The sequence below is a fragment of the Diprion similis genome, chromosome 10 (assembly GCF_021155765.1).
Source record: "Diprion similis isolate iyDipSimi1 chromosome 10, iyDipSimi1.1, whole genome shotgun sequence".
Lineage (NCBI taxonomy): Eukaryota > Metazoa > Arthropoda > Insecta > Hymenoptera > Diprionidae > Diprion > Diprion similis.
The window spans coordinates 5503475-5646663 of record NC_060114.1 but is presented as its reverse complement, the minus strand read 5'-3'; the positions used below and the strand labels follow the sequence as shown (position 1 = coordinate 5646663).

General features: G+C 36.4%; 6 protein-coding genes, 1 long non-coding RNA gene and 19 other non-coding genes across 30 annotated transcripts; 22 read left to right on the top strand and 4 right to left on the bottom strand.

Moving 5' to 3' along the window:
- Positions 1 to 16908: 16908 nt before the first annotated feature.
- Positions 16909 to 54024, bottom strand: LOC124411177 (sphingomyelin phosphodiesterase). 3 transcript variants are annotated; one of them, XM_046890128.1, is made up of 11 exons: positions 53799 to 54024; positions 26928 to 27033; positions 26410 to 26612; positions 23474 to 23770; positions 22699 to 23091; positions 22184 to 22356; positions 21408 to 21770; positions 20986 to 21178; positions 20393 to 20577; positions 19297 to 19482; positions 16909 to 17086 (listed from the first exon to the last, which is right to left on the bottom strand). In XM_046890128.1, exons 2-11 carry the CDS (start codon positions 27001 to 27003, stop codon positions 17017 to 17019), a joined length of 2139 nt encoding a protein of 712 aa, XP_046746084.1. In that variant the 5' UTR covers positions 27004 to 27033; positions 53799 to 54024; the 3' UTR covers positions 16909 to 17016. The 3 variants fall into 3 exon arrangements, with proteins under 3 accessions (XP_046746084.1, XP_046746085.1, XP_046746086.1); XM_046890129.1 differs by lacking the exons at positions 16909 to 17086; positions 53799 to 54024 and adding exons at positions 30734 to 30737; positions 32654 to 32881 and having other exon boundaries at positions 19137 to 19482; XM_046890130.1 differs by lacking the exon at positions 16909 to 17086 and having other exon boundaries at positions 19137 to 19482; positions 26928 to 27037; positions 53803 to 54022.
- Positions 54025 to 65122: 11098 nt separating this feature from the next.
- Trnaa-ugc lies at positions 65123 to 65194 on the top strand. The gene has a single exon. It is a non-coding gene; the product is annotated as a tRNA-Ala (tRNA).
- Positions 65195 to 65431: 237 nt separating this feature from the next.
- On the top strand, positions 65432 to 65503 carry Trnaa-ugc. The gene has a single exon. It is a non-coding gene; the product is annotated as a tRNA-Ala (tRNA).
- Positions 65504 to 65586: 83 nt separating this feature from the next.
- On the top strand, positions 65587 to 65658 carry Trnaa-ugc. The gene has a single exon. It is a non-coding gene; the product is annotated as a tRNA-Ala (tRNA).
- An 82-nt stretch (positions 65659 to 65740) lies between these two features.
- Trnaa-ugc lies at positions 65741 to 65812 on the top strand. Its single transcript has one exon. It is a non-coding gene; the product is annotated as a tRNA-Ala (tRNA).
- Positions 65813 to 65895: 83 nt separating this feature from the next.
- Positions 65896 to 65967, top strand: Trnaa-ugc. The gene has a single exon. It is a non-coding gene; the product is annotated as a tRNA-Ala (tRNA).
- An 82-nt stretch (positions 65968 to 66049) lies between these two features.
- On the top strand, positions 66050 to 66121 carry Trnaa-ugc. Its single transcript has one exon. It is a non-coding gene; the product is annotated as a tRNA-Ala (tRNA).
- Positions 66122 to 66204: 83 nt separating this feature from the next.
- Positions 66205 to 66276, top strand: Trnaa-ugc. The gene has a single exon. It is a non-coding gene; the product is annotated as a tRNA-Ala (tRNA).
- An 82-nt stretch (positions 66277 to 66358) lies between these two features.
- Positions 66359 to 66430, top strand: Trnaa-ugc. Its single transcript has one exon. It is a non-coding gene; the product is annotated as a tRNA-Ala (tRNA).
- An 82-nt stretch (positions 66431 to 66512) lies between these two features.
- On the top strand, positions 66513 to 66584 carry Trnaa-ugc. The gene has a single exon. It is a non-coding gene; the product is annotated as a tRNA-Ala (tRNA).
- An 83-nt stretch (positions 66585 to 66667) lies between these two features.
- Positions 66668 to 66739, top strand: Trnaa-ugc. The gene has a single exon. It is a non-coding gene; the product is annotated as a tRNA-Ala (tRNA).
- Positions 66740 to 66821: 82 nt separating this feature from the next.
- On the top strand, positions 66822 to 66893 carry Trnaa-ugc. The gene has a single exon. It is a non-coding gene; the product is annotated as a tRNA-Ala (tRNA).
- An 83-nt stretch (positions 66894 to 66976) lies between these two features.
- Positions 66977 to 67048, top strand: Trnaa-ugc. Its single transcript has one exon. It is a non-coding gene; the product is annotated as a tRNA-Ala (tRNA).
- Positions 67049 to 67131: 83 nt separating this feature from the next.
- Positions 67132 to 67203, top strand: Trnaa-ugc. Its single transcript has one exon. It is a non-coding gene; the product is annotated as a tRNA-Ala (tRNA).
- An 83-nt stretch (positions 67204 to 67286) lies between these two features.
- On the top strand, positions 67287 to 67358 carry Trnaa-ugc. The gene has a single exon. It is a non-coding gene; the product is annotated as a tRNA-Ala (tRNA).
- Positions 67359 to 67441: 83 nt separating this feature from the next.
- Positions 67442 to 67513, top strand: Trnaa-ugc. Its single transcript has one exon. It is a non-coding gene; the product is annotated as a tRNA-Ala (tRNA).
- Positions 67514 to 67596: 83 nt separating this feature from the next.
- Positions 67597 to 67668, top strand: Trnaa-ugc. Its single transcript has one exon. It is a non-coding gene; the product is annotated as a tRNA-Ala (tRNA).
- Positions 67669 to 67751: 83 nt separating this feature from the next.
- On the top strand, positions 67752 to 67823 carry Trnaa-ugc. The gene has a single exon. It is a non-coding gene; the product is annotated as a tRNA-Ala (tRNA).
- Positions 67824 to 67906: 83 nt separating this feature from the next.
- Trnaa-ugc lies at positions 67907 to 67978 on the top strand. Its single transcript has one exon. It is a non-coding gene; the product is annotated as a tRNA-Ala (tRNA).
- Positions 67979 to 69550: 1572 nt separating this feature from the next.
- LOC124411969 lies at positions 69551 to 92714 on the bottom strand. The gene is made up of 3 exons (XR_006929724.1): positions 92594 to 92714; positions 76265 to 76275; positions 69551 to 69565 (listed from the first exon to the last, which is right to left on the bottom strand). It is a non-coding gene; the product is annotated as an uncharacterized LOC124411969 (long non-coding RNA).
- Positions 84109 to 109409, top strand: LOC124411968. Its single transcript, XM_046891558.1, has 9 exons — positions 84109 to 84376; positions 88194 to 89066; positions 98019 to 98262; positions 101962 to 102228; positions 103025 to 103202; positions 104681 to 104808; positions 106460 to 106579; positions 107516 to 107663; positions 109027 to 109409. Exons 1-9 carry the CDS (start codon positions 84329 to 84331, stop codon positions 109124 to 109126), a joined length of 2106 nt encoding a protein of 701 aa, XP_046747514.1. The 5' UTR covers positions 84109 to 84328; the 3' UTR covers positions 109127 to 109409.
- On the top strand, positions 92572 to 92733 carry LOC124412028. Its single transcript, XR_006929752.1, has one exon. It is a non-coding gene; the product is annotated as a U1 spliceosomal RNA (small nuclear RNA).
- A 1726-nt stretch (positions 109410 to 111135) lies between the features above and the next one.
- On the top strand, positions 111136 to 113626 carry LOC124411967 (isoaspartyl peptidase/L-asparaginase). Its single transcript, XM_046891556.1, has 2 exons — positions 111136 to 111511; positions 112497 to 113626. The coding sequence occupies exons 1-2, from the start codon at positions 111248 to 111250 to the stop codon at positions 113172 to 113174; spliced, it is 942 nt and encodes a 313-aa protein (XP_046747512.1). The 5' UTR covers positions 111136 to 111247; the 3' UTR covers positions 113175 to 113626.
- A 205-nt stretch (positions 113627 to 113831) lies between these two features.
- Positions 113832 to 115967, bottom strand: LOC124411395 (jerky protein homolog-like). The gene is made up of 3 exons (XM_046890486.1): positions 115490 to 115967; positions 114087 to 115181; positions 113832 to 114001 (listed from the first exon to the last, which is right to left on the bottom strand). The coding sequence occupies exons 1-3, from the start codon at positions 115806 to 115808 to the stop codon at positions 113832 to 113834; spliced, it is 1584 nt and encodes a 527-aa protein (XP_046746442.1). The 5' UTR covers positions 115809 to 115967.
- Positions 115968 to 116851: 884 nt separating this feature from the next.
- On the top strand, positions 116852 to 122156 carry LOC124411965 (protein O-mannosyl-transferase TMTC4). 2 transcript variants are annotated; one of them, XM_046891552.1, is made up of 12 exons: positions 116852 to 117254; positions 117420 to 117645; positions 118055 to 118238; positions 118329 to 118508; positions 118959 to 119219; positions 119305 to 119504; positions 120182 to 120568; positions 120919 to 121026; positions 121102 to 121243; positions 121467 to 121581; positions 121707 to 121889; positions 121979 to 122156. In XM_046891552.1, the coding sequence occupies exons 1-12, from the start codon at positions 117218 to 117220 to the stop codon at positions 122098 to 122100; spliced, it is 2145 nt and encodes a 714-aa protein (XP_046747508.1). In that variant the 5' UTR covers positions 116852 to 117217; the 3' UTR covers positions 122101 to 122156. The 2 variants fall into 2 exon arrangements, with proteins under 2 accessions (XP_046747508.1, XP_046747509.1); XM_046891553.1 differs by lacking the exon at positions 121979 to 122156 and having other exon boundaries at positions 121467 to 121604; positions 121707 to 121828.
- Positions 120253 to 125302, bottom strand: LOC124411966 (snRNA-activating protein complex subunit 3). 2 transcript variants are annotated; one of them, XM_046891555.1, is made up of 6 exons: positions 125028 to 125302; positions 124324 to 124522; positions 123930 to 124202; positions 123462 to 123703; positions 122450 to 122749; positions 120253 to 120540 (listed from the first exon to the last, which is right to left on the bottom strand). In XM_046891555.1, exons 1-5 carry the CDS (start codon positions 125228 to 125230, stop codon positions 122494 to 122496), a joined length of 1173 nt encoding a protein of 390 aa, XP_046747511.1. In that variant the 5' UTR covers positions 125231 to 125302; the 3' UTR covers positions 120253 to 120540; positions 122450 to 122493. The 2 variants fall into 2 exon arrangements, with proteins under 2 accessions (XP_046747511.1, XP_046747510.1); XM_046891554.1 differs by having other exon boundaries at positions 120253 to 120436; positions 122451 to 122749.
- Positions 125303 to 143189: the final 17887 nt, after the last annotated feature.

Sequence of the window (143189 nt, the reverse complement as noted above, 5' to 3'; positions counted from 1 at the left end):
AATTATAAAATGCAGTCAAGTTTTCAATACAAGAATAGTTCGCTAACAGAATTCAATGCAATACATTATAATACATACTACACAGTAATCATGGATACGTTATTATGTTTATAATGCGGCATTATGTTGTGAAATGTAAGTTTCATTTTGTTAAAATTATTATCATTAATGTCATAAAAGTAATCGCCCTTCTCTCATTGTCAGCTGTGGACATATATTTGAACAGCTCACGTTACAACCGTCTAGCGATATTGAAATAAGTATATAAAGTTTATTGTCGGTGTATTAGAATTACAATTATTGATTAATCGGAAGAATCTGAATAAATATGAAAATCTTGAACTTCTTTTACTTCGTATGAGTCCCTTTTCCTTTGTAAATACATGTCATCGAGGTTACTGATAATTTTAGATCAGTATTGTCTACGAACTGTTCTAATGTGATAAAAATCAAGTTATCGCCGAAAGTGTAAATCGTATCTTCCCATCATTTCGTGACATAAAGCAGTTTCAATTCGTAGACAATTTCACACTGTGCCTCGGATGTGATTTTTACATACTGCACAGGCTGATTCCAAACACGTCTCACTTCCCACGAGGGGGAAAGTTATTGCGATTAAACGGATTTTGCCAGTTTTTGCAGTCTCGCGTCGTCAGAAAGAGCTCCTCGGAATTGCTTCTACATCGAAAAGTTCTTTGTCCCCAGAAATCGCATGAACACCTACGACAGGGGTAGAAAATACGATCCTTAGAATTGAAAATATTTCTACACTGGGGGTACTGGCTAGGCTAGAGCCCGCGTAGGGGATATCTATGGGCTCATGGCAGAGATCGTAGTGTGAGCTTATCGACACGTCTACCTGGGATGAATAATGGGTTAATTTTTTTGAATCGTGGATTTTACTGTGTTTCTTGAGGATTGATACAGGAGAACGGGGGGCACGTCGGACCCCATAAGTCGCTAATTGCTTTTTGTGGCTTTTGAGCTCCGCGTAGAAGTTTTTTTTATTTATCTCAAACGATTTCATCATCATATTTCCATGATTTAGTGGACAAAAAAAAAACTGTGCCACGACAGACCCACTCCAAAAGATGATAGACATTTTTTTTTCTATGACTGCATCCTTTAATTCTACCAGTATTGAATGAATGACTGATTATCTATGAATGTCTGTGACCAAAAAAAATTTTTATTCCAGAGCTAATGGCAAATGGCCTTTACTTAAAATATCATGTTTATTGAATCTTGAGGAAAAATTTTGCTGCCCCAAAAGAATGTTGCATAATTGAATTCAACGTGTATTTAACAAACCTCTTGATGATATCCCAACGTTGAAGAAAGAAAAAATCGAAACTCTGTTGGGGGGACTGTCATGTCTCGGGGGACCGTTGTGTCCCATGTTCCCCTACATGAATGCTCCTTCTTTTATCAATGAAATATGAGAACATTTCGTGTTATGTTTATCTTTGATGTTTAGTTTGTGTTTCTTCTGTAACCAGTATTAAATATATAAATATTCCTGTATCCTGCTGACTGATAAATGATACGTAATCTGATGTATTGTTTATTGTATATCTTGTAACACTTCTACACTTTCAATACATCCAGGAGTTGTACCCTGTAAAATATCTCTAGATTTTGAGTCCAGTAATCAACAAGAAAGTTAGGATGACCCCTTTTGATGAGAAATGTTTTTTATTTAGAATTTGATCGATTTTTGAAAATGCTGACAACTGTTCTTTCATGCACTACGTGGACGTGATTTTGCAAAAGAAATCAAGTGTTACTGTTCATCCAATGCCATTTCTGCTCCGTTTTCTAAGTTCCTGGGGGTCCAATGAGTCAAGAAAGACCCTTACGAATCGATTCCAAGCGAGAACGTTTTCGGCTCAGAAAACCACAAAGAAAGGAAGTCTAACCCCTTTGGATTTTTGGCGAAAATTTTAAGGTTTTCCAAAAGTGCTGCAATCAATTTTCCAGGGCACTATTCCGAAGTAATTTTGCGAGAGAAATCGATTAAGCGCAGTCCCAATGGGCTGCGATCAACGGATCAAAAGTTACAGCCGAAAAACGAAAAACGTATTTTCTCAATTTTTATGCTGCTGGTCCTAGCGTCGTAATTTCTCTGCTGTTGCTCCTACGCTCTTTTTACTGTGATGTCTGAGTTCCTGGGGGTCCAATTAGTCAAGAAAGCCCCTTACGAATCGATTCCATGCCAAAAAGTTTTCGGCCCAAAAAATCACAAAAAAGTAAGGTTAACCCCTTTGGATTTTTGGCAAAAATTTTAAGGTTTTCCAAAAGTGCTGCAATCAATTTTCCAGGGCACTATTCCGACGTAATTTTGCGGCAGAAATCGATTAAGCGCAGTCCCAATAGGCTGCGATCAACATATCGGAAGTTACAGCCAAAAAACAAAACACATATTTTCTCAATTTTTATGCTGCTGGTCCTAGCGTCGTAATTTCTCTGCTGTTGCTCCTACGCTCTGTTTGCTGTGTTTTCTGAGTTTCTGGGGGTCCAATTAGTTAAGAAAGACCCTTACGAATCGATTCCATGCCAAAAAGTTTTCGGCTCAAAAAATCACAAAAAAGTAAGGCTAACCCCTTTGGATTTTTGGCGAAAATTTCAAGGTTTTCCAAAGGTGCTGCAATCAATTCTTCAGGGCACTATTCCGACGTAGTTTCGCGAGATAAATTAATTAAGCGCAGTCCCAATAGGCTGCGATCATCGGATCAAAAGTTACAGCCAAAAAACGATGGACGGATTTTCTGAATTTTTTTTGCTGCTAGTCGTTGGGTCGTAATTTCTCTGCTGTTGCTCCTACGCTCTTTTTGCTGTGTTTTCTTAGTTTCTGGGGGTCCAATTAGTCAAGAAAGACCCTTACGAATCGATTCCAAGCCAAAAAGTTTTCGGCTCAAAAAATCACAAAAAAGTAAGGCTAACCCCTTTGGATTTTTGGTGAAAATTTTGAGGTTTTGCAAAAGTGCTGCAATCAATTCTCCACGGCACTATTCCGAAGTAATTTTGCGAGAGAAAACGATTAAGCGCAGTCCCAATAGGCTGCGATCAACGGTTCAAAAGTTACAGCCAAAGAACGAAAGACATATTTTCTCAATTTTCATCCTGCCGGTCCTTGCGTCGTAATTCCTCTGCTGTTACTCCTACGCTCTTTTTGCTGTGTTTTCTGAGTTCCTGGGGGTCCAACTAGTCAAGAAAGACCCTTACGAATCGATTCCAAGCCAAAAAGTTTACGGCTCAAAAAATCACGAAAAAAGTAAGGCTAACCCCTTTGCAGTTTTGGCGAAAATTTTGAGGTTTTCCAAAAGTGCCGCAATCAATTTTCCAGGGCACTATTCCGACGTAATTTTGCGAGAGAAATCGATTAAGCGCAGTCCCAATAGGCTGCGACCAACGGATCAAAAGTTACAGCCAAAAAACGAACGACATCTTTTCTCAATTTTTATGCTGCTGGTCCTAGCGTCGTAATTTCTCTGCTGTTGCTCCTACGCTCTTTTTACTGTGATTTCTGAGTTCTTGGGGGTCCAATTAGTAAAGATAGACCCTCACGAATCGATTCCAAGCCAAAAAGTTTTCGGCTCAAAAAATCACATAAAAGTAAGGCTAACCCCTTTGGATTTTTGGCAAAAATTTTAAGGTTTTCCAAAAGTGCTGCAATCAATTTTCCAGGGCACTATTCCGACGTAATTTTGCGGCAGAAATCGATTAAGCGCAGTCCCAATAGGCTGCGATCAACGGATCGGAAGTTACAGCCAAAAAACAAAACACATATTTTCTCAATTTTTATGCTGCTGGTCCTAGCGTCGTAATTTCTCTGCTGTTGCTCCTACGCTCTTTTTACTGTGATTTCTGAGTTCCTGAGGGTCCAATTAGTCAGGAAAGACCCTTACGAATCGATTCCATGGCAAAAAGTTTTCGGCTCAAAAAATCACAAAAAAGTAAGGCTAACCCCTTTGGATTTTTGGCGAAAATTTCAAGGTTTTCCAAAGGTGCTGCAATCAATTCTTCAGGGCACTATTCCGACGTAGTTTCGCGAGATAAATCGATTAAGCGCAGTCCCAATAGGCTGCGATCATCGGATCAAAAGTTACAGCCAAAAAACGATGGACGGATTTTCTGAATTTTTTTTGCGGCTAGTCGTTGGGTCGTAATTTCTCTGCTGTTGCTCCTACGCTCTTTTTGCTGTGTTTTCTGAGTTTCTGGGGGTCCAATTAGTCAAGAAAGACCCTTACGAATCGATTCCACGCCAAAAAGTTTTCGGCTCAAAAATCACAAAAAAGTAAGGCTAACCCCTTTGGATTTTTGGTGAAAATTTTGAGGTTTTGCAAAAGTGCTGCAATCAATTTTCCAGGGCACTATTCCGACGTAATTTTGCGGCAGAAATCGATTAAGCGCAGTCCCAATAGGCTGCGATCAACGGATCGGAAGTTACAGCCAAAAAACGAAAAACGTATTTTCTCAATTTTTATGCTGCTGGTCCTAGCGTCGTAATTTCTCTGCTGTTGCTCCTACGCTCTTTTTACTGTGATGTCTGAGTTCCTGGGGGTCCAATTAGTCAAGAAAGCCCCTTACGAATCGATTCCATGCCAAAAAGTTTCCGGCTCAAAAAATCACAAAAAAGTAAGGTTAACCCCTTTGGATTTTTGACGAAAATTTTGAGGTTTTCGAAAGGTGCTGCAATCAATTCTTCAGGGCACTATTCCGACGTAATTTTGCGAGAGAAATCGATTAAGCGCAGTCCCAATAGGCTGCGACCAACGGATCAAAAGTTACAGCCAAAAAACAAAACACATATTTTCTCAATTTTTATGCTGCTGGTCCTAGCGTCGTAATTTCTCTGCTGTTGCTCCTACGCTCTTTTTACTGTGATTTCTGAGTTCCTGGGGGTCCAATTAGTCAAGAAAGACCCTTACGAATCGATTCCATGCCAAAAAGTTTTCGACTCAAAAAATCACAAAAAAGTAAGGCTAACCCCTTTGGATTTTTGGCGAAAATTTCGAGGTTTTCCAAAGGTGCTGCAATCAATTCTTCAGGGCACTATTCCGACGTAGTTTCGCGAGATAAATCGATTAGGCGCAGTCCCAATAGGCTGCGATCATCGGATCAAAAGTTACAGCCAAAAAACGATGGACGGATTTTCTGAATTTTTTTTGCGGCTAGTCGTTGAGTCGTAATTTCTCTGCTGTTGCTCCTACGCTCTTTTTGCTGTGTTTTCTGAGTTTCTGGGGGTCCAATTAGTCAAGAAAGACCCTTACGAATCGATTCCAAGCCAAAAAGTTTTCGGCCCAGAAAATCACGAAAAAAGTAAGGCTAACCCCTTTGGAGTTTTGGCGAAAATTATGAGGTTTTCCAAAAGTGCCGCAATCATATTTCCAGGGCACTATTCCGACGTAATTTTGCGAGAGAAATCGATTGAGCGCAGTCCCAATAGGCTGCGATCAACGGATCAAAAGTTACAGCCGAAAAACGAAAAACGTATTTTCTCAATTTTTATGCTGCTGGTCCTAGCGTCGTAATTTCTCTGCTGTTGCTCCTACGCTCTTTTTACTGTGATGTCTGAGTTCCTGGGGGTCCAATTAGTCAAGAAAGCCCCTTACGAATCGATTCCATGCCAAAAAGTTTTCTGCTCAAAAAATCACAAAAAAGTAAGGTTAACCCCTTTGGATTTTTGACGAAAATTTTGAGGTTTTCGAAAGGTGCTGCAATCAATTCTTCAGGGCACTATTCCGACGTAATTTTGCGAGAGAAATCGATTAAGCGCAGTCCCAATAGGCTGCGACCAACGGATCAAAAGTTACAGCCAAAAAACGAACGACATCTTTTCTCAATTTTTATGCTGCTGGTCCTAGCGTCGTAATTTCTTTGCTGTTGCTCCTACGCTCTTTTGACTGTGATTTCTGAGTTCTTGGGGGTCCAATTAGTAAAGATAGACCCTTACGAATCGATTCCAAGCCAAAAAGTTTTCAGCTCAAAAGATCACATAAAAGTAAGGCTAACCCCTTTGGATTTTTGGCAAAAATTTTAAGGTTTTCCAAAAGTGCTGCAATCAATTTTCCAGGGCACTATTCCGACGTCATTTTGCGGCAGAAATCGATTAAGCGCAGTCCCAATAGGCTGCGATCAACGGATCGGAAGTTACAGCCAAAAAACAAAACACATATTTTCTCAATTTTTATGCTGCTGGTCCTAGCGTCGTAATTTCTCTGCTGTTGCTCCTGCGCTCTTTTTACTGTGATTTCTGAGTTCCTGAGGGTCCAATCAGTCAGGAAAGACCCTTACAAATCGATTCCATGCCAAAAAGTTTCCAGCTCAAAAAATCACAAAAAAGTAAGGCTAACCCCTTTGGATTTTTGGCGAAAATTTCAAGGTTTTCCAAAGGTGCTGCAATCAATTCTTCAGGGCACTATTCCGACGTAGTTTCGCGAGATAAATCGATTAAGCGCAGTCCCAATAGGCTGCGATCATCGGATCAAAAGTTACAGCCAAAAAACGATGGACGGATTTTCTGAATTTTTTTTGCGGCTAGTCGTTGGGTCGTAATTTCTCTGCTGTTGCTCCTACGCTCTTTTTGCTGTGTTTTCTGAGTTTCTGGGGGTCCAATTAGTCAAAAAAGACCCTTACGAATCGATTCCAAGCCAAAAAGTTTTCGGCTCAAAAAATCACAAAAAAGTAAGGCTAACCCCTTTGGATTTTTGGTGAAAATTTTGAGGTTTTGCAAAAGTGCTGCAATCAATTCTCCACGGCACTATTCCGAAGTAATTTTGCGAGAGAAAACGATTAAGCGCAGTCCCAATGGGCTGCGATCAACGGATCAAAAGTTACAGCCAAGAAACGATAGACGGATTTTCGGAATTTCTTTGCTGCTGGTCTTTGGGTCGTAATTTCTCTGCTGTTGCTCCTACGCTCTGTTTGCTGTGTTTTTTGAGTTCCTGGGGGTCGAATTAGTCAAGAAAGACCCTCACGAATCGATTCCAAGCCAAAAAGTTTACGGCTCAAAAAATCACGAAAAAAGTGAGGCTAACCCCTTTGGAGTTTTGGCGAAAATTTTGAGGTTTTCCAAAAGTGCCGCAATCAATTTTCCAGGGCACTATTCCGACGTAATTTTGCGAGAGAAATCGATTAAGCGCAGTCCCAATAGGCTGCGACCAACGGATCAAAAGTTACAGCCAAAAAACGAACGACATCTTTTCTCAATTTTTATGCTGCTGGTCCTAGCGTCGTAATTTCTCTGCTGTTGCTCCTACGCTCTTTTGACTGTGATTTCTGAGTTCTTGGGGGTCCAATTAGTAAAGATAGACCCTTACGAATCGATTCAAAGCCAAAAAGTTTGCGGCTCAAAAAATCACATAAAAGTAAGGCTAACCCCTTTGGATTTTTGGCAAAAATTTTAAGGTTTTCCAAAAGTGCTGCAATCAATTTTCCAGGGCACTATTCCGACGTAATTTTGCGGCAGAAATCGATCAAGCGCAGTCCCAATAGGCTGCGATCAACGGATCGGAAGTTACAGCCAAAAAACGAAAAACGTATTTTCTCAATTTTTATGCTGCTGGTCCTAGCGTCGTAATTTCTCTGCTGTTGCTCCTACGCTCTTTTTACTGTGATGTCTGAGTTCCTGGGGGTCCAATTAGTCAAGAAAGCCCCTTACGAATCGATTCCATGCCAAAAAGTTTCCGGCTCAAAAAATCACAAAAAAGTAAGGTTAACCCCTTTGGATTTTTGACGAAAATTTTGAGGTTTTCGAAAGGTGCTGCAATCAATTCTTCAGGGCACTATTCCGACGTAATTTTGCGAGAGAAATCGATTAAGCGCAGTCCCAATAGGCTGCGACCAACGGATCAAAAGTTACAGCCAAAAAACAAAACACATATTTTCTCAATTTTTATGCTGCTGGTCCTAGCGTCGTAATTTCTCTGCTGTTGCTCCTACGCTCTTTTTACTGTGATTTCTGAGTTCCTGGGGGTCCAATTAGTCAAGAAAGACCCTTACGAATCGATTCCATGCCAAAAAGTTTTCGACTCAAAAAATCACAAAAAAGTAAGGCTAACCCCTTTGGATTTTTGGCGAAAATTTCGAGGTTTTCCAAAGGTGCTGCAATCAATTCTTCAGGGCACTATTCCGACGTAGTTTCGCGAGATAAATCGATTAGGCGCAGTCCCAATAGGCTGCGATCATCGGATCAAAAGTTACAGCCAAAAAACGATGGACGGATTTTCTGAATTTTTTTTGCGGCTAGTCGTTGAGTCGTAATTTCTCTGCTGTTGCTCCTACGCTCTTTTTGCTGTGTTTTCTGAGTTTCTGGGGGTCCAATTAGTCAAGAAAGACCCTTACGAATCGATTCCAAGCCAAAAAGTTTTCGGCTCAAAAAATCACAAAAAAGTAAGGCTAACCCCTTTGGATTTTTGGTGAAAATTTTGAGGTTTTGCAAAAGTGCTGCAATCAATTCTCCACGGCACTATTCCGAAGTAATTTTGCGAGAGAAAACGATTAAGCGCAGTCCCAATGGGCTGCGATCATCGGATCAAAAGTTACAGCCAAAAAACGATGGACGGATTTTCTGAATTTTTTTTGCGGCTAGTCGTTGGGTCGTAATTTCTCTGCTGTTGCTCCTACGCTCTTTTTGCTGTGTTTTCTGAGTTTCTGGGGGTCCAATTAGTCAAGAAAGACCCTTACGAATCGATTCCAAGCCAAAAAGTTTTCGGCCCAGAAAATCACGAAAAAAGTAAGGCTAACCCCTTTGGAGTTTTGGCGAAAATTATGAGGTTTTCCAAAAGTGCCGCAATCATATTTCCAGGGCACTATTCCGACGTAATTTTGCGAGAGAAATCGATTGAGCGCAGTCCCAATAGGCTGCGATCAACGGATCAAAAGTTACAGCCGAAAAACGAAAAACGTATTTTCTCAATTTTTATGCTGCTGGTCCTAGCGTCGTAATTTCTCTGCTGTTGCTCCTACGCTCTTTTTACTGTGATGTCTGAGTTCCTGGGGGTCCAATTAGTCAAGAAAGCCCCTTACGAATCGATTCCATGCCAAAAAGTTTTCGGCTCAAAAAATCACAAAAAAGTAAGGTTAACCCCTTTGGATTTTTGACGAAAATTTTGAGGTTTTCGAAAGGTGCTGCAATCAATTCTTCAGGGCACTATTCCGACGTAATTTTGCGAGAGAAATCGATTAAGCGCAGTCCCAATAGGCTGCGACCAACGGATCAAAAGTTACAGCCAAAAAACGAACGACATCTTTTCTCAATTTTTATGCTGCTGGTCCTAGCGTCGTAATTTCTTTGCTGTTGCTCCTACGCTCTTTTGACTGTGATTTCTGAGTTCTTGGGGGTCCAATTAGTAAAGATAGACCCTTACGAATCGATTCCAAGCCAAAAAGTTTTCAGCTCAAAAGATCACATAAAAGTAAGGCTAACCCCTTTGGATTTTTGGCAAAAATTTTAAGGTTTTCCAAAAGTGCTGCAATCAATTTTCCAGGGCACTATTCCGACGTCATTTTGCGGCAGAAATCGATTAAGCGCAGTCCCAATAGGCTGCGATCAACGGATCGGAAGTTACAGCCAAAAAACAAAACACATATTTTCTCAATTTTTATGCTGCTGGTCCTAGCGTCGTAATTTCTCTGCTGTTGCTCCTGCGCTCTTTTTACTGTGATTTCTGAGTTCCTGAGGGTCCAATCAGTCAGGAAAGACCCTTACGAATCGATTCCATGCCAAAAAGTTTCCAGCTCAAAAAATCACAAAAAAGTAAGGCTAACCCCTTTGGATTTTTGGCGAAAATTTCAAGGTTTTCCAAAGGTGCTGCAATCAATTCTTCAGGGCACTATTCCGACGTAGTTTCGCGAGATAAATCGATTAAGCGCAGTCCCAATAGGCTGCGATCATCGGATCAAAAGTTACAGCCAAAAAACGATGGACGGATTTTCTGAATTTTTTTTGCGGCTAGTCGTTGGGTCGTAATTTCTCTGCTGTTGCTCCTACGCTCTTTTTGCTGTGTTTTCTGAGTTTCTGGGGGTCCAATTAGTCAAAAAAGACCCTTACGAATCGATTCCAAGCCAAAAAGTTTTCGGCTCAAAAAATCACAAAAAAGTAAGGCTAACCCCTTTGGATTTTTGGTGAAAATTTTGAGGTTTTGCAAAAGTGCTGCAATCAATTCTCCACGGCACTATTCCGAAGTAATTTTGCGAGAGAAAACGATTAAGCGCAGTCCCAATGGGCTGCGATCAACGGATCAAAAGTTACAGCCAAGAAACGATAGACGGATTTTCGGAATTTCTTTGCTGCTGGTCTTTGGGTCGTAATTTCTCTGCTGTTGCTCCTACGCTCTGTTTGCTGTGTTTTTTGAGTTCCTGGGGGTCGAATTAGTCAATAAAGACCCTGACGAATCGATTCCAAGCCAAAAAGTTTTCGGCTCAAAAAATCACGAAAAAAGTAAGGCTAACCCCTTTGGAGTTTTGGCGAAAATTTTGAGGTTTTCCAAAAGTGCCGCAATCAATTTTCCAGGGCACTATTCCGACGTAATTTTGCGAGAGAAATTGATTCAGCGCAGTCCCAATAGGCTGCGACCAACGGATCAAAAGTTACAGCCAAAAAACGAACGACATCTTTTCTCAATTTTTATGCTGCTGGTCCTAGCGTCGTAATTTCTCTGCTGTTGCTCCTACGCTCTTTTGACTGTGATTTCTGAGTTCTTGGGGGTCCAATTAGTAAAGATCGACCCTTACGAATCGATTCCAAGACAAAAAGTTTTCGGCTCAAAAAATCACATAAAAGTAAGGCTATCCCCTTTGGATTTTTGGCAAAAATTTTAAGGTTTTCCAAAAGTGCTGCAATCAATTTTCCAGGGCACTATTCCGACGTAATTTTGCGGCAGAAATCGATTAAGCGCAGTCCCAATAGGCTGCGATCAACGGATCGGAAGTTACAGCCAAAAAACGAAAAACGTATTTTCTCAATTTTTATGCTGCTGGTCCTAGCGTCGTAATTTCTCTGCTGTTGCTCCTACGCTCTTTTTACTGTGATGTCTGAGTTCCTGGGGGTCCAATTAGTCAAGAAAGCCCCTTACGAATCGATTCCATACCAAAAAGTTTCCGGCTCAAAAAATCACAAAAAAGTAAGGCTAACCCCTTTGGATTTTTGACGAAAATTTTGAGGTTTTCGAAAGGTGCTGCAATCAATTCTTCAGGGCACTATTCCGACGTAATTTTGCGAGAGAAATCGATTAAGCGCAGTCCCAATAGGCTGCGATCATCGGATCAAAAGTTACAGCCAAAAAACGATGGACGGATTTTCTGAATTTTTTTTGCGGCTAGTCGTTGAGTCGTAATTTCTCTGCTGTTGCTCCTACGCTCTTTTTGCTGTGTTTTCTGAGTTTCTGGGGGTCCAATTAGTCAAGAAAGACCCTTACGAATCGATTCCAAGCCAAAAAGTTTTCGGCTCAAAAAATCACAAAAAAGTAAGGCTAACCCCTTTGGATTTTTGGTGAAAATTTTGAGGTTTTGCAAAAGTGCTGCAATCAATTCTCCACGGCACTATTCCGAAGTAATTTTGCGAGAGAAAACGATTAAGCGCAGTCCCAATGGGCTGCGATCATCGGATCAAAAGTTACAGCCAAAAAACGATGGACGGATTTTCTGAATTTTTTTTGCGGCTAGTCGTTGGGTCGTAATTTCTCTGCTGTTGCTCCTACGCTCTTTTTGCTGTGTTTTCTGAGTTTCTGGGGGTCCAATTAGTCAAGAAAGACCCTTACGAATCGATTCCAAGCCAAAAAGTTTTCGGCCCAGAAAATCACGAAAAAAGTAAGGCTAACCCCTTTGGAGTTTTGGCGAAAATTATGAGGTTTTCCAAAAGTGCCGCAATCATATTTCCAGGGCACTATTCCGACGTAATTTTGCGAGAGAAATCGATTGAGCGCAGTCCCAATAGGCTGCGATCAACGGATCAAAAGTTACAGCCGAAAAACGAAAAACGTATTTTCTCAATTTTTATGCTGCTGGTCCTAGCGTCGTAATTTCTCTGCTGTTGCTCCTACGCTCTTTTTACTGTGATGTCTGAGTTCCTGGGGGTCCAATTAGTCAAGAAAGCCCCTTACGAATCGATTCCATGCCAAAAAGTTTTCGGCTCAAAAAATCACAAAAAAGTAAGGTTAACCCCTTTGGATTTTTGACGAAAATTTTGAGGTTTTCGAAAGGTGCTGCAATCAATTCTTCAGGGCACTATTCCGACGTAATTTTGCGAGAGAAATCGATTAAGCGCAGTCCCAATAGGCTGCGACCAACGGATCAAAAGTTACAGCCAAAAAACGAACGACATCTTTTCTCAATTTTTATGCTGCTGGTCCTAGCGTCGTAATTTCTTTGCTGTTGCTCCTACGCTCTTTTGACTGTGATTTCTGAGTTTCTGGGGGTCCAATTAGTCAAAAAAGACCCTTACGAATCGATTCCAAGCCAAAAAGTTTTCGGCTCAAAAAATCACAAAAAAGTAAGGCTAACCCCTTTGGATTTTTGGTGAAAATTTTGAGGTTTTGCAAAAGTGCTGCAATCAATTCTCCACGGCACTATTCCGAAGTAATTTTGCGAGAGAAAACGATTAAGCGCAGTCCCAATGGGCTGCGATCAACGGATCAAAAGTTACAGCCAAAAAACGATAGACGGATTTTCGGAATTTTTTTGCTGCTGGTCTTTGGGTCGTAATTTGTCTGCTGTTGCTCCTACGCTCTTTTGACTGTGATTTCTGAGTTCTTGGGGGTCCAATTAGTAAAGATAGACCCTTACGAATCGATTCCAAGCCAAAAAGTTTTCGGCTCAAAAAATCACATAAAAGTAAGGCTAACCCCTTTGGATTTTTGGCAAAAATTTTAAGGTTTTCCAAAAGTGCTGCAATCAATTTTCCAGGGCACTATTCCGACGTAATTTTGCGGCAGAAATCGATTAAGCGCAGTCCCAATAGGCTGCGATCAACGGATCAAAAGTTACAGCCAAAAAACGAAAAACGTATTTTCTCAATTTTTATGCTGCTGGTCCTAGCGTCGTAATTTCTCTGCTGTTGCTCCTACGCTCTTTTTACTGTGATGTCTGAGTTCCTGGGGGTCCAATTAGTCAAGAAAGCCCCTTACGAATCGATTCCATGCCAAAAAGTTTTCGGCTCAAAAAATCACAAAAAAGTAAGGTTAACCCCTTTGGATTTTTGACGAAAATTTTGAGGTTTTCGAAAGGTGCTGCAATCAATTCTTCAGGGCACTATTCCGACGTAATTATGCGAGAGAAATCGATTAAGCGCAGTCCCAATAGGCTGCGACCAACGGATCAAAAGTTACAGCCAAAAAACGAACGACATCTTTTCTCAATTTTTATGCTGCTGGTCCTAGCGTCGTAATTTCTCTGCTGTTGCTCCTACGCTCTTTTGACTGTGATTTCTGAGTTCTTGAGGGTCCAATTAGTAAAGATAGACCCTTACGAATCGATTCCCAGCCAAAAAGTTTTCGGCTTAGGAAATCGCAAAAAAAGTCAGGTTAACCCCTTCAGATTTCCGCTGAAAATTTTGAGGTTTTCGAAAAGTGCTGCAATCAATTCTTCACGGCACTATTTCGACGTCATTTTGCGAGAGAAATCGATTAAGCGCAGTCCCAATGGGCTGCGATCAACGGTTCAAAAGTTACAGCCAAAAAACGAACGACATATTTTCTCAATTCTTATGCTGCTGGTCCTAGCGTCTCAATTTCTCTGCTGTTGCTCCTACGCTCTTTTTACTGTGATTACTGAGTTCCTGGGGGTCCAATTAGTCAAGAAAGACCCTTACGAATTGATTCCATGCCAAAAAGTTTTCGGCCTAAAAAATCACAAAAAAGTAAGGTTAACCCCTTCGGATTTTTGACGAAAATTTTGAGGTTTACGAAAGGTGCTGCAATCAATTCTTCAGGGCACTTTTCCGACGTAGTTTCGCGAGAGAAATCGATTTAGCGTAGTCCTAATAGGCTGCGATCAACGGATCAAAAGTTACAGCCACGAAACAGAAGACATATTTTCTTAATTCTTATGCTGCTGGTCCTTGCCTCCTAATTCCTCTGCTGTTGCTTCTACGCTCTTTTTGCTGTGTTTTCTGAGTTCCTGGGGGTCCAATTAGTCAAGAAAGACCCTGACGATTCGATTCACAGCCAAAAAGTTTTCGGCTCAGGAAATCACAAAAAACGTCAGGTTAACCCCTTCGGATTTTTGACGAAAATTTTGAGGTTTACGAAAGGTGCTGCAATCAATTATCTAGGGCACTATTCCGACGTAGTTTCGCGAGAGAAATCGATTTAGCGTAGTCCTAATAGGCTGCGATCAACGGATCAAAAGTTACAGCCACGAAACAGAAGACATATTTTCTTAATTCTTATGCTGCTGGTCCTTGCCTCCTAATTCCTCTGCTGTTGCTTTTACGCTCTTTTTGCTGTGTTTTCTGAGTTCCTGGGGGTCCAATTAGTCAAGAAAGACCCTGACGATTCGATTCACAGCCAAAAAGTTTTCGGCTCAGGAAATCACAAAAAACGTCAGGTTAACCCCTTCGGATTTTTGACGAAAATTTTGAGGTTTACGAAAGGTGCTGCAATCAATTCTCTAGGGCACTATTCCGACGTAGTTTCGCGAGAGAAATCGATTAAGCGCAGTCCCAATAGGCTGCGATCTACGGATCAAAAGTTACAGCCAAAAAACGAAAGACATATTCCCTTAATTTTTTTGCTGCTGGTCCTTGCGTCGTCATTTCTCCGCTGCCTGTCCTACGCTTTTTTTGTTGTGTTTTCCGAGTTCCTGGGCGTCCAAATAATTCAGAAAGAGTCATACGAATTGATTTCGACACAAAAAATTTCCGGCTCCGAAAATGACGAAAAAACTAATGCTAACCCCCTTGGTTTTTTTGTGAAAATTTAGACGACTTCGGAAAGTGCTGCGATTGATTCGTTGCGGCACTATTTCGACTCAATTTTGCGAGACAAATCGATAGCACGCAACCGGAATAGGCCGCGAGCAATGGATTAAGAGTTACAGCCAACCAAAAATAGAATTTACCCTAACTTTCCATAGAGGAGGGTTGTGCCCTAAGTGGAGTTAAGGCTCCAGCCTGCGTGCAAGATGCAACGACTCTCGGGTTACAGGGGGTCCAATCAGTCAGTAATGGGTCACACTAATCACTTCTCAGACAACAGATTTTTGGCTAAAAAAAAACAGTAAATCCAACAACTACAACATAAATCATCCACTTTTTTAAAACGATCCCCAACTAACGCCGGAGTCTGTGAAAGTCTGATAGAAATCCATCAAGTGTTTTCCGTAGTATCAGCTGTCAAAGACGATGAAAAAAACATTTTACTTTTTCTTCTCCATGCCAGAGCGCGGTAGCTGCACGATTTTGATCGAATGCGTAATCTAATCGACTTTACACAGATACTTGACATCGAAATCTCGCCCGCTATCGATTTTGGCATGAATCTGAATGATAAATGAATTTCAGAACCTCATATTTCTTTCGTTTTCCACTTCATGTAAAATGCCCCAATATCAGAATTCCACTACACTCATCATTTTCAACTTATGAAAATACGGAACGTGCCCAGATGAAGATAAAAAAAGATGTCAAACCCGTAGAAAAGATTCTTCACGGTTGTCATGGAATTTTATTTTATGTTGGTCAATATTTTATTCATATAAATTATTATACATAGCTTATTAATTATTGTAACTTTTTCAGTACATTTTTATATCGTCGTATTCATCAGGACTTATTTCAGATAAATTTTCTCTCTGATCGTTAATAATACATCAAATTTTGTTCTACCAAATTTTTTTTACCATCTTTCACAAGTTGCACTTGCCAAATCACGCCGAGTGACAGAAGCGAATCTCATCTTGATAAAACTAAAATTTGATTGACGAGAAACTCTTCTAACAATTCTTGCGATACATTATACATATATATTTATATACATTGTATAACAAACAATGTACTAATTGGTTATGTTCATTACCTATTTATATGTAAGATGGCTGTGATAAAAAATTAACTGATACACTTAAATACTATGTCAACTATACAGCTCGTATATTATATTCCTACAACATATAATACGACACATTTGTATCAGACGTACTACTGCCATTAACTAAATTTCCTAATATTTTTTACACATTACCTGTCATACTGATTTGAATTTTTGTAATCCGCACCATATAACGTATTTCATAATAATCGTCAGTATACTTAGATGTAGTTTATATGTATGGGAAAAAATGAGCGAAGTTAGTATTTCTGAATCTTGTTACATTGTATAAATATAAAATCACTACTTTCATTGATTTCTATCATTCTTATCACTAATCAACTGAATTGGTACATTTAATATATTTCATACGTATAATATAATATCACTTATAGGTTTTTTTCTATTTCTTTTTATATATTCACATGACAATAGTATTCGCTATGATATTATTCGTAAAGTTTTGCATTTTACGATGCAAGTTTTGCAATGTTTATAATAAAAATATACTAGACACATACCCATACATGGAAATTAGAAAAATAATCATTCAATGATTTTTTGTAAAGACTTTTCACGCCGTACGTAATGGTTGTGTTAAATTAATTTAATAATTGTTTTCTAGATTCCTTTAACTAATTTCTTTCTCTTTATTCGCCATTTTCGCAACTTCTTTTATTCTGTATTCACATACAGTCAATGATTTTTTCAGGTCAACTGATCGAAGTGAAAATTCGAACCAATTTTTATACATATATCGTACTCGATTTTCTTTAAATACTTTACTATCGTTATAAATACCATCCTCATTACTGAACAATGTTGGAAACTGTTTATTTTATATAAATTTACTGCTAAAATTTTTTCGCAACAAACGTAAGAGCAAAAAGAATTTGCAACGTCAAACAATCGAACAACCTCTTTCAATAAATTACCTCGATGCAGGATGTATTGCAATTTATCTCTTTTGCAGATACTTCTGGTGATTTTATCCCAGACCCAATACATACTTTGGTAAATTGTATGCGAATCTTGGAATCGCCATGACGACAGACATCCTGAAAGGCGGAAGAACGAAATTATCATAAAAGTTTTCTTTTCAGTGATTATTAAATTTTTAAAGATTTAAATACATTCACTTATAGATTTGTGTGCACGAATCTGTTTATAGTACTCACTTATTGTGATTACGTGCGTAGATATTGCGATGAGATATTCCTCTAACCATCACCATTAATTTTGGAGCAAAACGCATTGAATTTCCATCACCGGCTTCATTACGTTCGTTATCTTATATATCTGTTAATTGTATGTACATTTTTCATTCGACCTTTTCCTAATTGTTTCCGTGTATTTGAATATGTGTATTTGAGTGTATAAAATTTTCAACTCTATGGGTATGACAAGGTGGCCACAGACCTGGAAAATCTGGAAAATCTGGAAATGTCAGGGAATTTGAAAGGAGCCATGGAAAACCTGGAATTGTCAGGGAATTTTTAATTTGGTCATAGAAAAAATTGCAAATATCATTTTTCTATCATGGGAATTGGAAATGATTTTCTAAGGTAATAAGTTTACTTTTTTTTTTTATCGAGAAAACAAATTGGCTCAAACTGACTTTTTTTATACGTTACATTTTCCCCAATTGGAATTGAATTTTAACCGAATATAGAGTTAGTAAACTGATCGATTTAGGTTTCAATAACTTACTAGAACTGGGAAAATATCAGGGAAAACTAGGTTTTAGGTCCTGGAAAAACTGGAAATTTCATGGATTTTTCTCCCGAAAAATTTGTGGCCACCCTGTATGATGAAGTTAAAGTGAACAGAACGAAAATTTTTACGGAATGTTGGATATTTCCAAACTGCTGCAATCGTGAAGTGTTTAAATTTTAAATTCCGTCTGTATTCTCGAACTCGTCAACATTTCCCCTAAATAAAAGATTTAAAAAAAAAAAAACGAATGATTCGCGGAATAATTTCGTGATCTAAAAATTTGTTCAAGTGTCTGAAAAATAATTTATTAATACAGTGATTAAAAGAGACATAAAAATTTTGCATATTCATCTCTATTTCAAGCTATCTGCCCACTACGAGTGATAGCTTGAAATTTTTTATATGTTATCATGGTTTTTTGAGAAATTTTTCAGATTTAAAAAAAATGGCGTTTTTTTTTTGAAATTTTTTTTTTTTTTTTTTTGAAATAAGGGATTTTTGAAAAAATCTAAAAAAAATATGAAGGTGTCTTTTAGACTCAATGCGATCATATAAAAAAAAATAAAAAAAATCCGAGAGGGTGAGGGTCACGGGTTTACACACTTGGGATGGAATACCTCATATATATTTATTATAAAAGGTGTGCAATGAGTTCTCTGTAAGGAAAAATAAGGTTAAAGCATTATTACGAGCACCATATATTATACCGTCCACCATAATGAAGATTGTCACTTTATTTTACAAAAAGGATTATGCAGATCCTTGTCCAGGAAGCATAGTATCGCAAGGAACACATAAACACAAAAAATGTCTACTTTCAGAATAAAAAAATTGAACAGAATCCCCGCAATTTTGTATTACTTTTCTCTTCTCCTCTTTTCGAAAGTTAACTTATATTTTTTGTTGATAGAAAGACTGCAACTCATGATCAGATTTCAAGTTTTCACTCTTTCTTTTTTTTTTTTTTATTCATTTTATCAGTAAATAGAGTGACACATGCTTTAATCTTGGGAAATATCGGTTATTGAAATAAAGTTAGTCACAAATGGGTATAAAAGAAAGAATTAATATTGTCTAATGTATCTTGTGTATAGTTGAAACATTTTTATACTGTATGTACAGAGTATATAACATCGCATTTTCAACAATTGCTAGCCGATGATCCAGGAAGAAAATTTGAATTAGTCTGTAATTTTTACCTCACGGTTAAAATGTTAAATTTGCAATCTGAATATTTAAAACGAATATAAAATTAGTTTTGGATCATCGGTGAATGATTGCTGAAAATATCGTCACATTAAAATATAACCTTATAAAGGATAATGAATAATAAAAAAAAAAATTATAATAATTATAAGTAGTTTAATTAGAATGCAGTAAAACTATTTATACCGTATAACAACTGCCCTAAAAATTGTTGCATAGTATAATTATAAAAAAGCTAGTCAAAGCTTGATGATTAAAAAATCCATCTACCAAATGTTACGTGTCTACTCTGTTATTGTTAACATCACCGGCTTTGTAAGGTCTGAAAAACCAATCTGGTACGTACGACAAAGCTAAGCCATTATAGATCCAGGCTCGCCATCCCGTTTTCGTTTCTCCGTCTATTCTCGACTCTAAGCTCTGGCAGAGTGCTTTTCTGTCGTGGCTTCTACCGCTTCGCAAATCGCACAGCAGCCTTTTGCGGCATTCGTCGTTGCAGGCCGGCCTCACCGGTGAATTTTTGTAATAATGTCTGCAAAGGTGGATAATTCAGATTGTACAAAACTGATCAAGCATATTCATGGGATTTTAATCCTTTGAAACATACATTTTTTAAATGATCGTATGATCGTCAAAATTCTCACACGCGGGTGTTTGGGGTCATTGATTAAGAATCCGCTATCGGATTTACGAAATTCAAAATGGCGGGGAAAAATTTAGGAATTTGTAGAATTTTGCTGAAAATGACACATAGGGGGTTTCTCTGACATTCTTTTCTTCAGTGACCCTGAAGACTTCTGAGTAAAAACTCTTATGGATACTCTCGAAGATTTAAATTTCGGTGTCCGCCATCTTGAATCCGCCATTTTGAATTTTGGAAATTTTAGTTCGGATTCGTAATCAGAGATTCCAAAAACCCACTTTCACTAAATTTCAGGTTATTTCCGTGGATAATTCTTCAAAAACGAATATTTCCGAAAAAACGTATTTTTATGTTGGTTCATTATTAAAGTAACTAAAAAGTGCAAAAAACCGAATCTGAATACGTAAAAAAGTAAATAAATTAGAAAAATACAAGAAAATCAAGGTGGGTTCCCACCATGCTTCAAAGGTTTAAGGGATCTTAAAAAGATCCACAATTTAATTTTTTGAGCAATTATTTGTGTTTAAAAATAAAGCAAGATATTTTTCAAGACTTCAAGGATTTTTATATGTGGGGGAACAGCAATTCTTATGGGGGATTTATATTATTATAATGAAATATAGAAACGATAAAAACATTGTTCAATAGGAGGAAAAATATTGTACCGATGCAGTAAAGATGAATAGGGTCGAAGCAAATACAAATATTTAAAAAAAAAATTTGATGTGACGCAAATGAACCTCATATAAGTATGGTTGATTTTTTTTTTTTTTTTTTTCATTGTGAAGTGTCCGCTTACTTGTAGTAAAGGTCGAAGAGCGACGGTTCATTCGTCATTTTGTCTATCAGAGAGTCCCAGTCTCGAGGCAACAGGGATGCCATTTGGTACGCTTGTCTAGCTGAGTACATTTTTTGCCAAATTGGGTAGTCGTAAAGATTTGCTTCCTTCAAGTTCATTACCCAGGACTCGTGCTCGACTACCATCTGAAATTTAAGAGATGATCGTATCGAGAATCCTAGACAATGCAGTTGAATCAAAACATTGCGAATGATGTTCACTCAGTAGTTTTGTATTCAAGTATTTCATAGTAATTGAAAAAAATAATTTTTTTAATACTGTTTCGAAAATATGATAGTATTTTTTCATACACTTTTCGAAAAACTTCGAAGAAAGATTTTGTTTTGTTTTACACTAACTGTCCCCGCAATATTTTGTCGTGATTTTGTAGAAGTCAAATTGGTTCAAAAAAATGAACAGATATTTGAAAAAATTTAATCATTTGTTGTTTTTGTGAGATGGTAAAAAATGACTTGATTCGATAAATTGTTCGTCTATTCAAGGGAACTTGAAGATGTAAAATTGTGTGAAATTGAGATAATTATCTCGCTCACCCTGGTAGTTTTAGCGTGATCCCCGTCAACGTAGTATATCCGGTACCCCGGATTGAGATCGATGTATGGGGAGACAGACGGCCCGACGTAAGCTATTCCTAAAGCTCTACCGAGATCCGTCGTGTCGTAGAATAGTTGAAACTCGTCGTAGTGAGTATGGCCGAAAAATTGAGCCGTGATCGTTGATTCGTAACTGGAATTGGTTAATTTGCAAAATTATTACGGATTCATGGAATCCTTTGTAAAAAATTTACAAGTTCTCGGAATATTTTTTTGGATCAGCATTCGCAAAGATTGGCAATCATTGTCAATAGTGAGATAATAATTTCTTTTTTCCGGACACCTTTCCGATACCTCATTTATACACGAAAAACTTTTCAACGCGTCTTGGAACAGGATAAAAATTCCTAAATTGCACTCACCGATTAATGATGTGGTAATAATTCCTAGACCAGACTTTAAGGCAGTCGGAATGTCCCGGCGGAATGTGGCCGATGATGTGAACCTTTTCTCCGTTCATTTCCGCCCCTTGGAGTTCGTAGATCAGCCATTGGAGTTCGCTGACTGGGTCCGTGCTGTTTATCAACAGCCACCAATTCTTGTTGTTGCAATAGTTCATGTTGACCGATAGAATCCTGAAACCCGGCCTGACCAACACAGAGTAAAATGCTCCGCGACGAACCGTGTGCGATACTCCAGCTGGCAGCCATCTTCTCCATTCCTTATCCAGCTCGTCGTACAGCCATGATATGCTGTTTTCTTCCGGAACGAATGGCGGGGGAAAACTGTAGAGAATTGTACAAGATTTTTATGTAACTTCGTCAACTTTGTATTTACAAAATTTCGAATACTCGTTTCAGGATTTTAAATGGCTTACTGCGAGTGTACAAGGTTATTAACAAGATTGTAAATAAACACGGAGAGAATAATGTGCAGATTAAAATCTGCTACGTTTATACTAAAAAATATAGTTGCCACGTGTATTTTTTACTAAAAGTCTGTTCTTCTTTTTCTCTCCGTGAAATTTAACAAAGTTTGCGTTATTTTGTTCACTTTCAAGATATTTTTAAGGACTTTGTGTAATGTCGAAACAATTTCACGGGATTTGGTAGGTAAAAAATTTCTAAGGTTTTCCGAAGTCTTTCGATATCTTGTTTTACTATTTGAAAATGTTTAATACAATTTTAAATTGTGTTACCTGTTAACTGGAGCACTTTCATGATTACCAAGCGCAGGGAATATCGGCACTCCAGGAAACATTTCGACCATTTGCGTCACAGTGTCACGTAGAATTTGCAGGTTTTCTTCCCTTGTTTGGTTCCATACATCGTGAGGCGGCAAGTCACCCGTCCACAATATATAGTCTATGTCCTGTAGGTCAGAATGACAAAGGGTTCTTTAGTTGATGAACGTAGAGAGCAATGAAAGAGTAAAAAAAAAGTAAATCCAGAAAAATTCATATGGCCTGAAGTGACTTCAAGTAGCTGCACAACTATCACAAGTGTGTTCAAAAGACCTAATGTGACTTAAAGTCGATTCAATTGACATCGACATGATGAGTACTGCATCTGCAGACTTTAAACACGGAATAAGGGTTGAATGACAAACTGCTGGTATGAAATCTGTCAAATTAAACCGCTGCAAGTTTCAGTGCACGGTCAAAAAGCTTCTGTATGTTTCTCACAATGATTGAAGATCAGGAAATTAACCTACCGAGTGAGTTTCCGTGATGTGTTTCAGCATGTGATCCACAGTCCTCTTAGGGGTATCGCATTTCCTGTAATCGCCCCATCTTCCTGCGGCTCCCGAAGCCGTAAGAGGTGCTCCATTGGTCAGACGACAGCACAAGGGCTCGTTGCAGTCAGCATTTGCACCCTCCTGGTAATATGGGTCGTAATGAGTGTCCGATATGTGAAGAACTTTGAAAGTCGGCGCCCCTTCCTTCGGAGGAATCGGTGGCTGGATTGGCGGCTTGTTCACCGGGGGAAAAGCCACTTCCCATTCGTGTTGAGGGTTGTATGCGTCGTCGCAAGCGTCCCCAATCACAAAACTGCATATCTGGGAGGGGCCTAAGCTGATCTGCTTCAGAACGTAGATCACTTCCCCCTAATGGTAAAATTCGGGTTTGAAAAGGTCTGACAATGCGTTAAAAGTGTCAAGAATTTTCAGAACTAATTTCACAGAAGAAATTAAAAGTTTAAAGATTGAGGTATAAATCAACTGCCGTGATTTTTGAAAACCTAGGTACATCGATATTTTGAGAAATGCTCAAGATTATCGCATCGTGTTTTACCATTTACGCGGGCATTTTGTTGCAGCATTTAATTGCACTCTGATAATATTTTTTTTGTCGTTACTTCTTCCAAAAACTGAAATTTTTTTAGTGAATTTCAGATGATAGTCCCATTCGTTGCAAAAATGATCCATAGACGGAGTTTTTGGGTGAGAAAAAAGCGAATTAAGTAATTGAATGAGTAAACGGACTCACTCCGAACAGCAGCGTGACGCCTTGGCAGACTCTGGAGCTTTGAATTTTGAGAGAAACGCAAAACTGGTAAATGCTGGCCATGATCTCCTCGTCAGTTTTTCCGCTTTTGATGTAGTGCTGCAGGAGGCCAGCGCCGACCTTGCAGGCAGTACAAGAGACCTTTGACATCACCGAGGTCTCCACCTCCATCATGACTTTGCGAAGATCCAGGAGCTTCAGTGCCTTGTCGACGAAACCAGATAGATGGCCACTTTTTTGCGAAGACTCCAGATCCCAAAGTGTTCTCGAATAATTCAGCTAAATGACGGTTTGAAGGTGATCGAGAAAACAGAAAATGGGATCGTGAAATGATATTCAAGACATTTCTTACATTAGTTCTATCAGGGTATCTTTTATAGGGTATTTGTTTCATCATAGTAAAGTTATTTTGATATGTAATGTAATGTAATTTTATTAAATAGGCCGTAGGACAAAGTCCTCTAACGGCCTAAAGACGATACAAAAAAATGTACAGAGTTATGAAAACGCACGTATATGATAACCGTAATCTTGCTGTAAGGAAATTTCGCAATGCTGCCAATCTAATTTGCAGTTACTCATTTCAAAGGATTTTTTTACTATTTTTACCTACTTGTGCAGCCAAGTTGGCCTAGTGGTCCAAGGCCCACTAATCATACAAACTAACCTCTAAATTTTGAGATTTAAGATTAGAATCCAACACGGTGAATAGAATGTTATACCATTCGTATAAAAACTGGAAAATAAACGGATTCTCATCTAACTGGGCTTGTCCAATTTCAAACAATGATTTTAAAAGACAATCTTCAAAACATTACAGCCTTCGCTTTTTATAAAAATCGATATAAACTGACTTCTAAGTCACGTTGATGGCGAATTTATGTAGGTTTCTTAAATCCAACTTCGATTCGAAAATTCTTAGTTCTTAGACTGTCGTAGATGGTGAAGTCAGACACAAACTACTCTACCGTCATTTTGTTGTGTGTGACCTGGTTATTGACGGCTAACAATCAATGAAAATTGTTTAATAGCCGAATTATAGTCGCAAGTGTGAATCGCAAGCGAGCAAACGGCGGGCATATTGGTTTCAATGCACTCGTCGGAATATTTTTTCAAACTATTATACATATTTATATGTAATAGAATGTTTTGAAGTTGATCCGTGATATTAAACACTCAAGCATTTAAAAATTTCGAATTATTGGGTTTTGACAAGTGAGGTTAATTTCAGATTGGTATAGAAATCTATTTTTGCTTCGTAGAATTCGTCGTAACGCGAATAGATTTCTTCCGAGTTAGGTGAAATTCTTTGAGCGTTTAGTCTTGAATTTACTTCCAGCCAACGTGTATCGAAATTGCAACACATGCAGTGCGGTACTTGCTGCACATTTAATGGGCTATTATGCAGAGTTGTTAATGCGGCATTTACGCATGGACTGGTTCACTATTCATAGACGTGGAGAAAGTATATTTTGATACCAAAAGTGAGAGTGCGTATATGATCTTGTGCAGGAGTAAAAAAAAGGAGGAACGGAAGTAAGGAAGGAACCTTTACATATATGCATACGCTCGCATTACACAGCAGCATCTGTCATACGTGAAAGTTGATTTGTTCAAAGCATTACGACAACTTTCTTTTCTGTTTCTCTCTCTCGCTCTCTCTCATTGTTCGTCTCTAATTTTCAATGCATTTATTTACATTTATATTGCAGTACTGAACTACATAATAATTCACCACTTTTGTTATTACTCATTATTTCTATTACTGGAAAATTTTCACATCACATACATTCGTTCAAAATTTAGTACTGTAACAGAAATACGAAGTAACTAGAAACGGATTTCCGGGATGTATGTACTGCAAGGAATTACAGCACAGAATTCACTAACTAGAAAAAATTTTCTAACCGATATTTGATATATACAAATAAAAATTGAGCCAATTTGCATTTTGGGTATTCCTTAAGTTTTTAATACACGTATAAACTTCAAATAATGGTTGATAGTCACGTTTTTGTGTAACAGGCAATTATTTCACACAGCTGCAGTTCTGTGTGCGTTATATTAATCTGGTAGCACATTTTACAACTAGTTTATAACTTCATATATTTTCACACATAATCCGTTTCACGGGAAACTAATATCTCGTTTAAACTTCCTTCTTCCGGACCTAAATGTCGAAACTAGCCACCTCAGCGCCTATAAGTAGGCAACTAAAGTTACAATTTGCCATCTCACGAACGAAAATGTAACCCACGGTTGCCTACTTGTAGGCGCCAAAGTAGCTTGTTTCCGCGTTTAGCCCAAAGGCACGGCAAAACAGTTCCTGCAAACCCAGGTCGAAATGAGGAAGAGTTTATTGATATTTTTTATACTAAACAAGTTGATGCGTTTCTTACTGAAATTACGACTCATGATAATGTAGTGTATTTATCATTCATGGTAGAATTTACAGCAATATTTCCACGTCACAGCGACATTTCAGATACCAAGTGTTGAGATAATAATTTTGCCGGAGAACTTAAAAAGTTCATTTCACGATTGTTTGTAATGTATAATTTTTTTTCACTCGGACATCTAATTTAAAATATTTTTCGTCTGGGAGTGTGAATTATACTACAATATTGATTACTATAATTTTTCGAAAAGTAATGAACAGCGAGGATGAGAAAGTTTTCCCTTTAAAAATCTTCGAATCATTCGTACAAATGCTATCAAATTCTTTTCCAATTTTTCAATAATTTAACCAGTACCAAATATAACATAAAAACATGTTATTCCACCGATCATCGTAAAATTTCTGAAAGACTAAGCATTTCAAATATGCGTTTAGTGAACTAAAATCTTTTTCACCCAGTTATGCGCACTACGAATATTTATCAAGTAACAAATAGATAAGTATGATCCAAGTTCCTTACTCTTGACATCTGTTCGGGAGGTGTTCCGTTAACGACGACTTGAATGCTGTGAAATTCGCGTACAACGCTGTTGTTAGGTAGAAGCGGAACGCCCATTCTGCGGGCAATTCTTTCTTTAGCAAGTAACCACTCGTCAGCAAGGCTCGTCCAGTTTGTATTTGCTATTTCCGCTTCTCTCTTCATTCTTTCTTTTACAGGACTTCCTGCGATCAGAAATATCGGGTAAAAATCAATTAAAAAAATACGGAGAACTGAATTATTCTGTCGTTTTTTCTCTCATTATGGTTCCTATGTAATTCCTAAGTTTTTTTTTTCTCAATTTTTGATCTAGATATTACCGACGGTATTATTGTAAAGAATTTTGATGCTCAAATTTTTTTGGAATCGAATTAACTATTAGAAATATAGTAATCAATGCTGAGTTGCGTGACGAATGTTATTTTTTATTCAAACAAGTAATTCGAGGATTTGAAATTTCTCAATTTTTAATGAGTAACTCGAATTATTGCACCGCTTACCAAGTGCCAGCCATTGGGTGGCGGCTAAACAGAAGAGGATCAGGCCGCTTCTGAACATCCATATTTGATTTGGCATGCTATTTTTATAATCTTTGGTATTTATGTACTAGCTGAAACAGAAAAAAAAACAAAAATTATAAACATTATATCATATGAATAGAAGAGTGAATACATGAATTAAGTTTTGAAATAAATGATTACTCTCATAATCCAGAATGATAAATTATTTCTAAAACTTTCATTTTCTTAAACACTGAAAAAATTGGCAAATAGAATTTGTCACTGATTTTCTTCTCCATTCGACGAATTGGATGTCATTTATTCGTAAAATGTTCAAATATGACTAATTTTGAAGATATTGTAGTTGCGCAAAAACTGATGTACAGAAAAAAACTTCAACCCATTCTTCGTTAAGATTCAAGCGTTGAATGAGGGATCGTTTAACCGATCCGAACGAAATCTGCATTATATTATGATCAGTTTACCCGTTATGTGAACACGCAGATCTTGCGGAATCAGCGAATGCTGTTGACCGACATTTTATTTGGGTTGACTTGTTGAACTGGATACTGACAATCGGGAAACCTGATTCTTGCGTATAGAAAGAGGACATAATTTCTAGAGCATTTAAAAATGGTGAAAAGTTGACTCGATGAAACGAAATAAAAGTTTGATTTCAAAGGGGAAAAAATTGGGAATGTATAATCGTTGCGCAATCAGCCATTTTTTTATATCAGTAATTAGAAGGTCATCAAAAGATTAAAAGTATCAAGCATTTAGAGATTTTACAGAACCTTGCGGCGTTCTGTCAAAGTTGTAATCACCGAATTAAAATTGAATGTGGATTTTGCGAAGAAATTGTCAAAAATCAATCAACAATTACGCCCATAGAAGATATCATAAATAATTTAGAGATTTGTAAAAAGACTTCAACACATCATGTGAAAATTAGGTTTTGAAACATTCGAAAAGTTATAATTTTTCTGAAATTTTTTTGAAACTCGATATGCCAATAATTGAAAACTTTTCAGAATATTTCAGTCTCCAAGTCTGACAGTTTTATTAGAATCTTTGAAAACAATTGTTTTGACAACAGTTGGATTTATTATTGAATCCTTTTTTGATTCGTCAAGTCGCGATATCAGCATGGAAGAATTTACTGCATCTTTCGTCAGTAACGACCATTCGAAAAAAACTCTACGAAGTCAGCGATGGCGCGGTCGGTATATCAGTTTCATTACTTATCTGTCTATGAACATGGATTTTTCGGATTGTGACCAATCGTGTAAGAGCCAGAAATTTCTCACGTTTCTTCTATGGCTATACGTAAAGGAAGAGGAATTTTTGGCGTATGATCTGTCGAAACGCGAAGCTCTTATCTACAGAGCATTATATCAATTGTCGGTAACTAGCCAGGCGAGGAAAGCGCGAGAACTTGGATCGAAGAGGAACAGAGTTAAGCGTTAGTTAAGCTGCAGTTTCTGTCAGGAAATGGAGTTACTGTGAAAAAAACGTTTTATTCTTCGAACGAATTGGATTTATGACGCCTAATTCCATATTACATGCACGAAATTATAAGCTTAAGGTTATCGACCGAGTTGAATAAAAAGCAGAAAACTATTTTCACCTTCTTACCCTGATTGTATGATTAATGCCTTTTTATGGTAAGGTGAACGGTATTTTCGAAAAATAAACAACAGCTTAAAAATTTTAAATTCGATATCTGTCGCGCTGTGATTGAATGATAATTTTTGTACCAAATTGTACTGAATTTGGTTTTCAAAAGCAGAAATAAAAATTGTGAACGATGTATCACTCTTGACGTTGGGTAATTCCCACAGAGGTAAGACTCGGGACAGGGGAATTCCATTTGCCCTTCTTCCTTACCAAATTTAATTCCAAGATTGTCAAATTTCTGCCGTCTGACATCACCTCGGAGAGTTGATTAGAACAAGAAAATTACGCAATGTGAGTCGAAATCCAGAGTTATTATAGTTTGTAGCGTTTCGCGTCTGCCACAAGAAAAATGGGGCGGGGAGGGGGGGAGGGGGTTTCCTTTTGAGTAGGGCGGTTGTTTCTGTACTTTGTTTTGTTATAAATGCTGTACATGTCTTGTTTGAAAAATCGAATAAATCAGAGTCAAAAGACGTGATCAAAATTTTAGTCGTTCCTTAGGCGCCTTAAGAATATCTTTAACACTTTCACAGTCGTTTTCATGAATGTTTTCCGTTCTTTGGGTGCCTCACGAATGTCCTTGAAATTCCCGAAGACGTCGTGAAGATCTTTGAGGTTCTTCAGGAATCTGTGACGTGATTTGAATAGCTACAGCGTGTCTCAAAAATTTCCACATGTGTCTAAAAATTTATAGACGTCTTTCTAGCACTTCGAACAAATTTCGAATTCATACGGATGTTTTAAACATGTTAGTCAACTCTTGAATGTCTTCACAATTTCTCAAACAAACTTCTCGAACGCGTTAAAATATGTTTTGAGCGTCTCTGAAATTGGTACACGTGTGTTAAAAAATTTCAGACACCTTTCAGGAGACTTATGGACGTCTGACAGATCTCTACACGCATCTGTATTTTACCTGCACATGAGGGGAACAACTGATGATCAATGAAGTTTCAACATCCGTCAAAAAATGCGGTCATGTTATCGATTCCTTCTTATTATCGAACTTGTATTATTATCGCGATGCCTTACTGATTCCAGACCAATGCATGCGTCTATAATTATAAAAAACATTCATAATTTATGTCCAACAATCGACTTGAGTTATGACATAAAAATATAAAACACGCCTACGATACTTATAAAAATCTCAAAACTAAAACCGTCTTTCATTGACGTCTTGAAAATCTGGTACATACTTGAGTTTGATATGCCTTTAGTACACGAATTTAGTTGTAGAAAAAAAATTTCATACGCCTTGGAAATTTTTACATCCGTTACATTTGCCGTGCATAATTTGAGTTTCATAGTCAATGTGAAAATTCATCTGTCTTTCCTAAACAAATGAAGTGAAAGAATTAATTTTTAAGGATGTTACGAAATGGTAATCAAAATTCGACTATCTTTACGTCTAAGAGAAGTCTGAAAGAAGAGTTGAAAAATTGAAATATCGTTTATCGTGTAATTTTTTATGTCCGGTACACCGCATAAGGAGCAATTTTTTGGTCTTCTGATTAAGGCATTCCTTTTCAACTATGTTAAATGACTGTAAATTCCCTTCGTTTGATGTCAGAGCGATTGAAATCGAAACGAAACTGACCTCCTCGACGGCAAGCCGGTAGTTGGCAATCTGAGCTACCGTATGTTACCACTTTAATTCAAGTGCCGATATATGTGTCAGTGGCATAAGAAGGCACTTTAAATTTCAAACGGTGAGCCGCGACGATCAACGGTTTTGAAGTTGCAGGTTAGTACCTCTTAGGTGCCATCGATGACCTGCAGCGCTACGTATGTGGGTCGCTAAAAAGCGGTCAATTCGGTTTATACAGAACAGCAGGCGGGTTTTTGGAACACGCTTAACGATCATAACACCTATTGAGATTTCACAGATTCATGCAGTGTTTCCGATTTAATTGTTGAACCGGTACTGATCGATAAAGACTCATTCTATTCACGAAGAAATGGTAAAAAAATAGATTTACCAAATTATTCAAAAACTTATCTCTTCTTTCCGAAGACATTTTCAAAGATTCTTGTGTCTTTAATCAAGCTTAAGCCGTAGGATGATTTGACTTCAATCATAACAACCTTTTTGAAGTACGAACGAAATCCTTCGTCCATCAAAGGTCAACTAATCTATTTCTCGAATTATCAAAAATTTTGGTACTTCACAATTTTTCTAATGTGTTCCATTTCCAAATGTGTATTTCATTTAGCTTTTTCAATTACTTGAAACCACGGAAGATTTTCCCGAAGCTAACATAACCTAACCTAACCTAACTCTACGAGTCGCTTTATTCACGTGGAAAAAAATTGTTCAACTTACCGGACAAGGTGAGTAAACAGCCACAGTGTAAGAAACGTTTTGTTCGTGCAAAAAATGTGGATTTGGTAAAATCAATGAGGTTTTCTCATCAAAATTGGATGTTATCTACCACATAAAATTTTTTTCTTTCATTCCTGCGTAATTCAAGGTTATGATTCACTGAAATTCAGCAAGATTGTAGCGGCAAAGGCTGCAATCTTGAATAAATTTTAAATTCGAAAGTAACTTGTTATAACAGTTAACAATAACAGTATATAGTCAAACTCGACGAATTCAGTCCATGAATCGTCCACAACTACCATCGAACGTAAAACAAGCCGCATAATACACACAAGTAGGAAATTGAATGAATGAACTTAATTGCAGTGGCGTGCTGCGTCAGTAGTTCTAAACGCTTATCCAGTCTCACACCATCACTGCATACGCAACATACAAACCGTGACCCGGCATTGACATTAAAGCGTTGATATGCGGACATATTAAATGACCAGGTTCATTGCTAGATCCCATGACAATATCGAATGTACGGGATATTCTCGCACTTGGCATCTCACTTACAGCTTACTAATGAAAATGTTTAATTCAAACATTCCACATGGGTATGATTAAACAGTTTTCCTTCAGGTGGCAACCACTGTTCTCGAATTTCTCGCGAGTCTAGTATAACGCGACATTTGACACGTTGCATGAGGATTTAACGATGTGCGATTTAAGACAAAAATTAAAATATTTTTATGTGTTCTTGAATTATGGATTGTGCAGGCTACCTTGTTGGCTGATTACGACGATGTACTGCGTCAACTTGTGCAAACTAAACTCAATTCTACTTACACCGCACTGTAGATACTTGTTATACTAAATTATAGTCCAAATACATGTGCCATGTTTGTGTTCTCGCGGTTCAACACGTGCGTATAACGGTGTTGATTCCGAACCCACTCGCATGAGAATTGGACGAACTTATTTTCGATCAAGAGTGAACCACATACGGTGGCGCGGAATTTGTTCCTAACCTCCCGACAGAAAAATTTCACTAGCTCAATATCCAGTTTTAAGGAATATTTCGGAGATGAAATCATAGCTCAACTGTACTTGCTATCATATTATGTCGCGTAGAACAGCGTTCGATGAATATCCCGTAACGCATACGATCTTAGAGCCAAAATGTCATTCCAAGCGGGTCAATGGCCGCCATATTGATTCTGATCTGATCTAATTTTTCTAATTATATGTTATAGGTACAATTTTCTCATACCTTCTGTTGATTCCTATGACAAAACTGGTTGCTCGATTATCTTAGGGTATAACCTAAAAAAATCTGTTGTTACAGTGAAAACGAAGTTGATTTCTGACGGTGTAGCTGTTTTCACATCGATGTTGTCGATTGTTCGTTCTTTGTTTTCAGTTGTCATACATTTGAATTTTTAGTCACAACATTGTCGCAACTATTTAAAAAAAATTCTAGCATAATTATTTGCAAATACCCTTTTTGGTTAATCCGAAACAACGAAATACTTTAACATAAATGTTGGGAAAACTTTTTACTGCCTTCGAAAAAAGTGTTCCAGGCAATGAAGAAAAAAAAAAAAAAAAAAGAAACGAAGAAATTGGAACAGGAAAGAAGGAACCAAAGAGAACCGAGCGTGATGATGGGATGGACACAAAAGGATACGATGGCATTGAAAACAGGCGAAACTGAGACGGAACGACGGCAAGTGATACACACCGTTATGTGACCCACAGGCGCGATACCACGCGGTCTTCATCCTACTACTGGTGGTGCCTTTTCTGAATATAAGGTGCGTCCATCTTTCACGGCATCTTATGTATTTCAGTAGAGTCACGTGATTGTGGGTAATACGCATGGCTAATTAATTGCACATCTCAATAAGCAGCTTGGCACGTTCACAATATTATTATATATACTATACATAGTAATTTTCAACATACCGCGATGCAGACAAGTTATGTAAGGCAAAAGCTGAGTAAGAAAGTAGAATTGAAAAAAGTTCGATGACACATCGAATTCAGGTTCGTAAAATTTTTCGGTTTGCTAGAAGAAAATATATAATGAGTTTTAGGACGCATTTCGAACAACAAGTTTCCTTTCTTCAAACTTGGTTTTTGTGAAACTATGAGTTGAATTTTTTTTATCGTAAGTGTGAATAGTAAATATTTTTCCAATTTTTATTCCATTCTTCCCAATTTTTTTACTGTGTAACAATATTATGTAACAATATTAATTAACGTCCATAAATTCGATTTAAGGGGGCTACCTAACTGACGGGCAAAAAAACGGCAAAAAAGCGATCTCTTCCAACTTTTATGAAAAATTGCCGCCATTTTTTTAATTTTGCAAATATCAAAATCGTATGATTCATTCCAAGGTCATTAACATGCTGAATCTGAAACCGTCCAATTTTTTACTGTCAGGTTAAGCATCTCCAAGAAATCATCAACGCGCAGACTTACATTTTTTCAGACTGATTTTCAACTACGATTTTCGTGTATAAAAAGTGATTGAAATCAATAAAAAAAAAATTTTTCATGTAATTTGAGAGTGTATTTATTAAGCCTAACAAAGCCTATATCAATATTTACAGTTAAAACCTATAGAAAAGATTCTTGAAATAACCCTTTTTTTGTTCGTCAGTTGGGTAGACATCTTAAGGGGGGACTTTGGTGAAATTTCTGTGATATCTAGTTTTTGATTTTTCAAACGACTAAAAAATATGTGAATGAAAATTCGTTTCAACTAAATTCAGGTTATGCTAGTATGTGTCCTGTAAAAAAGTGTCAATCTTCAGCGATGAAAGTGCATGTGCAAGGAAATTTTGGGAGCTATACGCTGGAAATTTTCTGTCAAAAGTTCCTTGCGCATGCACTTTCATCGCAGAAAATTGATACTTTTTTTCAAGACAATTACCACCATAATCTAAATTTTGTTGGAAGGAATTTTTCATCACATCTTTTTTAGTCGTTCGAAAAATCAAAAACTCAATATTATCAAAATTTCACTATAATTCCTTCTTAAACAGTCCATTCCAGAAATTGTTTGTAAGGTTTATAATGCACAAACTGTAAATCTAAAACTTTTATACACGCTTAACATGCTAACCATTCACTGCAGTACAACACCGCAACTTTCGCCCATCGTACTGTATTCCCCCCATACATCTTCGTCGATATTTTTTTAGGTTACGACCATGCGTAGAGACGGAAGACTATCATTGTGCAGAAACGAATAAACCACGCATGTGCAATTATCTAAGGAATTACACAGGACTCGGATAATTGGCATGTGGAATATAAATGTACGTTAAGGGTATCATTTACTAGATAACAGATATGTATAATAATAAATAGCTAATAATTATTACAATAACATTTCACGTCTTTCGAATGACTTTAACTGACTTTCCGTGGGAATTAAATTTTCATCGAGAAAATTCTCAATCGTTTTTACGAAGCGTTGAAGCTTTAACCGTTTTTTTCTTTCAACAAAAAATAGAAAATACATTTAAAGTACGAACAGCAGCCTGGCCATCGACGCTTCGTTTTCTAATCGCTGCAAAATCGTTAAATATATTTAGGAGATTCGTTCGATTTCACTCTAAAATCGCACGTTTTATTCAGAAGACTAAATTTTCGAGAAATTCGCCAAAAAATTCTATTCTCGTTATATTGGCATCGTTAAATATTTAATTTTACAACATCCCACTGATATTGATTATGATCAACAAATGGCGATATCGAATTAATTAACTACCGAATAAAAAGAAAATCCGTTCAAGTTACGTTCTAGAAAATAGTTTTCTGAAAAAATTAAGTAATCCTTAAACTATTAGTGTTTTTTTTTAACCATTTCCAAGCAATTTAAAACGAATCATCGAATTTTTTTCTAATCTATTCTATAATCCGTCTTCTTATTAACTTATTTTTAAACAGTTCTCCGTAGCCTACGATTACAATAATTGATAAATACTCAACGCAAGAGAATCCGTTATAACTAAGATCGTTAAGAAGTGTTGATTATTCGCCAAACAATTTACTTAAAATATTTTCATTCCGCATTTATAACTCGGTGTGATAAACATACCGACATACATTCATCATTATACATATAACGATGTATTAGGTCTGTCATAACTAGCCGAGGATGATATAGAGGCTATCCGTCAATGCGGGTGGAAAGCTAGTAGGCAAATAGCTATCCTGAGGCATAGAAAACGTCGAATGGCTCTCTATAGCCGCATTTCTATAAGCATCTCACTTTGTTGTATTATTGACACCCGCATATTTTTATTTTCATTTTATTTTGAAATGAGTTTTATCGGTCCGATGAGCCCGTTTCTCGACGATTATAGTCAAATTATACGGTTAGGATTATTGAAAATGCTTTCGTTTTTAGAATCCCGTGATTTTAGATTTCTTTTCTTTTACAATAAGAAGAAAAAATCAACAACAAATTATTACAGCTCTCCTAATTTATATAGGCATTCAATATGTTTCTCAAAAAACGTCAAAAATTTGTGGATTTATTTAGCCTCTATGAATGTTAAAATTTTTCAAATTAACTTCTATCGACCCAATATCAATAAATTCTTATCGAAATAAGAGCAAGTTAATTTTCTATTAAAAAAATAAATGACAATTTCTTCACGGTTGGCATTGATTATTAATTCAATGATACGAAAATATCCAGCTTGTTTTCCTCGCAAAAATTTGTTTATTCAAGATCCTTCAAACTCGAATTTGAATTTGATTTTCAACATCACAGAACACAGAAAATGATACAGATGCAATTTAGTTTGAAGGAAATTTTCACTTCGGACAAGTTAAATTAAGTTTTCTTAACGAAATGTTAAAAACAACTTCGTTTATTTAAGTAAACATTTCTCTAGAGCAAAATATAAGCTTTCTACCAAGTTTATAAATTAGAAAACAAAAATTTAGTCACTTTTAAGCATTTTGTTTCTTTGGTGTATACTATATATAATATTACGAAATAAAATGGTCAACGGCTTAAAGGCCGAGCGGGAATTCTTGTGTCATATGTTTGTACAATTTCTAGATCATCGTGACCGTCACTATGTTGACATAAACTTTCTCATGTCATTTTTTCACTACTTGTATTCTATACCTATTTGCTTAGCCTTGTCGTTTCTGATTGATTCGTTAGGTACACCCTGGATGTTAAGATTCAAGAGTTGTTCGAGAACATGTATAATAAGGAAACATAGAAAGACATGAATTTGAAAATTTATATACATAATATTAACGTATTTTATTTATTTATTTTATTTCACGTATTACAAGCTTTATAATACGTTCTAATTTTTGAAAATCTTAATACGTAAAACGAAGAGAGAGAGAAAGAGAGAGAGAGAGAGAGAGAGAGAGAGAGAGAGAAAGAAATAGAAACGATCTGCAAATAGTAGAATAATTTATTAACGGGTTTTGCCATACATAAAATGCAGTATTTATAAATTCTTATCTTGTTTTCTTTACATTCTTTCTGTAATTTTGATGGCTATTTCGTTACACCTATCATCGATATTTTTTCCAAATTCTAGACGTTGGGTGCGTGGAATGAAGGATAAGACGTATGATATTCGAAAGATAAATTATAATAATTTATGCCTGACGGATAAATTTGCAAACGGCGTTGGGCTTCGCGATTGTACTTAATTCCCGGAGACCGATCGAAGGAGAATGCAAGAAGAATTGCGGGCAGAGAAACGTGGCTTTCGTGATCATCGCGTTTCGCGGATACATAATATGTATATATATATACATATACATATATATGCACGATGCCAGTACATATGCGTGTAGCATTAAGAAGGCCTGACCTGATTTGCGAAACTAACGCGCGAGTTACGTTATACTATATATAGTCTACACAGATTGTGGTAGTATACCTGAGACTCGGACCCATTCACTATTGTTTAATGTGTTCTTTGTTGTACGTTGATAGTAGATAGAGTTGATTGTTGTTAAGTTTCGATAGTATCAATAGCGTACCGTTTAACTCACTGAATCGTGCAGTTTCGTAATTTAGAATCAATCAAAGTCGGTGAAGTCACCTTGAAGTTGTGTGAATTGACAGCGTGGTGTCAGTATACATGGTGTGCCTAGGAGTGCAGCTTATTTCTCCAAAAATGTTTCTCTCTCGCGATGGACTGGACTTAAGTAAGACGTGTACCAACGGCACCAAAATACCCTAGATCGGTGATGAATAATTGTTGTGACGTTGAATCTGCGTGGGGAAAAAATGAGCGGGACTTTAAATAACTCACAGCACAAATATTCACGATGGCATTACCGAGCAGGTTAGCATTCGCCAGAAAAATAATTCCCTAACAATATAGGGATTTCTTTAGACAGTTGGTACACGTCTCATTAGAAGGCCTTGACCTCGAAGAAGGGGCGTGTCGTAGGAGTTATAGGCACACTATATATACTCACACCACGACTGGACTTAAGTAAGATGTGTACCAACGGCACCAAAATACCCTAGATCGGTGGTGAATAATTGTTGTGACGTTGAATCTGCGTGGGGAAAAAATTGAGCGGGACTTTAAGCAACTCAGACCACAACTATACGGAATGGCATTAGTAAGCAGGCTAGCATTCGCCAGAAAAATAATTCCCTAACAATATAGGGATTTCTTTAGACAGTTGGTATACATCTCATTTAAAAGCTTTAACCTCGAAGAAAGGATAATTCACGATGGTAGTAAATCTTATTGCTAGATATTTATGTTTACTTTACGTTGCTTGAAGTTATGACAATTCACGAGAAGTTACTGTTTAATTATCGCAATATCACGTCGAGTCACTTCAAAAGTAGCTTAAAGTCTTATAAATTGACTTCAACTTACTTGAAATCGTGTGACTTGACTTGAATTTACTTGAAGTCATGTGGATCGACTTTAATTCACGACAAGTTACTTCGAGTCTCGTAAAATGTAACAGGTAACTCCAGAAGTAACTATAATTCGTGTAAATGTACCTAAATTCTTCAAAAGTTACTTCAAATTTCGTGAAATCACTTTAAGTAACTTAAGAACTAACTCGAAATCATGTGAATTCACGATACATTACTTAAAATTTTGTATAATCATCTGAACTAACTTAAAAACTAACTCAAGAAGTAACTCAAAGTTTTTGAAGTTACTTCAAATCATTTGAAGACTTCTTATCTTACGCGAAGTAATTTTAATTAGTTATAAAATCACATAACTCGCGTGAATCCACTGAAAGTCACTCAAGTTTACTTCAATTATTATAAACTGCGTAAATATTCGCATGAGTTCAGTTGAATTGGTGAAAATTTATTGGTTTAACTTTTTGGCGAGAAGTTTACTTTTTATTTTTCGAATAAGCGTCTTCAGTAACTTGAAATCGTGAGATCATTGAATCCCAGGATATTTAATCCCTCAAGAAATGATTACGAACTCGAGATCAAATATCGATCTCTTACCGATCGATCCTTCTAGTAATGGTCATAGTTAATGGTTTCCTAGACATTCTGTATCATGTTTATGTCGAGCCACCTGGACTCGGTTAAGATACTGGCGAGTGATTTTTTTATTTGATCTTTGATACTCTTTGTTGATCGATGTAGAACGGATACAACGCATAAAGTAATAAGTGATCGATCATTCGATTCTTGAAAATTGGTGACTGTGATTACATACATAGCATTGCTGTGAGTTGCAACAAGTTGCAGCTGTGTCGAAAATTCTACATAATATATATACATATATATCCAAAACAAAGGTATTCAAGCCTGCTACAATCGTAAAACAAGTGACAGCAGGGAAAAAATAAAATTTTCTTTGATATCGATGAATATTTAGTTATTTCAAAGGCATCGTTGGACATTTATAACGAAATCAAATGTATTTTAGATTTCGATAGAAAAAAAAAATCCAATTTTTACTAAAATTGTTTCTTCATATTTTTAACTCACACCGACATGTTTTTATGTTCTTGGTTTCGTTTTTAACCATATTGGTGTTTTTTTTTCTTCGAAAAATGATTAATCCTAATTATGAAAAGCCATGAAAAGTTTAATAACAGAAAATGGAATGATACGTTCTTCACGATTTCCTTTAAGTTTTTATGCAATGCATCTTCCATTGATATTAGTAAAAACATGTGAAAAGCAATAATTCACACTTGCGTTTGTGCACACAGAATTTTTGATATCATATGGATAACTGTTAACCATATATTCATAATAATTTGATATAAAATCTGAATAAACATTTTGCATTTAAATTAGGATTGGTTAAAAACCGTCGACCAAATAATTATATGTTGACAAATTTAAAAAATCATCTGCTGTGGTCGATGTATAAAAAAATTTTGAACACCTATTGAATTATTTTTAAATCTATTTAAAGAATTTCGGTAGTCAAATTCATTCCTTAGTATTATTTTGAATCACGACGAATCAATTTAAATACACCATCACTGCCGAATTTCCAACAGGGTACCGTTTGCCAACGATTGCAACGATTGCTTTTCACTTTCGAATTTCGTCAGACGGTCACAAATTTCATCGAATCCCCATATTTTATGCCCAAGACTTACGTGACATTCATTTTATATACTCTTTTAGCGAATTGAGAATTTTACTGCAGTATAATGGAACCGCGATGCATATAATCTGATTAATAAAACATGCCTAAAAAGTTCTAAGGGATGATTTTTTTTCAAAACAGATTTTTTTTTTTTTTGTTTTCCCAAAAACCAATATTTCCACACAGAATTTTTAGAAATCATTTCTCAGATTTGCACAGAATATCCGGGGTTTTCGGAGAATAATTATCACTCGAAAATCCACAGAATTAAATGATTAAAAAAACAGTAGACAGATCTATAATTGAAACTTTAAAGGTCTTAAACCAATTCGATAAACTAAGCTATTCAATTTTCTGGAATGACGATTATTCCCAAAATTCTGAAAAGTGAGACTATACCGAGAGTAAAATTTTTCAGAAAATCAAGAAACCGAAAATAATGTTTCTAGGAAAAAATATCCACATAAAGAATATTAAAAATGAAGATTTTTTCCTACAATAGAAAGATAATTTTTGTATTCAGGTGATCGTTCGAAATATTTATGACTAATTCGACCACCGATTATATATTTATATATATATATCATCGAAACCAAATCCTCAAACAATAAAGTGCAAGTAAATGCGTACTCAAAATTCAGACAAGCTGCACAAAGGTATTAAAAAACGACGAAAACAAAGTACCGTTTCTCTGCCACCGAGTGAATAACTTTACATATCAACCAAGGCATAAAAAAAAAAAAAAAAGGGAAAACGCCACAAATTTTCACCCGGATCTGCGAGCTGCTAATTCTACGAAATTCTTTCTCTGTTGCTGTCTTTACGTTCATACCTATAATACCCATGAGTCTGCATAGCATTCACTCGCGGTCTGGAACAACGAACACGCTGCTTTGTAAGTATCGAGTTCTTGAATTTCTTTCTCTTCTGACGCCGAGGCTGTAATACATATATAGATATATGTATACAGATACCTATATCCCCTCCGCAGATTAGCTGCTGACCGTAATGAATATGAACGTATGTTTAAGGTTATGTAGCACTCCTACCTTTACCGACCGAGCAAAGTCTGCCTTTTTTTTCTTACATTAATCTAAGCTAACGAACGGAAAGGGTTCAAATTTCGACGGTGCATCGCTCTTGTGTATTGGAATTCAGGAAAGCGACTCATATTCTGAAAATCGTCAAAAAACAACTAAACTAAGTAAGTAACGCTCGGCTGTGCGCCCAGTTGATCGCTAGAGCGTCTTTTATTTACGCAATTATTGTAATCACTAGTTTTCATCTAGCGGCCTCAATATTGCATGAAAACAGTCTCACGATGGCTCATTTTACTCCTCATTCTTTTCGCTCTTGCGGAAAGTCTCTCGAATATGAACTTTTTGCCCCTGAAATACGAGAAATGTGAGAATAGTGACACGTGTCAAAAAACCACACACTGTTTTGACGATTTTCGGGATGTGAGTAACATTCCTCGATTTCGCCACAAAAGAGCTATATGCATCGTCGAAATTTCAACCCTTTCCGTTCGTTTGTTTATTTGACATCGGAAGAAAACGGATGAGTTCGCTCGGTCGGTAAAGGTAGGAGTACTACACGATCTTAATTATGCGGATGAATTGCAGGTATGAGTACAGAGTTATTGTTGTGTGGCTGTAAACGCACGACTCGCTATCGTTGAAAACTTGTATACCTGAAAGCTGAGGTTATCGACCTTCCCTTCCACGTGCGTTCAGTATCTCGTTTTTTTTCTGTCTTTTGTTATTTTTTTCTATATTCTACATGTCAGTGCTGTTGCTGCTTTGAAGCCTGTTGACGCAGTGCGGCTATCGATGAAAGTAGACGCAACTTTCTTCCAACACGGATTTATGTTACCTCGCCTATACACGTTGAAGTATGTATATATGTATAGTCCGTTCTCTGATTGGTGCAAAAAACGCGAGTTTTTGCGACCGTGAATGGGACTAGTCGAATAAACTCGAAAATCTGTGCAATTCTTTTCGGGGTATTCGGAACGCGATCGTGAATTTTAGGGTGACTGCATGAAAACAGAAAGATAAGAGAATAAGGTAAAGGAGGTTACAATATCGAATTTTCAGAGACGTTCAAGTCGGTTTTACAATAGTTTCAACAAATAGAAAATTAAAGTGTAGAAAATTGGTAGTTAGATGAGTCGAATGAAGGGAAAGTGATGAAATATGGAATCGCTAGAATGATTAAGGATATATCATCAAATTGTATGGATCGACACGGGTCGTTATAACACGATCGTTTTTCATGAATCAATACTTGGAATTGGTACCAATTTATCTGGAATTTGACAATATTCCGCTTTTTTAATAAAAATCAATTACTGTTTTGTGTTTCTAATCAGACTCACCTCCTGATTCAAAGTGAGTTCAAAAAAATTTTACAGATTTTTCAATCGATCAGAGTCAGACTTAAAAGATCAGAAGAGTCTTTGCTTGCAGATCCATTACCTGAAAGTATTGAACTTATTTTCAGTACGTTATCCTCGCGAGAGAGATGCGACATCTAGCGGCGGTTCAAGAATGATATTTCATACTTTCTCGTGGAAATTAGCAATTTTACCCAAAAGTCAGAGAATCTTAGAATTATTTTTAGAAATTGATAGTTCCATAAAAAATTTTGTGATAAACGATCTCTTTGTTTTTGAGTTTGATGGAAAATTATTGTTTTTAATTTAAATTTCTACACATGTGGTTAGTCTAGTAATTTTTAGTTATGATCAACTATTTAAACGGAGGAAACCAACGTAGTCATTGTGCTTTGAATTTATGTCACAAACATTATTGCACTAATTGTAAATATATTTTTGTTTGTGTCAGACCAATCTGAGTTTTATAAACAGTAAGTCACCGACCTTTGAGTTGTACGACAGATTATTTAATTCATCACGATACTGCTGTTTGTTCAAATGTTACAACGTGAACTGTATCATTATATCCGTCTAATTCATTAATTATACTGAATAGAATGAGGAATTCAACGGTAATTTGTAGTTGAATCTTATTTTTCGCAACCTCGGTTCAACAATCATTTTGTACAAATCGTCGCGCTGATGTTGTGCAAGACAACGAGATTGATTAGTCAACGTTGTAAACAGCCGAAGCAGATAGTTTTTTGACATTTTTTTTAGCATCTTCAAGAACTAAAGATTGTTTTTTATTTTTTTTTTATTTTTCAAAGGAAACTTTAGATTGACACGGAATCTATATTTTTTCTAAAACATCGAAATGTATTCATGGTGAATTAAATAACGAAAGGAAGCGGGTTAAAACAATTATGAAATTTTCAAATTTTGTATCTGAGAAATCCTGATTTTTTTTTTCGTAAACATATAATACGACTGATGTTTAGATAGAGGATGTATCAGTCTCTTCATTCCATTGCTTGGTAAAGAAATAAAATAAAAATGACAAAGAAACAAAATGTTCATTTTTAAATTCGACAATAGTTAACGATTTTTTAAACACCATTTTTTTTTCAATACACAACATGTCCGACAATTTCGAAAGATTTGAAAAATTATAGGAATTCACACGGAGAGAAATTTTTAATTTATCTGAAACACGTGAGCAAGATTTAAATAACAATTTCATCGCGTCTGTGGTTATCGCCACACGAATTATTGCTGTGTTTTAACAACAGATGTTTGTGAATTATTTTCTTTTGCGACATAATCAACAGGCCTCAAGTCAAGAAGTTGACCCGATTCTCCAAGCTTCAGTGCAAATATATCTTTTCCTGGTTTTAAACACTGATAAACCGAACCAACGAACAGATTTAATTTGTACAGATAAGCTTATAATACATATAACGCATGCTACGTATTGCGTAAGCTAATTTGTTTATAAAACAAATTTTTACGCACTTAAAGAGCAATTTTTTCCTTATTTCTTAAAACAAATGTATTTTGGCAGAAAATTTTCCGGCGAAATATTTTGTATAAATATTCATCAAAAACTTATCGGTTCTTTTATTGTTCACTTCAACCAAAAAAGCACCAAGCAAATTTATTTTTATATTCGTTTTGTTCCTATTTTGTTTATATAGGTTTGTTCACCTATTCATTCGCCTTACAGTTTTCTAAAACTACGCAGATTCCATTATCATACTCGTGTTTATTCACGTTTGTTTCATTCGTTTTCCCCTTTCTATCACTAACAATTTGAAAAATGCTGCGACATTTTTTTATACAATAAAAATAATATCCATAGCAAATTTTGTTTACACAAAAACTGTTTTGGATTAAAAAATGTATAAACACGTTCAAGTTTGAACTTTATGTGAGAAAAGAAGACCAATTTGTTTTCCATTCATTCGCCTGTCGATGGAAAATTTTTTTTGCAGTGAAAGAAATTTTTTTTTGCAGAAATTCGATGCAAAGAAGATGGGGCAGAAAAAAAAATTCAACCAAGTCAATCTAGCTTTGGATTTACACATATAAAACTGGCTGCGATCGATTTCATCTTGATGTAGAAACTTTCATCGAATGACATATACATACTATGAGCATATGTCTACCTATATATCATGTGAATGTCCATATATGTATACTATATAATATAAAACCGCGATTAAAACAAAAGAAGTTGAATCAACATGCGATTGCGGGTACAAAAATGTTGGATCGTTCTTTGGTGCGCGAGCAGCTGCTGTTGGAAAGAGAAAGAAAGAAAGAAAAAAGAAAGAGAGACTCAGCCTTGTATCGTCCGGAGTTTAACTGTTTAAGTGAGGAATGTGGCCTACATGACGGCATCATTTGACGGTCAAGGTTCTCACTTCAAGTTTGTGTATTATATATACATGAGGATGGGCCAAAAAATGACCATTTTTTTCGTCAATCAGAATGAAAATATCGTTCAAGATGACGAAAAAGAAATTCTGTAAAATTATGATTTCTTAATATTAATATTAAAAGGTGCTTATTTGCGATTTTCCATTTCTCGTTTAAATAACAGGAATTTTTTTTTATTTTTTTTTTATTTTGGGATTCTATTGCTCAACAACGGATTGCTGTATCGTAGAGAACGATACATATTTTCGTAGGAAATCGAACGATCTATAAAAAAGGTCTCCAACGATTTTTTCGTAAATCTACCGATTCAAAAGTTATTCAAGATGAAAATTTGGTTACGTCAAATTTCACGATTTTTTTCATTTTCATTGTGAAATAATGGTTGAAAAAAAAAAAAAAAACATATATAACGTTTCTTAAGGTTCGTGTTATCTTCCTTACTGAAACATCGAAATTTTTTCACAATTTTCGATTACTTAACAAGAAATAAGTTTTTAACGTAAACTACTGTACAAAATTTATATTTTTATCCACTTTTGAACCATTAGATTTACGAAAAAATCGAAAGAGACCTTTTTTGTAGGTCATTAAATTGTTGAATACGATAGGCCAATCCGTTGTTGAGTGTTAAAATACCAAAATAAAGAATTTCCTCTATTATTTAAAGGCGAAATGGAAAACCGCGAATAAGCAGCCACCCTTGATATTAATATTAGAAGCTCAAACTTTTACAGAATTTTTTTTTCGTCATCTTGAACGATATTTTCACGGTGACTAACGAAAAAAAAATAATCATCTTATTTGGCCCACCCTAGTGTACACGTATATGGTAATTTGTTTGCTTGAATTTGTTTGTTCGATAATAAATTGATTTTTTCGTCCATTGTACAGCCGATATTTATTATCAGGTGTATCGCGTTACTCTCTATTTCCCTTTATCTCGGCATTCGTTCATTGAGACGAGGAAAAACAATTAAAAAAAAAAAAAAACCGACGCGGATATGAATTTAAAAAAAATAAGTTGCATCTTCTGAACCAGAATTTTTTTTATACAGCTGACGGTATTCTGTGAAGCTTATACAAATAGAAGATAATATGATCTTCAGTGACTCTGATGTATATATAATATATACATGTATATATATATATATATATTGTTGGTCAATAGTATTATCATAATAATTAACCACAATCAGTCGCGCAACTTGAATTACGCACATCACACATCCGCAGTTAAATTAATTACGGAATGATATTCGCAGTCAGGATGACTTCTAGCTAACTTTTTTTCTTAGTCCGAATTCGAGTTTTTGTTTCGAACTGAAAACAAGTTAGCCGGAAGGGAAAGACATTGATGAATATTATTGTACGTAAAATATTCTCACAGAAAGATTTTGCAAACTTATTTTAATTTTTTCATATATTTGATTACTCTGTTTCCTGATTATCCTTTAATTGAAATTAGAATTATATTTGTTTGCAAAAATTTTCACACAACTTATTCCTCACATCCATTAGCATAAGATTGTTATTTATTTTTTGAAGTTTTTTATCCAGCATAGTTTTGATCGAAATATTCTTGAACGAAGCTACAAAATTTCGATCCAGTTTTTCAATGCAGGATCTCTTAATTTTCTACGAACAAATAATTTTTACACACGTTTATAGTAAATGTTTACAGAGTTTTTGTACTTAATTTTCATAACTTTTTTTCTTTCCACTTTTGATGTAAATTTCTCAAATATTTCTGAGTATTTTTAAAATCCATTCCATTTCCGTTGGTTACAATTTTAAATAATTCGGGTACTAAATTTGCTCTGATTTTTCGTAAAATTGAATTACGTATTTCTCTATATTTTTTTTTTTTCGTTACGAGTTTTCTACGGTATTTAAAAATTTTCTTTAAAATCTGATGATCCTAACTTTTCAACAAGTTGAAATAGAATTTCCGAAGCATTTTTATTCTCTCTTCTTTTTTCATCCTCAAGTTTTATGATCACGTTACGGATATCAATCGAAGAAAAAATACTACACGAATGATAAAGTATCTTGCGATTTTTAGTTACATCGCCATTTCCATTTCCAAAATTTATCTTATTATTTTTCGTCACTAGAGCCAAAATTTTTTTACTTTTTGTTACCAAAAATCTTTTCTCTCTTCAAGATTATATTCTCGTTATGACGTCTTCGAGTATAACTAAGCATGCACATGTATTCCGTGCACTTATATATACAACGAATAATTCTCAACCTACTTACGCCACGAAGGTGGCTCTCTCCTTGACGTCACCACTCTAAGTTCACTGCAGTCAGAAGCCAGGCATAGATTCAACCAGGAAGAGAACCTGCGGAGGCATGAGCGACACTCTTTCGTACCCAATGCCGTGTCATGCCGGACATGGATTAAATGATCCTTGCCAAGGTTGCCGGTGTTATTACAATTTCACTGCTCAATTAACCACCTCGAGTGTGGTGTGAGTGAGTATACACGCTCCTTTCTTCGAGGTCAAAGCCTTTAAGTGAGACGTATACCAACTATCTAAAGAAATCCCTATATTGTTAGGGAATTATTTTTCTGGCGAATGCTAGCCTCCTTACTAATACCATCCCGTATAGTTGTGGTCTGAGTTATTTAAAGTCCCGCTCATTTTTTCCCCACGCAGATTCAACGTCACAACAATTAATCACTACCGATCTAGGGTATTTTGGCGCCGTTGGTACACGTCTTACTCAAGTCCAGTCGAGGTGTGAGTATACATGGTGTGCCTAGAACTCCTACGACACGCCCCTTCTTCGAGGTCAAAGCCTTTAAATGAGACGTGTACCAACTGTCTAAAGAAATCCCTATATTGTTAGGGAATTATTTTTCTGGCGAACGCTAACCTGCTCGGTAATGCCATCGTGAATATTTGTGCTGTGAGTTATTTAAAGTCCCGCTCATTTTTTCCCCACGCAGATTCAACGTCACAACAATTAATCACTACCGATCTAGGGTATTTTGGCGCCGTTGGTACACGTCTTACTCAAGTCCAGTCGAGGTGTGAGTATACATGGTGTGCCTAGAACTCCTACGACACGCCCCTTCTTCGAGGTCAAAGCCTTTAAATGAGACGTGTACCAACTGTCTAAAGAAATCCCTATATTGTTAGGGAATTATTTTTCTGGCGAACGCTAACCTGCTCGGTAATGCCATCGTGAATATTTGTGCTGTGAGTTATTTAAAGTCCCGCTCATTTTTTCCCCACGCAGATTCAACGTCACAACAATTAATCACTACCGATCTAGGGTATTTTGACACCGTTGGTACACGTCTTACTCAAGTCCAGTCGAGGTGTGAGTATACATGGTGTGCCTAGAACTCCTACGACACGCCCCTTCTTCGAGGTCAAAGCCTTTAAATGAGACGTGTACCAACTGTCTAAAGAAATCCCTATATTGTTAGGGAATTATTTTTCTGGCGAACGCTAACCTGCTCGGTAATGCCATCGTGAATATTTGTGCTGTGAGTTATTTAAAGTCCCGCTCATTTTTTCCCCACGCAGATTCAACGTCACAACAATTAATCACCACCGATCTAGGGTATTTTGACACCGTTGGTATACATCTTACTTAAGTCCAGTCCAGCGAGAGAGAAAAACTTTTTTGGAGAAAGACGTTGCACTCCTTAGCACACCACGACCTAGTGTCACGCCGAAGTGAATTTGTGCTCACGGTGACTGACCTGACCTTACACTTGCTATAATTTCCGACGATCCATGTTCTCGGATCATGAAGGCCGACAACGTACTTGCAGAATTTGACCATTTTCTATTCCGAAATAAGTTCTAAGACAAAAAATATTTCTATCGACTATTTTCAAAAACGTTTTTTTGTATAGTTTGGAAAAACAAAAATTGTCGGACGAAAAGAGGAAGTTGAAAATTAATTCATAAGGAATATATGTGAAACATGTTTCAGTAGATGAGATTTTTTTCACAATATCAATGAAATGTGGAAGATGACAGGAAATTGGAAATTTTAGCAACGAAATATACTTGCAACATGTCGTAATTCGAGAGAACATTTTTCGATTTGAAAGCGAGGTCTTCGCTGAAAACAAAACATTTTTGTTTTCTCTTTTTGAGGAATCTTGTTGCAATACGCTGCACCAGAAGAAAATTCAATTTTGAAAGTAGTGTATAAACGAAACAAGGAAAACATTTTTTCGGGACATGTTACGATTAAAGGAATAGAGAAAAATGTTGCAACTCAGAAAAAACATGTTTTATTTCGGAACAACAGCACAGCTAGAACATTGAGAATTCGTGCCAAAAAATTTTATTTGCAACATGTTACAACCGACAAAGACATTTCGAACTATTTCAAGAAAAAGTGAAAATGACCATTTCCTAATCGAACTGACGAGAATACGAAAAAACTACCCGATCAAACCATCAAAACTGCGTGTAATTAGTAGTTCTATTATAAAATAGTTCGGTGACTTAAGAATTCGTTCTTATAATTCGACAATGTTGAGTTCGAAAATTGTTTTACCCGAAACCGGTCGTCAGAAAAATCTTGTATGGGATTTATTTTCCTTCGTTACAACTTTCCGGATAAACACACCTTTTATTCTAGTTCCGTGTCAATTCAAACCGGCTAGGCTGGCAATACTAGATCAAACCTAGCGTGCTAGATCTACAGGATATTCCACACAATGTGAACGGAAGTAAAAATTGAAGAGTGATACACGTGGCTGACTCATCGTCTGGGTCCAGCGGTAGCAAAAATAAAAGTCATGATTCTATCGGTTTCCCGCCATTTAAATAATCTGTACAGATATTTGAAATTTGTCATTTATTTTTCTCCGAGCATTGAAATGTAATTTTTTACAATATTCTTTGTCTCCATAATTTTTGTTCCCAGTTGAAAGGAGATACGCTACCATTTTTTCAAAATTTTTAAAAGCCCGATTTTTATTTTATTTCTGAACCGGTACTTCGTACAAATCATATAGATTGCTCAAAAATAGTCTGAATGTCGAAAAATTAACATCCCATGATTTCTTCTTAACAATGTATAAGAATTTATTAAAAATATATTCTCTTTACTTGACTTGGAAAAAAAAGAAAAAAAAGCCAAAACTGGTTTTACGATTATTTGTTACTACAAACAGTATTACACTATAAACTCGAAATTTCATCTGTATTTTCTTAATGTTATCAAAACGAAGCGGGTTAAAACAATTATGAAATTTTCGAATTTCTAACTGAGTAATTTTGATTTTTTTTTCCTTAAACGTATAATACTACTGATGTTTAGATAGAGGATGCATCAGTCTCTTCGGCACATTGCTTGGTATAGAAATAAAATAAAAATAACAAAGAAACAAAATGTTCATTTTTAAATTCGACAATATTTTACGATTTTTTAAACACAATTTTTTTTTCAAATACACAACGTGTCCGGCAATTTCGAAAGATTTAAAAAATTATAGGAATTCACACGAAGAGAAATTTTTAATTTATCTTAAACACGTGAGCAAGATATAAATAAAAATTTTATCGCGTCGGTGATTATCGTCACACGAATTATTGCTGTGTTTTAACAACAGATGTTTGTGAATTATTTTCTTTTGCGACATAATCAACAGGCCTCAAGTCAAGAAGTTGACCCGATTCTCCAAGCTTCAGTGCAAATATATCTTTTCCTGGTTTTAAACACTTATCAACCGAGCCAACGAACAGATTTAATTCGTACAGACAAGCTTATAATACATATAACGCATGCTACGTATTACGTAAGTTAATTTGTTTATAAAATAAATTTTTACGCACTTCAAGAGCAATTTTTTCCTGATTACGTAAAACAAATGTATTTTGAAGGAAAATTTTCCGGCAAAATATTAAGTATAAATATTTATCAAGAACTTATCAGTTTTTTATTGTTCACTTAAAAAAAATCAATTTTAAGAGAAATAAATTAATTAATAACTCATCACTAGTTGACCCCATCACAAAGATAAAATCCACCTGCAAATTAAATTCAAATTTGCCACTCAAGCTTCCTTATTCTTATAGTTATGTTTTATTTTACACTGTTTACAATGTGTTTAATGCAAGTGTAGCCCGTTTTGATTCGCTTTCATTCAATCTCGCCATTTTGACAATGAGTTTAACTAGCCTGCGCTCTACCGGAAGTGACGTAATATCCGGTCTTCCTACATGTTGTTTTGTGAAATTTTCGTAACAATGACTGACACCGTATACACGAGGTGCATTCATAGAGAATAGATCCATTTTTTCTTTTAATCGGTTCTGTAATTCCAAGTCTGAATTCCTTTCAAATTCTGTCAAATATTTCTCTCAAGTCATTATTCATCATTTTGCTAATATTTTAAATTTGATCTGTATTTTGTGATGATTTTTTATTATTTTGATACAAAATCTGGGCCATTCTTTATTAATTTCGATTATAATTTTTTACCATTTTCGAAACTGGAACAAACATTTCTATCTTCTTTACTAAAATCGTTTCAACGATTGTAGAAAATGTTATTTCAATTGTTCTTAATTCACATGAATCATCGATAAAAAATATTTGCAAACAAACTGCGAAGCCATCGAAAAATCCTTGTTCTCAATTCCTGGTGAATGTATCACGTAGAAAATTGTAGCCTTTCGCTGCCACCTACAGGAGTTGACATTTTTACGAATTCAAATTATTACTGCAACTTATTAACATTAAAAAAAAAAAAAAAAAAAAGAAACATGCTTGTCACTAAACTACTTAAATAATTCGTTTTTTTATTGGTAATAAAGATTATATTCTATTTTCAGAAACGCCGTAAGCCATTGCGTTCGCCAATAAGTAAGTAAGTAAGTAAGTAAGTAAGTAAGTAAATTCAAATTTCCGAGATTTCAATTCCTCGAAAATTTTCAAAGAGGCCTAGATTCTTCAGCTAATACAAATTCATCAAGAGACACATAAATAGATATAACGGAACTAGAATGAATACACTGGGATTCTAGGAAATAAATATCACTTCGTTTTACAGTTGGTAAGATGGCACAAAAACGTGAATCAGTCGCAGAATGTCGGTCGTGCGGTTGGACGTTTTAGTCGCAGAGTCATTAAGATATGATAATTTTTAACTTGAAAAATTTTGCTCACTCGAATTGTTAGAAAATTCTAGTGAAATTGGTATCGTTATCATTACAATAGTTTAAATAATGTTTGAAATGTATTAAAAAATTTAGCAGTAGGTACAAGTAACTATTTACCACTGAAGAGTAATTAAGGTTATAAATTCAGCCCATTTAATAGGATTTTGGTACACGTTGAACATAAAAATGAGATTCGCAACGATATTGAAGAAAAAAAAAAAACAAAACGAAATAAATCGAAGGTTCGAAAGGTGTAGCTGAAGCTAATCAAGAGTACTTATTATATATTTATTTAATAATTTATTTTCGTAAATAATTCAGAGATTGTTTGATTGTTTTTATTCAAAATCTGTAAGTCGGTTTGCATCGATTGAACCCAAGATGATCGGCGTTCGTTAGTTCTTCAGGTATCGTCAAATAAAAATATGGATCAAACTACTAGCCTCAAAACGAAAAATACAGTGAAAATCCAAATTGGTCAAGAAAAAGTTCAGTTGAAAAAAAAAAAATAAGCTTCGTTTTACAAATATGTCTACTAAATTTGTCATCATTTACCTTAAAATTCAAGCTCAATTTGAATAAAAAGAAAGAAACTTGGTAGTTTATTATTGATCCGTCAATATTAATCTGTAAAATATACAGTTAAAATTTTCAAAAAAATCGATTTCTTTTTTATTTTTTTACCTATATATTTCAGTACACAAATAGAAAATTTCTTGTCAATCAGGCAAATATTGAGAACTCGATGTAAGTTGGTAAAAAAAAAAAAAATTTCTACTGTAAGTAAAGTGCTTCTCAAACTTTAAACGCATTTTTCTCAAACCTGAGTTTTTAAAGTCGGTAAGCAAGATTTCTCGGAAACGGCTCAGCCGATCAGTCTCAAATTTTAACATAAGTTTTTTAAGTATATATTTTAGTAATTAATCGAAGGTTCTTACTCACCGATAAATGTTTTCTATTCTATAAGGAATTTAAGGCCTAAGTTATTGTCTAAAATCGATAATTTTTTTTTTGAGAAGTCGTCATTTTGTCAAAAATTATTATTCTGCTTATTCCTTCGATCAATTACAAGATAATACATTATATTAAGGAAATATTTTTGGTTTTTTTTATTTTATATCATGCTCATCGCAAGACGCCTTTTTTTATAGGTGCTTCCGAAGATCGGAAGAAATTATTTTTACAAATAAAAAATGTTAAAATACTGTTAAAGATTACCATAATATGTGTACAAATTTTCACTTTAATAAATTAAAAGATCTTATCAAGAAAAATTCTTGAAAAATCGATTCTTTCATATTACAATGAATTGTAATATCAACAGTCAACGATTATGTTAAATGAGACTGAAGATAGTAACGTTAAGGTAACGAAACATCGGGGAAAAGTCGATATTGTGCAATTTCCGAATGACTGATTGTGAAAGAGTTAACTTTTCAAAATAACCGTTGTTTTTGTTTGTTATGGTTTACTAAATTTCAGACATTCCTAAAGACGCGAAGTAACGATCGTTTCTAAACATGCATCATTACAATAACATTACCAACTTGACCCCCATTACGTCAAAGTGTATATTATTTATATATATATATTATCCTTGAAATATTGGGAAATGTCCTCATGACGTCAGAGCCCGGTTGTCGGCGCCATTTTATCACCACATAACCTAAGTTTTTAATTTTAATGAAGGCGAATCATAATTTTCGAGCTCGCATACGCGAGAAAAGACAATCAACGCTCAGTTTTCAGCCTGATTGCATTAGTTTTATTTTTTTCCACCAGATCACGCATCGCAAAGTGACAATCCCAATAGCTAGTGATTTACAGAGGCAGAGACATTATTACCCCTTAGACATAATAGCTACAGAGTCAGCAGTTGGTGCATGATTGCATAATTAATCGTTTTAATTATGAAACAGCCATTGCATTTGGTATTTTTTTTTTTGTTTTTCAGTTGCACGACTGGTTTTTCTTATTTTGTTTGCAAAAATTTTATAATTATTCAGTAACTTCTAGCATTTACCACCGGAAATAATTTGTTTCACCCGGTAATTTTAACCACTAATAATACTCGCGTAACCGCGGCTCATCAACAAGACGTGTAATGTCAACAAGCTTCTAATATCAACAAGGTGACAAGCTTTCCAATTCATCACGTACTTCAACACATTTCGGAACAGCTTGTATAACGCGAGATAACTATCGTAGCGATAACACATGTATTATTTCTTTGCGCTCTTTGTTTCCCATATTTTGCAACCATGTGTTATAAAATTACTATCTCTAATTATGGTGTATAGTCTGTACTCACCAATTATGAAACGATTCTGTTTATAGTGAACGGAACTTTGGCCCTCACAATTTTTTCACATATATTACGCCACGTAAGGTGTGTTTATATATGAACAATTGTATATTCTTGTAGATAAGAAATTTCGATAAAAAATAAACTTCACAAACACTGTTTCCTTTTTTCTAACTATCTTATTCAATTTTTTTAGTCTTCAATTTATTTTACGTTAATTTTTATGTTAGATTTTTCACTTCAACAACCGCAGGTGCACACAATTTCTAAGTATAAATCACAATACAAAATGCGCTCGAGAGAAAGTAAAAATCGATTCAATTACTTGTTTGAATTTCTTATTTTATTAAATTATTATGTATCGACCGATTGCGATTGTTTGCTTAAGCATTACGTTGGAAAAATGTGATTATTAAAGAATGTTGAACTTCTTACAAATCGTTAGTAGTAGAATTTATTTATTTATTTTTATTTTTTTCTTATCACGAACAGAATAATTTACCATAAGTATCTGTAGGAGAGGAGAAAAAAAAAAATAATAGTGAAAAAATTAATGAGCTCAATAATTATGATAAAGAACGTTTTGTTTACTAAAATCCTTTTGTCTGATGCGATAAGATGCGCGCGCCGAGAGGTGAGAGCGAGTCGCGATGTTCTCTTGTCTTTGAATCCGACTGCCCACGTGGACGGCTCAGAGCGCACTGACGATGATAAATTCTTAAAGGTACCAAGCTTGCCGCTTCCATCCCACACGCGCTTGAGTTACTCGAGCTTCGTTGTGCTTCCCGGTTCAATTTCTCCGGCTCGTTTCAATTCATTGGGTTTGATTATATTTTTCACACGGTTGGCGAGTAGCGCGCATTTTTAACGAAATTTTTTTCGAGTTCGATGCTGATTATATTGACGCTTCTAACATTCTTGAAAAGTGTGAATAGAAAAGTCGTTTTTTTTTAATCGATAAAGTCAGTTCAATTTGTAAATAAATTAGCAGACAATTCAGTAGTAAAATATACAGTTACAAAATTTTTGGAACTATTTGTTTAAAGTACAATCGGGTGTTAGATAAAATTATAATGTAACAATTTTAACTCAAATTTATTTCACTTTCGAGTGTCACCTACGAGATCGGCTTCGAATTCGATATTTAAATAATTCGGTAGAAATTACAGCTCGTGGAAAATAAAAAATATGTCTAAACGAATTAATTATCTATGCATTGATGTAAATATATTAGCCAGATTCAAGCAAACTTTTTCTTTAAACGAAATACTCGTTATTTTGAATCTAGATAATGAAGCTTGTTGTTCAAAAAAAGAATTCTTCATTGTCAGCTCTTTGCTGTTTGTATTGAATAAATTGAGCGACAGAAAGATTGTCCACAACGAGATGGAGATACGAATCAAAACAATTCAAAGTATGTAGAGGTCAGATTGTATGTAAAGGTAGTTGATGTTTATCTTTCCGTTCGCACTGTTGTTTTTTGATACACGGTTCCCACTTTGGAAACCGAGGTGCTGTTCGGACGTTATTTTACAGGGAATTCCCCGTCAAAAGATTTCGAATAAATTATTGAAACAGAATAATTCATGTATTTTATACTCCAATAGATTTTGCAGCGAAATCTTTTCCTGATTTTTTTGAAAAAATTCTTGAAGTTACAATGATCCGCTTAGCACTGAAGTGTGTAGGTTGGGACGGTTAAGTTTAAGAATTTTGCTTGGCTCGAATAACTTGTTACCGAGTCGGATAAGACCTCGACGTTTATCTGTCACGGACATCTTATTGGTAAGAGTCATCAGTTACCGACTGTTGACGACGACTCTGTGACCATTCGCCGGTACGTACCTACAGTCGGTATCTTACTGGCTTACGATAATACGTTACTTATGATCCAAGAGCGTTTGTTTCTCCCGATATATGAATTGATCATACATATTCTGACGATAAGTGTTCACAAATGTTTGATAGATAAAAGAATGGATGGATCATTTGATAGCGGCTCAAGAACTGTGATCAAAGTTAACGAAGTGGAATTTAATGAAAAAAAACTCCTTCGCACGACGAACACAAAATTGAACCAAAAAAGAGCGACGGTTAATAATTCTGGAGTAACTAATAACTGATTTGCTAATTTTTTCAACGTTCAAACAGTGGATGGTGATTATTAGAAGATCGTGAATGAAGCATGAGTCGATGAAACGCTTTTCCCGCCCGGTATAAATCGGCCTGATGTAGGCTTGGTTGTGAAAGCACGTGATTGGTCGCCAAGGGTTGTTTACATGACAACGGTGCCGGTGTAATACGGCTCACAAGGAAGTGAAGACCGAAGCCACCCGGTGTGTGCAGTGCGCGTGACACGAGGCGAGCAGGTTCAGGTTCCCTTGCAATGAACCTACGCTCCGTTTGTTAATTAATTTATTTATTTACCCGTAACTTTTCCGAGACAGTGAAATAACCAAAAGAAGACCAACCATGTATCGACGAACGGTAAAAAAGGGTGGGGAATTTTTTCATCGCCTTTTGATTTGAGTAAACTCACATTTTTTCGCACTCCGATCACGCGAACGCGGCGATGACTCGATTGGATGAGGTCAAGAAATCTAGTGCCGTGCAAATTTGAAGTGTAGGTTCAAGATACGACTGTGCGAATCTAAATATTGACGATGATACGCTCTAGAATCTAGTTCATCACATAAAACTGTCACTGGTGGTCGATGGAAAGCAACTGCAACGCAAGGTAATTTATTATATTACGTATTATAACTATGTGAAAGTGCATTTCGAATTTCTAATCATTATATGATTAACGATTATCGAGTGAATTTTTCTTCACGATTCGTCAACTTTATTTTTGATTATCAGTTACGATTTCTACCGTAGATATTAAAGTTCGATCAGAATAAGGAATGTATTACAATGGCCCGAACCGGTGTTTAAAAAACTGTAACCTGAAGTTGTGAACCAATGTAGACTGTTTAGCAAACGATGAATTCCCCAACTACGTTAATTAAGCACTGATATAAATGTTTGATCGACTATAATTAACACTCTCAGACTTTTCATTTGACCGAAAACTTCAGTTAAGTTAAAATACAAGAGTTCTCTCAACTGTTTAATAAAGTTGATATAACTTGTGAATAACTAAATTTTCACCGTTAAGTAAATTACTCGTAAAACTAAAGAGTAAGTTGCTAATTGTTCTGAGTTATGCCTAGTTTACCGAGTAAGTTGTTACCGATTGTTTAGAAGTTAATCTGATGCTATTATGGCTTACTATTATAGACAATAATATTTGATCGAGACTATATCAAGTGCACGTTTTAACTGAAAACTTTTGGTAAAATCCAGGAAAACTGTTAAAGATTAAAGGTTTGTCATTAGTTGGTAATTATCCCAGCAATAATGTGTATGCATATTGTGACAGAATAAATTTCGTGAATCGGTTGATCCAAATGGAGATTTTGTAGACTTTATCGCTTTTCAGATGATATGTAGTTATATTATTCACTTGATTATCTTATCGAATGAGAAGATTATAGTCGAATTAAAGAAAGTTCGATTAGTCAAAACGTTAATGTTATGAATAATTAATGGGTTTCTTAGTTGGTAGTATTAATCACTGATGCAAAATTTTCTTACTTTTTACCTAATTTTTTTTTAACATAATTTCATAGTAATTTCTCCGAAATCGTTTTAATTTTTTTATTCGCTATAGTTTTCTATTTAACTGTTTCTTTTTTGGCGTTTTCAATAAGTGCAATGCGTCATCATTATTCTTGGATGATTTTCTGAAGTGAATCGATGAAAAGAAAAGCGGGAAAAAGTATGAAATCAAAATTGTATACTTGACGACATTGCTGTTTAGCTTGTAAAATTATCATGGGATGATTAATGGTGTGCATTCGCTAGGGTGCAACACAGGATCATGTTGTACAGTATTATTGACAAAACAACATGAAAACTAGGTAAGGGGTTCTTAACATCGCGTGGTTGTAGCTATAAGAAATAAATAAAGCAGCAGTTAAAATTATAATTTGTAATTTGTATTCGAGATTTTATATTCATGCTTTTCAAGTAATCACAATATCGTAATTTCACATATTATACATTCGACTGACGTGAATATCGAGCTGCGATTTATTGTTAAGAAAGATAGAAAACCTTGAAAGAACATTCTTACTCGAAATTGGAATTTCTAAACTATAATTTTGTTGTTTGGATTTTTCAATTAATCTAAAAAATTACAATACTAGCTGATTTTCAGAAATTTCCTTTCCTTCCCAAATCTTTGTGATTCTCAAGATGGAGTTAATAGCCACATTTTTAATCAAAGCTGTTGAAAATCATGGTAATGAACCTTGAATTCGGCACGAAATTGAACCGTTTGCATGAAAATAGTGTACAGAATTACGATCACAATAAATAGTTACTAATTGTTTCACATTTTGTTATAATAGTAGTAATTATTAAATACAACAATTATCCGGCAACTCAGAAAAATTACAAGTTTCTCACATTAACATACCCGATGAGACAATTTTATCAAAAGTGTCTAAAAAAATTTTGAAAATCGTTCAATTTTTTTCTTTTTTATTTGTCTTCTCCACATTTTTTAACTACAGTTTCAAGAATTTCTCTATTTTTTAATGAAATAGCGCTAAAAACAATTCAGTTCATTTCAAAATATTGAAAAAAAATATTAACTATTCATTCAGTCAGAATTCCTAGCGTTGCATTGTGATTCACCTAGGTGGGCGAAGTTTGTTTAATTCCTTTTTTCATTGCTATGGTCTTTATTGTTTGTTCGTTTCTTTTTATTTCGTTTTGTTTTGTTTGTTTTTTTCTTTATTTTTCCATTATTTCTCTGTTCATTCTTCATTATTATGCACAAGATTACTCTTCAGGCGCGAGGGGACGGGCTTAGCTAACACATGCGAGTGGTGGCGACGTGGATGCCAAAAGAGTTAGTCATTTCGTTTTACCTGCAGCCGCGATACGACACAAGAACAGTTGATCGTTCTGTGTGTGCTGCATTCTTTTAAAGATATTATATCCACCTGAACAGAATTGCCACACAAATTATGTGTGCGTGATAACTTATATATTTAATAAATATTGAGCACACTTATAAAATAATATTCTATTTGTATGGAGCATTCCGTGCCAACTTATTTAAGTGTTTTTCTTTTTTGTTTTCGGGTTTTTATAATTTATGATTTCTGCAAAATAACTAAATTCAAAACTGCAGTTCTCGTTTTCTTCAATTTTGAGAAATCCACCGAATGTAAATTTTATTTTTCCAGAATCGTCGGAAGTGAGTTTTGTTATTACAATGTAGAAAAAAAAAAAACTTTCCAACCGTTGTACCGTATTTCTAGCACCTACTCTAACAATTGATCAATGAGTTGTACACAAATTTTCACACGCAATTCCAACAATACATATATATTCATAATTTCGGAATATAATTTTTTAACACCGTATAATTTTTCTCGATGTGTCCAATATGTTAGACAATATTAATAATAATTTATTACTGTTTTCGAAAGATAGATTTCATATATATATTTTTTTTTTTCTTGCATTTCAATCAACGAAATTTGAATAGAAATTTTCCTTAGTATAAACGTTGCGTGAAGAATTATTGATTTTCGTGACACTGAATTCAAACAATCTTGTCATGAATCGTTGGGAAATACAACTGTTTTAAAAGAAATAGACCAAAAAAAAATAAAAAACTGAAAAAAAATAACCATAAAAATTTCAATAAATCCGTATATTTTAATTTAAATCACTCAATACGTTAATAACAATATAATAATAATAACCGCACGAATTTGGTTGGATAAATAGAAAAAAAAAAAACTTGTCCGCAATTTTTAAACCGGTATGAAAATGTTTGAAACCACGTAGGTAAACCGAACAAAAAAAAGTTTTGGTCCTTTCTTAACAGTGAAATTATGTCAACATAAATGGGTTTCAGAGATACTCGAGAAAAAACAAAACGAAGGAGTATGAAAAAAAAAAACAGAAAACAAGTTGAAATGATTTTAAAGAAACATCTTAAAATAATGTCAGTACGCTAGTTAGAATTCAGAGAGGAATGTGAAAAATTTACAAGGACAAATGGCGGATGCGCGAGACGTAGGTTTGGCGCGGAACGCCCTATATGTGAACACCAAATATGTACAACCACTAGGAACAAACGCCAGGTACCGGCATACACGTGACACGGACCGGACGTTGGGCACCTGCCCAACGCACTCGAGCATTGCGAACGGTTTCACGAGCCGGTGAAAGAGCGAAACCCGATCCGACTGACCAAAATTTAATTTTTTTACTTCAAATTTTGACGAATACTCATTCGTCATGTTATACATTGTTATGGTGTAGCCAAAAAAAAGTTTTTCGATCTGTTTCGAAGCCCTTTTCATTCCGAAATATGCAGATAAAATTTCTAAACTTGAGATTTGTTTGAAACATAATATTAGATATTATTAATATAGACCGTCGTGTCCTTGCTGCACACGATTCTTCATACAGTAGGACTATGTTGCACGTTCTTTCACGGAGCACGAAATTGAGGTTAGGGTCGCGTAATGTCAGATGTGTTCGCGACGGCGCATGCGCGCAGTACAGAAAATATCACTTTTAACTACTAGGACTTGAAACTGGGCTTTTCAGTACTCACTCGATTATCATAGAAACGGGTACTTTGTGTACAGTAAAACACGCATGGAAAAACGCTTACAATATGCTCGCATTGTATAAAATTATATTATCTGATTTCTTTTGTAGCGTGACGTTTATCGATTCGTCGATCGAAGCTTTTTGGAAATCTGTAATTTCAATGCTTGCCCTCGTTTTTTCTCGAAAAGATTATCAGGCTTCAGATTTGAAGATGAGAAAACTAGTCATTCTCAATTTTATTCTAATAGTGAAAATAGCTATAGGAATAAAAAATGTGACCTCAAATTATGATTATCACGGATTTCGGAGATTGATCGAACGCGCGTCTTTTTCATTTACGATTTTTTCAAAACTGTCGATCAGGATTTCAAATAATCTTGAAAAATAGCTTCTCTATACTCGGGTACTTCAGCACGATATTGTATCCATAAAAATTGACGTAATGAAGAATTGAAAGATGTGTATAAGTTGCAAAAATATTGTTATAAATTTGGTTATGAAATTATTCGATAATAGCGCGCGATTTTATAATTCATTAACAGTGGTATTTTAATCGTGGCATTATAACAGCGAAAGATGAAGGCAGAGTTATTATTTAGGTATATTTGGAGGCTCAGGTTTCATTGTTCTTCGTGGGGAAATGAGATTTTAGACGAAGCAAGTTGAATATTCACTACACAGTGTAATAATTTAAGGCCTTACATCCGTTGAGCGGTGCCAAAAATGCGCTATAAGAATTTTTTTTTTAGTAGAGATAACAATAGAAATTAATAACAATAAATGGTACACCTAGTTTATTGGTATTTAAACTTTATGAAAAATTTTATTTCACTTTATTTTTAGAAAAATTAGCGCACAAAAAATCACGTGATCCACAACATTAAGAAAACAAAGTTGTTCCACAGTCGGAATCTTATCTCCAGTAAATGTTGATCGATCTGCAAAATTTAAAAAAATTATTGTCAAACAAAGTTATAGTTATAGTATGTCGAGCCAGATTTTTGAATTTCGAAAAATTTAGCAATTTATGTCAGTTTAAAAAAAAATATGCGTTTTACGTCATAAATTTACACTTTAATTATTTTTATAAAATTTTCAAACCAAAATATCAAAAATCCGGCTCTACATACTATAACTACAACTTTATTTCACAAGAATCTTTTTAAATTTTGCAGATCGATCAATATTTACTGGAGATATGATGCCGACCGTGGAGTAACTTTTTTTTCTTAGTATTGTGGATCACTTGATTTTTTATACACTCATTTTTCTAAAAATAAAGTGAAATAAGTTTTTTTATAAAGTTTAAATACCAATAAACTACGTGTACTATTTTTTTTTTCTAATTTTTACTGTTATCCCTACTAAAAAAAAATTTTCTTGTAGCGCATTTTTGGAGCTGCTAACGTATGTAAGGCCTTAAGAATTAAATTGGTATACTATTTAGTCACATAAATTATTTTCCTCGAGTATTCTTGCTTATAGCCGAATTCTCTAAATATGAAGTAACGCCTATTTTCAAAAACTAAAAATAAATAATAAACATTTATTTGGTCACATTAATCGCCATATTTCACTTGGAAAAATAAATCATTTGTCTAGCTTTGTGTGCAGCATCCCGAAGCGTATAAAGTTTTCTTATCTAGCTTTGGAAAACCCTTAAAGACCAGACGCTCAGTGCCAAAAATACGACAGCGGTGGCGCCTGGAGTCGCTTAAAATGCAGTAAGGCAGACGCATTTACGTTTCACCTTCGTGCATCCAGATGCTGGGGGTGGCTAATTTTGGTAGAAGACAAATATCGCAGACTATTTGACTGTACGGAGAAAAATTTCTAGTTAAGGCAGTGTTCTGCTTTAGAAGCCTAAAAAGGTGCTTGTTGGCGGTTTTTTTTTTGATAGTGAGAAAAAAAATCAGCGAAGCTTTCTCAAATTTTGAGCGCCTTACCGCTGGAGTCTCGAATTGGTGGTAAAGACGGAGTGCGTAATTAATGTCTGATACGTAAGAACCAAAATTATTTTTAATTGACATATATCTTCATTATCGAGTCCCCCCCCCCCCCAAAAAAAAAACATTGAAATCATATTAAGTTTCGAGCTTGAAAGAAATGGTGACGATTTTTTATAAAAAAAATCATGACTCGTACGATAGGAAAGGAAATAAAATTACTTTTTTATCAATGTTTTTAGTTCATCGATAATGAAAATATAGGTCAATTAAAAGTAATTTTGGTTCTTACGTTTCGGACAAGAATTACGCACTCTAGCTTGTCCTTTTCGCCAATTGAGATTCCAGCGGCGAAGTGCTTCAATGGACAGCTAATAACTCCGCCATTTTTCGACAATTTGATGATAAAAAATTTTTATTATAATTTTTATACATGTGTTAAAATCGAGGTTAAAATACAGTCAAAATTTTGAGAAACTTCGTTGTTTTTTTGCCTATAAAATCACTTTTTTCAGGTCTCTAAATCGGAACAATGCCTGAAGGGTACCAACTATACAGTCCTCAGTTATTTTCGTTTTTTAACGTAATCAAAGAATACAGTTCGGGATACAAAAGGGAAATTATTTTTGTACTTGTAGCTAGGAAATCTGTTACGTATTAACATTCTTTTTGATTTTGGTCACTTGTGATAAATTATTTGTATTGTGAAACAACTAATTGATACTGAGGCCCCATGTAACTGCCAAAATATAGCGAACTAAAGAAACAGATTTAATGTGGCAGTACCGAGAAAATATATTATTGACAGCTATAATAACTGCTAAATAGTTACTGGTCTCACATTTTCTTCTGATTCCAAGAACATCGTAACATCATCCATTTGGCTAGATTTTTCTACCACCTATAAAAAAAATGACATTTTTTTCAATGTGGTTCAAGAATCTTTAAATGATAAATTGTGAATCACAATTTTATGTTCGATTGCGGAATAAATTGTCGAAGTTGATTTGATACATTGATTGAACATAAGATTGTTTGAAAATGAAGCCAAATTTTTACTCCAGAATTTCAATTCTAGTCTTGTCCTATTTGTACAGAAATGGTTACATCCAATTCTGAAAAACTTTATACTGTAGCTCGTTAACGGCCATTCATTGATTACGTCAGGGCGATTTCAGCCATTTTTAACCCCCCCCCCCCCCCCCATGTAAGGACACATAAGATTTCTTGGACTCCTCCTCCCACTTCTTACGTAAGATTTTACCTATAGTTTTCACTTATAAGCTTGAAAGTGTGTTAATATGAACATATTTACGATTTTAAACACTTATGGTGAAACAAAAATTTTCACAATAAGAATAAATAAATGAAAAGTTACTAGTCGAAATTAGCCTGCAGCAGAATTACACGCGTGTTACATAATAAGCCTCGACAGTTGTTACGGTCGTTTACATCGGTATTTCGACTACTTCCGCTGCAGCGTGATCGCGTTCTTTCCACACCGCAGAACTATGTGTTTCACTCGTTCGCTATTGCGTACATGTTGTTTACCTCGAAATGCAAGGTCACGCGATGAGAGAGTTCGAGGTCGGTAAGGTTTGTATCGTCGTTATTGTTCATTTTTCCTGGTATTTTTTTTTTATACTCACTATTTTCTCCTATTCACCCATTGTTTTCTGTTTCTTCGTTTCTTTTGTGCTATTGTCTCTGCTTTGAGAATTAGAAACCTGCACGGTTGCGTTTCTTAGTCCTGTACATCTATAAAATAAGAGGTTGATATGTTGGTAACAATGTTTAACTTAACCTAATTGTGCTTCAATATATTACTTGTTCATGAATTGGTACTGCCGTAGTTCAATGATCGTAATAAATATGCGACAAAGAAGACTGCCGTCAAAAAGCGCTAAAAAGTTGAAACAGTGGTTCAATTGTTTAAACAGAATAACCAGATCTCTACTGCAAAAGGCTAAATGCACAATAAACTATAAGAATTATTAAATTGACTTAACGAAGTTGGCTGGTTTCAAATTTTCAGATGCTGTTTATTGACAAAGTTCGTTGAAGAACGAATTTTTAAGAAAAAAGGTAATTTTTCAACTTTATAAGATCCTCTGAAAACCAGTAATCTGTCATAAATCAAAATATTCTCATTTGCTTAACTTTTGAAAATTCATTCTGAAGTCGCGAAAAATGTTCCTTTTTTAATGATCCATCACGTGAGCCTTAGGAAATTAATTCAATCTCCGATTAATCGCACGTGAACGACTGAGACGAAATGCGCAAGTTCCAATTCGTCAAGTATACTTTCGTAGGAAACGCCGATTTTACTGTTGAAGAATACATTATACGCGGTTATAGACAATAGTCTTCGGAATAAAATGAGGCATCGTAGATTGAGATCAGACGTACGGATTTAAATCAAGTTGTATCGACATCTTAGTTTTTCTTCGAAATTAGAGCGTTTTTTAATTTTCTATATAATAATTTATTATATATATATAATAATTCGACGAACACATAATGTACGACTACCTCGTACCAAAACTAACCAAAAATGTCGATTTTTGGCGAACCTACAATCTCCTTAATCCTAAATGAGCGCAATCGCGTCGATTTTACGTAGGTATCTGAAATGGATCCGTAAACCGGTTCGTTGACAACTCAAAACACTTTTCATCGTTATCAAGTATGGGGATGTAGCTCAGTGGTAGAGCGTTCGCTTTGCATGTGAAAGGCCCCGGGTTCGATCCCCGGCATCTCCAGTTTTTTTCTTCTTTCTTGTAGTTTTCGAAATTTTATCAACAACAAAACTGATCCCCAATACGTTATCATCGTCATCGTGTGCGGGGATGTAGCTCAGTGGTAGAGCGTTCGCTTTGCATGTGAAAGGCCCCGGGTTCAATCCCCGGCATCTCCAGTTTTTTTCTTCTTTCTTGTAGTTTTCGAAATTTTCTCAACAATAAAAGTGATCCCCAATACGTTTCATCGTTATCACGTGCGGGGATGTAGCTCAGTGGTAGAGCGTTCGCTTTGCATGTGAAAGGCCCCGGGTTCAATCCCCGGCATCTCCAGTTTTTTTCTTCTTTCTTGTAGTTTTCGAAATTTTCTCAACAATAAAAGTGATCCCCAATACGTTTTCATCGTTATCACCTGCGGGGATGTAGCTCAGTGGTAGAGCGTTCGCTTTGCATGTGAAAGGCCCCGGGTTCAATCCCCGGCATCTCCAGTTTTTTTCTTCTTTCTTGTAGTTTTCGAAATTTTCTCAACAATAAAAGTGATCCCCAATACGTTTCATCGTTATCACGTGCGGGGATGTAGCTCAGTGGTAGAGCGTTCGCTTTGCATGTGAAAGGCCCCGGGTTCAATCCCCGGCATCTCCAGTTTTTTTCTTCTTTCTTGTAGTTTTCGAAATTTTCTCAACAATAAAAGTGATCCCCAATACGTTTTCATCGTTATCACCTGCGGGGATGTAGCTCAGTGGTAGAGCGTTCGCTTTGCATGTGAAAGGCCCCGGGTTCAATCCCCGGCATCTCCAGTTTTTTTCTTCTTTCTTGTAGTTTTCGAAATTTTCTCAACAATAAAAGTGATCCCCAATACGTTTCATCGTTATCACGTGCGGGGATGTAGCTCAGTGGTAGAGCGTTCGCTTTGCATGTGAAAGGCCCCGGGTTCAATCCCCGGCATCTCCAGTTTTTTTCTTCTTTCTTGTAGTTTTCGAAATTTTCTCAACAATAAAAGTGATCCCCAATACGTTTTCATCGTTATCACCTGCGGGGATGTAGCTCAGTGGTAGAGCGTTCGCTTTGCATGTGAAAGGCCCCGGGTTCAATCCCCGGCATCTCCAGTTTTTTTCTTTTTTCTTGTAGTTTTCGAAATTTTCTCAACAATAAAAGTGATCCCCAATACGTTTCATCGTTATCACGTGCGGGGATGTAGCTCAGTGGTAGAGCGTTCGCTTTGCATGTGAAAGGCCCCGGGTTCAATCCCCGGCATCTCCAGTTTTGTTCTTCTTTCTTGTAGTTTTCGAAATTTTCTCAACAATAAAAGTGATCCCCAATACGTTTCATCGTTATCACGTGCGGGGATGTAGCTCAGTGGTAGAGCGTTCGCTTTGCATGTGAAAGGCCCCGGGTTCAATCCCCGGCATCTCCAGTTTTTTTCTTCTTTCTTGTAGTTTTCGAAATTTTATCAACAATAAAAGTGATCCCCAATACGTTTGCATCGTCATCGTGTGCGGGGATGTAGCTCAGTGGTAGAGCGTTCGCTTTGCATGTGAAAGGCCCCGGGTTCAATCCCCGGCATCTCCAGTTTTTTTCTTCTTTCTTGTAGTTTTCGAAATTTTCTCAACAATAAAAGTGATCCCCAATACGTTTCATCGTTATCACGTGCGGGGATGTAGCTCAGTGGTAGAGCGTTCGCTTTGCATGTGAAAGGCCCCGGGTTCAATCCCCGGCATCTCCAGTTTTTTTCTTCTTTCTTGTAGTTTTCGAAATTTTCTCAACAATAAAAGTGATCCCCAATACGTTTGCATCGTCATCGTGTGCGGGGATGTAGCTCAGTGGTAGAGCGTTCGCTTTGCATGTGAAAGGCCCCGGGTTCAATCCCCGGCATCTCCAGTTTTTTTCTTCTTCCTCGTAGTTTTCGAAATTTTCTCAACAATAAAATCGATCCCCAATACGTTTGCATCGTCACCGTGTGCGGGGATGTAGCTCAGTGGTAGAGCGTTCGCTTTGCATGTGAAAGGCCCCGGGTTCAATCCCCGGCATCTCCAGTTTTTTTCTTCTTCCTCGTAGTTTTCGAAATTTTCTCAACAATAAAATCGATCCCCAATACGTTTGCATCGTCACCGTGTGCGGGGATGTAGCTCAGTGGTAGAGCGTTCGCTTTGCATGTGAAAGGCCCCGGGTTCAATCCCCGGCATCTCCAGTTTTTTTCTTCTTTCTTGTAGTTTTCGAAATTTTCTCAACAACAAAACTGATCCCCAATACGTTTGCATCGGCATCGTGTGCGGGGATGTAGCTCAGTGGTAGAGCGTTCGCTTTGCATGTGAAAGGCCCCGGGTTCAATCCCCGGCATCTCCAGTTTTGTTCTTCTTCCTCGTAGTTTTCGAAATTTTCTCAACAATAAAATCGATCCCCAATACGTTTGCATCGTCACCGTGTGCGGGGATGTAGCTCAGTGGTAGAGCGTTCGCTTTGCATGTGAAAGGCCCCGGGTTCAATCCCCGGCATCTCCAGTTTTTTTCTTCTTCCTCGTAGTTTTCGAAATTTTCTCAACAATAAAATCGATCCCCAATACGTTTGCATCGTCACCGTGTGCGGGGATGTAGCTCAGTGGTAGAGCGTTCGCTTTGCATGTGAAAGGCCCCGGGTTCAATCCCCGGCATCTCCAGTTTTTTTCTTCTTTCTTGTAGTTTTCGAAATTTTCTCAACAATAAAATCGATGTCCAATACGTTTGCATCGTCACCGTGTGCGGGGATGTAGCTCAGTGGTAGAGCGTTCGCTTTGCATGTGAAAGGCCCCGGGTTCGATCCCCGGCATCTCCAATCTTTTTTCCTCCAGTTCTCAAAATTACTATGTATGTACATTATTGTACATGCATATTTACTTTTCCTGTCATTATTATTTTTACTGACAAATTTACCGCGCGAAATTTTTTTTTACCGGAAAATAAATACCTAGAATAATCATGATTAACATTTTGAAAATTTGTTCTCGAAGATGGTCATTTTTTATGTTGAATTCTTCGGATATAACAATTCGGTATATAATTGTTAGCGTTAACATTTTGAAACAGCTTTAATCGTATTCATGAAAATTGCAAGAGAACCATTATGAGAATTGTAGTTTTTGCAGTTTTTCCGTACTTGTATGCTCATTATTTGTCGATTGTATAGTCAAAAGTTGATAATTTTCAACTATTCATATGAATATTATGTGGATGATTAGAATTTCATAAGAAAAAAAGTTGCAATAAGATATATTGTTCCACGAATCTTAGAATTCATATTTAAATGAGTGGCAGTTGTTTAGCATACTAAAGCAATATTGACAACAAGAGAGAATAAGCATTATACATTTATTTGCATATCATGTATGTTCGAAGTATATCTGTATAACAAAAGTTTGATTGTCGCGCAAATACACGCTGTGAAAATATTTGCGTGCCAGATAACGCTGCAACAGTTCATAACTCGCGTAAATTTATATTTTCGCAATAAATAAGCAATTCAATTTCTCGTTCTTTATCAGAATTTTACGGTCCGCGTAATATGTAAAAAAAATTTTTCCATTTAATTACCAAACTAATTGCATAGTCATATTTTTCACCTTAATATATAAATATAAATAAACAAGTCAAACATAGTCAGTAAAATAGGTCGGTCTCAAAGTTTGTTGTAACTCTCCGTGGTGTAAATGAGTATCAAAAATGAGAATTTTTCAGGAACAAATTGAACTTTGGACTGTTTTCTTGTTTTTACGACATCTAACTCTTCACAAAGATAAAGCTTGTATTCTAAAGAAATTTCGATGCGATTATTTTAGGATAGTAATGCGTACCTTTACATACAGTGAGAAAAAGATTAATTTTCCTATGTCCTTTGAACTATTAATTTAAAAATTATTGAGGCTCAGCTTCTCTGTACTTGGACATCCTAACCTATTAATAATCGGGAAATTGTAACAACGACTGATTTTCGTTTGAAAAAGAAAAAGAAAGCTCTTTTATGAAGGAATATATTATTTTAAAGTATAGGTGATCGATTCTTTAAGAAAATCATTAAACTTCGGAAACTATCACAACGTATTGGAAACTAAACAGCGAAAGAGACTTAGATTTTTCAGTGCGAACGAATTGACAAATCAATTCGAAAAATTCGTAATGAACTTGACGACCGTGTCATCCGAGGTTAAGTGTGTATATTATACGTCCTGCTGCATCCGCATTGATTCATCGCTTCATTCACGGACGTCCGATTACCGCAGGGAAAAAACAGAAAAAATACCGATCCTAGACACTCAATTGTCTTCGTTGGCATAATTATTTGCCTCGTCGTATCCAGTTTTACATCCGGTCAATTTCCATGCCAGGGTTAACCAAAAGTCAACTGACTGAATGACTGCGAGTTCAGCTGTTTTTCATTCCTTCATTTTGAGGTTATGAAATTCTTGATTATTATTCTGCTCTTCTTGAGAGTTGTATTGTAAAAAACTCCAAGGTGACTATCATATTTTCGAAGTGCATATTATATTACGTTGGTTAAAACGGTTTTGAAAAATAGTTTAGTAAATTTAAAATTTATTGGAATAGTTGTCTATTATACTCTGGGTATGTGTGCATCGATTACTCGATAAACGGCCGAAAATAATAAACGACACGATAACATAATATTGTATCAAAATAGTTGTGTTGAATCCAATGAACATAATAGTTTTAATAACTACTATTTTTGCTGCTTTTACATAGTATAACTAATAACTTTATAGGACACTGTATGGAATCAGACTAACAATAGTCAATGAAAACTTAACTATCAGAGTTTGATCATTATTGAGACTACTACTAGTGGATATTTTGTTTTGTTGACGTTGTAAAATGTACAATTACTATATCCATTTTCCAGTATTCAATTAAAGTTTACAGCAAAAATCCAAAAAAGTTCTTACAAAAACGACTGTCGTCAGAAAATTGAGAATTTCGATGGTTTGGAAAACCCCTCAAAATCTGAACGATGTTTTACTCGCGACCTTCTCCTGTACAATTCGACGAACTATAGAAATTCATTGAAGATTGCAAAAAGTCATTCCTATTGAAAAAAAAATGTTCCTCAGATTAGTAATGAGTGCGAAGTTAAATTCCTGACGCACAATCTTCATTTAAAGTAAACTGTAATATAGCGTCGAGATTTTTTTTTGTGCGTTCACATGCGGAGTTCGCGTCAAGAATAATTTATTCATAGTGCATGGAACGTTGTAGTTTGGACAACGAGCTTTTTGTGTCGTTTGTTCTTTATATTTCGGAGAAATTTCTTTCTCCAGTTTTATGCGCCCATATTTACAGCATACACGTGCTTTATACAACTACAAATATATGTATGCATAAGCATACTCGTACATGTATGCGTATTTTTGTAGTAGGTGCAGTTAAGATAATCCAGTCAAGCTGCATGTACTTAGGATACGAATGCCTACTATATGTATATACACAAGTTAAGATAACCAGCAATCGCGAACGCGAACCAGGCTTCTAAAAATACATTTAATAATGATATGCAGCGTTACATCCACGCGTTGAAAGTGAAAAAAAAAAACGAAAACCCTATTTTAGGGATTTTGTTTGGAAAATTATTCATTTTTTTAAAAACATTTCATCACAATCTTTTATAATTATTCACAGATTTTTTCAAAACATTTCAACACCACGCAACGAAAGAAAGATCAAAATGCATAAACGAAGAAGAATCAATTACACAAGTTCAAAAAGAAATGAATAATTAGAATATAAACCAAGTGTAATAGAAATTTATCAACGAATGCAGTCAATACTGGTAACCGAAAAAGAAATAACGGCGGTGATATCGGGACAATTTCTCTGTCCGGATCTTATTATTATTCGGTGTTTAAATGATGTTTTTCCACTCTGAGTTTACATCCGCTTTTCTGACAAATTCTGACAAATACTAATTAGTTATACAGCTTTCTCGGTACGACCAGAGCAGCTGAGTGCTCGGAAATTGAGGCAATTTTTCCCCTTTTCGATTCCATCCGGAATCCGGATTCGGTGAGGAAACGTTGAACTCAACCCCATAATATCCCGTATTTTGATGGTTCGATCCTTAAAAAGTTCTCGACATCCTGCAATTCCTTCAAAGGGGAGAAAAAAATAAACTTTAGATCTGAACATACGGTACTTACGAGAAAGGTATGAAGAAAAATGAAAAAATTACAGACGTTTATCTCGAAGAGTGCCAAAGATATTTCGCAGCGGAAATGATGCTGTTTGAGGTTATGACAAGTTGTATATGAGGTATTCCATCCCAAGTGTGTAAACCCGTGACCCTCACCCTCTCGGATTTTTTCGATTTTTTTTTATATGATCGCATTGAGTCTAAAAGACACCCTCATATTTTTTTTAGATTTTTTCAAACATCCCTTATTTGAAAAAAAAAAAAAATTTAAAAAAAACGCCATTTTTTTTAAATCTAAAAAAATTCTCAAAAAACCGTGATAACATATAAAAATTTTCAAGCTATCACCCGTAGTGGGCAGATTTTTAAAAAATGACGTTTTTTTTTTTATATAAGGGATGTTTGAAAAAATCTAAAAAAAATATGAGGGTGTCTTTTAGACTCAATGCGATCATATAAAAAAAAATAAAAAAAATCCGAGAGGGTGAGGGTCACGGGCTTACACACTTGGGATGGAATACCTCATTTACGTGTGTAAATTTTAATACAGGATCATGAACATGACAAAATGTAGGGTGAAATTTGCCTCGGCGTGAATATTGTACGGATATAATAGAAGAGGTCAATTTACGCAAGGAGTTGCAGTTCCGCAGTGATTCAGTCGCGTTCCAGAAAGCAAGACTCACTCGCGACTAGTTGCACGTCTTTTATCGAGTCATACTGTACATGCAGTGGGTACAAGAATGACGCGGCAAACCGCATAGGTACGCCTCTTGAGTGCGTGAGTGCCTATGGAGAATAAACACGGATTATACCGTGTGTCCATGAGGAAAGTGTGCGCCTAATTGAGCAGCCGACGCAATGCCAATCGAGGCTGTCAAAAAATGTCCCTAGGAGCCTACGGCAGCTAACGGTGGGTTCCTAGGGATATTTTTTGACAGTCGTGATTGGTATTGAGTTGGCTGCTCAATCAGGCGGTAACTGTTAGAAAACTGTCGAAATCAAAAACTGATAGAAAATGTCCCTAGGAGCCTACATTTCCTAGGGACATTTTCTGACATTCGTGATTGGTATTGCATGGGCTGCTGAATCACGGGGGTAAATTTCGGCCAATAAGATTCGAACGATTTGACGCACGTGTATAAGGTGCGCACTTTCCTTACGGACACATGGTATGCACGGAGCCGAAATCACTTACCGGTGATACTCAGAAGTGAGAATGTAAGGAAAGGCTAGAAGGCCTATTTTACCTGTTTTGTATTCACTGCCAGTCTGTTTGCAGAATATAGGCGCGGTTCTTTGCGATTCAAATGATATTGTGTATTGAATGTTTAATTTTGGCCACTTTTTCCCTTGACGTTTCACATTTATTATTATTAGGTACTATTTTTTGTACGATTTTTCAGATCTGAGGCAAACAGAAAAATCGATCAATCGGGTCAGAAAAAACTGCCATTCGTGCTAATTTAATTTCATCTCACTAAAAAAGTGCTTATAATAGGAAAAAAATATTCAAACATAGAATATAAGATGCGAACACTTGATTGTATTAACAAAATCAGAGAAATCACTTTATTCTGTCATATTCACACCGGAAACTCCATGTGTTTTTTTTTCAACTGATGAGCTCAAAAAAATCTATCTTTGTCAAGTTTTGTACAGAAATTGTTTGCTCATAAAATGAGCTATTAATTTTCATTAGAATCAGACAAACTGTATGGAATTTTTGACAAAAAAATAGTAGAATAGTCCATGATTACTCCAAGCGATGTTAATAACAAGGTGTTTATGTGATTGAAATTAAATATTTTATAATCTTTTCTAAGTTAGAATATAAACTTTTCTTAATGAGATTTGAATTGACTCGCTAGAGCTACTTTTTTTCAGTCTTTGATACTCTTACGACAATATAGCGGCGTAAGTAGTAACAGCTGATCGTTTAATCTTTTGTAGTCGTTTGTCAACTCTCAGTCACCAAACACACCCATTCAAACAATAATACGACCACAATGGGTCAAGCTGATCAATTTGATGATCGAATACACGAAAAACCTTATTTCCGTGCCATTAGGTCAATCTGAAGTGTAAAATACGACAGAAAATTACGTTTATAAGTACACCCGCTTTGGTGTTGAGTATATTCGCCACCAGATGGCGTCGTCTGAATTCAAGGATTCCACAAAGCGGAAAATTAGCTCTGCAGATGACAAAGAAGCGTCGATGTACAATTGGGCAAGCGGGTACTCTAAACCGACTGCTCACAAATTTATTTTCAAGAAATCCCGCAATGTACGTTCAGGTATGGCGGAAAGGTGAATTTCTATCCTGCCATCAAACGCAGCTCATGAGAAATAAATCTCGGCATTGTCAAACTCACGAACGCGACTCGAATGCCTCTAAAGACAGCAGCTGTTAGCTCACCGCAACTTTAGAAGACAGCGGTCAACCGTGAACGTTCTCTTATTTAGAGTTCTATTCACTTTTCGATATGGGAATTAGTGCTGTATTTCACGAATCACTTGTCTGCATTGATTCATACATCGATGGTAGAATGGCAGAAATTAGCCAGATTAGAAAGAGAGAGTTTTTGGAATGTATATAAGAAACTGTGTTTGAAAAACTTACAATTAACTGAGATTCCTTGTGAATTTTTTCTAAAACAAAGTTTGATGTTTTTTTTTCTCCTTCGTCTTTGTCAAAATACGGTTGTATTGTTTCTTGTTGAAAACCTTTACTCGAAATTTCAGGCAATTTGAAAGAAAGATTTTTGAACGGAATTGAATAGGTACTTCAGCATTTCACAACATTCTTTTAGGACTCGAAACTCTTTTCAAGCTTTTTCAAAGTCACTTGAAACTATTCAAAGTTTTTCAACGTCTTTGGAATCATGAGTTGAGATTATTTGAATTTCCTTGAAATATTTCAAATTCTTTTCGAAGTAATTTGAAATATTTTTAAATCACCAAAGGTGATTTTGGATGCTTTACAGTGTTTGGATTTTAATAACTCGGAGTTTTTTCGAAACTTGTAAACTAGTTTTTTTCGTTTTGAAGTTTTTCGAAGCCTTTTCAAGTTGTTCTAATCAATTATATTCAACACTAGTTTTCAAGATCTGTTGAGTAAATTTTAGTTTTTCGATAACTTATGGAGTCCAAATTTTCAATTTTTCGAAGTCAACGAAGTCATCGTGAAGTAAAAGAATTGCTTAATTTTTAACTATATCGATTCATTTAAAATTTTCCTAACTTTCATAGCCTTTTTGAGTATTTCGCTTTTAGCGTTGCGTGATTAAACCCATATGTTCAACTTGCTTGGTCAACTAGACGTTTTGAATGTCTGGAAACCTTATTTTGGTCGCTTTTGACTTCATCCTGCATCGTTCAATTCGTCGTTAAATTGACTTCTCATCGTTTCGATGAGTAAACCTTCGACATCGCGTAAGGAGACACCAACGCAGCCCTTCAAAAAGTAAGAGCTAATTACTCGTTGCTCATGTCAGTTCACTTGACTGATTCACTCCACCTAGTATCGCGGCCTCTTTCCAACCCTGTAAAACCAAATACGGACCATTCAAGACCGGAAGTAGACGTATAAAAGCACTTCGCACACGCCATGTAACATCTAAATGCTATTTATTTTGGGAATTTTCAGTGTCGTTTTTATTGACCTGGTTCAGTATCGTTAAACAAAATTTTATCATCAATTATAATTGAAGTGCGTGTGAAAAAGTCCTGGATAAACAAAAGATATACAATTATACATAACTATAAAAAATATCTAGAGAAAACTATTACGGTCTAGTTGACAAATTAATTCACAAAAAAATGGGACAGTCGAGTAATTAACATATTCAGCTAGATGTCGATCATTTTAAGGGGTATTCTGGTTTAGAAATTTGAAAAAATCAATTTTTTTTCTTCCATATTTTCAAAGCTTAGACCTTCAAGAATAAGCCTCTAAATGGGTTTTCGGAAATTCAAATTATTTTCGGAGTTACAGTTTTTTTTTAGTGATGCGCCAACTAAGCCGGTCAGGCCGGAACGAATGTTTAAACGCGTTTTTCTTGAAACTACTTTTTTCGATACGGTTGGAAATTTGGTGGAAATGTTTTTTGTATATCCCTCTATGGTTAGAAGTGCGGATTAAACAAAAGAAGATTTGCTATTTTTTTAAAATTCGGGAAGGTCAAAAAATATGGGCACAAAAAAAGTTTCTTTCAAATCGTCGGCATTTTGTGAAAATTTTTTTTTTCTCTTCTCATGCTCTGGACTATTGAGTCGTCTTTACTAACGAGGAATTTCTTTGGATTTTTTTGTTTCGGACCATTACCAGAGTCAAAAACATGTCGACCAGGACGCGCCTTTCGTTTTGTAGCCCCCGCGTGACCATCCTGTAACTTTTTGTAATTTTGATTTTTTTTATCGATGAATTTTTTTTGTATTCTTGAAACATCATCAAAGGTCTTGTAAAAAAATGGATGGTAAAATTGTTTTTCATTTCTGTTTTATCTCACTTAGAAAAATGCCTAAAACTTAGGCCTCTAGACCAGAATACTCCCTCGATCGATTCTAGAAAATGTAAAAAATGAGCGTTTTTTTCGCGTATTTATTTATTTGCTCTATGCGTATATTTACTAGTTCTTTATGTATGTATAGGCGTATTCCGTTCGCGTTTGCCACGCCTGCTTCTTACATATGGTTCTCGGAGTGACGTCACTTCGTTCCTGCAGAGTTCAATCGCAGAGTCAACTCCCGACAATTGTCGCAATCACGAGTCTCGATTAAGACGCGCGCCACATTAATTCCTAGGGAGTTTATCAACGTTCTGAGGCCTTTCACCATCAGGCGATTGAACTTTTATGGTGAACGAAATGAATGAACTGAATTCTCACAAATATCTATGTATGTGTATGCGATTATGTACACGTGTGCTGTCTGGTCTTCCGGCTATTGGTTCACAGAATACGTTTCACAGAATCTCATTTTTTTACTCTGGATATCTTTTTGATGCAATTTACGGATGTGAAAAATACAAGGCATTGCTCTGGAAAAAGCATATATTTTTTCCAGTTTTTTAATTTGAAATTCAACTTGAAAATATACAGCGAAAAATTTTAATAGAAACTCTAACTTTTACAAAAACTTAAATTTTTTTTTATTTATTTTCAATCTAATCAATAAGACGTCGAATTTTCGTTACAAGGAAGAAAAAAGAAGAAAACATTAATGAAGAGAGAATGAAGGAAGAATGAAGGAAGAATGACAATCGGAGAAACGATGAACGGCTGTGAGAGCGTAGGATAGTTTTTACATTCTGTAATATATATATACGTATAAGTTTCAGTACTTCGGGCGTGACAAAAGATGCAAGATAAAAAAAACTGAGGCGCAAAAGGAGGAAAGAACGGGCCGTCCTATCTGCCGCAAAAGTCACCGCGTTGATCTTTCATCGCGCCGGTAGGTAACTGAATACAACCGTGCGAAATTGGCCTCTTTGTAATTCTCGGTATCCATAATCCGTGCAGGTTTGAAATCGACCGATAGATCGATGTTTCATTCGCTTATTTGTTTTCCTACACTTTTTTGTGTGTATGTGTGACTTGATCCGTTCTAAATTAGAGTCTCTCGAACAAGCTTTCAAGAAAAATTTTTCAACAGAAACGATTTCTGGATTTGGATTGTCAGCTTCAAATAACGTAGATTGGTTGAAAATCGGATAAACAGTTGAATACAGTAGAACATTGGCGGGTTGGAATCGAATTAGGAACGCTGGAATGAAACCAGCATGACTGCCGTTATCTGGCTCACTTGGAATTTTATTTTGATAACACGATCGTTTTCCGTACAAAAAATTTGACGATGACGATTTTGTCTCACAGAAAAAAATGGCAAGAATCATGATCGTGCTGTTGTGTTGCACTTTCGATGAATGTAGACCTCAAAAATCAACATTTATCCAGCGGAATCCACGAATATTTGTCTCGCCAAATATTATGTAAAAAGGTTTTCTTCTTCACTCGCGCGGTTGTTTCTCTCTAGCTTTGCTAATTCTAGGTTAGTTTCAAATCCGCCGTTGGTTCAAGACTGATCGTTGATCCATCTTATTACAGCCACTCATCTGCGGATAATGATTTTTCTAATGACAAAATTCAACCGATATAAAATAAAATGGAGACAAATAAATGTGTAAGCAAGAAAACACATTTAAGCTTAAATGGCTGCGGTTGTTTCGAAGGCGCAGTGAACCGCGTTAACGGCGGTAACACAATCGAAATAATCGACATTTTCTGTAATCGAATATGCAGTCAGTATCCCATGGCGAATGAATCTATTCGTTCGAATTTCGTTTCCTTGCAACCGCAATTTTTTTTTTGTTTTATTTTTTTTTTATTTTCAACTTTTTGTCTCTACGTGTTCATCTTTTTTCTTCCTTCTTTTTTCACTTTTACTTCATAGCGCATCCTGCTGGTATGCGTGAGGTTCCCATGGGCTCAAATATCCTTGAGTTTAAAGCGAATTACGAAATACAGTTTTTTCCCTTGAATATCGCGATTATTTTGTATGAAATTCTGTTCTCGCGAGTCTGTTACATAAATATAAATATATAAATAATTAGATTTATTGCGAAAATCTGAGTAAAAGCTTGAACGTGTTTAATGATCGTTAGTGATTTCATAACACTTGCATCGCAATTAGTGAAGGGGATCGATGCCGCAAATTAAATTTACAAAACTAATCTGAAAATCCTTGAAAATAATTATTACCGTTCGAAGAGAAATAATATCTAAACTACGTTTCAATTTGTATTGATATTGAACAGAAATTCAAGGTTGAAACGAAAAAATTAAACCCAAAATTTTATCCCAGTTTGACAAAAATTATCTAATAATGACTCCAAGTTTCTCAAACTTTCGAATACTGTGAATCAGCTTGGTAAAAATGATCTCGAAACCGTACATATGCTAACAGTTTTAAATTACTGTTTGGTAATGAAAACAAAATAAAAAAAAATTGCTGAGCAAACATGTTCCAAATTCCGCAGAGAAATTCTGAATCAACGTTTATGATTCATTTGAAGCAAATATAACATAGAAAGCAATGTATTTACTGGATTATAATCACCGTGTAAATAGACGGCTGCCTCATCTCCTGCCGCAGCGGTGATGAAAATTATATTTGACACACCTGAGGCGAAGCCTTTTTGTGTCCCAACGGGGATTCGGGCGTAGGTATTGCATCGGGTACATTTTTTGAGGCCGTCTGCAGTGACCAGTCAATTTGACTGCAGTTTCAAAGTTTATGAATGATATATAACAAATGAAAATGTAATCGAGGATTATAACCTCAAATTAGACTGTATACACGATATTTAACCCCTTCAACATGTCTGTACAAAAATTGTTTCGATAAATGAAAATGTAATCGAGGATTATAACCTCAAATTAGACTGTATACACGATATTTAACCCCTTCAACATGTTTGTACAAAAATTGTTTCGATAAATGAAAATGTAATCGAGGATTATAACCTCAAATTAGACTGTATACACGATATTTAACCCCTTCAACATGTTTGTACAAAAATTGTTTCGATAAATGAAAATGTAATCGAGGATTATAACCTCAAATTAGCGGTAGATGCTCTGAAGACCGCGTGGGTTTCTGTTTCCCACTTATGATGTGCAACTAACTTAGAATTAATATATCGTTTTTGTGCTATTTTAGCACTGAAGATGGCTGACCATGGTACTACAGTCGAAACGTTTGAATATAATAAAACAATAGTATGACCGATACAGTATGGCCAAGAGACTACATCCTTACTAGTAAAAGAAGATATGTAAAATCAGATTTCTTGTGAAATTGTACAAAAATGGATATTTTTTCGAAGTTTATTTGCTACGTTTTCAGCTAATTAAAATTCAAAAGGTTGCAGCTTCCCTTGACAAGAATGAAAATTTGACCTAAAAAAAAAGAATCCGGCAATTAGATCAGTAAAAATTTTTGTTCGTTCTAAATAACTTCGACGCGTTTTTAACGATCATATTACAGCTCACGCAGGTTTCTCAGAACTGGAAACTCATTACTATTACATTCTACACCGCTGAGAATCGCAATGATCACTGATTAGGCTGATCGAGCTCAATGAGATCTTGTTTTTCTTTGTAAATCGAGGTCTGCAACATTCTTCTAACATCGATAATAAATTGTGCAGTTGTAGTCTTCGTACTGCACAGACGAGACGCAAACGATGATCTACAAGCCCAGCAAGAGATCATCGCAACAATTCACATACCTACTATAATCCACCGTTGACAGTTACGTATTGTAGGTATATAGGTATATGTGTATACAGAGGATTGCCCAAGGCCTTGGGATCTTGGAGAAAAGAGATAATTTCTTGTAACAACTTGTTCGCCGCGATTCATCCGTGCCACTTTTACCGCACATGCGACAGACTAACGAATTAAATGTCATCCCCGGGACAAGAATTCCGCAGATTAAATTGATGCAATTAACGGTTAGTCAGGAATGAAAATTGCAATTTTGCTGCTTACAAAGGAAACTGCATAGCTCCGATTTGTGAGCTCGAATTTTGGCGAATTTTCGCACCGTCTTAACGTAAAAAAAAACAAAAAACAAAACAAACAAACAATCGAGTAAACATCTGAATAAAATGTAAAGAGAAGCAAAAAATAAACGATGGGGAGGGTGGGGCAAAGTGGGCCCCTTAAAAAAATAATGCCTTATATCAGAATAAAATGTTTTAGAGTAATTATGATTGCCGAATAATTCATATATTTAATAAATAATTCAGGTAGTTAATTTTATCCCTTGTTATTTAAAAAATTTTAAGGTGCCCATTTTGCCCACAAGTTTCTTGAGATATCAAAAAACTTTAAAGTGTCCACATTGCCCCAAAATTTTTTGAGATAACCAGACTTTTGAGGTGCCCACTTTGTCCCAAGAGCCCACTTTGCCCCCAAATTTTTTGAGACATTCAGAATTTTAAGGTGCCCAATTTGCCCCACCCTCCCCCTACATGTAACAGACTAAAACTTAATCCTGTCGGGACATTGAGGGGCTTCTATCGACAGTCAACTATCGATATGTTCGACACGTTGATTCATGCGATTTGATCTGAATAGGTCTCACTTTGCGCGATAAATATAATAATAATAATACTGAATAACTCAGTAGTCTTTTATGTACGATCTTATAATTATACAAATTTTCGAAAAAGAAATAATTCTAAAAAAAAAAATAAACGTCAAAACTGTCAAAACTTAAGCACTGTGTCAGACGTTTGAGTAAATTAAATTCTTGTACATGAGAAGTTTCTTTTTTTAAATATTCTTTTTCCCTATTAAACCTTAATATTCTGTCTTGCAAATCATGGGTAGGTACTGAATTGAGAAAAGGAGTAATAAACGAAGATTAAATCTGGCGGAATGGAAATTTTACTAACCAAGTATCGTAGACAACGTTTATGTGTTTTGTGTATTTTAGAACAACTTCCAACCTCAATCGAATTTCGAAATAATTTTTTCACCCTTTTAAGCAAGCCTCATAAAAATTCGCCTTTTTCTTCATTTACCGAATCCCTACAACTAAATCAGTTCCGAATATTTATAAAAAAAGATGAGCTTGTACAATAAAACGATTCCAGCTTTCCTTGCAACCGAGAATCCATGCCAGTGAGCACTAAAGTTTCCAACAACATATTCCTCTTATTTTTCTTAATTTTATCATTTTTATCTCATCATTCTTCAAATCGCGGACAATTTAACGTTCTTTCTGATCTGCAATATCAATACTGCAACCAATTGTAAGATAACGCTGTCGAGTAGGTATAAATTTGAATATATCAACAATCAACACTACCTAATAATTGATAATTAACCATCGCAAAATTATCATTATTATTGTTTTTTCTTATTATCAACACTTATGTAATCAAATACACGAAAATCAAGATTTTTTGGATTCTAAAAAAACAAACGAAGGAAATACTAATCATTGTCACTGTTACACAAATTCAGTAGGTGCACTTTACATTTGTGTTATTTGTTACGTTTCTCTTAGTCAATATGACACACATTTTTGTGATTTTGACATTTGAATTGTCATATCAACATTTAATTTGTAATTTTCAGTTATTTTCCAGCTAGTAATGCGTTAGAAAATGGTTAAATCAATCCAAAAATTTTTGTGATCCTGTAGGGACAATTTTTTCTAACCGTGTAAGTAAAATCAAGAGTAGCGATGTTGGTCCTGGACACCACATGTATTGTAACGTGGCATTTTAGAATGGCCCGTCGTGTCACAAGGGCACACATCCGAAGGAAACTCCCGGAACTCGATAGAAAATAGGCAATAGAATAATAACTACTAGTAACTATTATTCTTTCTTTGTAAATTCTGCAACTCCGCGCTTCGGTGCAAGCAAACAAGATGCCACAACGACGATCCCGACCACCGAGAGACCAACAACTACCGATGACATCCGTTTTCCGTTCTCGATGACTTCATCTACCGACTATCCAATGTAGGTACTACCGTCCAACGGAACCTCTCGTACCACTTCAGCTGCCGGTGTACAAAGGATGTATATTTCTCGAGGTGTCGTCTGCTACGCAAGTTCAATTGCTAGTAGCAGACGGCACCGGTGACCTTGAATTGGTGAGAATCCACCTCCCTATGCGTGTACAATTCTCCCGACAACCGATTCACCGCTTCTCCAAGAGAAGCCAGCCGCCCCTTTAAGTTTGTTACCGTTGTCGAGACATCTTCGAGAACCGATGCTGACTTCCTGTAGAGGCATGGAAGGACCACTATCAATGTGAGTCATTGTTGCAATGACTCTGAGGTGCACTAACAATAAGACATCGTGTGACTGCATGATCCCCTTGATAGCTATATCGTGAGCAGATGGCCACTGCTTATAGGACGAAATGGATGGAAGTAAAGACTGAATTGCTGTAAACCGGCAACTTTGGCCTGGAGACGTCCTACGTACATGCTTCTGTCAAAGGGCCCCCAACGATAGGCAACCTGGACGGTAAGGTGCAGCGACTGGACACTTGTAGGATATCGTGTCAACGACAAAGTCGCGGGCTGCGCATAAAGTACCTGTCATTGACCGGTAGTTAAGTCTTGGAAAACGCGTGACGTAATCGTAACCAATATTCGCCACAAGAGGGATGACCCAATTATGTAGTTCAATCAAAGTGGGTCTGAATAAAAAATATTCGACTCGTGGTTGCATTTTGGATTACAGGGGTTGCCGACCCTCACGAACTCAAATCTGAAGTAATTTTTGAGCTGCATAGTCGGAGTTTCGAGAAAATAGCCAGATTTGATGTTTTTTGTAATTGCCTGAAAAACTGCTGTGGATAGATGAAAAATGACTTGATCATCGTGTAGAGCGGAAGATTCTACATTGAATTATGTTTTCACATGTCGGAAACGAAGTCGGATTAACAAATTAAGAAAAAAGAAATTTTACTTATTGACGGTATCTGGGGAATTTTGGTGAAATAATTTCTTTTTTTCTTAAGTTGTTAAGTCAAAATATCGTTGAAGATGACGAAAATTTCCTACAAATATATATATATATATATATATATATATTACTCCTTACGATACACCAATCCGTTGTTGCTTAATAAAATTCCAGAAGTACAGAAAAAAAAATAATAATAATTCTTGTGTCACTTAAACGGAAAATGGCAAATAGGCATCTTTTAATATTAATATTAAGAATTCAAAATTTTACAGAATTTTGTTTTTTGTCCACCATCTTCAACGATACTTTCACGGTGATTTAAAAAAAAAAATAGTCATTTTTTTTGCCCATCCTAATATATACCTATATATATATATATAATTATATATATATAATATATACATGTATATACACACCTAAATTATTGCCTTATACCTAAAATTTCCCCTCACACAACGTGACCAACAGGCACATACCTCCTCCCCTCTCCATCAAAGGAAGTTCAATTGTGTATGTAGATTTTATGGGTACGCGTACACCGCGAGTAAGAGAATAAAGGCGCCACACAGAGACAGAAGACTCGCGGAGTAACACTCCAGCCCCTGAAGCACGGCAACACTGATTGTGAGTGGCGTGACGGGCGAGCAGCGTCGTTAAACGTCTCAGGATCATGAACGTAACAGTCGGTTGGCGTCGGGAGCGCCGAGAGGACGTCACTCTTTGAAACGCGCGGTGGAATCAAAGCTGTAATTCTAACCTGTAAACGTGTATTAAATGAGATGAGTCGGAGCGGCGATCCGCCATTCCGGAAATGAAGCGCCCATCGGCGGTGAATCGCCAAATTTATAGAGAACGGCGCCACCGCGGTTGTTAAGAATTTGAAAATTCGAACGTGATTATATCTTCATCTTCCGTTAAACTCGGAACGCGAATCTTTTTTTCGGTAACAAACGACGAACGGACGAAAAGTGGCGGAAAACAATCTGGATTCAAATTTGAATCTGAAAGTGAGTTCGAAACTCCCGCGCAAAGTTTATTTCTCCACCGCGGTTAGTTTGAAGTGTATTATTGTTTTTTATGTATACGAAACTTTCGATCGTCGTACAGATTGTTTTATTATACATAATTTATAAAGTGTCATCGTGCAATCATCGGATTATAACAATATACTTTTGTGTTTCTGTTTACTGATGCGGTCTGTGTATGGGTGTCTTGTTTTTTTGTTTTTTTTTCTGTCGCGCTAATTATTTCTGTCACAGCCAAAAAGTACATTCAATAATATGTGTGCTCGTGTTAATTCTGTGTCAATATTAATTGTAAGTAGAATTAAACTGTACAGTAACGGTCTGTTGATTTTAAATCCTGCAGTTCTCTCGACTCGTTCAAGTTCCGAGGTAATCTAGAGTGCTTTTTTCTTTCATTTCGTTTATAAAAAAAGTTTTTGTGTCGTGGTTTCTCGTTTTGTTTTGAAACGTGACGATGTCATCTGGAGCAGGACGTGACCCGAGCGTTGACGTTCGATTGAAGGTTCGTTCCAAGTTTTTAACTAGACACACACTTATATATAACTATGGACATAGAACGTACATAAGCAATATATATGTTGTGTATATATATATATATATATATATATATATATATATAAGCTGTAACCCAATTGTGGACGCTGAAGTTCGAAGGGGTCTGGAAGCTGGTGATTTTCCACTGATTATTAGATTTTTTTATAGTCGAAATTGCGTTCGAACGTCAATTATCAAGGTTCAATCAAAGTTTGCATTTTTTTCAAATTTCCTTCTACTTCGTTTGAAGTCCTGTTTCTCCTTTCGTTTTTTTTTTTATTTTTTACATTTATTTATTTATTTATTTATTTTTTGAACGTGTTCAAAAAGTCTTGTGTTGAAAAACAAAAAACTTTCAAAATTATAGACATTTTCGTAAATATCGATGTTCGAAAGAAAATTTATTTGACACATTGGCTTGATTGAAGAAAGAACTGTAGAGATATAAAAAATCTACGTTAATGAAAATCCATTCGATGCATAATTTTGCGAGTAACATGGAGAGATGAATGAAAATATTCTAAGTATGAAAATTGCGACAAAAAGTTCACGAATTTTTCCCTCCCCATTATTTTGTACCGGTATTTCTAATATTATATTATAACATACCTTGTACGGTTGATTAAACACCGAATCATTTTCCCACGGTCACTTGCATCTCGTTGGTAAAAAATTACAAGTCTCATCTGCCATCACGGTAACTCTGCATTGTAACAGTTCGCATGAAAAAAAGAAGCGAATCCGAGCATAAATTTCTTGCTTTCGTCCTAGTTTTTCCCGCTTTGATTTACACACTGGTAGAAGAAAAAAGAGAAACAGAAACAGAGAGGAAAAGGAAAGACAGAATAATCACTCCTTTTTTTTTTATTTGCTTTCTTTTTTTTTTCTACCTGACAATCGAATAAATAAACTGGGAAATGGCGTATAAATTCAGTGTGTAATACCGAATGGGACAAGAGAGGAATTGTGTATTCACACAACCGATCACCTGTAAAAAAATCCAACAATGATAGGTTGATATAGATGCTCAATGAAACTTCCCGCCGCTGTTGGTAATGTAATGCTGGATGATCAGGTTTCATCATGCCTCGATGATCACCGCACAATGTGTACAATTTCACCCACACGAACGCATCGATCTTGACGATCGATGCTCGATATATTTTGGTTTAAATTTTGAACACTGCAACAGTTGACGCGAATTTTATATGTACTATAAAAATCCATTTTATTCTACAGCAATTTTACGAAATGTAGAGGAAACGTTTGATTGAAATATCAGAGGCTTGCAATCATTTTTTTTCATCTCCTTAAATCAATCTGTCGGTAAATTTCGAAGAAAGGAAACACTGGAACGGAGTGAAAGCTCAGCGATGAAATTCTATTCGCCATTTTGAAATTGAATATGTTCTTCACCTTTCACGGGTATAGAAATAAATCGCGTGAAATTCATTATACGAAAATTGTGTGAACGAAATAGAAAGTTTTTTTTTATATCTATGTTTGAATCTAATTCTAAGGTGTGTAAATTAGGATGTACATTAATTTGGCGAAAATGAAATTAACAATATAATAATTGTGTGTTGATACACGGGAAATGAATGTTCTAACAAAATTTAATGAAATCTCTTTGAAACGTCGAGTAATTTTAATTATCGTGTCAATCAAGCATTATTCATATTATACTTATACATTAGGATGGCCCTTAATATTGATAAAAAAAATGTTTTTTTTCTCTCACCCTTTAAATTGACTTGAAATACTAAAAAATTATTTTTAAACGTGAAATCCGATCTTCATTTTAATATTAATCAGTGCCCCAAAAGCCCTTTCAAGGAGTTAAAATCAATTAGGAGTGATTATCAAGGTAAAAAAATTTGAAAAAATAAGTTTTACACAGTTTTCCTGCCACAGTCAATGGCGTTATCCGTATTTCGACAGCATTACTTTTTTTTCACATGAAATAGATACGAGACAATCGAAAAATAATCGGATCAAAAAATCACAATGCTAGATCGGCAATAATTATGTTCAGAGATGTTACATTGATTTTCAGCTCATTTTTGTACAAATTTCACCTTTTTTGACGTTAAAAAAGTTTCCTTAAAACATTCCTTATTTCTGCTTCTTAAATTATAATCAAATAATCTCTCATTTTATCCAATTAAAAACGATTATTTTATACTGAATATTGTAAATTAATTGCAATAAATTTTCAAAGGATTTTTATTGACGTAACAAAAGATTTACATTCTTTTAAAACTATTTCTTCATTTAATTGTATATCAAAACTTACATAAATTGATAATAAACGAAAAAATATCAAAAATATTTAAATTTTCGTTTATATTTTTTTAGCAATATGCATGAGCCAAATTTAATTACAATGGATATCGAATTTAAGCACAATCAAAATGGTGCAAGAAATTTCTTTTTATTATTCCGAATGTAACGGTACTCAATTTTCTCACTCATTCATGCCTACCGATCCATTTTTTAGTCGGCTATCGTGACCCCACCTGTCGTTTATCGACTTTCCTACGGTCATTCAACGATCTTCCAACGATCTTGTAGCCGCTCGATCGTTAACGTCGATTTAGTCGCGTCCCGCTTTTTCTTGTTCTCCGTTTTCGCTCCTCTCTTTAATTTATTATTATTCAATTTTTTCATTTTGTGTACCTGAACTACGACTAACCGGAAGTAAATTTTTTCATACAATGAGTGTATCTTCGTCAACATTTTGACTTCTGTAGTACGATCGAAAAACAAGATTTTTTTTTCCAAATCCAAATGTTTCTTTTTTTCGCTACAGGCTCATTTTTTTCTCTTAAAAAACAACAACAACAGTAACAACAACAACAACAATAAACAAAAAAACTTTTTTTCTTCAAAATTATTCTGTAATCATCGTTTTTTAAATATCTCTGTACAATTTTGTATGAATGGTTTCATTTTTTTGGCGATTTAAAATTTTTTGGCTGATGAATTCTGAACCAAATTTATATACAATAAATCAGTTCTGAATATTTATTCATTAAAAATTTAAAAGATCATTACCGAAGATCTAGAAGACGTACAAAAATTATGGTAATAAATTAGAAGCTCATATAAGTATCAAATTCTATGTGAAATTGTCGATAATATTTAGCAATCATCGGATTTTCAAATAAACATTCGCTAATTTTTCAGCATTTTTAACCAAAAACAGAGCTAGTCTTGACACCAAATAGTGTCGAAATCAGTATTAAATGGTATAATCTCTCATCGAATATTTTCGGTGTTGCAATTAAAACAGCTTTTCTATAACAGTATAGGAAAAATCAAAATTATGCAAAAACAAAAAAAAAAAAGTTCGATTTGAGGCAATTTATCTGTAATTTCTAATTTGTGAAATGTTTAGGTGAATGATATGATGGTGAAGTGCTGCATGTTTAGGAAAAATCGTTACTTTGCACCCATAGGAATATCTGATATTTAGTAAACCATGATAAATGAAACATATTATTATTTTGAAAGGCCAATTCTTTCAAAGGAATTCTAAAATCGTGCAACGATGATTATTCGTTAGTTACGTTAACGTTACTAACTTCAGCCTCATTGAATGATCCAGCCTAGATTCACAGGAAATGTTTATCCCATTTGAAGTGTAAAAAACATTTCGAGAAAAAACGGAACTATACGTGGTACATAGCAGAAAAAATATACAAGCAAATGGATGTCTTGAATGATCCTGTAGGATTCTTGACTCAAGTTGAGAATCTAAAACTCGAATTTCTTGCTTTCAGATGGAGAACCGCGGATTTGAAGAAGACTTTGGAAAATCGATGGATGATTCCTTGTCGAAGGTGACAGATTATAATGGGAAAATTCTGCGTGGAGAATCATCACCGAGGAATATACGGGACAAGGAAGAGGACTTGCCGCACGTCTACGAGGATATAATTCCCGGTCCAATGTTCCTGGAAGAAGAAGAAGAAGACGAAGACGAAGACAAAGAAGAAGAAGAAGAAATCGGGTCGTTCTGCAAGGACAATCCGGGTTTCTCAGCGGTCCCTGAGAGCCTGGGAAGCGTCTGGAAAGCTGGAACCTTGGGGAAATCGGAGGGCGGCGTGTCGAATCCGGGCGACGTGATCTCAAGGCTCCAGCGAACCCTGACGATGCCTTTGAAGCGGCTCCCAGAGGGTCGGAATCGCGATGTAAGCCGATCGGTGCGCGTGACCGGAAGCGAGAAGGAACCGGAAGTTGGCCAGGCGCGACACCGGCGAAAAAAGAAGGACTGTAAGCGCTGCAAGAGCCGCGGGACCGAGTCGAAGCTCCACGCGAGGACGGAGCCGATCCTCGCGCCGCCTACCGGAAGGCTGCCGAACTTCCAATCGGCAACCGGAAGTCCGCAAACGGTCTTCGCACCGACGAACAATTGCGCGGTTTGGCACCTGAACCCCGTTAAGCCACTTAATTACGACAAGAACGAGATTCAAGACAGACTTGGCGGCCATGTTGAAAGCTCACCCGATCACACGGACTTCAAGGCGCTCATTAACACGCCACAAAAAAATCGACCCACTATGAAAGTCAACTCAATCTACTCCCAGGATCATTGGGCAGCTAAGGAGGCTCCGATTTTTTTTACCGATATCAAGGAACACGAGCATTTTCAGGTTCGTACTTTCCTGTAAATTACTGGTTGTCTGCATTTTTGTTTCTTCCTTTTTTGTTTTTGTTTTTATCTTTGATCGGCAGAATCATCACTTAGAAAAAATATCCATTCGAATAAAAAATTTATAGGCATGTATTAGAAAATTTTTATTGCTTGAAACAAAAATTTATTAGGCTGAAATAAATTTCAAACGGATCAAATTAAATGTTCTTCTTGTCTTGTTTCTTCTTCTTACTTCAAGTCAATTATTATTCAATAGATTCATATTTGATCAAAAATCTATCTGTTTCAAACAGATTTGAGGGAAAAATTTTTCCAGTTTTTAAAAGGATTGACGTGTTTCCGGAAAAATTCTCAGTTTTTCAATAAAAATTTTATAATTGGGTATTATATGCGCAGAAGAAACTAATACATAGTAAATTTTTTGTATGTGTCTGTAATCGTGGGAAACACCATGGAATTTCACTGTTAATTAATCCACATGGGTGGTGTTAGGTTTCTTATTTTCAATCAGCGCTATTTTTTTCAATCTTTGTTTAATCGACAAAATAGAAAACGTGATCTCGTTGATTTTTTTCTTTCTCTGCTTCGATAAACTTCTTTTATGCAAAGACTCTATTGAATTTAAGAATTAATTATTATATTACTGGGTACTCCAGATGAATGTTTACATTTTTGTAAGGAAAACTTTTTAAAAAAAGACGTTAAAAATTTTTTATCAGGACAGGTCTCCTAATTTTTCATAAAAATGAATTTCTAACCTAATTTTGGAAAAGTAACTCTCAGTCGTTAGAAAAGAGGGTCAAGAGAAAAAAAAAGCAAAATGATGGATCAACATAGTAACGAATTCCATATTGTAAAAATAATTTTAAGCGTCTCCGTAGATTCACCGTAATTTTCAACACTGTTTCAAAGATTCGAATAATACGTCTATCATGTGAAAGTTGAACAATTCAGGCTGGATCCTCTATATTTTTTTCTAATTCTCACAAATTTCCCATGATAAAAAAAATAGATCGTTTCACGTGACTGTTATTCTCGCAATACAGTGAAAAATACGTTCGGAGACTAGATGAGTGAAGATATCAAAGTGCTGCTTGATTAGTTCGAATCTATTGTTAAAAAAATTCAACTTGCTATTAGAGACAGAGATAAAAAACGAAGGTTTTAAGGTGCGCATCCCGTGTACGGAATACAACAGCATAGACTTTCTCCCATTGTAAACACTGATTGTGAGGTTTATTGTCGTTTCTTTAAGCTTCATTTCCACCGACACATATAGATATACACTGTTCGAAGTTTGGTCTCGGAACGGAAAATTTCACACAAGACTTTTTAATGTCCATATCCGATCTCTTCCATTTTCTCGACTAGCATTTTTCTTTTGTTTCTTTACTGCACCTTTTGACGAATCTGACATTAGATTGTGAAAATGCAAATAATTTTAGGCAGCCATATTGAATCCGCCATCTTGGATGAAGAATTTTTTAAATCTAATGTCAGATTCGTCGCCGAAAACCACGTGGTACTAATTTTCGAGAAAAAAATTTGAAAAGTCTCTCTTTTTGTTTGTAATTGTTCGTTTATAAACATTTGTGTTTGCTGGAAGTTTTTTCTATATCCCGTAACATCTTAGCTATTAACTACCAATTAGCTTAGCTGCCAATTTTCAATTTTGGACATTCTAAGTTCAAGAGGAACGTCGATTATTATAGTGAAAAATCGATTCCCTTAAATTCAAAACTGGATCAGAACTTATGTTTAATACTTTAAATTCAAACTGTCAACACTTGTTTACCTAATAAATATGTGGAGCATGAGAAGCTGTGTGAGTAAAATAATTTTCATGCAGCAATTTTCCATGAAATGATTAATGAATTTCACAGTATTTGAAAATTCTTAAAAATATCTAACATACAAATTCGTGTTTCCCTGATTTTACATACTTTCATGTCTACTACAACAGCACAGTTATAGTTCATCTATTCTTTTTAGTCACGGTATACGTCACAGAAAGTGACTTCATATCGAAATTAACTTTTTTTGTGAAATCAATTTCAGTCGTCGGCATGACCACCATGAGTACATGGCTTTTCGGTAAACTGCGACACATGATAAAGCAAATAATTCAATTATCAAATTTCTAATTAATAAATTCGCATCTAAAAAAAAAATGCCTTTGACACCGATTATATGTATTCAGGAGTCAAGCCTAACATTTTAAGCACAATACTGAGAATTTCAGAATAGGATTTAACCGGGAAATAATTTAAACTTGAGGGGGAGGGGGGGGGGGGGGGTTAAGTGCAAATTTCGATTTTCGGGAATATCCCCCCATTACGTTTGCTGCCATCTTGATTTAGAGAGGGATTTTTTTGTTTTTCGAATAATCTGCTTATTTTCAACTTTAGAGTGAAAATCATAATATTCAAAATTGTAGCAAATGTATTTCACCACGTGTTTGGTGGTTATAATTTTTACCCTAGGATCAATATTTATAGAGTTGAGACTGCAAATAGGGGTAAAAAAAAACGTCTTTTTCAATTTTCTCGTTTATTATCAAGTTTATGGTAAAAAAGGAAAGGAATAATCAGATGGGAAATTTTGTTTCCTTTAATTTTGGTCATTACTATTTTTACCCTGGGATCAATATTTTGCGACTTATACGTGATTCAGGGGTGGACTTTCTTTCAGTTATTTCGTTTATTATCCAGTTTATCGTAAAAATCGTAACAATCAGTATGAAAGGAAATAAAATCTTCTACTTGGTTACTTATTACCATTTTTACGATAAATATGATAATAAATTAAATAACTGAAAAAAGTCCACCCCTGAATCAAGTATAAGTCGGAAAATGTTGATCCCAGGGTAAAAAATGCAATAACCAAAATTAAAGGAAATAAAATTCCCTGTCTGATTGCTTCTTACCATTTTCACCATAAACTTAATGATAAAAGAGATAATCGGAAAAAACGTTTTTTTTAACCCCTGTTTACAGCCTCACGCTATAAATATCGATCCTAGCCTAAAAATTATCACCCCAAAACATGTGGGGGATTGCATTTGCCATAACTTTGGATATTATGATTTTCACTCTAAAGTTGAAAATAAGCGCGTTATTCGAAAAACAAAAATCCCCTTTAAATCAAAATGACGGCAACCGCAATGGGGGGATTTTCCCGAAAATCGAGATTTACGCTACTAGCACCCCCCCCCCCCCCTCCCCAAGTTGAAAAAAAAAAAAAATCACTTCCCTCAATTATTCCCCGGTTCGATCCTTTTTAGACCTATCTCGTCTGGACTACATACCAACTCTGACACCCGAGACACGTTATACTCGAAAACCGCGCGGCGTGCGAGAATCGAACAGCTGTGCTTGGTGGCTGAGGCCAACGGTTCAAAATTAGTTCGGCGATTCGGCGATGCGTGGCGCTCGGCGACGGTCTTTCTCGCGTTAAGAATAAGGCGGTTCTCCTTCTTAACCCGGCGCCTTACGGGCTTAAGCATACTTACCTGGCGCAGAGGACACCGTGATCAATAAGGCGGTTCCTCCAAGACGAGGCTCTTCCATTGCACTTCGGTCGAGCTGAACCTTGCGAATACCCCTAATGTGGGTATCTCGGGCGTATTATTTTTGGTAGTAGGGACTGCGTACGCGCTGTCCCTTCATATTTCGAATCGAAACATAACTACGAATCCATATCAGTGGAGAAAGGCATCTCCTGACGTCATTATCGCTGACATTTGCTGACCATACTAGCTAAGTGTCTAGATAATTTAGTGACAAGTTCTAACTTTTGGGGTTTCTCAAATTGATTCAAAGTTGTCTGATGTAAAACCACCACCGAGTTTCTATTATCCACACGCAAAAACGCGACAGCTGTCAGTCAAGCTTTCCGTTGTTATTAGATAGATTTTTTTTCGATCAGATGACGCATTGCAAAGTGACAATCGCAATAGTAGGAGACATATACCACCCGAGCTTGGGTCATTTGGTTGAAGTTGGAATGACACCGGAAGAGTAATTTCGTAAAGAAATTGAGAGAATAATGGACGAAAATCAAAGTCTTCCATGAAGATTTCCTTCAAATCGTCACATGAGTTTTCTTGAGATGTACTTACACGTACACCTACATGTAATCAACTTTTAAATTTAAAGTGCCGCGAAAAAAGTTTTTCCTCTCTTTACTCTAAAATCAGCCTGCTGAATTTGCAATCTCATATATTCAAATCACGACACAAGAAATGGCGGTTCTGTTTTTAATTACCGAATTGTCGTTCCGTTTTCTTTTTGTTTACAAATTGCTGACTTAATAAACTTTCAATTTCAGTTTCATACATTTGGGACTCGAAAATTCGAACTGTGATGGTATCGAAGTAAAAAACTTGATCCGAATGTGAGGAACTTTTATAAGAATTTGAAACTATTCGAAATTGATATCGATTGATTTTTCAAATGTTCCCAGTCGTAGAAAGCGCTTCTGGTATGATTTCTCTGCATATTTTCCGCCGATAACTCGGTATTTCATTGCAGAGTTCTCGCAATCAGCAGAGAATCAAAGAATAAATAAATAAATAGCAATGCCCCGGGTTGGGATTTCTTACGTTTTTATTCCTCTATAATTTCTGGAATGATGCAACGGTTTGGAACTGAAATAATTGTTTGGCTGGCAAGTGCACTGATATTACTTAACGCTCTAATTCCGAGACAAATTAGTGATCCCAGGAAAATTGCGGTTCGTGAGGTTTCAGCAATAGTTAGTACGAAAAAAATCTATCATAACGTTCTACTTGGCGCTATCTTTCAATTCTCCCACGCGACAGTTTCTTGTGTCTAAAATTGGTTTTTCGCCGCGTAAACATAGTTTTCCCCCTTCATGTTTATGAATGACGCGTTACACGCTGTTACCTAGATGTCTGTTTATCTACAATTTGATGTATTATACATATATACGTATATATTTACGCATGAATGTAGAAGGCGTGCGCCGTGATGAGTTGTTCCTTCATTTTGACATATATTTTAAACCTGGTTTTCGACCTCATTCGTCATTTTGAATGCATATGAGAAAACTGTTGAGATTATAGTGGAGAAGGGTAAATATATATTTTCAGAGGAATTTATACGCAAACCTCCGTATTAATATACGATGGGGTGAATTATTCTGAACACTCATCGCTCAAATTTTTACAATAATGTAAAAGCTAACGTGTATACAAAAATATCGTAAATCAAATTTTACAAATAGTCCAAAATTATTATTATATATTCAACTACAGTCGTAGGAATGTATTTGAACATCAACTTATTTTCATTTCGTCTATCAAGCAACTGCTTTTCTTCTCAAATCAATTAATCATCTGCACTAATCGTATGGGTTTTTTTTTTTTTTTTTTTTTGTAAAAATTCATTTCGATAGATTCGATTCAAAATTAGATGAGAGATGTTAGAAAGAATGTATTGCTCTATTTTTTCATCGAATGAATTATGATTCGAAGCGAAAATACAATTCTCGAAATATTGTTTGAAAATTGAATATCGCCAGGGAATAAGAATGAGAGAAGACTATGAAAGAATTGCGAAAAAATTCACAGCATAGAACAATTACTCGATTTAAAAATTTTTTGGTCGTTTATTTATTAATTTTTTTTTTCTAGTTTTTTTAATTAGTGGAATTCTCACCGCATGGCGAAAGATGTTGTAAATTTTTCAAAGTACGATGAAGAAATGCACCGACACACAAACTTCCTGCCATAATTTGTCCAAACAGACTTGAGAAGTTGAAACCACAACGTTTTGACGCAGAAATAGATTGTGAAACTAACTTGTGGCGACGCCGACGACGCCGATGCCGATTCTGAATGCCCGACTATATAACCTCTGCCACCTGGCAACCATACGTTTAACGCGACTAACCAACGAAAATAATAACATCGCTATAGACACTGTATAGAGCTCTCAAAGTCACCCAGTGCATAATTTATCCCCTGCCGTCCGAGCCTTGATCGGTTCTCTTTTTTCACCTCTGATTTCTGTTTTTTTTTTCCAAAATTTTTTTCCCCCGTGAACTGATAAAGGAGATGTTATTTTTTTTTTAAATCTTTTTACTTCGAAATTATTTCCCCGAAATGCTTCGGAAATATGTCCGTAATATATTATGAAAATATTTTTCGAACATCAATTAGATGTTTGTAGAAATATTTATGTGATATTGATGCAGTGTTTTTAAAATACTTTTAATTTAAGTTGCAAGTGATGAATAATTTCATCAGGAATTTGAAAGATATTGTTTTGTACAAAGTAGGTATTTGAAAAATCTTTATGCAGCTGTAATGCTACACATAATATTGTGTAACTTTCACCACTTCATTGTTTTTTTTTGTCTTCTTTATAAAAATAGTGTTTACTGAAATCTGGTGAATAACGCAATAAAAATGAAAGTTTTATTTTCGGAGCAGAAAAAATGGTTCGCGGGTACATTTGAATTTGATAGAAATCAATTTGACCGGCATAAAAATCTTTGCTTGTGAACGCAAAATTTGATCGCAATTTCTTACGAATTGATTGTTTAATTCTTATGAAGTGTACGTAGCTAATTTTTTTACGAATCGTTTACCACGGAGTTTTTCTCCGAATGTTAAAGCAGAAATAGTCGAAGGACCTGATAAAAGATTTTCATTTTTCTAAAAAAACTTCGGAATTTCTTGGCAAATTTTACTCGAAAGCTAATTGCTTTTGAGTTCAGAAAAATTTGAACTAGTGGACAGAGTTTCATCTAATTGGGTCTATTTGCTTTTTACTTTTGACTTATCAATAAACAAAAACAAAACGTTCATTCTTATTAATTGCTCTTTTCTAAAAAATATTAATTTCCTTTTCTATTCGACTGTCAGGTGATCAAAAAAAAAAAAAAAAAAAAAATGCAACATCTTTCGATTTCCGTTTACAAGAATATATGGTACAAGTAACTATTTGATCTAATTATTTTTGTCGATACTCTAAATTTTTTAGTTATTCGAAAATCAAATCCTGTTCATTTAGTCGACTATATTTTTTCACTCTGAACATAAATTTATCATCGCACCAAAATGGAATTGTTTAATAGTCAAAAGAAAATATGGCACGAGTGATAATAATAAAAAAGAATAGTAACCGAATAGAAAGAATAGATTTTTCTGTTCGTAGCTACAAAACTGATTTTCATTGTCTACCCTAGACTATATTTTTTTGCTATAGTAAAAAACGAAAACAATTAAAGACTGTATACCGCATTAAATTGCATAACTGTATAGAAATTCGTTTCTGTATACGGACAAATAAGGTGTAAAAAAAAACGACAAAAAAAAATAAATAAAATAATACCTTTACGAGGGTAAAATCAAGAGATTATGTCCAAGATTTCTTGGCTCGTCGAGGGTGTTATGTTATTAGTCGGGCGAACGAACACGGCGTACAATATCTAATGTTGGAATTATGTCACATCGAAACACGTGCAGAGGAAAGCTCTGTGTTGGGGCAACAGTCTGTGGTATTAAAGTTGCAGAAGCGCTCTAGGATCATCGGTATAAGCTGTTCCTGTCTCGGTGCCAAGTCGCCGGTGGATCCGGGTTCTAGCCAAGTGAGGAAGCTCCGCAAGCTTCGGAAACGCCGGCTGACATCCTCTCGCCGCAATCGTTTTCCACCTTTCAAAGTGTTAGCGCGGCTTATTTTCTCCGCAAAGCTCGATTCCCCGAGATCCGAGCGCGAGGCTCAATTATTCACTCGCGAATCGAACGCGATAACCCTGAAAATAAACGTCAATCAACAAATAGCTCAATTTTATATCTTATCTTATCGTCACGCGCACCGACTAGCTAAACTTTATTTTAAGCAGTAAGACGTCGAGCGCTGGATGCGGTGATTCCAGCGTCTTTAAATTCTGATCAAATTTTCGACATTTTTTTAACGTTGAATAGCGTTCAGCTCGGTGTAAATTTGTTTACCTTTTTTTTAAGTTTTTATTGTTTTTATTTTTACTTCAACTAGGCGTGGATGTGATAATTAATGGTGAATCGAGAAAATTGTGCACCGAATGACGCAAGCGTGTCCTAATTTAATTATTACGAATATATCTATGTGGAGGGTGCAGGATGAACGGAGTGAATTAGGATAATTGTACCGATTTCACCCTCAGAGGAGAAAAATCAGTGTGGTGATTTTTTTATACATTTTTTTTTTTTTTTTTTTTTTGTTATATTTCACCTCAATTTTTTTTTATACAGATAATGACACACCCATGGCTGATTTTCAGGTGTTTGTTTACAATTTGTCGAATTTTGTAAAAGTAATCTAATTTGGGTTAAAAAAAAAAGTGCAACTTAACTTCATTGAGTTGAATTTTATCGATTGAAGGCCTTCTTTGTATTGAAAAACTAATTAGAATACCTGCGAATTCAAATAAATAACGTTTATAATTTATCAGCAACTTTGAAATGTGAAACATTACTTTTTTGTTATTAGTTTTTATGCTGAATCGTATTATAAATTTGTAGAATCGAACTTTTATACCGAAAAATCACTTCTTACCATGCAAAAACATGAAAAAACTCCAAAAGACAATGAAGAAATTGCCATTATTAATTATTTTTGTTTGGCTTTTTTCCAAAACTCTTGAAACGCTGTAACGAACTCTGCGAAATTGTATGAGATTGAATTTCTTCGAAGTTATTATATCATTATTCGAATTAAGATTGACGTAAAATCTGTGTTATCTTCAATGACAGTTTTTTGGTCCGATTGATATTTTTGTTTTTGTGAATGATTAAAAAATGTCCTGAAACTGAAGACAGCGTAAAAGAATACCGGAAAAATAATTCAAAACACTTTGGTTTTCCATATACGAAAGGCTGCGTTCTTCACTGTCTTATTTCCTTTTTTGAAAATTATATGCTTACTGTTGTTTTGGATTTCAGAGGGCATATTCCCTGCCCAGTCGGAGTCAGACGCCTTCCTCCCAGAATCGGGTTAATCTCCGTCGAAGCGTGAGGGGCGAACCGCCTCCGCGACCAGCGAGACTAGACAAACACCGAAGAGGATGGACGCTGCACTTTGTGCGCCCGCTGCGCAGCGGAGGATGCACCAAATCCGTCGTCATACTAATTGCGGTGATTTTATTTCTGCTCGGAGTCGGCTGCGCAGCTTTGTACATTCTTTTCGGTTAGTATTCATTGACCATTTGTCCCACGCTCTTACTCACAGGTCTTGCAAATCAGGCAGAATTTTAATTGGAGGCTGCAGTGACTCCACTATTGAAGAAAAATGCAGGTGGCGCTGCGATCGAGGGATACATAAACATAACCTACATCGTGCGTGTGAATGATGCGTGGTGTGAGATGTGTACCAACTATCTAAAGAAATCCCTATATTGCTAGGGAATTATTTTTCTGGCGAACGCTAACCTGCTCGGTAATGCCATCGTGTATAAGGTGGTGTTCCGATATTAGCTGCTGGTGCTGACAACAATCTTTTATCTCTTTTGCTCTCCCGAGTTACTGAGTAGCTCTGCCTTTATCCTAGGGAGTTTTTATCGCTGCCAGCTAATTTCGGAACGCACTCACATAGTTGTGGTTTGAGTTATTTAAAGTCCCGCTCATTTTTTACCTACGCAGATTCAACCTCACAACAATTAATTACCACTGATCTAGGGTATTTTGGCACCGTTGGTACACATCTTACTTAAGTCCAGTCCAGCACGAGAGAGAAACTTTTTTTTTGAGAAAAAACTGTATTCCTAGGCACACCATCTATACTCACACCAGGAACTGATGTACTGCATGTTGATTTCGTTCACATTTTCCATTTTCGATAATGTAATGTCATTTGTGAGTTGTGTCGGATAATTTACGCGGATTTAAGTCGTGATTGTTATTGTGATAATTATTATTTGAGACATTCGAAGCCCGCACTGGGCATCCCTCGATCGCAGCGACGCTAACGGCTTGGCACGTTAAGAGGCCCACATCCGTGATTTGTCCGTAAAAATCGACAAAAAAAAAACTAAACAATAATTACATCAAATATCGGAGTCAAATATAGCGAAAAAAATGGTTTTTCAGTAAGAAAATTTTCGTTATTTAAAGTGAATTGAAATTTTTTTCGGCTTACTATATTTTTGAGGTTAAATAAGGCCTATTAACATCGATTTAGTGCGTCGCAACAACGTGAAATTATCGCGACAGTTGCTAGAAAATATGGTGTAGAATAGTAACAGATGGTAGGTTTTATAGTTACAACTAGAAAACTCGTTTTCATTTTGTGCCTGGAACTAGATTTTTCGCTTTTGGTGAAAAACTGAAAACAGTTAAGGACTGTATAGTTACCACTATTAGAAATTTTCTCTGCTTTCTTTTATCTTCATTCGAATAAATGTGGTTTTACCATAACCTAAATTATTGTTCTAATTTAATTTTTTTTAAGTCGAATGATATTTCTTCGAAAAGAAATAGAAAATATTTCTATCGCCATTTTATAAATGAATTTACAAATCGTTTCTACGTTTTCAAGAAGGTGAAAATTTGGATTTTTTCATTGGTTGTTCGGTTACAACTCTGTACGTTTTGTCAATTTGATAAGGATTATTGAACAGATTCTATTTTGTCTGCCAAAAGTAACTGCGATATTACTTTTTATTGTTCGGAATCGACGTAAATACAATTTTGGAACATTGAATATGTATTTATAACAATATCAAATACAATAAAAAAAAATTTGACGATTACATTCTGCAAATTTCTATCAAATTATTAACGAAATTTGTAACACTTCTATTACCAAAATGTAAAAATTTATAAGATTATTATTTTTCAAGTATCGCGTCAAGTAACGGAAAGAGTAGATTGGAAAAAGTTTGAAAATTGAGAAAACTTCCATTTACCGATTCTCAAGTGTTATAATTAAGATCCATAATTATAGCAGTACTCAATATATACGTATATATATGAAGAGTAAAAAGCGTAGCCTAATCAACATCGTAGGCGCCGAGAGACTGATATAGGCGAAGATTTTATTAAAAATAATTGTTAATGAGAAGACGTGTCACTTGCAATTTGCGTCTGTTTCAATTAGCGTTAAATAGAGCTTGTCAATGACAATGAGAAAAAAATAGAGAAAGAAAGAAAGAAAGAAGCTGCGCTCGAGAAGTATCGTATGTATAAGTGAAATGAAAAGAAGTAAAAAGAGTGAAGTAAAATAGGCAGGCGGATTTTGATACGGCTGTTAATTGACTCTTGATTGACTGAATAACCATTCCATTAAGTTCGGTGCCAAATGTCAATTGATTCAGCAACAACAGCTTGTTTCATGGCCTTAACTGGTGCACGTTCATACATGCGCTTCTTCTCCCCAATCAAATCTCTTCAGCGAGCACATAAGATTCATGAACGATAAACCCCCGCGCACACGCGATGCGTGGGAAGTTGCGTGCTCCAGTTTTATGCTTCTGTGTTGGTTCTTCTTATCATCATCATTCATTCATGATTGTGAAAACGCGTTAGCGAGTTCAACGATTTTCTCCAACTCTGATTTCAGCCATTGGAATTGTCACTTTGCGATGCGTCATCTGGTGGAAAAGAATCAAACTAATGTAACCAGGCTGACAGTTGACCGTTGGTCGTGTTTTTCTGCGTGTGGATAGTAGAACTGGCATATTATTGATTTTGGTTAATCAATTTATGTGACATGAGTAATTTTAAACCCCACGAATTACGATTGGCCTTTATTAAAATTAAAAACTTAGGTTATGTGGTGATAAAATGGCGTCGAGAACCGGGCTCTGACGTCACGAGGAGATTTCCCAATAGTTGGAAAATATTGTTTCTGACTTCAAAGAACGGCGAGAATGTACAGATTTTTTTCTCAAAATTCTCTGGACGAGATTTGCGAACTTGTGATTCTTAGGGTTACATAAATTTGTACATAAAATTAGAATTTCATTCTTTCAGCCTCTTTGAAAATTCGGTAGATCGATACTATGAACACATTAATATCGATAATCGAGCCGAATCAGATATTTTTTATTCATAATCAAATTATCATCTCGAATTATTTGAATCTCAGTTATTTTTGCAATCTCGAAATAAAAATTCAGAAACTATAGAAATTCAGTTTTAAAACTCCTTACGTGTTTTGGTAACAGGAACCTTTTTCACGAATGAAAATTAATTAAAGAATGTAGAAAAAAAATATTCATTCATAAAAAAAAAGTTTCCCTTGAAATTTGCTTACATTTTTTTTACTTCTTTTTGAAGGTTAGAATAAAAAAAACAATTGCTTAGCAATGCTTACTACGCAAGATCCAACTAGAAGATCAAAAATAATAGACTCCCGAATTATTGGTTAGAAAAAAAAAATTTTCACATTGTTTTTCTAACAGTGCAACAACTGTACTTTAGCTAAGTTTTTGGATAAAAAAATATCAAACTCGTATTCATCGTTGTTTATTTTCTTTCTTGTCGCCATCTTACCCTAAATTTTTTTTGTTCACATTTTGTTGTTTCATTGTTTCGAACTTGAATTTCATAATCATATGGTGGACAGTATTAAAAAAATAATGTCAATATAATCAAATATTTCAAGAATAATCAGCAATAAGCACAAAAGCAGTGAAAAATTTTTTCGCTCCTGAATTCAGATTCACCTTTACAGCTGAAGAATTAGCAAAACATGTTCTTACCGATAATTCTTCGAATCTTATTTCTGAACTTTTGTCCAACTTGGATTATTTGAATACTGACATATGACGGAAGAATAAGTATAATTTTTAGTTGATGTTCGAGTCAACATAAACAAAAAAAAAAAACGAAAAACAAGAAAAAAAAAATTGTTTTCAGTTTATTTATTTTTTGTACGATACTTTAGAGCCTCAGAAGCTGCAGGTGATACAGCAATACTTGATGGCGTCAGCACCAAACGGAACCACGGAATTTTGCGAGACGTGCTCAACGGTGAAAACACGTCTCGACGATTTCAACAACACGACAAACCCGACCAGCGTCCATTTGGATATGACGACGGTCACTCCGAGTATTATCTGGTCTCCGGAAACGAGCACGATCATCGTCCCGGAATCGGAAACAACCAAAGAAAGCACAACGTCGACGACGAGTCAATCTCCCCTGCCCCTAGGTGAGAAAAAGTCATATAGAAAATTTGTGATGAATTTTTCATTTTTTATTTTAACTATGTCTCAGAAATACAAAAATGTTTGTTGTTTTTGGACAGACTTGATAAAAATTCTTTGCTATTTCTGCGCAGAAAAGTTTGAACTTGAATATCTTCATAATTTCTCAGAGATTTCGATAAATCCTGTACAGTTTTTGAAAATATATTGAAAATTTTCATACTGTTTTGCAACATTGATTACCTACTGTGATTTAAATCGGGAAAAACTTGTAATGTTCAAGCTTCCGATTGTTTTTTACCGAAGCATGAGCAAGAGCAAAACGTTGAAGAACTTGTTTAGATCCAGTTCAATTAGAAGATCAAATGACGGTTGGAAATTTGACAGAAGGGTTCAGTTTAATTGAAAGAGGGTTTTCAATTTTGGAACACATTGACTTAAAAAAAAAAAAAAAAAAAAAATTACTAGCATGCTACGAGGAAATTATTTCGCATTTCCGTGAATTTGTATGAAACAGTTTTCCCAATAAATTGGGCCATCGTAGTACAAAATAAAAATAATCTGCTTGATTTTCAACGATTTTGAAACGATTTCAAACGAAGCATCGATATCCGAGCTTTTGTTTTTGTGTATTTCTAGTATGTTCAATTTTCGGATTTTTTTTTTCATAGATCTTTGGAGCTCAAGAATATGATAATCTCATAAATACTGATTGCATACCATAACGCAATTTATAAAGATCGATATATCGATATTTGGCCAAACTATTCCCTCAAAGCTACTGAAAACCATTTCTTCCAGCGTCGAACGTGACCAGATATTGCGACGACTGTTTTGCCGGCGAGGTTTGCGTCGCTCTCGTCGGCGATGAGGTTCCGTTTTGCAGGACCGGTCCTGATCCCAGGGATCCCACAGGATGCGCTGGTCTCTGCCTCATCAACACGCAGCGCTGCCATCGGCTGGACGTAGATGCCTTCAGGTTGATTTTCTCAAATTTAGTTACAGATCTTCCAAAATTTTATAAACATTTGGCCTCCCCCTCCCCCTCTCCCCTCCCCGCAAAAAAAAAGAATAATTTTTCAAGTCACGAAATTACGAAATTTAATGAATAATAACAAATTCCATGCATTACATACAGGTTGAAGGAAAACAAATTTGTGAACAAATCTTACCTCTGAATTATATTAGAATTTTGCAATTCAAACATGAAGTTCCTAAAGTCCAGTTTATATTAGATCCAGAAATTGAATAAACCAATTAAGTTTTTGATAATGATTTATTGAATTTGTCTTCCATTGTTCTACTGTATTCAATTCGTTTTTTTTTATTCTTGTTCTTTTCCGGTTATGAGATATACGAGATTTTGTTTTTCACGGTTTTCAAGTTTCTAGTTTATTTGAACGAGTTAAATTGTTACTATCTGGTTTACTTTAGTGTGAACTTAACTACTTTTGCCACTTGAATTATTTAATTCAGAGAAATTTGATGTTAGTCTTGTTAATTACGTTCGCAGTTGGATCCACTTGAGACAAATTTAGACCTCTGTGTTTAATATTCATTAGCGTGTAATACAGGGTGTCACGTAATCTCGAGAGGATTGTTGTATACTTCTATTTTAGAACTAATGAAACTGACACAATCTTATCAGCTGGCGCAAACTTTATATGTATACAAATTTTTTTTGTATTCCTGTATAAAGAATATAAAAGCGTGATAAATAATTCCATGTCTTTGTCCCCGATTAATTTGAATCCTAATTACTGGTCTTCAGTTCGAAGCATTAATTAGACCTGTATAACGAAGGATTGGCCATGTTTCAAATACCATGCCAGCCAATCAAGTCGTTTAAAATTACTTGAAATTATTCTGAAATGGTGCTAAGTATTTGAAAATCACTTTTCCAAAGCATTTCCAAAATCCCGAGACACCAGATTATCTGAATTCTTTTCAAAACGCGAGAGAACGATTTTAAACCTTTCGGAATTCGATGAAGCGAATCAGGTATAAAATTATTGATTCGCGTAAGATTTTCTAGAGATTCTCTGAATTCTATTATTTATCATACAATATCTTTCGATTTTTACTTAAAAACTAGCTAAAAATGATAAGTAAAATTTTCTGGATCTTATTGTTAGTGAAATCTCTTAAAACCCATAAAATCTTCAAAAGTACTTTGAAGTTTCTTAAACTCGACGATTTTTTTCAGACATCCAAAAAATCGAAATTCTGTCGAACCATCAGAAATTGAAAAAAAAAACCTAAAAATTCTTTAAAATCTTTCAAAATTCCATTAATATATAGAGACCTGTAAATTTTCTTGACGTAGCAGAAGTCACGTGATATTTTTGCACAAACCTTAAACCTGATGAATAAAAAAAATCGACGAATGTTTAAATTTCTTGATTTGTAAACTTGTGCAAAACATTTTTTTTTGACTATCGTTTGACTTGTCCTCAGGTGTACGGACCTCCATCATCATTGTTTGGTGGGCGAATGGACTTGTTCGAACGGTTTGTGCATACCTGAAGTGAAGCACTGCGACGGCCACATGAATTGCTACGATCATTCGGACGAATACGAATGCGGTAAGCATCGAAAATACATCTCAAGCTGTCAAATAAGATGGCAAATTATCGTCATGCACATCGGAAGTAAATAAAAACAAATTATATCAAGAGTTCAAACTTACCATTCATTTTTAGACTATTATAAATTCACTATCAGCTATCTATTACCGACAATTGGTAAACGATGATTAGGTTATATAACATATAAATGACAATTCCAAATCAACTCAAAATCCAATGATTGACTGAACTAAATCACTTGATTCTTCAATACACAGATCTATAGAACCAATGTTTAAGCTTTCATTGGTTCAATCAAAGGTCAGTGGCCAAAAAATTGACTCTGCAGATTATGAAATAAATATTCAGTTGACCATACACTGGAAAAAGAATTTGGAGTATTCTACGGAATTTTGGGTGATCGTGTACTGAACATTTTTTTTCGGTTAGCTGAAGTGAGCCTTGATTATAAGAGAACACTGCGACCCTTTCATACGGGGTTCTGGGAAGCCGTGCGACTAGCACAAGCACAAATGAAGCGTGCATCGACACGACGATATAATGCAGTGCCGTGCAGTGTGAGGAAAACGCGATGTGTGTTCGGTGTTTGTAGAAAGCGAGAATAAGGCGTGCACACGTGTTGAGTCACATGATCAAGGAGCCCGAGGCTCCATCCGAGTTATTTTTCTATTATTGGCTTTCCGCTTTACTATCGGATTTCTTTGGCTTCGGTCCGGTATGCGCATTAAGTTGTGTGTATAGATGTGTTTGTACATGGTGCGTGAACGTAACCGGGTTGAACTTAAGAACTCCTCGCTGTGCCTGTTGTTGTAGAATTATATTGTTCGTTCTTTTTGTTCGTATGATTTTTACGACGGCAGTTAACTTCAAAGTGTTTAATTTTGTGAAAATCGTTTCCGAAACAAGTTATTCCGACTATGATTCCATGAGATATTACACCAAGGTTGAGAATGTGGTGTTAGAATCTAAGGAAATTTCATACAAAAATATTTCATAGTCAAGACATTATTAAGACTTCCAACAGAATCATTGTGCGTGGTATTGCGTCAATTTCGCTTTTCACAGATGTGCGAAGTACAAGAAATCAGGTAAAAGTTACTTCAAGATATCAGAAATTATCTGAGAAGAGTAATATAGTTAATCGAACGAAATAATACTATTCAAAGCGTAAAAGAATCTGTACGTAAAAGAGAATATGGCGTCCACAGCTCCACCTCGCAACTTTGCGTTACGTTTTCTGCCATTTAACACTCAAGTTTCCTAAAATATCAACTTTCCCGACTTTTCCGCTGCCTGATAGAACAGGAATCGACTCATACTTTTCACTCTGAAACAGTCGCATGGTTCTGAAATGCAGAAAAAGCTTTCTCACTCGAATTTCTCGGCGCCATATTTGAAGCCTTGGGATGCAGTTACTTTGATGTGTCGTTGAACGAATGAATCGTTTGATGTCACTGCCATGATTGAATAATCGGCATATTTAGAAACGATGTGATCTCGCGAGAAAAATGAGGTCAAAAAAATGACACTATTTTGGACTTGTCATTTATATAGTACCGACCGAACTGCCTTGATGCCAATTTATTTTCCAACGTAAGAGAGCCTATTTCTAGTCAGCCTCTTATGTATTTGAATTATCTATTTTCAGCCTGCGACCTCGAGACGCACTTCCGGTGCGGAAATGAAACGTCGTGTTTGCCGCTCGAGAAAAGATGTGACGGTGTCATTAACTGCTGGGATGCTTCAGACGAAATCAACTGCACCTTAGGTAAGAGGCACGAGAGCACGATCGTGGTTTAATGATATCTGAGAATCGGGTACATTCAAGAAGTATAGAGACCCACAGCCACATATAAGAGACTGATTTCTGTGTCAGTATCTAGAAGCGGAGCTGTATAATTTCATCCAATTAATGAACAATCTCAATTAATTAGTAACTTGACCATGAATGATCGTTTAAATGCAATTACTCAATGGAATGGGGTACAAACAAAAATTAAGGTTTGAGCATCACATCGTCCAAACGTTAAAGGGAGATAAATAAGAGAACTTTGAATCGCTTCAGACCATCAGTTATAGAATTTTCTAGTCAGATCAAACGAATTTATCGTTTGTTCGATTTTGTGTCCCGATTTGTTTCTCATTTTTGAGACAATTGAAGATTATTTTCATTGACTGAAATAGAAAAGCTTTACTCAATCGTGATTTCTCGATTTTTAGAGTAAATTTTTTTTTTTTTATCACATGTGCATGAAAGGTAGGGATTTCGGTAGCAGTTTAGCGGGACGAAAGTCGCAAATTTCAACTCAGTGCTGTAAAGAAAGGGTTCGCGCATGCGCAGTCGGTAGTTGCTTTACTTTCAACCCTTGGGACATCACTGCCGTCCCTAGGAAGAAGAAATTGACCACTCACGACCGGAAAAACTACCTAAAATCTTCAGTAAATTGCAATTAAGATGCTGAAAACGCTGACCCTACAAACAAAAAAGAGCAATTAATGGTCTTGACATTTAAAAATCGAACTCTTGTACCTGTTTACGGATCAGGTTACTGTTGTAAAAACGATTTCACCGGTTTTTTGTAATGTCAAACTGTCTGTTCTGTTTCAAATAAATGCGAGAAACTTTGTCTATTTCTGATAATTCCAAACTTATTCATCTGTATCGTGAACTCTGTGAGTAAGCAAAATGCATTGGTTATTTCAGCTTGTCCGCTGGAGACCGAATTCACCTGTAATAACGGCCAGTGTATATCAAAGATGCGGTTCTGTGACGGACTCGCTGACTGTGACGACGGATCCGACGAGCCTCATGGATGCCACGGAAAGTGCAACAAACATGAATTCACTTGCGGGTAAATATACGACATCATGCTTGCTTCATTTTGGGGACCTACATAGCCAGTTCAAAAATATGCTAAAATAAAAAGATAGTAGGAAAGCTAAGGGTTAAAAAGTTCAATTAATTATCAAAAACATCCTTGCGATTGAACGAAAAAAAATTGAAACGCTGAATCTCAATTGTAAATACCTTAAAATGAATTCCACGTCGGAGAAATCGCATTATTCGACAATTTTTTATTTTTTTTTACGTAAAGGTTAATGCAATGAGTTGCCAGCTGTATCGACGGAAAAATACGTATAGCTTGTTTTATTTATAGACACGCCGAAAACGTTGCAGCTAATGCGATTCATCTGATATTGTTGATAATAATGGTTCTTACAATTAAAACGTAATGCTTTGACTTTTTTCATCTACACGAAGTTTTTGTAAATTAGATCCGTCAAACTTGATTGGCTGCAGTTACACTTTTCGAGATATTGTTTTATCATGTTTTTTTCCAACAACTTTTCAACCTGATTGTAAATCGCGTACATTTATTTAGAAATTGGATGTGTGCAATATATTGCATCACTGTTGCACACGATCGGTGCCAAGTATTGCAGGGCACGGTGTATAATCACAAACGTATGTGTCAACTGTCTCGAAGTTTCGTATTTCGAGATTCAAGTATAGCTCGAGGACGAACTTAGCCAGTATAGCGTCGGCTGGCAGGAAGAAGGTGTTGTTTCAGCTTTGCCTTGAAAAAGCTGTTGTTTCGGCTTCGTTTTAAAAAAGGTGATGTTTCACGAGCAATTTTTTTCATCATTTTTAGTTGGCATCACGTGCGGGAAATATGAATTATTAGTTTAATTATATTATTAATCATATATGATACACAAAATAAAAATAAGTAGTTATTTTAAAGTGATTTTTTTATGTAATTAAACCAATAATTCATTTCTCCCGCAAGTGATGCTAACTAAATATTATGAAAAAAAAATGCTGGTGAAACATCACATTTTTCAAATCGAAGCTAAAACAACAGTTACTTCCTCCAAGCCGACGATATCAGGTATTTATAGTCGTCGCAACGATTTCGAGATGACTGAAAATGACAGCGTATATATTTTATTTCACTGTGATACTACCTACGATACCTTGAATAGCATGACTATATATATCTATGTAACCTCTCCGGTATGTTTGATTATAAATTTCTTTTGAGGTCGAGAGTCCATCAACGATATTCAAACTGTACATCATATTTCCATTATATTTCGGAATGGGATTTGAAAAGAAACAGATACGCGCTACACATGTACACCTATATCATATATTTTTATACCAAACTCATATGCGGTTATCTAATTTTCATATTTTATGCATTTATATAGAAACGGAAGATGCATCACCAGAAGTGTGAAATGCAACGGGATAGATGATTGCGGGGATGGAACGGATGAGAAACGATGCAGGGACCGATCATTTACTTAATTAAAACAAATTTTCTTTCCATTAAACATGTTTCATTATATACGTATGGGAAATCTGTAAAACTTACGAGATATATTATACATATACGATAATTGTGTGTGCATTGCATGTTCAATTGCGGCAATTGATGTTTGAATGAATGTTGAAAAATTGAGAATTAGTTGAGAATTTGTACTATACTGTATTCAGCATTATACATAGAGAAACGTATTATTAATATATTATATTATTATATTATAATATATATTGTAGACAATATGAGAACCCTGTGAACAAATTATTCCCGTGTGTTTCACTTATTTTCCAATTTGCCTTTGAATTTGTCTGCCAAAAGTCATTTTCCGAATTTTTTTTGTGAAGCCTGCATTTGCGGCTATATTCAAAAACGTTTATAAATTCACCTGAAAATATTTCCTCAGTATTGATTACTACGGAATTTGATTTATAAACAATTACAGAGTGTTGAGAAGTTCTGTTTAATATTTTCTTTAACAAGATTTATTTCTGTGATTAATTCGACAATTGAATACATTCATAGTATCAGATGCAAGTCAAACGCATTTTAAATCCGGACGAAGATGGCGCAGTTGATAAAAACGATGCCTCTCTTACTTCTTGAGGATGCAGCTTTTTACTTGGCCTAGTAAAAGCTTGTTTGACAGCGGCGGTCGCCGGTCTCGTATGAATGACCATGATATTGGTTGAGGACTGAGGAATGAGCATTCTTTGGATAATCAAGGATGGCAAAAGACGGGACGGAATTACTCGCTCTCACCTACCGATTATTAGATCGGGGATGGTTTCCAAGATAACTTCGGAGATTTCAACTGTATAACATAGAGGAATGAGCATTAGAGTGATATTCAAGGATCGTAAAAGAATAGTCGAACTTAATCACTCGCACTTACAGTTTACTCGGGTCCATAGTGGTTTGCTCACCATCAGGCTCTATAAATGTATGTCTGGTCATTTCTTTGGCATCATTGTACTACGTAATGATTTCATGGAGTATGTATCGAGAGGAAACGGTGAACATAGCAGATTGAACGTGCGACTGCGCATGCGCGACCTTCGTCGAATTCCCAACTGCTGTCAAACTAGGGTTATACACGTGACACGATCTTTTTTTAGCTTGTTAAGCAGATATCGAATAGTTGATATAGTGATTTGGAAAGGCTGAATAAACGATCATTGTTAAGAGAGTGATGTTTCATGACTGTTACGAGTCATCGGGACAGCATTATATCAATTCGCCATTTGGCGCGGGCGAGTTTAACATCTCACGACTCGTTTCGAGTAAGTTGGCTCGCCTGTCTTGCAGACGAAACTGTTGCCACGGTACTATCAAACCCACCAATGGGTTTCGATTATCATGCGCATGCGAGGTCAGTCAATCTGTTTGCTAAGTCTCACTCTTTTCTCTCGTAGGTATACATATAAGTAAAACTTTCATCAGCTTGAGAAAGTTGCGATTTGATTGAGTAGAATGAAGGTTCTTGAAGCCAAACATAAATCGGAATGATGTTACTCAGTGTAAAAATTTTGGATTCACCGAAATTCAATTGTTCATTCTGCCAACCAGCGGCAGAGTATAGTAGACAGAACACCATTGTGAAAAAAAGTACAGCGACGGTGAATTTCATCTTTGAATAAGTTAAAGTTCTGCCGCAGATACTTCTTAATGACTAACTCAAGTCGTGCGTTCCGTATAATTTATACACATTTCACGATCTTCAAATTCATTGGACGGGTTGACACAAGTGCAATTCCAGAAAAGTGAATTTACTGCAAAAACAATGTAACTAAGATAAATATAACACGACGGCCAGAGTAGATATACTTATTATTATTACATTTAGCACGCAGTTTAACGATTTCATTTTTCGAAGCAAAATAAGAACCAATGGATTGATTCACTCTTTAACCAAAAGACTAAAAATTGAGCAAAAGTGTACAACTGATTCTAATTGCCTAAGTTCACACAGTATCTCAAAGTCTTCAATATAACTAAACTCTCAACATGGCAGTTGGTGATCAAAATTTATGGTTAGAAAAAATTATACTCGAAAAACTGCAGTATTGAACCTGACTGTGGATGCTTAGTTTTTGAATCGTGTTAAAATGGATCCAGTTATAATAGCGCATGGCGGAATAGAATTCCAGCATTCTGGATCATCGACTAGCCGTAAACAAGTTGCGCTGAACAACGCGGTTCTTCAAGGATATGCCGCAATTTGTGATGGAAAATCGTCAGTCGAGGCAGTTGAAATGACGATAAGTATCCTGGAAGATGATCAACACTTCAATGCTGGCTACGGATCAGTTTTCAATGTTGATGGTGAGGTTGAACTTGACGCGGGAATGATGAACGGCACAACCCTGAAGGTAAGGCAGAGTGAGCCCTCTGAACGTTGCCATTGGCGTAATTCATTCATTGAAAATTTAATTTTCGCTATTCCAACATGCTTCAATTATTTATGAGACGGTAGTCGAGATTCATGTAGTGATTATGAATTATGGAGTAACATTCCAATTACGAAGGCATAGTTGACTCATATTTGACTCCTTCTATTGCGGGGAAAATGAAGTCGACTAATTTAGAAAGATACAAAAATAACTGTTTGTGAAGCTAATAGTTTACTGTACATATAATCAGCTAGTATTCTCGTTCAGTTGTCAATTCCCAAGGGATCGAAAATCTAAATTATTGTATTTTCAAGTGGTGAATATTTCGAATGAATATGAATGTCAAAATGTCCAAGTTTTATAAGTAATATATAATGTTTTCGCTGTCCTTTTCGATTCCATCAGGATAAAAATTGTAGGAAAACTCTCCTGGAAATTGATTCGAAGACGAATGCATTTTGTCTTCCAAGAATCGCGGAAAAATATGGCTAACTCCTTTGAATTTCTTTTCGCAATACTTGGCGAATCGTGAGAAGCGCTAGGAAAATGTGATCTTTCTGTAGAATTGTTAGGATCAATTGATACAGTCTCCACTTTTTTACAGTTGCTTTATCGGAAGTGGATATAATTGCAAGCTAAAAACGCAACAATTTTCAAAAGCTTTAATCATCAATTGATTATTTGACAGAAAAATGATTTCAATTACATTGTTCATAGTTAAGTTTTCTTCATTCATCCAAATTCATCGCCACTTTGAATACCTTATAGAAAAAATGTGGAGCGTCTGAGATGTTCATTTCTCATTTTAAATTCCAAAAAACGAAACAATAATGTTAGTCATGTTTCAAAAAACATCTTGATTACAATCTAGTATCGACCTGCAGAGTGATCGTTTCGCGCCATAACAGTAATTGCCAGCAACACTGTATTCACTCATGGATATTCACAAAAAAAAATATTCCAGGTTGGTTCCGTCGGTGCCATAAAAGACATTGCTCATCCGATAACCCTTGCGAAGCAAGTGATGGAGTTGACCGAGCATTCGTTACTGATTGGCAAGGGGGCGCAAAAATTTGCAGCGGGATTAAAAGTCGAGAAGCTTCTTCGCGGCAGGCTCACGAATTTCCACCTGCAATCAAGAGATCGGCAGGATACCGGAATTCCAGAATCATGTACCGTTGGTGTGGTCGCTATTGATGCCGAGGGACGATGCGCTGTCGGATCCTCTTCCGGTGGCGGAAGTGGCAAGATGGCGGGGAGAGTCGGTTCCTCGGCGATAGTCGGTGCCGGTTTTTACGCCGATTCGTCGATTGGCGGTTGCGTCGCTACTGGACACGGAGAATCCATAATGCAGTCCTGCCTCTGTTTCAATCTTGTCGGTCAAATGTCGCTCCAAGCAAAACGCGGGCAGTTAGCCATGCTAGCGGTCAAGAACGTGGTCGAAACCGCCACGAGGAGGTTCAAAAAATCAGTCGGAATCGTTGCCTTGGATTCTGACGGAGAATTTGGTGTCGCTTTTTCTGCACCCAGAATGCCTTGGGCCTACTGTCGCCGAGGGGAATTGCGATTTGGTGCAGAATCGGGCGAAAATTACGTCAAAGATGTGTTAGAGGGGTTTAACATATCCGCAGACGTCATCTGACTGACGAAAATATAATAGCTACTCATGATTCGTAGTCATCTTCAAGTATCTGTCTGTCGAATTTTGTACTACATATCAACTCGATGTGACAAAAGAGAAGCATAACTACTTGCACTAGGTTTTATTTGGTGGATGTCGATGCAAAATTTACTCATTAAAGATCAGCTGATAATCCGATGCGACGCCATATTGCTTAACTGTAAGAAAACAAAAAAACCGGCAAGTCGTAAAAACGAACAAAATAAATTTCAAGCTCATTTTTTATATTTTAGAATATCTAAACGTGATTGATTATAAGATGTGTGGAAAACATCGATCAGTAAGAAACGCAGTTTCAATGTTACATTTTTTAATAGTTCAATTCTGATTTGACGTTAATCGAATGAAAAGATTTTAGAAAATTTTTCACTGAATACAAATCTTTTTACCTACTGTCATCCAAGCCAATTGAACGAAGATTCAAATTGTTTCTAAATAATTTATCCTCTTTACAACTCAGTTTCAAATGATCATAAATGTACGAAAATATGAAATGAATGTAATCGATGAATTAATACGGCTGTTTTCTTTTCTCTATTGAATTATAAAATCTGCTTAAAACTGTATTAGGAACAACAACCTAATTTAAAGAAATAATAAATTATACACCTCACGAAACTACGATTTCATTTTTATTGTAAGAGCTCTTCCCTTCAGTTTGTATAAATTGGAAATTTCTAAGCTAGTCATGCAGTTAGATTTCTTAAAGTAATGTATCACTCGATTTATGGCGTTGACTGTATCAGTAGCCGTAACTTCGATTTCATCTTCGCAGGTAATTTCGTCATCTAAAAAATGCACAACACAAATGAAAATCTCGTGAATTTTGAGTTTTGAAAGTTTTCCACGAAATGTTAAAAAAGAGCTTATTACCGTTAGTTGCATCCTCGTTTCGTTGGCTCAAAACCATTTGAATGATTTCATCGTCGGTCATCATTGTCGACGATTTAGCTTCCATATTCTCATAAGCAATCCATTCATTGACTTGATTCTCAGTCAAATTTTTGTACTCGTCAACTCGCCGCAGAGCACAGAGAATTTCGGAAGAAGTTATCATCTGAGAGGAAGTGTTCCGCGCATTTTGATTCTCCTCTGGAATTCCCGGCAGGAGCTTTTCCCAGCACCTACTCATGCTGCTTGGACTGATTTCTTCCCACGCGTCATTGACCCAGTGAATGACCTCACGTAAATTGACTGATCTCGAATATCGGATCACATCGATTCCATCCTCCCAAGCATTGACGACGGACGTAACCAGCGCATGCTTGAAGTGGATTCTTAGGGTTTGAAAAATTCCCTGTTCCATCGGCTGCAGGAGTGAAGAAGCAGCTGCACTTACCGGCAGAAAATGTGTCTTTATATCGCCGAAGGATGCTTTGATGGCTAAATGGGACGACGCGTTATCGACGATCAGTATCGCATTAAGCGGTAAGCTTCTTTCCGTTAAAAATCCGGCTACGCGAGTGACGAATTCTTTTTCGAACCATTCGTTGAAAATCTTACGATTCAGCCTGGCCTTTTGCTGGCTCGCATAAAATACCGGAATATTACTCGACTGGATATTTTTGAGAGATCTTGGTTTTTCCCACCTTCCAATCACGACCAAAGGCAGCTTCAAACTGCCGTCAGAATTACTGCAAGCCATAACCGTCACACGTTCATTGTTGATTTTTTTCAACTCTTGCTGTTCCTCGATTTTTTTCCCGGTTTCTTGATCCGGGAGCATTTTATAATTTAAAACGGTCTCATCGCAGTTGAATATCTGGCATCTTGATAGCGAATTTCTGTTTATTAACTTCGATAGTTCGATTATACATTGTTCAACTGCGTTCGCGTCTGACGGTTTCTTTTCTCCACTTATCGACAGTTCTCGAATGTTGTATCTTTTCTTCCACTTACTGAACCATCCGTTGCTCGCCGAAAAGTTCTTTTTACCATCCAATAGTTTGTTTAGAATCCGGGCTTTTGCTGAATGTGATATAATATAAAAATATAATAGTTATGTAGGAATATAACAGTAATAAAATAATGAAGATCCGATAAACTTCTCGGTTATATCGATAAGTTGAAATTTTCACACTTCCGTATAGACATAAATACTAATTGTATGGCGGGAAAATTGAGATATTAACAGAAAGTTAATGATCTAACAGACTCGTTAATTTTTCGAAGAAAACAATCACTGTACCGATGTTATTTAATGATTTTCGGGAAGTTTGTGACGCAAAATTGTGTCGACAATATTTAAAAAAGTGTACATGGAAAAAAATGTTCACCTTTCAAAACAGGACCAGTAACAGGAATTCCTGATATCCTATTTTCATTGTACCAAATGAATAATGCCTCTCCCAAATGCGGGTTATCTTCGGTGCGTATTTTCTTATGGCTTGAGCACGTGTTATTCTTGCTCCAAAATTCCCTCAACTTGTCTTCATCGTGTATCCATTTTCTCAAAGTACTTTCGCCAATATTATATTCTTGGCAAATGGCGTACCTCGATTTGTTCCCACATTTGATGTTATTCAGTATGTCAATCTTCTGCTTCAGTGTAAAATTGTTCAATTTTCGTTTCGTTGAATTACCGTCGCAGTCCATCACTGCAACACTATATTGTTTGATTCAGATCATTAGATCTGATGGTAAGAGAAAAATAACGAAAATACTAGGCGATATATGTCCGCAAACAAATGGTAAGCGATATCCGCTCTCTCAACGAGAGCTCTCTTAGCGAAAACTGACTGTGTTGGGTTACTCCGAAGGTCATCGGCGGCCATTTTAAATGCCCAAAGCTACGTTCTGCATCGCAAACATCGGCGTTAAAAGTCCTACTGCTTCTTGACCGACCAAAATTATGTATTCTATAATTTTTTTAAATGTTTGTCATCGAAGAGATGAGAACAGTGCCGATTGAAGGTGAGATAATTGGTGAAACTGAGAGAATGCTTACTTTTATTGCAGTATGTTTCCTTATACCTGTGATCGCGCGAATCTATATAGCAAATTCCTATTTTCTATTCCGTGTAAAGTGCAAGGAATTATGAAAGTTCAGAATTTTTTAATTTGACGATAAGAACTTAGGACGTACACAATTAATATGTGCAAGCTAATTAATAGTCTTCGAAGCATTGCAAACAGCAGGTATTTTTACAGAAAGTATTGTTTTATGGATGCGTGAGAATATCTCGACGTTCCGTAAGTTTTCTACATTTTAAAAACTATCTAAAGCACGTAAGAAGAAATAATTTGATGAACTGCAATGATTATTACAGCCTCGGTCGGTCAAGACGGAGTTTTGAGTTCTGTTATAGCGACGTCATTGTCTGAAGGGTTTGTAATAGTGTTTTCCATAGTGAACATTATCAACCGCTCATTTTCGCATTTTTTGCATACGCATTTTTGCGAAATAGTAAACATGACTCGGCTGGTAAGAGTAGAACTATTGTACGCGCTTAAATAGCCAGATCTTGAGAACCAACGTTTTTGGAACGGGACATGGAATGGTCAATAACGGTAAAAAAGGGGTGCTACCTAATATTCCGTAAGCCGTATGCACACTATGCAGAATAAAAGATCCATTCCATAGCACAGCGCGCACATGCGCTTTGGCGTCTGGATCTGCGCTTGCATATCTGATTACAGTTAAATTAAAACTGCTAAAGCTGCGCAAGAGCCACGATGACATAGCCGAAGCAGAGTCTCCTTTAAATCTTTGAACCGAGAAACGTAAGAAGCATCTGTCTGATGTTTGCGCGAAAAAATAATGAAAATTGAGGCAAATGTGTGGTATAATAAGGAGATTTAAAACAGTCCTTAAAAGATAATCTGCAGGCGCTATGCGACGTAAAACGAAGTATAATTTACTCACCTGTAGCAGCAAGCGTGTTCTAGCCAATTGCAAAAAAATTTAAACAACGATTAGTCAATACGCAAATGACAGAAGCTGATAGCAATTTAATGAGTAATAAATAGTCGGTAAAGAAGAGAAAACAAAAACGACTCGAATTATGACAAAACAGAAGAAGGATCTTAAAGGATTTCAAGGTAATCCCATAATCTTACTGGATAACACAAGAATGATCTTATAGGTATATAAGTGTATTATACTTCTAACATTATCAATTTTTTAAACAAAAAATAACGGTCAGAATAACCATAATTCAATTACTCAACACAAATGTATTACAAAATTATCTTATATTCTTTCAGACATTTCTCTTCCAACTGCGATAATTCTGGTGATCGTGGCTTCTCTGTGTTTTGCAAATTCGTACGACGGTGAATTTGTATTCGACGATTCTGAGGCCATAGTGACAAATAAAGATGTTAAGGATGCTCCGATATACAAAATATTCGAGAACGATTTTTGGGGGACAAAGTTGTCGCACAAACAGAGTCACAAATCCTATCGCCCTCTGACGATACTCACGTTTAGGCATGCTTTTAGTATTTTCATTTTCCTTAATTTTACTTCTTTTTTGCATTGCATTTCTTTAAAATTAAAATTATACGAAAGGAAGTCTGCTGATTTTGCAGCAATGAGTTATTAACTTAAAATGAACCCTTGAGGATGAAGAAAGTCATGTTGAGTATCTCGGTTATAAATAAACTGTTATTTTTAAGTAAAAATAAATGTAGAACTTTCATAGGAACTTCTGACAACAGAAACATCATTGCGTAGATGGAATAGAACAAGTAATTTCTTTGAATTAATGACACCCAGAATTTGATCAAACATCTATATTTTGGTCTTTTTTTTTGACATTCTAAAATTTACACTATTGTTTTCTTATTTGAGGCGCCAGGAAAAGCTGAAATCAAACTGTTAAATTCTGATCTTTCAGGCTTCATTATCTCTTCAGAGGATATTTGGATCCCAGAGACTTTCACATAGTAAATGTGATACTCCACGTTCTGGTTTCTGTTCTCACTTTATTCCTGTACAATATATTGATCGGTGAGAATTCTGGAAATGTAGCTTTCTATGCTGCAACATTGTTCGCTGTCCATCCTGTTCACGCAGAGGCGGTAAGCTCTTCCTCAATATTTTCCATCATGTTTCCAAACAATATTGTGCTACAAGTTACAAAAAAAAACTCACAGGTGACTTATTTTCAGGTCGCAGGTATCGTCGGGAGAGCAGACATGCTTTGCGCGGTGTTCATGTGGATATCAATTTTGTTATACCAAAAGTCAATACTCGCCGAAGGATCGTTCGCCAAATGGATGAACATGACTATGAGTATGTTATGTATAATGACGTCGATGCTTTGCAAAGAAACTGGAATAACTGCGATTGTAAGTGTGATTGCATTCACTGCGAAAGCTTAATAAGGGTGAATCGATTTTTTTGTCTGAATCAAAACTTAGGAGCAGAGAAAAAACCGTTTGAAAACTCTCTAGCAGTGATATTTATGTAAATGACGGTTGATATCACATAGTAGAGACGTAGTTCCATTCGAGTTCACCATAACTAGTGGAAACATCGCTGCTGGAGATTTGTTAAACAGTTGTTACTTTTTTCCTAACTTTGGATTTGCCCAGCAATTTTCATTTTCAAGAATGCATCTTCAGTACTGTTTCAAGTTCAGAAAAAATATAAAAACAAAGTTTAAGGAGAAATTTGTTTTCATGTTTAACAGTACAAGATATGCATCTTTAATAAAAGACTAGCAGATAGCTTTTGCTCTTTTTCAACACCAAAATTGTTTAAAACAGTTAATTTTCAACTCTGTTTTTCGATTTAAGGGCATATGCTGCGTTTATGATCTAGTCGTCGTCAATAAATTATTACCAATCGATATGGTGAGGTGTCTGAGACAGGTGTGTTCAGGCGAGACGAGAGAGTCTTTAGCAGTCAAGTACGCGGCTCTTGTTCGGCGCATGAAGACACTATCGATAGCCGGATTTTTCCTGCTCTTACTCAGATTCAGTATAATGGGATTTTCCCCGCCACGGTTTCAACCGGTTGATAATCCTGCTTCTTTTGTCGAACCATTACCGATGCGCGTGAGTCTCTGCGTCAAACAACTATATATTCAAGTAACACCAATGCAAATGAGCATAAAATAATCTTGTAACAATTTTTCAAAAGGTACTTAACTTCAATTATATATATAGCCTGAACGCATGGTTACTCCTGTGTCCCGAGTGGCTCTCTTTTGACTGGGCGATGGGCTGCGTTCCGCTAATTAATGGTTTGGACGTGAGGATCCTTGCTGTTTTTACTTTGTGGATCGTTCTCGGATCTTTCTGCTACCATGTTTCGGCCAAAAAGCACAGCGAACAGTTGAGGTAACCTTTTTTTTATCCTTTACGTACACTCAATTTATTCACGATTATTATTGACTGACAATATTTGCCAGATGCAATTTTTTTTTCCTTCTCAACTCGGAGAGTTGTAGATGATCTTTTTCAATTGATTGATTAATCAGCCTTTTCGGTTGATCGATCTTTCGATTAATTGATCCTTTCAAATGCTCGTACAATCGATTAATCGAGTCTTTCAATTGAATTTTTTCGATTAATTGAATAATCACGCAGTCTTAGAAACTATTCTTTGACAAGAAAAAATGGCATTTTAAAAAATAATATACAATATAATTCAACAACACAGTTACAATCAAAATGGCTTCCAGAATCAAACCATCGTATCACAATTACAGAATATCCGATTCAAAGACACTGACTTTTTCTGATATAATCTTAAAATATCTTAAAAATAATTCGTCACAGACTCAGTTCTGAAGTAAGATACGTTTTTGGGACAAAATAACTTGTGAATGGCAAAGGAACTGATTGAGTATTTGCGAGACAAGGGCTAACTCAATTCAAAGACTTCGTCATACCCCAAAAACTAATTAACACCGATTTTTAATAATAATCTATCTTTTGCGATGAGGAAACAGTTACAAAAAAATTTATTTGCCACCATCACAGGTTACAGGTTCAATCCTCTTCTTGTTTTTCAGCCCCACGATAATGGGACTCGCTTTACTGATGATACCGTTCCTTCCAGCGACAAACCTGTTTTTCAAGGTCGGTTTCGTTCTTGCGGAAAGGACGCTATATATACCTTCGGCAGGTTTCTGCTTGCTATTTGCAATCGGATTTCAGCGTCTGATGGAGCAATGCAACGGCTGCAGCAGAATACTTTTGTCGCTGTACTTCGTTCTGCTGGCGGTCTTCTTTGCACGTTCCTGGATCAGAAGCACCGAATGGAAAACGGAAAAAACGTTGTTCCGATCAGCCCTGAATGTCTGTCCGTTGAATGCAAAGGTTCACTACAACGTCGCCAAGAATGCTGCAGACAAAGGCGATTCGGCTCACGCTGAAATCGAGTACAATGAGGCTTTAAGGTGCAATTCGATTTGGCGTGAAACGTTCTATTAGAAAGACAGGTGTAATTCAAAAATTTGAAAGCAAAGATCTTCAAACTGTTTTAAATTTGCGGTCACAAACCATTTAAGAGTACTTAGAATAATTTCATTGTTCGTAAAACATCATTTCGATTTGAATTCATTTGCAATGTCATCGTTCTGATGTTGGAAAGTGCGCTATGGTCACCTAGGACTTAGGATCGACGGAATTCAAAATTCTCAAAAAATTCTGAACAATCGTGTGTTAGATAGTTTTGAGGAATTACTATCCCGAATCTCGTCAATACTCTTAAACCGGTCATGTTACACCGCAATTTTTTGTCTTTCAGACTTCATCCTGAATATGCTCAAGCTATGAATAACTTGGGTAATTTGCTCAAGGATCGACAGAGATATTATGAAGCGGAAAAACTACTCAAGAGAGCCGTAGAGATACAGTAGGTAGAAAAAAAAAGAAAGAGAAGTTACATCTTTCGATGGAATTAACATCTTTAACTGATTTTAAATTTCAGATCGGATTTCGCAGCGGCTTGGATGAATTACGGAATTGTATTGGCTGCGTTAAAGAAACCCGAGGAATCGGAGAAAAGTTATTTAACTGCTCTTTCTCATAGATCGAAATACCCAGATTGCTATTACAATCTTGGCGTCTTGGTAAGAATGTTTTAGCAATTGTTCAAACTTCTTTTCCTTTTCCTTTTAAACTCAGGAAATGTTTAAATTATTTTTTTGAGAATAGTTTTTTTAACGAGTAGAATGTTTTATTTAGCCGAAAGTTCTACTCAAAATTCTGTTCAAATTAGACTAAATTCAATTGCCGCTCGAATCAAAGAAGTTTTGCGATATATCGTTTGGATAAATGATTGTTTGTTTTCAGTATTTGGAACAAAGACAATATGACAAGGCTCTGAAGGCCTGGGAAAATGCGACTAGACAAAAACCAAATCATAAACGTGCATGGACGAATACAATTTTGCTGCTGGACGATTTAGGCAAGAATTGAATATGTACAAAAGTATAGAGAAAAGAGAGATATGGATAAAAAAAAATCGGGATTATATTGTTCATAAATATTTGTCACAAATTAAATTTTCATTCAAAATTCTACTCTACTCAGGTCACGGGGATAAAGCGTTATCAGTTGGTAACAAAGCGTTGAAGTATCTGCCAGACGAGGCTTCGATATATTTCAATATCGGTAACATACTTGGTAAGGCGGGCAAGTTCGAGGAAGCAGAGAAGCAATTTAATAACGCGATTTCGCGAGATTCGTCAAATGCAAACTTCTACACAAATTTGGGTGAGTGATTTGTATGGAATGAATAAATACACCATAGAGAAATGACCAGAAATAGAAAGATAACGAGGCGTGATCCAATTTTCAATCAGGCGTCCTTTACCACCGATGGAACAAGCGCCAGAAAGCGAAAAGAATGTACAAAAAAGCCTTAGAAATAAATCCGAATTTGCAAAGTGCAAAGGACAACTTGAAGAAGCTGAGAATCGGATGATTTTTTTTATTTATTGAAACGATGTACTGGACGTAAATAAAAGCAGATATACGCGATTTGGGTTATTTTTTTATTTAGAAACCCATTTTTGACAAGGTTGAAATTAGTAACCAAACGTCAAATGGAAATCTGTCTTAAAATATTTTTTAAGGACTTTGAAGGAGTCAAGTTTCCAAAATGTGAGAACGTCTCACTATATTATTGTTTACTGAATTTGATATTCATGATTAAAGTTTTGAAATACCAATTTTTCTGAAAAAAATTCATGGTTACATAAATTTCACGATCTTGAACTTCGCTTTTTGTCTTAAAGATTGGTTAAAGAATAAATAAATTAATGCAGGCTTACCCAAATAGTTAAATACTTCGAGAACAAGTTAGCAGGATTTCTCTTCAGTCCTGAGCAACGTCGCTGAAAGGCACTGGATAAGCCAAGAAATTGCCAATCTTTTCACCGTTGATGTAATTGAAGGAATGAAAACAAGTTGTGCAAAAGTAACAAGGATCGTGGGGCAGCCTGTCGTTATCTGTCGTTATCCAGGACGCTGCGAACACTCCGCAGACCATGCAATACTTCGTTGAACTCGCTCGCATTCTGTGGATTCTCGGGTAGCTGGATATGGTCAAATTGTCCGATGGGCCGATCAGCCTAAGGATATCAGACATAATGGAAAGAGATTAATTTTCGATAAGAACGTTTCAAAGACTGAAGCTTTTCGAAAAGTCTTTTGCAAAAATCGTGAAACTAGAATTTGGGTAGCTAATAATGTGATTGAGGAAACTGAAGGCGCAAAATCGATGCTCGAAAGTAATAATAATGTGGTAAATTTGTTCGTGTTCACTTCACGATGGCTTATTTTTATTCAACCAATTATTTTCTACAAAGTGACTGGAACAGTTTGCTCTTTTTTTTTTTAATGACCGATTCAATATTGCAATTTGTTGATCAATGTATAATTCAATATTTAACAATACCTACCTGATGTGAAAAAAAAAAAGAAACAGTTCTTTCGTCACTTTATATAAAATAATAATCTTCTCAATAAAACGAGCCATCGTAAAGTGAAATGGAACGAATTTACGAGATTTTTAACAATATTGAAGTGATTTGAAATGAAGCATCGATGTCTACATTTTTTTTTCATTCTTACATGATAGAAATCTCACCTTAGTAATACAATAATTTGATAAATACTCAATGTACAATTGTCTAGTAATAAAGTTGATAGCAAGTATTATCTTCAGACATAAATTGATGTCTCATTCATCGAACGACATAAAAAAAAGTAAATAATACTTCTTTTTCTCAACTACATCAAAGTGAATTCATAGAGTTAATGAAAATTGCAGTTCCAATTCACCTGGCATCAGAAAACACAAGCAAATGCTCACAGGTTCCTTGATGCTGGTAGACCCAAGGGTAACCAAATTTTACGGAGAGTGAATTAATGGTGACGCTTTCCATTGATGCAGTTTTAAACGGTCCTAAATTCCGTTTCTTAGCCCATTCTCTGATCACTTCGCTGTTGTCCATGTTACTCGGGTCGCGAAAATCGTTGTAAAACGTGCTTTCAATGTAGAAAAATCCGGACTTATAAACGTCCTGGAAACAAAGGTACAAAAATATTATATGACGGACAGAAGACAATAGACTTCACGATTATTGCATTAAAGATTTCTATACTGGATAGAATGAGAACCATGAACATTAGAATTGGATCGAAAATACTAGATTATGCATTTTGAAGTTGCTAATTGTAAAAGTTTTTCTCGAATAGTTTTTTCTAATCTGCCAAGTTTTGATTCGTAGTCAAGCAATAACCGCTCACTTTAGCCTGTGGCTGCCTCGCCCCAGCATCTGGGTCGGCACTAACTTCTTTAGCTATGGATAAATCCGATGTGCACGATATGATGTCTCTGAGTTCAGCCAACGTTTGCGATCCAAGGATGGCTACAATGTGAGTGGTGAATATTTTGGACACATAGACACTGCTAATTCGATGCTGATGTACGAAAGGTGCATAAATACGGACAAAGACAAGCATCTCGTTTCCCGGCTCCATTAGAGAGTTGCATTTGAACGTCTCGACTTTTTCAGGTTCCTGTAAATAATTGCATTACAAGAAAAACAATTTAAAGCAAACAAGTATGTTAACATTCTTTTAAATTATAGTAAAATAATTTTGGATTTTCGACAAAAGGAAATTGATCGATTTGACTCACTATGCATATCTCGCTCCTGTATTTTAAACTGTGGACAAATGGTCGCTGAGGCAATTCTAATCTCTCTTTAAGCTTTGTCAGTGTTTCGAGATTGACGTCTTTCGGTATTTCTTTCACTTCGTACGTCCCTTTGCGATTGCCCAACCTTGTGTCATCGTATTTCTCAAAACTTTCGCCAGGTATCGTCAAATTTTCAATGCTGCAAAAAAAATCATGCTCGAGTCTTTGTCACATATTCGAAAGCTTATGATTTTAGATTCTCTTTTCATCTAAAACTATGTATATACACATCAATTTGAAAATTCTAACGCAAGATTCCAGCCTGTTCGCAAGGCTTGTATATTCTGTCCGGCGAGAAATTGATACAGTTATGAAGCCAAATACATTTACTTCGGGTCAGATGTGAAAATATTGTTGTGACTACGTTATGGGTATTATCAAAAAATTTCATTACATTTCTATCCGAGCTGCTCAATCAATTCTTGATTAATCTAGGAAACTAAATTGCTGTAAAGTTAGATTTAATATTAGATTAGTTTAGATAGAGGTAAAATTTTGAATCACGTTTGGTTAGGCTAAAATTGAATTAAATTAGTGCATTAAACTCGACAGAGTTCAGTGAATTGGTGTTGAGGTTAAATTTTGAATAAGGTTAGGATAGGTTACATTTAAGGATCCTAACGATTCAAGTTGTGTTTAATTACCTGCAATATTCAGATAATACTGCAAAGTCTTCGTCATTTACATCCATCTGCATTATTCCGAGGATCCCAGTTTTCTCATTTCTGCTTGACCTCAGTTCTGCCAAACTTTTGAGGTTAGTTAAATTATTGTATTCATCAAAGTATTGTGCCAAGTTCAGCTTCTCAGAACTGGTCTTGTTGTAGAATCCGTAAACCTCATCCATTCTTTAAAACTGACTGTTGTTGCTTACGGATTATTTTTTTCTCTGTTATTTGAGATATTTCGTGAGGATTGACAGCTAAACTGATGTTTGTAGTATTCTTTTTGGGAGACCCAACTCCGTTGACTCTAATGACGCGTAATTCTTCGACGATTCTTGAAGAATCGATTTTTGTGGCGTTGGATTGTTCGATTGTTATTTGAATCCTGATCATAGCAAGAAAAGGGTTTCAAAGATCGTAGCACCAAAAGCTCAGAAGATACGTTGAGAATTAGAAGCAACCAATTCGTTCTTTAATTTAATTCTATACGGGTTCCGTCAAATAGTAACACTGCAATATCAAACATATGGTTTCCTGCAGAGAGCCATTGCACTTTCGCGCGGACCAAAGCTTCATTCCTACGCAAAGATTACGTCATGTGTCATTTTTCAGATTCTACCTGAGATTATGTGGATTGCGCTCCATCGCATGATAGTTGGATAACTTATGTAATAATTCAGCATTCTTTTGCGTTTATTATTGTCTGCAACCCCAATACAACGTAGCAATTTGTTGGAGTCTATATACACTGACACCAGAACACTTGTACTGAGAACTAGAAATATTTAATAAACTGAAAGTGTAACTTTGAACCTTTGAATGTGTGATTTGTCTTACCCTCTGCTTGAAGAAACTGTCTCCACTTTATTTTATGTAGCCGTGACATACCATAGAGCCGACCCGGAAAACAGCTGAGGCATTCCGAAAAAAAGACCAGCAGCAGATAAATCAAGAAAGAAACGTTCCGTTTTCTGGCTGTAACTCTTGATCCGTTGCTCGCAGCGTATCGGAACTGCGCTTAATCGATTCCTCTCGCGAAATCAGGTCAGAATGGTGCAGTGAAGAATTAATTGCCGCACTTTTCAAAGTCGTCGAAATTTTCGCCAAAAATCCAAAGGGGTTAGCCTTATTTTTTTTGCGATTTTCGGAGCCGAAAATTTCTGGTCTCCGAATTGATTTGTATGATCGTTTCTTGACTAATTGGAACCCCAGGAACTCGAAAAACACATCAAAAAAAGCGTAGGACCAACAGCAGAGAAATGACGATGAAAATCTGCAGTTTTTTGGCTGTAACTTTTGATCCGTTGCTCGCAGCGTATTAAGACTGCGCTCAATCGATTTGTCTCGCGAAATGACGTCGGAATAGTGCCCCAAGAAATCGATTGCAGCACTTTTCAAAGTCGTCGAAATTTTCGCCAAAAATCCAAAGGGGTTAGCCTGACTTTTATTGCGATTTTCGGAGCCGAAAATTTCTGGTCTCCGAATTGATTAGTATGACCGTTTTTTGGCTAATTGGAACCCCAGGAACTCGAAAAACACATCAAAAAAAGCGTAGGACCAACAGCAGAGAAATGACGATGAAAATCTGCAGTTTTTTGGCTGTAACTTTTGATCAGTTGCTCGCAGCGTATTGGGACTGCGCTCAATCGATTTGTCTCGCAAAATTACGTCGGAATAGTGCCCCAAGAAATCAATTGCAGCACTTTTCGAAGTCGTCGAAATTTTCGCCAAAAATCCAAAGGGGTTAGCCTTACTTTTTTTGCGATTTTCGGAGCCGAAAATTTCTGGTCTCCGAATTGATTTGTATGATCGTTTCATGACTAATTGGAACCCCAGGAACTCGAAAAACACATAAAAAAAAGCGTAGGACCAACAGCAGAGAAATGACGATGAAAATCTGCAGTTTTTTGGCTGTAACTTTTGATCCGTTGCTCGCAGCGTATTAAGACTGCGCTCAATCGATTTGTCTCGCAAAATTACGTCGGAATAGTGCCTCAAAAAATCAATTGCAGCTCTTTTCAAAGTCGTCGAAATTTTCGCCAAAAATCCAAAGGGGTTAGCCTTACTTTTTTTGCGATTTTCGGAGCTGAAAATTTCTGGTCTCCGAATTGATTTGTATGACCGTTTTTTGGCTAATTGGAACCCCAGGAACTCGAAAAACACATCAAAAAAAGCGTAGGACCAACAGCAGAGAAATGACGATGAAAATCTGCAGTTTTTTGGCTGTAACTTTTGATCAGTTGCTCGCAGCGTATTGGGACTGCGCTCAATCGATTTGTCTCGCAAAATTACGTCGGAATAGTGCCCCAAGAAATCAATTGCAGCACTTTTCAAAGTCGTCGAAATTTTCGCCAAAAATCCAAAGGGGTTAGCCTTACTTTTTTTGCGATTTTCAGAGCCGGGAATTTCTGGTCTCCAAATTAATTTGTATGACCGTTTCTTGGCTAATTGGAACCCCAGGAACTCGAAAAACACATCAAAAAAAGCGTAGGACCAACAGCAGAGAAATGACGATGAAAATCTGCAGTTTTTTGGCTGTAACTTTTGATCCGTTGCTCGCAGCGTATTAAGACTGCGCTCAATCGATTTGTCTCGCGAAATTACGTCGGAATAGTGCCTCAAAAAATCAATTGCAGCTCTTTTCAAAGTCGTCGAAATTTTCGCCAAAAATCCAAAGGGGTTAGCCTGACTTTTTTTGCGATTTTCGGAGCCGAAAATTTCTGGTCTCCGAATTGATTAGTATGACCGTTTTTTGGCCTATTGGAACCCCAGGAACTCGAAAAACACATCAAAAAAAGCGTAGGACCAACAGCAGAGAAATGACGATGAAAATCTGCAGTTTTTTGGCTGTAACTTTTGATCCGTTGGTCGCAGCGTATTGGGACTGCGCTCAATCGATTTGTCTCGCAAAATTACGTCGGAATAGTGCCTCAAAAAATCAATTGCAGCACTTTTCAAAGTCGTCGAAATTTTCGCCAAAAATCCAAAGGGGTTAGCCTGACTTTTTTTGCGATTTTCGGAGCCGAAAATTTCTGGTCTCCGAATTGATTTGTATGACCGTTTTTTGGCTAATTGGAACCCCAGGAACTCGAAAAACACATCAAAAAAAGCGTAGGACCAACAGCAGAGAAATGACGATGAAAATCTGCAGTTTTTTGGCTGTAACTTTTGATCCGTTGCTCGCAGCGTATTAAGACTGCGCTCAATCGATTTGTCTCGCAAAATGACGTCGGAATAGTGCCCCAAGAAATCGATTGCAGCACTTTTCAAAGTCGTCGAAATTTTCGCCAAAAATCCAAAGGGGTTAGCCTGACTTTTTTTGCGATTTTCGGAGCCGAAAATTTCTGGTCCTCGAATTGATTAGTATGACCTTTTTTTGGCTAATTGGAACCCCAGGAACTCGAAAAACACATCAAAAAAAGCGTAGGACCAACAGCAGAGAAATGACGATGAAAATCTGCAGTTTTTTGGCTGTAACTTTTGATCCGTTGCTCGCAGCGTATTAAGACTGCGCTCAATCGATTTGTCTCGCGAAATTACGTCGGAATAGTGCCTCGAAAAATCAATTGCAGCTCTTTTCAAAGTCGTCGAAATTTTCGCCAAAAATCCAAAGGGGTTAGCCTGACTTTTTTTGCGATTTTCGGAGCCGAAAATTTCTGGTCTCCGAATTGATTAGTATGACCGTTTTTTGGCTAATTGGAACCCCAGGAACTCGAAAAACACATCAAAAAAAGCGTAGGACCAACAGCAGAGAAATGACGATGAAAATCTGCAGTTTTTTGGCTGTAACTTTTGATCCGTTGCTCGCAGCGTATTGGGACTGCGCTCAATCGATTTGTCTCGCAAAATTACGTCGGAATAGTGCCTCAAAAAATCAATTGCAGCATTTTTCAAAGTCGTCGAAATTTTCGCCAAAAATCCAAAGGGGTTAGCCTTACTTTTTTTGCGATTTTCGGAGCCGGAAATTTCTGGTCTCCGAATTGATTTGTATGACCGTTTTTTGGCTATTTGGAACACCAGGAACTCGAAAAACACATCAAAAAAAGTGTAGGACCAACAGCAGAGAAATAACGATGAAAATCTGTAGTTTTTTGGCTGTAACTTTTGATCCGTTGCTCGCAGCGTATTGGGACTGCGCTCAATCGATTTGTCTCGCAAAATTACGTCGGAATAGTGCCTCAAAAAATCAATTGCAGCACTTTTCAAAGTCGTCGAAATTTTCGCCAAAAATCCAAAGGGGTTAGCCTTACTTTTTTTGCGATTTTCGGAGCCGAAAATTTCTGGTCTCCGAATTGATTTGTATGACCGTTTTTTGGCTAATTGGAACCCCAGGAACTCGAAAAACACATCAAAAAAAGCGTAGGACCAACAGCAGAGAAATGACGATGAAAATCTGCAGTTTTTTGGCTGTAACTTTTGATCCGTTGCTCGCAGCGTATTAAGACTGCGCTCAATCGATTTGTCTCGCAAAATGACGTCGGAATAGTGCCCCAAGAAATCGATTGCAGCACTTTTCAAAGTCGTCGAAATTTTCGCCAAAAATCCGAAGGGGTTAGCCTTACTTTTTTTGCGATTTTCGGAGCCGGAAATTTCTGGTCTCCGAATTGATTTGTATGACCGTTTTTTGGCTATTTGGAACACCAGGAACTCGAAAAACACATCAAAAAAAGCGTAGGACCAACAGCAGAGAAATAACGATGAAAATCTGTAGTTTTTTGGCTGTAACTTTTGATCCGTTGCTCGCAGCGTATTGAGACTGCGCTCAATCGATTTGTCTCGCAAAATTACGTCGGAATAGTGCCCCAAGAAATCGATTGCAGCACTTTTCAAAGTCGTCGAAATTTTCGCCAAAAATCCAAAGGGGTTAGCCTTACTTTTTTTGCGATTTTGGAGCCGAAAATTTCTGGTCTCCGAATTGATTAGTATGACCGTTTTTTGGCTATTTGGAACACCAGGAACTCGAAAAACACATCAAAAAAAGCGTAGGACCAACAGCAGAGAAATAACGATGAAAATCTGTAGTTTTTTGGCTGTAACTTTTGATCCGTTGCTCGCAGCGTATTGGGACTGCGCTCAATCGATTTGTCTCGCAAAATTACGTCGGAATAGTGCCTCAAAAAATCAATTGCAGCACTTTTCAAAGTCGTCGAAATTTTCGCCAAAAATCCAAAGGGGTTAGCCTTACTTTTTTTGCGATTTTCGGAGCCGAAAATTTCTGGTCTCCGAATTGATTTGTATGACCGTTTTTTGGCTAATTGGAACCCCAGGAACTCGAAAAACACATCAAAAAAAGCGTAGGACCAACAGCAGAGAAATGACGTTGAAAATCTGCAGTTTTTTGGCTGTAACTTTTGATCCGTTGCTCGCAGCGTATTAAGACTGCGCTCAATCGATTTGTCTCGCAAAATGACGTCGGAATAGTGCCCCAAGAAATCGATTGCAGCACTTTTCAAAGTCGTCGAAATTTTCGCCAAAAATCCAAAGGGGTTAGCCTGACTTTTTTTGCGATTTTCGGAGCCGAAAATTTCTGGTCTCCGAATTGATTTGTATGACCGTTTTTTGGCTAATTGGAACCCCAGGAACTCGAAAAACACATCAAAAAAAGCGTAGGACCAACAGCAGAGAAATGACGATGGAAATCTGCAGTTTTTTGGCTGTAACTTTTGATCCGTTGCTCGCAGCGTATTAAGACTGCGCTCAATCGATTTGTCTCGCGAAATGACGTTAGAATAGTGCCCCAAGAAATCGATTGCAGCACTTTTCAAAGTCGTCGAAATTTTCGCCAAAAATCCAAAGGGGTTAGCCTTACTTTTTTTGCGATTTTCGGAGCCGAAAATTTCTGGTCTCCGAATTGATTTGTATGACCGTTTTTTGGCTAATTGGAACCCCGGGAACTCGAAAAACACATCAGAAAAAGCGTAGGACCAACAGCAGAGAAATGACGATGAAAATCTGCAGTTTTTTGGCTGTAACTTTTGATCCGTTGCTCGCAGCGTATTGGGACTGCGCTCAATCGATTTGTCTCGCAAAATGACGTCGGAATAGTGCCTCAAAAAATCAATTGCTGCTCTTTTCAAAGTCGTCGAAATTTTCGCCAAAAATCCAAAGGGGTTAGCCTGACTTTTTTTGCGATTTTCGGAGCCGAGAATTTCTGGTCTCCGAATTGATTAGTATGACCGTTTTTTGGCTAATTGGAACCCCAGAAACTCGAAAAACACATCAAAAAAAGCGTAGGACCAACAGCAGAGAAATCACGATGAAAATCTGCAGTTTTTTGGCTGTAACTTTTGATCAGTTGCTCGCAGCGTATTGGGACTGCGCTCAATCGATTTGTCTCGCAAAATTACGTCGGAATAGTGCCCCAAGAAATCAATTGCAGCACTTTTCAAAGTCGTCGAAATTTTCGCCAAAAATCCAAAGGGGTTAGCCTTACTTTTTTTGCGATTTTCAGAGCCGGGAATTTCTGGTCTCCGAATTGATTAGTATGACCGTTTTTTGGCTATTTGGAACACCAGGAACTCGAAAAACACATCAAAAAAAGCGTAGGACCAACAGCAGAGAAATGACGATGAAAATCTGCAGTTTTTTGGCTGTAACTTTTGATCCGTTGGTCGCAGCGTATTGGGACTGCGCTCAATCGATTTGTCTCGCAAAATTACGTCGGAATAGTGCCTCAAAAAATCAATTGCAGCACTTTTCAAAGTCGTCGAAATTTTCGCCAAAAATCCAAAGGGGTTAGCCTGACTTTTTTTGCGATTTTCGGAGCCGAAAATTTCTGGTCTCCGAATTGATTTGTATGACCGTTTTTTGGCTAATTGGAACCCCAGGAACTCGAAAAACACATCAAAAAAAGCGTAGGACCAACAGCAGAGAAATGACGATGAAAATCTGCAGTTTTTTGGCTGTAACTTTTGATCCGTTGCTCGCAGCGTATTAAGACTGCGCTCAATCGATTTGTCTCGCAAAATGACGTCGGAATAGTGCCCCAAGAAATCGATTGCAGCACTTTTCAAAGTCGTCGAAATTTTCGCCAAAAATCCAAAGGGGTTAGCCTGACTTTTTTTGCGATTTTCGGAGCCGAAAATTTCTGGTCCTCGAATTGATTAGTATGACCTTTTTTTGGCTAATTGGAACCCCAGGAACTCGAAAAACACATCAAAAAAAGCGTAGGACCAACAGCAGAGAAATGACGATGAAAATCTGCAGTTTTTTGGCTGTAACTTTTGATCCGTTGCTCGCAGCGTATTAAGACTGCGCTCAATCGATTTGTCTCGCGAAATTACGTCGGAATAGTGCCTCGAAAAATCAATTGCAGCTCTTTTCAAAGTCGTCGAAATTTTCGCCAAAAATCCAAAGGGGTTAGCCTGACTTTTTTTGCGATTTTCGGAGCCGAAAATTTCTGGTCTCCGAATTGATTAGTATGACCGTTTTTTGGCTAATTGGAACCCCAGGAACTCGAAAAACACATCAAAAAAAGCGTAGGACCAACAGCAGAGAAATGACGATGAAAATCTGCAGTTTTTTGGCTGTAACTTTTGATCCGTTGCTCGCAGCGTATTGGGACTGCGCTCAATCGATTTGTCTCGCAAAATTACGTCGGAATAGTGCCTCAAAAAATCAATTGCAGCATTTTTCAAAGTCGTCGAAATTTTCGCCAAAAATCCAAAGGGGTTAGCCTTACTTTTTTTGCGATTTTCGGAGCCGGAAATTTCTGGTCTCCGAATTGATTTGTATGACCGTTTTTTGGCTATTTGGAACACCAGGAACTCGAAAAACACATCAAAAAAAGTGTAGGACCAACAGCAGAGAAATAACGATGAAAATCTGTAGTTTTTTGGCTGTAACTTTTGATCCGTTGCTCGCAGCGTATTGGGACTGCGCTCAATCGATTTGTCTCGCAAAATTACGTCGGAATAGTGCCTCAAAAAATCAATTGCAGCACTTTTCAAAGTCGTCGAAATTTTCGCCAAAAATCCAAAGGGGTTAGCCTTACTTTTTTTGCGATTTTCGGAGCCGAAAATTTCTGGTCTCCGAATTGATTTGTATGACCGTTTTTTGGCTAATTGGAACCCCAGGAACTCGAAAAACACATCAAAAAAAGCGTAGGACCAACAGCAGAGAAATGACGATGAAAATCTGCAGTTTTTTGGCTGTAACTTTTGATCCGTTGCTCGCAGCGTATTAAGACTGCGCTCAATCGATTTGTCTCGCAAAATGACGTCGGAATAGTGCCCTAAGAAATCGATTGCAGCACTTTTCAAAGTCGTCGAAATTTTCGCCAAAAATCCGAAGGGGTTAGCCTTACTTTTTTTGCGATTTTCGGAGCCGGAAATTTCTGGTCTCCGAATTGATTTGTATGACCGTTTTTTGGCTATTTGGAACACCAGGAACTCGAAAAACACATCAAAAAAAGCGTAGGACCAACAGCAGAGAAATAACGATGAAAATCTGTAGTTTTTTGGCTGTAACTTTTGATCCGTTGCTCGCAGCGTATTGAGACTGCGCTCAATCGATTTGTCTCGCAAAATTACGTCGGAATAGTGCCCCAAGAAATCGATTGCAGCACTTTTCAAAGTCGTCGAAATTTTCGCCAAAAATCCAAAGGGGTTAGCCTTACTTTTTTTGCGATTTTGGAGCCGAAAATTTCTGGTCTCCGAATTGATTAGTATGACCGTTTTTTGGCTATTTGGAACACCAGGAACTCGAAAAACACATCAAAAAAAGCGTAGGACCAACAGCAGAGAAATAACGATGAAAATCTGTAGTTTTTTGGCTGTAACTTTTGATCCGTTGCTCGCAGCGTATTGGGACTGCGCTCAATCGATTTGTCTCGCAAAATTACGTCGGAATAGTGCCTCAAAAAATCAATTGCAGCACTTTTCAAAGTCGTCGAAATTTTCGCCAAAAATCCAAAGGGGTTAGCCTTACTTTTTTTGCGATTTTCGGAGCCGAAAATTTCTGGTCTCCGAATTGATTTGTATGACCGTTTTTTGGCTAATTGGAACCCCAGGAACTCGAAAAACACATCAAAAAAAGCGTAGGACCAACAGCAGAGAAATGACGATGGAAATCTGCAGTTTTTTGGCTGTAACTTTTGATCCGTTGCTCGCAGCGTATTAAGACTGCGCTCAATCGATTTGTCTCGCGAAATGACGTTAGAATAGTGCCCCAAGAAATCGATTGCAGCACTTTTCAAAGTCGTCGAAATTTTCGCCAAAAATCCAAAGGGGTTAGCCTTACTTTTTTTGCGATTTTCGGAGCCGAAAATTTCTGGTCTCCGAATTGATTTGTATGACCGTTTTTTGGCTAATTGGAACCCCGGGAACTCGAAAAACACATCAGAAAAAGCGTAGGACCAACAGCAGAGAAATGACGATGAAAATCTGCAGTTTTTTGGCTGTAACTTTTGATCCGTTGCTCGCAGCGTATTGGGACTGCGCTCAATCGATTTGTCTCGCAAAATGACGTCGGGATAGTGCCTCAAAAAATCAATTGCTGCTCTTTTCAAAGTCGTCGAAATTTTCGCCAAAAATCCAAAGGGGTTAGCCTGACTTTTTTTGCGATTTTCGGAGCCGAGAATTTCTGGTCTCCGAATTGATTAGTATGACCGTTTTTTGGCTAATTGGAACCCCAGAAACTCGAAAAACACATCAAAAAAAGCGTAGGACCAACAGCAGAGAAATCACGATGAAAATCTGCAGTTTTTTGGCTGTAACTTTTGATCAGTTGCTCGCAGCGTATTGGGACTGCGCTCAATCGATTTGTCTCGCAAAATGACGTCGGAATAGTGCCTCAAAAAATCAATTGCTGCTCTTTTCAAAGTCGTCGAAATTTTCGCCAAAAATCCAAAGGGGTTAGCCTGACTTTTTTTGCGATTTTCGGAGCCGAGAATTTCTGGTCTCCGAATTGATTAGTATGACCGTTTTTTGGCTAATTGGAACCCCAGAAACTCGAAAAACACATCAAAAAAAGCGTAGGACCAACAGCAGAGAAATCACGATGAAAATCTGCAGTTTTTTGGCTGTAACTTTTGATCAGTTGCTCGCAGCGTATTGGGACTGCGCTCAATCGATTTGTCTCGCAAAATTACGTCGGAATAGTGCCCCAAGAAATCAATTGCAGCACTTTTCAAAGTCGTCGAAATTTTCGCCAAAAATCCAAAGGGGTTAGCCTGACTTTTTTTGCGATTTTCGGAGCCGAAAATTTCTGGTCTCCGAATTGATTTGTATGACCGTTTTTTGGCTAATTGGAACCCCAGGAACTCGAAAAACACATCAAAAAAAGCGTAGGACCAACAGCAGAGAAATGACGATGAAAATCTGCAGTTTTTTGGCTGTAACTTTTGATCCGTTGCTCGCAGCGTATTAAGACTGCGCTCAATCGATTTGTCTCGCAAAATGACGTCGGAATAGTGCCCCAAGAAATCGATTGCAGCACTTTTCAAAGTCGTCGAAATTTTCGCCAAAAATCCAAAGGGGTTAGCCTGACTTTTTTTGCGATTTTCGGAGCCGAAAATTTCTGGTCCTCGAATTGATTAGTATGACCTTTTTTTGGCTAATTGGAACCCCAGGAACTCGAAAAACACATCAAAAAAAGCGTAGGACCAACAGCAGAGAAATGACGATGAAAATCTGCAGTTTTTTGGCTGTAACTTTTGATCCGTTGCTCGCAGCGTATTAAGACTGCGCTCAATCGATTTGTCTCGCGAAATTACGTCGGAATAGTGCCTCGAAAAATCAATTGCAGCTCTTTTCAAAGTCGTCGAAATTTTCGCCAAAAATCCAAAGGGGTTAGCCTGACTTTTTTTGCGATTTTCGGAGCCGAAAATTTCTGGTCTCCGAATTGATTAGTATGACCGTTTTTTGGCTAATTGGAACCCCAGGAACTCGAAAAACACATCAAAAAAAGCGTAGGACCAACAGCAGAGAAATGACGATGAAAATCTGCAGTTTTTTGGCTGTAACTTTTGATCCGTTGCTCGCAGCGTATTGGGACTGCGCTCAATCGATTTGTCTCGCAAAATTACGTCGGAATAGTGCCTCAAAAAATCAATTGCAGCATTTTTCAAAGTCGTCGAAATTTTCGCCAAAAATCCAAAGGGGTTAGCCTTACTTTTTTTGCGATTTTCGGAGCCGGAAATTTCTGGTCTCCGAATTGATTTGTATGACCGTTTTTTGGCTATTTGGAACACCAGGAACTCGAAAAACACATCAAAAAAAGTGTAGGACCAACAGCAGAGAAATAACGATGAAAATCTGTAGTTTTTTGGCTGTAACTTTTGATCCGTTGCTCGCAGCGTATTGGGACTGCGCTCAATCGATTTGTCTCGCAAAATTACGTCGGAATAGTGCCTCAAAAAATCAATTGCAGCACTTTTCAAAGTCGTCGAAATTTTCGCCAAAAATCCAAAGGGGTTAGCCTTACTTTTTTTGCGATTTTCGGAGCCGAAAATTTCTGGTCTCCGAATTGATTTGTATGACCGTTTTTTGGCTAATTGGAACCCCAGGAACTCGAAAAACACATCAAAAAAAGCGTAGGACCAACAGCAGAGAAATGACGATGAAAATCTGCAGTTTTTTGGCTGTAACTTTTGATCCGTTGCTCGCAGCGTATTAAGACTGCGCTCAATCGATTTGTCTCGCAAAATGACGTCGGAATAGTGCCCCAAGAAATCGATTGCAGCACTTTTCAAAGTCGTCGAAATTTTCGCCAAAAATCCGAAGGGGTTAGCCTTACTTTTTTTGCGATTTTCGGAGCCGGAAATTTCTGGTCTCCGAATTGATTTGTATGACCGTTTTTTGGCTATTTGGAACACCAGGAACTCGAAAAACACATCAAAAAAAGCGTAGGACCAACAGCAGAGAAATAACGATGAAAATCTGTAGTTTTTTGGCTGTAACTTTTGATCCGTTGCTCGCAGCGTATTGAGACTGCGCTCAATCGATTTGTCTCGCAAAATTACGTCGGAATAGTGCCCCAAGAAATCGATTGCAGCACTTTTCAAAGTCGTCGAAATTTTCGCCAAAAATCCAAAGGGGTTAGCCTTACTTTTTTTGCGATTTTGGAGCCGAAAATTTCTGGTCTCCGAATTGATTAGTATGACCGTTTTTTGGCTATTTGGAACACCAGGAACTCGAAAAACACATCAAAAAAAGCGTAGGACCAACAGCAGAGAAATAACGATGAAAATCTGTAGTTTTTTGGCTGTAACTTTTGATCCGTTGCTCGCAGCGTATTGGGACTGCGCTCAATCGATTTGTCTCGCAAAATTACGTCGGAATAGTGCCTCAAAAAATCAATTGCAGCACTTTTCAAAGTCGTCGAAATTTTCGCCAAAAATCCAAAGGGGTTAGCCTTACTTTTTTTGCGATTTTCGGAGCCGAAAATTTCTGGTCTCCGAATTGATTTGTATGACCGTTTTTTGGCTAATTGGAACCCCAGGAACTCGAAAAACACATCAAAAAAAGCGTAGGACCAACAGCAGAGAAATGACGATGGAAATCTGCAGTTTTTTGGCTGTAACTTTTGATCCGTTGCTTGCAGCGTATTGGGACTGCGCTCAATCGATTTGTCTCGCAAAATTACGTCGGAATAGTGCCTCAAAAAATCAATTGCAGCACTTTTCAAAGTCGTCGAAATTTTCGCCAAAAATCCAAAGGGGTTAGCCTTACTTTTTTTGCGATTTTCGGAGCCGAAAATTTCTGGTCTCCGAATTGATTTGTATGACCGTTTTTTGGCTAATTGGAACCCCAGGAACTCGAAAAACACATCAAAAAAAGCGTAGGACCAACAGCAGAGAAATGACGTTGAAAATCTGCAGTTTTTTGGCTGTAACTTTTGATCCGTTGCTCGCAGCGTATTAAGACTGTGCTCAATCGATTTGTCTCGCAAAATGACGTCGGAATAGTGCCCCAAGAAATCGATTGCAGCACTTTTCAAAGTCGTCGAAATTTTCGCCAAAAATCCAAAGGGGTTAGCCTTACTTTTTTTGCGATTTTCGGAGCCGAAAATTTCTGGTCTCCGAATTGATTTGTATGACCGTTTTTTGGCTAATTGGAACCCCAGGAACTCGAAAAACACATCAAAAAAAGCGTAGGACCAACAGCAGAGAAATGACGATGAAAATCTGCAGTTTTTTGGCTGTAACTTTTGATCCGTTGCTCGCAGCGTATTGGGACTGCGCTCATTCGATTTGTCTCGCAAAATTACATCGGAATAGTGCCTCAAAAAATCAATTGCAGCACTTTTCAAAGTCGTCGAAATTTTCGCCAAAAATCCAAAGGGGTTAGCCGTACTTTTTTTGCGATTTTCGGAGCCGAAAATTTCTGGTCTCCGAATTGATTTGTATGACCGTTTTTTGGCTAATTGGAACCCCAGGAACTCGAAAAACACATCAAAAAAAGCGTAGAACCAACAGCGGAGAAATGACGATGAAAATCTGCAGTTTTTTGGCTGTAACTTTTGATCCGTTGCTCGCAGCGTATTGGGACTGCGCTCAATCGATTTGTCTCGCAAAATTACGTCGGAATAGTGCCTCAAAAAATCAATTGCTGCTCTTTTCAAAGTCGTCGAAATTTTCGCCAAAAATCCAAAGGGGTTAGCCTGACTTTTTTTGCGATTTTCGGAGCCGAAAATTTCTGGTCTCCGAATTGATTAGTATGACCATTTTTTGGCTAATTGGAACCCCAGGAACTCGGAAAACACATCAAAAAAAGCGTAGGACTAACAGCAGAGAAATAACGATGAAAATCTGTAGTTTTTTGGCTGTAACTTTTGATCCGTTGCTCGCAGCGTATTGAGACTGCGCTCAATCGATTTGTCTCGCGAAATTACGTCGGAATAGTGCCTCAAAAAATCAATTGCAGCACTTTTCAAAGTCGTCGAAATTTTCGCCAAAAATCCAAAGGGGTTAGCCTTACTTTTTTTGCGATTTTCGGAGCCTAAAATTTCTGGTCTCCGAATTGATTTGTATGACCGTTTTTTGGCTAATTGGAACCCCAGGAACTCGAAAAACACATCAAAAAAAGCGTAGGACCAACAGCAGAGAAATGACGATGAAAATCTGCAGTTTTTTGGCTGTAACTTTTGATCCGTTGCTCGCAGCGTATTAAGACTGCGCTCAATCGATTTGTCTCGCAAAATGACGTCGGAATAGTGCCCCAAGAAATCGATTGCAGCACTTTTCAAAGTCGTCGAAATTTTCGCCAAAAATCCAAAGGGGTTAGCCTGACTTTTTTTGCGATTTTCGGAGCCGAAAATTTCTGGTCTCCGAATTGATTCGTATGACCGTTTTTTGGCTAATTGGAACCCCAGGAACTCGAAAAACACATCAAAAAAAGCGTAGGACCAACAGCAGAGAAATGACGATGAAAATCTGCAGTTTTTTGGCTGTAACTTTTGATCCGTTGCTCGCAAAGTATTGGGACTGCGCTCAATCGATTTGTCTCGCAAAATTACGTCGGAATAGTGCCTCAAAAAATCAATTGCAGCATTTTTCAAAGTCGTCGAAATTTTCGCCAAAAATCCAAAGGGGTTAGCCTTACTTTTTTTGCGATTTTCGGTGCCGGAAATTTCTGGTCTCCGAATTGATTTGTATGACCGTTTTTTGGCTATTCGGAACACCAGGATCTCGAAAAACACATCAAAAAAACCGTAGGACCAACAGCAGAGAAATGACGATGAAAATCTGCAGTTTTTTGGCTGTAACTTTTGATCCGTTGCTCGCAGCGTATTAAGACTGCGCTCAATCGATTTGTCCCGCAAAATGACGTCGGAATAGTGCCCCAAGAAATCGATTGCAGCACTTTTCGAAGTCGTCGAAATTTTCGCCAAAAATCCAAAGGGGTTAGCCTTACTTTTTTTGCGATTTTCGGAGCCGAAAATTTCTGGTCTCCGAATTGATTTGTATGACCGTTTTTTGGCTAATTGGAACCCCAGGAACTCGAAAAACACATCAAAAAAAGCGTAGGACCAACAGCAGAGAAATGACGATGAAAATCTGCAGTCTTTTGGCTGTAACTTTTGATCCGTTGCTCGCAGCGTATTGGGACTGCGCTCAATCGATTCGTCTCGCAAAATTACGTCGGAATAGTGCCTCAAAAAATCAATTGCCGCTCTTTTCAAAGTCGTCGAAATTTTCGCCAAAAATCCAAAGGGGTTAGCCTGACTTTTTTTGCGATTTTCGGAGCCGAAAATTTCTGGTCTCCGAATCGATTAGTATGACCGTTTTTCGGCTAATTGGAACCCCAGGAACTCGGAAAACACATCAAAAAAAGCGTAGGACCAACAGCAGAGAAATGACGATGAAAATCCGCAGTTTTTTGGCTGTAACTTTTGATCCGTTGGTCGCAGCGTATTGGGACTGCGCTCAATCGATTTGTCTCGCAAAATTACGTCGGAATAGTGCCTCAAAAAATCAATTGCAGCACTTTTCAAAGTCGTCGAAATTTTCGCCAAAAATCCAAAGGGGTTAGCCTTACTTTTTTTGCGATTTTCGGAGCCGAAAATTTCTGGTCTCCGAATTGATTTGTATAACCGTTTTTTGGCTAATTGGAACCCCAGGAACTCGAAAAACACATCAAAAAAAGCGTAGGACCAACAGCAGAGAAATGACGATGAAAATCTGCAGTTTTTTGGCTGTAACTTTTGATCCGTCGCTCGCAGCGTATTAAGACTGCGCTCAATCGATTTGTCTCGCAAAATGACGTCGGAATAGTGCCCCAAGAAATCGATTGCAGCACTTTTCAAAGTCGTCGAAATTTTCGCAAAAAATCCAAAGGGGTTAGCCTGACTTTTTTTGCGATTTTCGGAGCCGAAAATTTCTGGTCTCCGAATTGATTTGTATGACCGTTTATTGGCTAATTGGAACCCCAGGAACTCGAAAAACACATCAAAAAAAGCGTAGGACCAACAGCAGAGAAATGACGATGAAAATCTGCAGTTTTTTGGCTGTAACTCTTGATCCGTTGCTCGCAGCGTATTGGGACTGCGCTCAATCGATTTGTCTCGCAAAATTACGTCGGAATAGTGCCTCAAAAAATCAATTGCAGCATTTTTCAAAGTCGTCGAAATTTTCGCCAAAAATCCAAAGGGGTTAGCCTTACTTTTTTTGCGATTTTCGGAGCCGGAAATTTCTGTTCTCCGAATTGATTTGTATGACCGTTTTTTGGCTATTCGGAACACCAGGATCTCGAAAAACACATCAAAAAAAGCGTAGGACCAACAGCAGAGAAATGACGATGAAAATCTGCAGTTTTTTGGCTGTAACTTTTGATCCGTTGCTCGCAGCGTATTGAGACTGCGCTCAATCGATTTGTCCCGCAAAATGACGTCGGAATAGTGCCCCAAGAAATCGATTGCAGCACTTTTCGAAGTCGTCGAAATTTTCGCCAAAAATCCAAAGGGGTTAGCCTTACTTTTTTAGCGATTTTCGGAGCCGAAAATTTCTGGTCTCCGAATTGATTTGTATGACCGTTTTTTGGCTAATTGGAACCCCAGGAACTCGAAAAACACATCAAAAAAAGCGTAGGACCAACAGCAGAGGAATGACGATGAAAATCTGCAGTTTTTTGGCTGTAACTTTTGATTCGTTGCTCGCAGCGTATTGGGACTGCGCTCAATCGATTTGTCTCGCAAAATTACGTCGGAATAGTGCCTCAAAAAATCAATTGCCGCTCTTTTCAAAGTCGTCGAAATTTTCGCCAAAAATCCAAAGGGGTTAGCCTGACTTTTTTTGCGATTTTCGGAGCCGAAAATTTCTGGTCTCCGAATTGATTAGTATGACCGTTTTTCGGCTAATTGGAACCCCAGGAACTCGAAAAACACATCAAAAAAAGCGTAGGACCAACAGCAGAGAAATGACGATGAAAATCTGCAGTTTTTTGGCTGTAACTTTTGATCCGTTGCTCGCAGCGTATTAAGACTGCGCTTAATCGATTTGTCTCGCAAAATGACGTCGGAATAGTGCCCCAAGAAATCGATTGCAGCACTTTTCAAAGTCGTCGAAATTTTCGCCAAAAATCCAAAGGGGTTAGCCTGACTTTTTTTGCGATTTTCGGAGCCGAAAATTTCTGGTCTCCGAATTGATTTGTATGACCGTTTTTTGGCTAATTGGAACCCCAGGAACTCGAAAAACACATCAAAAAAAGCGTAGGACCAACAGCAGAGAAATGACGATGAAAATCTGCAGTTTTTTGGCTGTAACTTTTGATCCGTTGCTCGCAGCGTATTGGGACTGCGCTCAATCGATTTGTCTCGCAAAATTACGTCGGAATAGTGCCTCAAAAAATCAATTGCAGCATTTTTCAAAGTCGTCGAAATTTTCGCCAAAAATCCAAAGGGGTTAGCCTTACTTTTTTTGCGATTTTCGGAGCCGAAAATTTCTGGTCTCCGAATTGATTTGTATGACCGTTTTTTGGCTAATTGGAACCCCAGGAACTCGAAAAAAACATAAAAAAAAGCGTAGGACCAACAGCAGAGAAATGACGATGAAAATCTGCAGTTTTTTGGCTGTAACTTTTGATCCGTTGCTCGCAGCGTATTAAGACTGCGCTCAATCGATTTGTCTCGCAAAATGACGTCGGACTAGTGCCCCAAGAAATCGATTGCAGCACTTTTCAAAGTCGTCGAAATTTTCGCCAAAAATCCAAAGGGGTTAGCCTTACTTTTTTTGCGATTTTCGGAGCCGAAAATTTCTGGTCTCCGAATTGATTTGTATGACCGTTTTTTGGCTAATTCGAACCCCAGGAACTCGAAAAACACATCAAAAAAAGCGTAGGACCAACAGCAGAGAAATGACGATGAAAATCTGCAGTTTTTTGGCTGTAACTTTTGATCCGTTGCTCGCAGCGTATTGGGACTGCGCTCAATCGATTTGTCTCGCAAAATGACGTCGGAATAGTGCCCCAAGAAATCGATTGCAGCACTTTTCAAAGTCGTCGAAATTTTCGCCAAAAATCCAAAGGGGTTAGCCTGACTTTTTTTGCGATTTTCGGAGCCGAAAATTTCTGGTCTCCGAATTGATTTGTATGACCGTTTTTTGGCTAATTGGAACCCCAGGAACTCGAAAAACACATCAAAAAAAGCGTAGGACCAACAGCAGAGAAATAACGATGAAAATCTGTAGTTTTTTGGCTGTAACTT

Coding starts and splice junctions, on each gene's coding strand:
- LOC124411177 (XM_046890128.1), bottom strand. CDS start 27,003: ATGCCAAATCAAATATGGATGTTCAGAAGCGGCCTGATCCTCTTCTGT. Junction 21,771..22,183: donor GAAAGTGCTCCAGTTAACAG/GTAACACAATTT, acceptor AATTCTCTACAG/TTTTCCCCCGCCATTCGTTC. Junction 20,578..20,985: donor ATCACGCTAAAACTACCAGG/GTGAGCGAGATA, acceptor CTTAAATTTCAG/ATGGTAGTCGAGCACGAGTC.
- LOC124411968 (XM_046891558.1), top strand. CDS start 84,329: ATGTCATCTGGAGCAGGACGTGACCCGAGCGTTGACGTTCGATTGAAG. Junction 103,203..104,680: donor CTGGACGTAGATGCCTTCAG/GTTGATTTTCTC, acceptor ACTTGTCCTCAG/GTGTACGGACCTCCATCATC. Junction 107,664..109,026: donor AAACATGAATTCACTTGCGG/GTAAATATACGA, acceptor GCATTTATATAG/AAACGGAAGATGCATCACCA.
- LOC124411967 (XM_046891556.1), top strand. CDS start 111,248: ATGGATCCAGTTATAATAGCGCATGGCGGAATAGAATTCCAGCATTCT. Junction 111,512..112,496: donor TGAACGGCACAACCCTGAAG/GTAAGGCAGAGT, acceptor AAAATATTCCAG/GTTGGTTCCGTCGGTGCCAT.
- LOC124411395 (XM_046890486.1), bottom strand. CDS start 115,808: ATGGACTGCGACGGTAATTCAACGAAACGAAAATTGAACAATTTTACA. Junction 115,182..115,489: donor TACTGGTCCTGTTTTGAAAG/GTGAACATTTTT, acceptor TATCACATTCAG/CAAAAGCCCGGATTCTAAAC. Junction 114,002..114,086: donor AAACGAGGATGCAACTAACG/GTAATAAGCTCT, acceptor TGCATTTTTTAG/ATGACGAAATTACCTGCGAA.
- LOC124411965 (XM_046891552.1), top strand. CDS start 117,218: ATGACAAAACAGAAGAAGGATCTTAAAGGATTTCAAG. Junction 117,646..118,054: donor CTGACGATACTCACGTTTAG/GCATGCTTTTAG, acceptor CTGATCTTTCAG/GCTTCATTATCTCTTCAGAG. Junction 121,890..121,978: donor AAACTTCTACACAAATTTGG/GTGAGTGATTTG, acceptor ATTTTCAATCAG/GCGTCCTTTACCACCGATGG.
- LOC124411966 (XM_046891555.1), bottom strand. CDS start 125,230: ATGGATGAGGTTTACGGATTCTACAACAAGACCAGTTCTGAGAAGCTG. Junction 124,203..124,323: donor ACAGGAGCGAGATATGCATA/GTGAGTCAAATC, acceptor AATTATTTACAG/GAACCTGAAAAAGTCGAGAC. Junction 123,704..123,929: donor CGAGGCAGCCACAGGCTAAA/GTGAGCGGTTAT, acceptor CTTTGTTTCCAG/GACGTTTATAAGTCCGGATT.